At 42.2% G+C, this 144,179-nt stretch overlaps 6 protein-coding genes across 10 annotated transcripts; 1 reads left to right on the top strand and 5 right to left on the bottom strand.

The window, feature by feature from the left end:
- Positions 1–53,802: 53,802 nt before the first annotated feature.
- Positions 53,803–60,553, bottom strand: LOC124041737 (synaptosomal-associated protein 47-like). 4 transcript variants are annotated; one of them, XM_046359672.1, is made up of 6 exons: positions 60,502–60,553; positions 58,628–59,157; positions 57,863–58,362; positions 57,370–57,494; positions 54,598–54,793; positions 53,803–54,178 (listed from the first exon to the last, which is right to left on the bottom strand). In XM_046359672.1, the coding sequence occupies exons 2-5, from the start codon at positions 59,131–59,133 to the stop codon at positions 54,647–54,649; spliced, it is 1,278 nt and encodes a 425-aa protein (XP_046215628.1). In that variant the 5' UTR covers positions 59,134–59,157; positions 60,502–60,553; the 3' UTR covers positions 53,803–54,178; positions 54,598–54,646. The 4 variants fall into 4 exon arrangements, with proteins under 4 accessions (XP_046215628.1, XP_046215630.1, XP_046215627.1 ...); XM_046359674.1 differs by lacking the exon at positions 60,502–60,553 and adding an exon at positions 59,663–59,926 and having other exon boundaries at positions 57,370–57,491; XM_046359671.1 differs by lacking the exon at positions 60,502–60,553 and adding an exon at positions 59,663–59,925.
- LOC124041736 (2-oxoglutarate and iron-dependent oxygenase JMJD4-like) lies at positions 60,121–63,525 on the top strand. Its single transcript, XM_046359670.1, has 6 exons — positions 60,121–60,615; positions 60,859–61,024; positions 61,362–61,487; positions 61,588–61,855; positions 61,998–62,144; positions 63,002–63,525. The coding sequence occupies exons 1-6, from the start codon at positions 60,363–60,365 to the stop codon at positions 63,335–63,337; spliced, it is 1,296 nt and encodes a 431-aa protein (XP_046215626.1). The 5' UTR covers positions 60,121–60,362; the 3' UTR covers positions 63,338–63,525.
- A 183-nt stretch (positions 63,526–63,708) lies between these two features.
- Positions 63,709–69,620, bottom strand: LOC124040659 (putative transferase CAF17 homolog, mitochondrial). The gene is made up of 3 exons (XM_046357739.1): positions 69,472–69,620; positions 64,383–64,422; positions 63,709–64,183 (listed from the first exon to the last, which is right to left on the bottom strand). The coding sequence occupies exons 1-3, from the start codon at positions 69,610–69,612 to the stop codon at positions 63,933–63,935; spliced, it is 432 nt and encodes a 143-aa protein (XP_046213695.1). The 5' UTR covers positions 69,613–69,620; the 3' UTR covers positions 63,709–63,932.
- A 12,268-nt stretch (positions 69,621–81,888) lies between these two features.
- LOC124040890 (gap junction gamma-1 protein-like) lies at positions 81,889–109,207 on the bottom strand. Of its 2 annotated transcripts, none has more exons than XM_046358003.1 (2): positions 109,100–109,207; positions 81,889–83,993 (listed from the first exon to the last, which is right to left on the bottom strand). In XM_046358003.1, exon 2 carries the CDS (start codon positions 83,971–83,973, stop codon positions 82,711–82,713), a length of 1,263 nt encoding a protein of 420 aa, XP_046213959.1. In that variant the 5' UTR covers positions 83,974–83,993; positions 109,100–109,207; the 3' UTR covers positions 81,889–82,710. The 2 variants fall into 2 exon arrangements, with proteins under 2 accessions (XP_046213959.1, XP_046213958.1); XM_046358002.1 differs by lacking the exon at positions 109,100–109,207 and adding an exon at positions 90,681–91,027.
- Positions 109,208–114,667: 5,460 nt separating this feature from the next.
- On the bottom strand, positions 114,668–116,430 carry LOC124041735 (5-beta-cholestane-3-alpha,7-alpha-diol 12-alpha-hydroxylase-like). The gene has a single exon (XM_046359668.1). It carries the CDS (start codon positions 116,385–116,387, stop codon positions 114,858–114,860), a length of 1,530 nt encoding a protein of 509 aa, XP_046215624.1. The 5' UTR covers positions 116,388–116,430; the 3' UTR covers positions 114,668–114,857.
- A 2,129-nt stretch (positions 116,431–118,559) lies between these two features.
- On the bottom strand, positions 118,560–120,924 carry LOC124040889 (5-beta-cholestane-3-alpha,7-alpha-diol 12-alpha-hydroxylase-like). Its single transcript, XM_046358001.1, has one exon. The coding sequence runs from the start codon at positions 120,874–120,876 to the stop codon at positions 119,347–119,349; it is 1,530 nt and encodes a 509-aa protein (XP_046213957.1). The 5' UTR covers positions 120,877–120,924; the 3' UTR covers positions 118,560–119,346.
- Positions 120,925–144,179: the final 23,255 nt, after the last annotated feature.

Raw genomic sequence — 144,179 nt, 5'->3', positions numbered from 1 at the left:
TGGTGAGGTCACCTTGATGATTTTGACCTCATAAGCACGAGTCAGCAGGACCCAGCAGCCAAGGTCATAAATACAGGCCTGGGATTCAGAGACAGACATTACCCACTGAGTAGTGAATGACCTAATCTGGCAACGCTGGGTATAGGCAGTTGAGTGTTGTTTTGGTTGTGCCCGATGCCCACGCTGCTCGTTTTCTCACTGCAACTGCAACTCTGTGTGCTATGCTGATTTAATCGCTCAATACACATTCAGGCAGGTGTGCTATTGTATACCTGTGCAATACACATGAACATACATGTAAGCTCAAACACAACTCTTTTCCCATCAATGCCCCAACAAACCTTTCAACAAAATATTTTGGCAGCAAGCATTCCCGTGATGTGTTGATATTGATATTTGACTGAAAAGATAGGACGCTTAGTTAAGTCTGGAGGCCTGTCAGTTGAGAAATATGTTCTATACCAGTACTTATAGGGACTAGCATTGTAACCTTCAATTTCATCAAATATCCTTGACCTAATACAAATGAAATAACAAATAAGAATGACACGTTGAACTACTCTGTATGGCCCACAGCCTTAATTAGGAAATTGGTTTGACCATGTTTCCTTTCAGCCCTGCATTGTCTGGCCTTGATCAGCTGTGAAAAAACAATATTATTTTCCCCAGACAGGCCCAATGGAAGACACAGTGATACACTGCCCACCACTGGTAAGAATGTATCATTACAATAGACCACAACTATTACACCCCATATCCATCACCAAGCCCCAACAGGGGGTTCAAGGGGGTCTGCTTTGTGTGAGCATTGTTGTCCTGAAATGACAAAGTGTTTAAGGACTCCACACTCTCACATTCTTCTTCCCCCTGTTGTTTTCGCACAACAACAAAAATGACTGCATCGGCGGGCCGGGCAATCACGTCCCAAACAGCAGTGGTGGAAAAAGTACCCAAACTCCATACTTGAGTACAAGTAAAGATACTTTAATAGAAAAAGTGAAAGTCACCCCGTAAAATGCTACTTGAGTAAAATGTTTTAAAGTATTTGGTTTTAAATATACCTAAGTATCAAAAGTAAATGTAATTGTTAAACTATACTTAAGTATCAAAAGTAAAAGTAAAAATAATTTCAAATTTTTTATATTAAGCAAACAGATAGCCAAGGCCACACTTCAACACTCAAGACATAATTTACAAATTATGTGTGTTTAATGAGTCCGCCAAATTAGAGACAGTAGGGATGACCAGGGATTTTCTCTTAATAAGTGCATGAATTAGACCATTTTCCTGTCCTGCGAAGCATTCGTAATGTAAAGAGTACTTTTGGGTGTCAGAATGTAGTAAAGTAAAAGTAAAAGTTGTCAAAAATGTAAATAGTAAAGGAAAGTACAGATACCCCAAAAAGCTACTTAAGTAGTACCTAAAAGTAGTTTTACTTAAATATTTTACATCACTGCCAAACAGGTCAGCAGGCAAATCCAGTTGCTCAGCCGCTCAGAGCTCAGCCTCAGCCTTGGCCACATGCATGGAGGATTTATTAAAACCAGATGGGCTGTGCTCCCTTACAAGCTCGGCTCGGCGGAGGGAGTCAAAAAACCCTCGGCTGCTAGCTTCTCCCAGCCCAGCCAGGCCTAGCTCTGGGGGAACAAACAGGAGGGAGGGAGAGAGCAGAGGTGCTGGTCCACCCATTTCCTTTCCTTGCCCTTCCCAGGCATGTCAGAGGGGAGCCAAGCCAACAAAAATCAGACATGCAGTGGCTTTTGGACAGGGCCAGGACTCAACCAGTGTGGTAGTTATGGATGGCAAGAGGGAAGGTGTGTGGTGAAGAGGGGCTGCCAGGCGGAATCATACCCATGCCAATGAGCTTCAAAGATCCACAAGGGAACTGAAAGAAAATAAACAAACAGATAGCCCAGACTGAAAAGTCAGGTTAGAAGTTAGAACGCAACGAACGCACTGTGCTGCGCTTGATTTTTTATGTCTTACCCTGGGCAGGAATGCAGCCGAGACAGTGGTGGTGGTGGTGGTGTTGGAATCTCGTTGATGATAAACAGTGACAATACAAAAGACACCAAAAGTGGTTGGGTTTGTGGTCGCTTGACGTGAGAGAATGTCAGAGAGCTGGACTGTCAGTACTCATAATGTTGTAGCGGGGGGGCTCATGGGAAAAGTATGGGGGGGAGGAGTAGCCGCTAGGTCAGATAGCTGATAGGCCACTAGTTTTGGGGGTGGAGGGGGATCTGAGCATGAACGAGTCAGACGGTGACTGAATGGACCACAAAATAACGTCTCCTCTGAGTTCCACCAAGTTATTAGACTAACCAGATGCTTTTATTGTTTTGGGCAGCCCTCCTAAACGTCTGTTAGCCTTTACTTCGAGGGCATTAAAACCTACTTCGCTGGTTCAACTTGTGCTACTGTCTCCTCGTTCTTCTTGTTCGTTATCTAGCTAAGGAGTGGACCCGCTAACAGCAACAATATACTCTTTGGTTAGCAGATCCTGTATCTCTTTCTCTCCCACTTGCAAGGCTGGTTCCTATCACGTGCCATCATTCCTCCAAATTCACTTTCTCCCATCAGTGTCAAATTCCTTCAATTATTGCCAGCACCAATTTACACTTGTTCTCACAATTCATTCACTTCTGGCCAGGCAGCCACCTGTTTCTCATTGGCTGGACATACTTCTGGTATCCCTCCACATCTCTTAGCTAACGCAGGCTCTAATAGTACAACTGGGACTGGGGTTGGCAGACATAGGTATAGTTCCGGGTGGTTTTCAACAGCCTTTTTCTTACACTTTGCAGGACCCAAAAGGAATTCATGCTCTGCTATCTAGTACAGTAATCTAGTTTACATAATTTGTATTGCAAGGAGTAAACACTATAGCCTAGCCTGCAATTGAAAACATACTGTATCTCCTGTTGTGATCATGTGAACAAGTATTGTTTTCAGGTTTTAAGTTGACCCGCATGTGATGACAATGCCATAATGTTTGAACACTGTATTCTATATTGTGTTTGATGATCTACCTGCTTATGAATATCAATAACACATATGATCAGTAACACATATGATCAGATAAAAGATTAATCATTGCTCAGTTTTGTTGCATGAGAAGCACAGTATGTTTCCATACATTTCACCACACTTGCCGTTATCGACCGAGGCTTAATCCCTGTGAAGTTGCTTATGATTGTGTGGACCCATTTGAGATGGCTACAATGAGATGTAAACGAGCTGGAATGAGCTTGGCTCAATTCTACCTTCCTCCCAATGAGTCTCTTTGTGGCTCTGACATATCTGCATGAATCGCAAACAATATGTGTTACCCACAGTTGAATCCACAAGATGATTCATATTCTCCAGAATGGAGTGCTTCTGACCTATGGCTAAAACTTTATTTGCTCATTAAGTTTCTTGTTTATGATATTTCACAGGGACCCAAAATGTTTAAAATACATTTCCAAACGGGTGGAGAAACTTATGAGACTTGAGTGGATTTCCTATGGAGGAGAGGCATTAAATAAAATAGTGCAGAAGAAAAATGAAATAGCAATATAGGGTCCTATTAGTTGGGCTCACCTGGCCTGAAATGCTCTCCTCTTATTTGTAGAGAAGCGAGTGGAATAATCTAACGTTACACAATATTGTTTGGGTGGCCTTGAGTACCCCCCCGCCCCTAAAATAAAAACAGGCAGTGTTTAGGGAATGGCTGAATATAATTAATTGCCCCAGGTAGATTTTTCAGGCATCTGCCATTTTTTTGCCATGACGGGAACATGTCTCAGAAGGGAGTCTGCAAGAAAGGCCTGGCCAGAAAAACATAGTTGATTTACTCCTTCAGGTTGTCCAAATGAGAGGGGCTTTTTAGTGTTAGTCACAGATTGAGGAAACAGGTGTACGTCAGGGACAAACCTAGTAAAGCGACTTTAAATACTATTTGTAAGCTCCTGTTTTTCAAGGTTATAGCCTACATAGTAAACTGAGATTGGAAGAACATTGTAAATATTAAACTTACCGTCCTCAGTGGAACATTTTGGGAGAGAGGACAATGATTAGGGTCACCAGCGCTACGAGTTTGGGCTGTTTGGGCAGTTATATTCAGTGGTGTAGTGGAAGGTAAATGCAAGTAAACACAGTTTACCCACTTGTTTTTTTTTGCCCGACAGTTTACCCACCCTTTGTGGGAAAATGCATTGAAAGTATAGGGAGCTTTACTTTCTTCACTGTGACTGGCGATCAGTTTACCCACCTATTTTTTGGTTATATCATCATTTCAATATTTACTATAGTTTCCTGTCTACTGTTTAATGTCTGCGTTTGGTGCATTTCATCAATTTCTAGCTAATCCCACTGAGCACTGGTGTGAGATCAGCAGTATTAGATTTACATGACTTAAGTGCACTCTAGCATGCGACTGTACTCTACGACAGGAGCAGCCAACACTCTAATATGATGTAAAAACAGAGCAATTAAAGGGCAGTTGTCTCAGATGTGCCATTCAGTGTGAAGGTATCGCCAGTCCAAGTTAGTCCCCTAGAGGTGTGTGGCAGGGTTGGCGTCAATTCCATTTAAATTAAGCAGTGGCATTTCCTCAATTCCTCATTTACTTTTTAATGAGGAAAATTGGAATTATAATTATAATTTTAGTTTACTTCCTGAATTGAAATGGAGTTGACCCCACCCGGGTGAGTGGGTCATGGCTGTCAAAAGGTACAGTATGCACCTTGGCAGGTCTAGACTTTGTGGTTTCACATGAAATAAAGCAGGAGAGGGAGTATAGTATGAAGCCAATATTCTTAGTGTTAATGTTGCCGTCTTGCCACCTTAACACCACTGAAAGTCATCATCACATGCAGTACTCATCAAACGAGACTGGAAGTCTATAAAAGAGAGGGGGAAAAAAGAGGATGAACTGAGATGGACGGAGGAAGTAGGTTAAAGATGAACAGAGATTGTGGTTTACAAGCGTTGCCAGCAGTGTGCGCAGTTCACTGAGGTCAAAGGCAGGTCATCCTGAATGTTGGACTTATTCGCGTCCGTGTTCATTGACTTGTAAAATGACAAGGAACAATGTACAGTAAATCACAACCACTACTATTTTTATTGTGGAAGTCTATTGAATGTATTTGTGTGTGTTAACCTGGGTTCTTAACTTGACATTTGTTAATGGGCTAACAGTGTAGAGTAAGTACATTCAACGCCAATTAGACTTTATTTAAATATAGAAAATGAACAAGCTACCTTCAGAGTAGCAGGTGTGGGAATTATCAATAAAAATGATGGGTCAAAATTTGTATGAATCACATTACGTTTGGACGGGTTGTGTTAAAACTTGTGAAAGTTGGCATGGAATTCACACAAATAGCACACAACCAAGAATCTCCCCTCTCTCCTAAAAGTTGGCGCGGGTGTTCCTGTCGAAGCAACAGAGAGCCTCTTGATGTGGTCTGTCATTTCCTCTGAGCTGGCTGTGCTACAGAACGGGGGTTTGAGGGGTGTGGGAAAAAGCAGTATGAAAGGGAAGAGAGGAAGTGTGTATTTATCTCTGTTGGTGGGGCATGATTCCCACTTTGATCTGTCTGACCAATGGACGGACCGACCAACACCCTGATTGATCCTGGCAGGAGCAGGACCAGTGCGGAGGCTAGGGGTCCCTCTGCCACCTGAAGAGATTATAAAGCGATGCCTTATTCCAACACCTGTCTTTATAAAAGCCCAGTCAAACTCTTGGGGATTTTCATCTCAAATCTCACATTTGAATAAAACAAAAAATATCTTATCTGTAAAAATGAAAGTTAGATGAGCTTTTTTTCTTCGTGATATGTGGGGTTAAAAGAATGGTCAAAATGAGTCAAACGAAAACAACAAGTCCTATAGTATCACAGTCAAACACAAAATCCTTCATTGAGAACACAGGGTTGGTCAATGGTTCCATATGCAACCCTGATGACAAGACAAACACTTCTCCACAGCAATAAAGTAAGGGGAACCACCAAGGGGTTTCATGGAAGGATATGAAATCATGGGGCAGGGTCTCCTTCTTCGCCGTTTATTGAGACGTTTCCATCCATCCCAACTCCGTCATTGTGCAAACAATTCCTCTATTTGTCTTCTCATTTAGCAGGGAGAGGCTGATTCAATGATTTACTTTCCATTGTCTGGAAGATGGAATATTCAATTACAGGCTTCAAGTCAACACCTCCCCTCACATTACAGTATGACATAATACAGTCCCCCTCAGACAGACATGTCCATATGGTGTCAAGTCAAATATGTGCCTATGTAACCTACTGAAAACACATGCTGATGTGCCAAAAGAGCTCTCTGTCCCTCCTCATCTCCATGCAGGAAATGTATCTCCCTCCTACAGTTCAATCACATCATATTTGCTGTTTTAGAATCCCATACGTACTGTATATGTCCTATCCCTGGTCAGGATTTCAAGCTCAACTGTGGGTACACGCAACACCAGCCCTCTCCTTCCACCTCCTTGTGAGTTCCTGCCTGCGTACTGAGGAAGTTGGCCAGGGAGAGTGCAAGTGGCACATGGCAGTGGATGGCGGCCTGGGAGCAGATTAGCCGGCTTTGTGGCTATCTGGTGATGACAGTTCACACAGAGAGTTTTTTCCACTGCCCCTGGGCGTATCAACACCCAGTTTCCCTTCTCAGAGGGCTATCTTTCTCCAGGCAAGGCATGCCTCAGCTTTCAATAGAAACAGTGCTGGGAGAAAGATTTGCCCCCCATACAAATGAGTGGGTCGATTCAAAAATAAATCATATGGAGCGATACGTCATGTGATATTTTTCAATATTTTCAAATATTGGAATCGTCGTTCACACCGAATCATGGACAATCAACAACAAAAAAGCTCCATAACTGCAGACTGCTCATGTTTCAATGACTGACCGTCTTTCCTTCCTCAGCTGTACAGTCGTGGCCAAAAGTTTTGAGAATGACACAAATATTACTTTCCACAAAGTTTGCTGCTTCAGTGTCTTTAGATATTTTTGTCAGATGTTACTATAGATTGCTGAAGTGTAATTACAAGCATTTCATAAGTGTCAAAGGCTTTGATTGACAATTACGTGAAGTTGATGCAAAGAGTCAATATTTGCAGTGTTGACCCTTCTTTTTCAAGACCTCTGCAATCCGTCCTGGCATGCTGTCAATTCACTTCTGGGCCACATCCTGACTGATGGCAGACCGTTCTTGCATAATCAATGCTTGGAGTTCGTCAGAATTTGTAGGGTTTTGTTTGTCCACCCGCCTCTTGAGGATTGACCACAAGTTCTCAATGGGATTAAGGCCTGGGGAGTTTCCTGGCCATGGACCCAAAATATCGATGTTTTGTTCCCCGAGCCACTTAGTTATCACATTTGCCTTATGGCAAGGTGCTCCATCATGTTCCTGGATGGTTGGGAGAAGTTGCTCTCGGAGGATGTGTTGGTACCATTCTTTATTTTTTGGGGTGGCAGGGTAGCCTAGTGGTTAGAGTGTTGGACTAGTAACCAAAATGTTGCTAGTTCAAATCCCGAGCTGACAAGGTACAAATCTGTCGTTCTGCCCCTGAACAGGCAGTTAACCCACTGTTCCTAGGCTGTCATTGAAAATAAGAATTTGTTCTTAACTGACTTGCCTAGTTAAATAAAGGCACAATTTAAAACATTTAATTATTCATTGCTGTGTTCTTAGGCAAAATTGTAAGTGAGCCCACTCCCTTGGCTGAGAAGCAACTCCACACATGAATGGTCCCAGGATGCTTTACTGTTGGCATGACACAGGACTGATGGTAGCGCTCACCTTGTCTTCTCTGGACAAACTTTTTTCCGGATGCCCCAAACAATCAGAAAGGGGATTCATCAGAGAAAATGACTTTACCCCAGTCCTCAGCAGTCCAATCCCTGTACCTTTTGCAGAATATCAGTCTGTCCCTGATGTTTTTCCTGGAGAGAGTGGTTCTTTGCTGCCCTTCTTGACACCAGGCCATCCTCCAAAAGTCTTCGCCTCAATGTGCGTGCAGATGCACTCACACCTGCCTGCTGCCATTCCTGAGCAAGCTCTGTACTGTTGGTGCCCCGATCCCGCTGCTGAATCAACTTTATGAGACGATCCTGGCACTTGCTGGACTTTCTTGGCCGCCCTGAAGCCTTCTTCACAACAATTTGTCATGTTTTGTCATTGATTATCATGTCTTGTCTCTGTGCTTCCCTTCTATTCGTTTCCCTCTGCTGGTCTTATTAGGTTCTTTCCCTCTTTCTATCCCTCTCTCTCCCCCTCCCTCTCTCCCTCTCTCGCTCTCTCTCTCTATCATTCCGTTCCTGCTCCCAGCTGTTCCTCATTCTCCTAACTACCTCATTTACTCTTTTCACACCTGTCCCCTATTTTGCCCTCTGATTAGAGTCCCTATTTCTCCCTCTGTTTTCCGCTTCTGTCCTTGTCGGATCCTTGTTTGATGTTCGCAGTTCTGTGTCCTTGTTCCGCCCTGTCATGTTTTTACCTTCTTCAGATGCTGCGTGTGAGCAGGTGTCAATGTCAGCTACGGCCGGTGCCTTCCTGAGGCGACCTGCAGTCTGTGGTCGCGTCTCCAGTCGTTCCTCTCTACTGACGAGTGGATTTCAGTTTTCCTGTTTTTGCATTTACCTCGATAATATCCAGGATTATCGCTTTTGTTTAAAACTGGAATAAAGACTCTGTTTCCGTTAAGTCGCTTTTGGGTCCTCATTCACCTGCATAACACAATTGAACTGCTCTCGTTGAAGTTCTTGATGATCCGATAAATGGTTGATTAAGGTGCAATCTTACTGGCAGCAATATCCTTGCCTGTGAAGCCCTTTCTGTGCAAAGCAATGATGACAGCACGTGTTTCCTTGCAGGTAACCATGGTTGACAGAGGAAGAACAATTATTCCAAGCACCACCCTCCTTTTGAAGCTTCCAGTCTGTTATTCGAACTCAAACAAAATGATAGAGTGATCTCCAGCCATGTCCTCGTCAACATTCACACCTGTGTTAATGAGAGAATCACTGACATGATGTCAGCTAGTCCTTTTGTGGCAGGGATGAAATGCAGTGGAGATGTTTTGGAGGGATTCAGTTCATTTGCATGGCAAAGGGGGACTTCGCAATTAATTGCAATTCATCTGATCACTCTTCATAACATTCTGGAGTATATGCAAATTGCCATCACACAAACTGAGGCAGCAGACTTTGTGAAAATTTATATTTGTGTCATTCACAAAACTTTTGGCCATGACTGTACATGGGGCATTTGTTCTACACACATTTAGCTATTTGATTTGGAATTTTAGTACCAGTCAGAAGTTTGGGCACACCTACTCATTCAAGAGTTTTTCTTTATTTTTACTATTTTCTTTATTGTGGAATAATAGTGAAGACATCAAAACTATGAAATAACACACAAGGAATCATGTAGTAACCCAAAAAGTGTTAAACAAATCAAATTACCTTTTGCCTTGTGACAGCTTTGCACTCTCTTCGTATTCTCTCAACCAGCTTCACCTGGAATGCTTTTCCAACAGTCTTGAAGGAGTTCCCGCATATGCTGAGCACTTGTTGGACACATTTATTTCACTCTGCTTCACCATCTCAATTGGGTTGAGGTCAGGTGATTGTGAAGGCCAGCTCATCTGATGCAGCACTCCATCACTCTTCTTCTTGGTCAAATAACCCTTACACAATCTGGAGGTGTGCTGGGTCATATTCCTGTTGACACCCTCAACCTCCTCCTCTATGCTTCATGGTGGGAACTATACATGTGGAGATCATCCGTTCACTTCCTCTGCGTCTCACAAAAACACAGCGGTTTGAACCAAAAATCTCAAATTTGGACTCATCAGACCAAATTACGAATTTCCACCAGTCTAATTCCTCGTGTTTCTTGGCCCAAGCAAGTCTCTTCTTCTTGTTGGTGTCCTTTAGTAGTGGTTCGACCAGGCAGTCTCCTCTGAACAGTTGATGTTGAGATGTGTCTCTTACTTGAACTCTGTGAAGCATTTATTTGGGCTACAACTTCTGAGGCTGGTAACTCTAAGGAACTCATCCTCTGCAGCGGAGCTAACTCTGGGTCTTCATTTCCAGTGGTGGTCCTCATGAGAGCCAGTTTCATCATAGCGCTTGATGGGTTTTGTCACTGCACTTAAGAAACTTTCAAAGTTCTTGAAATGTTTCACATTGACTGACCTTCATGTCTTAAAGTAATGATGGATTGTCATTTATTTTTGCGTATTTGAGCTGTTCTTGCCATAATATGGACCTGTTTTTTACAAATCTTCTGTATCTTCTGTATGCATTAATGCATTCCACAAATTCATTTTTAACAAGGCACACATGTTAATTGAAATGCATTCCAGGTTAAATATATATTTCTAACTTAATCAGACTTAGTTTGATGGGAATTTTGTTATTATGCTAATTACTTGAGCTAACTCTAGTGGGTTTTAAAGTGACCTTTGGAAAAACAAATCTTGACAAATAGCAAACTCCCAAGAAGATCCTTTCCATGTAATTTCAAAGACCAAAAATCAAGTCTTGCAAACATCTGGGGGAACTATGAAGAATGGTCTTTCTTTGAATGTGCAATGTCAATGTGTCAACAGATGTGTCAACAGATTGTCATCGTAATTATATCCAAATCTCCACATTGACACCAAATCCGTCACACATGGCTCCTGGAACTACTAGGCCCCAACTGATATTATTCTGCACTTCTTTTGGCAATGGAGGGCCTTCTTGTGGTCCAAGAAGTATTTGTTTATTATGGCTATTTGAGGTCAAAAACATGCTGTGGTAAGCAGCCTGTTTCTACATTAGAGGCCCACACTACCCCCTAACCCCACACTGACTTCTCAGCATAATGTGTCCCAACAGAGCCATTAGACAGAGCCATCTGCTTCATTATCTTTATTAATGATGTTCCTTTTCTTTCTATCTCTTTCTCTCTCTCTCTCTCTCTCCACATCAGCAGTTTTCACTTATGTGTTCTCGTGATGCTGTTCGTTATGGCAGCTCAACGTGTGGGATTCCATCTGGAGTGTCTCACATTGAAAACCTTCGTTGACAGGCCACAGAGGTTGCTTGGGCTCCAGTAAACTTTCACCAGTTCCACTCAACCAAAGTTCCAACGTTATAGAATGTGGCATGGGGGAGCCAAGGAGTCTATGAATGTGGATCTCCGTGCATCTCTAAGTATCTGTGTGCATTTGAATTCGGATAGCAAAAGAAGAAAAACTTAGAAAACAGTCAAAGGGTAAATTGGGGCTTCACCTCAGGAATAGTTTGTTAATATGACAAGTAACTGAAGATAGAGAAAGATCATTTGTTTCAGTAAGCCTTTTTGAATAAGTGTCTGCAAGAGTAGCTAGAATATCCCTTGGGAACATGATAAATGCATTAATCTAATGTCTCCTTCCCGTTTTTAATGATTTCAGCAGCAACATCACCTCACCTCACTCAGCAGCTATGAAGAGGCAAAAAAAATTGAATGTATTACTGATTATTATAAACAAATGAGAAATAAATGGTAGCATTGGGAGCCCTGACATAGATGGAGTGGTGTTGGTGTTCACAGTCACGCACAGTAATGTCATTGCTCTGAGGGAATAACACCCCCTGGCCATGAACAGAAAAGAGAGGAGAGCTGGGGCTGGAGCTAGAGTAGCCCAGGGGTTCAAGCACCTGACATCACAACACCACAGCGGCCATATCAAACTCAGATCCAACTCCAGTTCCCGCTTCCCTTCGAACCAATGAGATTAGTCTTTTGATGTGCTGGCTTGGAAATGGGGTCCTTTATATAGAGTGGCATGGGTATGGTGCTCAGAGCTCTGAGACCATTAAACTGTCACCACTATTTCGGGGATGGGACTACTTGTTTTTTTCCCCTTCTCTCTAGCCTTGCCTGCAGCATAGGTAGTGATGAGATTTCTGGAGTTAAATTACTCACCCAGATTTTGTTTGTAGTCAAAGCTCAAAATGATATTTGTAACCGTCAGTGGGCTGCAAACAGTGGCGAAGTTCTATGTGTTTGTCGGATTGGGAGGAAGGAGGGGCAGGAGGAATGACGTTTCAAGCAAAAGTTCCAACAATTCAGTGATATAAGGTTCCCCCAGATCACATTAATTCTCAAACTGACAGACGGAAAATCTCCATCTCTTTAATAAAGTAGAATTATAGTCCTTTCAGTGGAATAACTAATACAGATTAAACCTATTTACCAGGTACTGTATCTCTGTGGTAGAGCCTGCTACACTGATCTCTGTTTTAATGTATACCAGACAGGTTACTATAGCAGCAAATGTTTTATGTTAATCACAGTCAATTTACTGTTTACAGCTTACTCAAATCAACGGTTTCAGTCTAAGCAACTCTTTGGTCTTATTGCCACCTTGTTTAAGACCAAGCTCGGATTGACAAACGCGCAATGTTGTCAAGAAGAAAATTGTATGTTGATTTTGTGAAGAAAACCTTTTTCATGTTTTCTGAGGTAATCTGGAAACCGAGAGGTGACAACAAAAGGACAAAAACTGAGAGATCTCAAGATTTCAACATACTGATGCACAAGTAGCTTGACTTTACCTCACGTTTGAGTTAATTTGACAGGGACAATGCACATAAATCAATGTCTGTATATTAGCCAGATTGAGCCAGCTGGCGATTTTTCAAATATAGTCACTGGGCAGGTAGATACAGTAAAGGCGGATGTAAATGTGCTGATTTCCATGGGCTTTCGAATATGAGTCGGCTCCTATGGCTTACTGATTCACACTGTACTGTCGGCTACCCACCTGACAGGAAGTCAGCACTGTTAGTGAGGTCATAAAGCAATGCTGACCTTAACCACATGCCCTTCCCCAGGAGGTGTCCTGACCTCTATGCATTATTTATTTGTTTTCATTTAACCCTTATTTTACCAGGTAAGTTGACTGAGAACACATTTACATTTACAACAACGACATGGGGAACAGTTACAGGGATGAATGAGCCAATTGTAAATTGGGGATGATTAGGTGACCATGATGGTATAAGAGCCAGATTGGGAATTTAGCCAGGACACCAATGCTAACACTCCTACTCTTACAATACGTGCCATGGGATCTTTTAGTGACCACAGAGAGTCAGGACATCAGTTTAACGTCCCATCCGAAAGACGGCACCCTACACAGGGCAAAGTCCCCAATCATTGGACTGACAAGGACCATCCCTTCTTAGCATCAGAAGCAAGCCAGCAGTGGGATGCAGGGTGGTATGTTGCTGGCCAACAGGACTGTACAGCACCACCTTGTGTTGTGACAATAATTCAGAGTTTTGTGACGTTCATCTGCATGTTATTTTACTTTGAGTGACATTTTTAATGATTTGTTGTGAAGAATACAGTGGTGGCCCAGTATGCCACCATTGTCCTAATCTGAATGAGTATTATGCAGAACAATAAAACAAACCTAGATGTATCATAATGCACTTCGACAAATGTCTGAAATCATAGCTGTACAGGTATCATGAAAGACAAAGTTGATAATTGTGATTTACTATCTACACAATCTAACAGTTTATCTGCGGCGAGACAGTAAATGCTGCATAAGGAGTGTCAACTTTGCCATTTGTCAAACTAACAAGAGCATGATGGCATGATGAGATCATCACTTTGGCCCTTTGTGTCTGTCTCACCCATTCAACAGAGTTAAAATGGCTTGTGTTGGCTCCTCCACCGGTTGGCGAAGTGCAGCCAGCAGACACACAGAGTAGTTGCACAGCGTACGACCGTCTGGCATAATTAGAAAGTGCTGCGGATGTCTGAAGCATTACCTCACCTCACGCTGGAGAACATAGAGGCTTCCCCAGCTCCAGCTAGATAAATGCCTCAGCTGCTTGGATCCCTCCTCGGACCGGCCCCACTCCTCTCCTGGCCTGATCAGTGGGGAGCTCCTCTGTTCTATAACGACCAATGGTTATGTATATTGTACAAATAAAAATGGCAGGTATGTGTATGCTGTGAGTGTGTGTGTTTTGGGGAGGGTGGGGGTGGGGGGTCAGGTTTTTGGCTTCAACAACCCTCTTTACGCTCTGAGTGAGCACCAGCCAGATGTCCCGCACAAACTTGGACCTGGTGCAAGTGCCGTGCGTTTGTCTGAAGGCCTCACACCCAAGGTCGGGCTGAAGACATGATTTTCTCATTGCAGACATATTCGCCGTGCTAGGGCGTTACTTGCTTGCCTCCTCTTTCAATGGTAATGGTCTGGACGTCTCTCCTTCTCTGCCCTCTTCCCACTGTAAATATACGCACGCTAACACATCCCACCTGACTGTCTACTTCATAAGCATACACAAATATATTCCATTTCCATGTAACCTCAATGCCTGTTTCTGTGAAAACACACAAAAATCCCATAACATTGATAGTATAACTATTACAGATACTCCATGACATTTATAGTGTCGTACAGAGATTGAATTCACTCACAGAGATTTGGAGAATAAATAAGTTTTACAATATCTAAATACATTATATCAGAATATTATGATGTTATAATTGTGCAGGCACGCCAGGCAAGCATTATTACGTGTGCATGTGTGTTCCTAAGCGGTGTAGTATTACTGCTCTACTAGAGCCTCAGAATGAGAGCATGCAAGGGATCCGAGGGACAGGCTCTGGAATCCAGGCTGTCTGTCTCCAAGGTCTCCCAACTGCCTGAATCTTAACTTAAGGTCATTCCTCTGCTGCTGGACCAATTACACACGCACATACACAGCCCTGCGGATTCTCAGCCAGACGCCTTGCAGGGTGAATTGTTCCAGCACATCCTCCTGTGGGTTTACATTGGAAATACGGCCTGCCAAGGGCTGAAATTATTCCATTTGACCACCGATACTTACAAAAAGAAGGCAAGGAGACAAGGTAGGGTGGGCGTTTGAGATTGATTTTGTACATGCCAATTTAGCGGCTCTATGTCCGACTTAAACTGGCATTGTGGCTTTGCAGTCTATGCCTTACTTTTGTTTTGTGTGACATTTACTAGTTGGTTTTCACACACACACCCACGCACGCACGCACACACACACACACACACACACCTTGATGGAATGATTCAAACCCATTCCACGGAGGGCAGAGTGTCTGCGGGTCTTTGTTTTTTCCTTTCAATTAAGACCTAAACAACCAGGAAAGGGAAGTTCCTTACTAATTTGTGAACTTAATTCATCAATTTGTTTTTATGACGGGAGGAGACATTTTGATATGTCAAGACAAAACATACTCCATGTTGGAAATGACAAGACCTCTTTACTTGTGTAAAGTAATATTCATGACCAAACACAACCAGTGGGAGGGACTGGCGGAACCAACCAGGACATTATCTCTTTACAAAATCAAGCGTCATTAATAACAGTGAGAACAATCGGATAAAGTTTTGAGTGACTTGGTTTTATACATGATGCTGCTATGGGTCCCTCGTCTGCTGGAAATGTAGGTATGGGTAAAGTGACGATGCATCACAGGAGGTTGCTGGCACCTTAAATGGGGAGAGTGGGCTTGTGGTAATGGCTGGAGCCAAATGAGTGGAATGATATCAAATACATCAAACACATGGTTTGGTTCTCAATCAGGGACAGCTGTCTATCGTTGTCTCTGATTGGGAATTATACTTAGGTTTCCCTTTTTTTTCCCTCCTTTCAGTGTGGGTAGCTATCTTTGTTAGTGGAACTAATGCCCTGTTAACCTCTTGCTCCTACCTGATACGCAGGCGTCCCATCTAGACATCTGGAAATGCAAATGCGCTACGCTAAATGCTAATAGTACTAGTTAAAACTCAAACGTTCATTCAAATACACATGCAGGGTATTGAATTAAAGCTACACTCGTTGTGAATCCAGGCAACAAGTCAGATTTTTAAAATGCTTTTCGGCGAAAGCATGAGAAGCTATTATCTGATAGCATGTAACACCCCAAAAGACCCGCAAGGGACGTAAACAAAATAATTAGCATAGTCGGCGCTACACAAACCGCACAAATAAAATATAAAACATTCATTACCTTCTTTGTTGGCACTCCTAGATGTCCCATAATCACTATTGGGTCTTTTTTTTCGATTAAATCGGTCCATATATAGCCTAGATATCGATCTATGAAGACTGTGTGATAAACGGGAAAAAAATAGTGTCTTATAAAGTAACGTCATTTTTTTAACAAAACACTTCAAAATACTTTTGTAATGCAACTTTAGGTATTAGTAAACGTTAATAAGCGACCAAATTGATCACGAGGCGATGTATATTCTATAGGGGTACGTCTGGAAATAATGTCCGGGTAAATCTTTGTTTGACCAAGAAACAAAGCCTAGGCAAATGACAAGACTGTTGACATCGTGTGGAAGCTGTAGGAATTGCAATCTCGGCTCCAGGTAATTTGCTTTCCCATAGACAATACATGCAAGTGGCGCATTGATATATTTTCCAATTTTCAGTGATCAGATTTTCCTGCGCTTTTTGATGAAACGCACGTTGTGTTATAGTCACAGCTGTGATTTAACCAGTTTTATAAACATCTGAGTGTTTTCTATCCACACATACTAATCATATGCATATACTAAATTCCTGGCATTAGCAGCAGGGCGCTGAAATGTGCGATTTTTAACAGAATGTTCGAAAAAGTAGGGGGTAGGAGTAACAGGTTAAGATTCACGGCCGTTTTGTATTGTTTATTGTTTTTGTTGGCGACATTATCAAATAAAAATAAAATATACGCTCACCACGCTGCACCTTGGTCTCCTTCCGATGACGTCCGTGACACTGGAATTGACACCTTACCGGTTTGATTGTTAGTCGGAGGGCATAGCAGGATTTCTTATAAGCTTCCGGATTATGGTCACGCTCCTTGAAAGCGGCAGCTCTAGCCTTTAGCTAAATGCAGATGTTGCCTGTAATCCATGGCTTCTGGTTGGGTTATGTACGTACAAAGCACATATTGATGAAGCTGTGGACTGATATGGTATACTGGTATACATATTCCAGTCTGTGCTAGCAAAATAGTCATGTAGTTTAGCATCTGCATCATCTGACCACTTCCGTATTGAGCGAGTCTCTGGTACTTCCTGCTTGAGTTTTTGCTTGTAAGCAGGAATCAGGGGGATACAATTATAATCAGATTTGCCAAATGGAGGTTGGATTAGAGTTTTGTACGCATCTCTGTGTGTGGAGTAAAGTTGGTCTAGAGTTTTTTTCCCCTCTAGTTGCATGTGACATGTGGGTAGAAATCAGGTTAACAGATTTAAGTTTTCCTGCATTAAAGGAAAACGGCCACTAGGAGCGCCACTTCTGGGTGAGCATTCTCTTGTTTGCTTATGGCCTTATACAGCTCATTGAGTGCGGTGTTAGTGCCTGCATCGGTTTGTGGTGGTAAATAGACAGCTACTAAAATTATGAAAACTCTCTTTTCAATCATCCCTTGTATTTGATTATCAAATGAAGGTAACTAATTAGTAAGTAACTCCCTTCACCTGGTTGTCTAGCGCATAATTGAAAGGAAAAACCTGCAGACAGTAGGCCCTCCATGGAATGAGTTTGACACCTCTGCTATGAAGAAAAATGACATTCTCTAGTCTGTTCTTATTGAATCCCCCAAGACAGACTGTGTCCATTTCGATTCACGGAGAGGAAATAGTTGCATTCTCCTAGTGGGTGGGCCTATTAAAACCCCTGTCCTGTTCCCCTCTCTCTGGCCCTGGTCAGCCTTGTGCTAGCAGCCTGCACAGGCATACTCACACACACAGGAGGTCACCATCCCCAACAGTCAGTCACAGGTCTTAAATTACGGGCCTGGGGTGACGCTCACTGCAGAGAAACAGCCCCAGATGTGCCTTTAGTTTGAGGAGTCAACCAGAAGGAAGTTACTCTACAAAAATCTCCCCCAATTCTCAGGAGAACTAACGGTACTGTGTTGAATTAATTTTATTGGAATGAATGATGTCCCTGGGTGGTTTTAAGAGAAAGACACTAAACTAATGCCTGGCACTGATCAGAGATATATGAATAATGGTTTCTCATCTTTCAAAAAGGCAAGAAATACCATTGGGATGGGGTATCAAGATTATGAGGACACAAGCTCATTTAAGTTTCACCAGGTAATCTAAAATATTCCCCCCCAAAATTTCACAGGCCTTGAATGTGAATGGAAAAGTTAAAGGTTATGACTTGCGTTTGTAATAACAAAACCAGACGCAGTAGTTTCATAGTTGAGATCACTCATTAACTGCATCTATGCCTCTGAGCACTTCTTGTATGGGATTGTAAAAAGCAGTATTTGTCCTTCCCATGAATTCCCATAATATCGACAGTCGTTATTACCTCCCCAAAGACCTAGAGTCAGACAATGTATCTGGAGCAGGTGTGCACACATTATAAAAAAATATTCCTAAATCGCAGCAATATGGCTTGCAGCAAAACTGAGGAGATTAAATAACTTTATTCGACACCTGGAAGATATTACAATAACAAAGCACAGTGTGTATATGAAATGAAAAGGACGGTGTAATAGGGGTCTACGAACGTGAGAGAAATATTTTGGAAAGGTGCTCCAACAGGTTCAGGTGCCTTCAGATGTCTAGTCTAAGAGAACAAAGGGATACATTTTCTACGGGATAATCAAGAGCTTGCTGACTCAAAACTGCTTATGACATCTCTCTTGGCCCAATGGTACCAGAGACGTGCTCTAGACCTAGGCCTAATCATGACTATGTGGTGGATTTGGATTTGATAGCACCTCAGTATACAGTCATGTTCTCATGCCATCATTGAGCAACGTCTTTGTATGCTCCGAAGACTGTGGACCCTATTGGGAGGAAGCTGCTTAATGGTTTTGTAACTGATCTAAACAAGCCCAAAATTTATTTGTCATATTCTCATAAAGGTCCGTTTTCTGGCGGAAAACAAATTGACGAGGACCAAACTAATAAATTCTAGTTTATATATCGTGAAATGCTAGACCCCTGTAAATCACGTTAAGAGACTTGTGACAATGGGTGTGAGCGAATTGAGTGACCCACGAAAAGACTGCTGTTTCACTTATTGGAGTTATGTTGGAGTATATTGAAGAACTGTGTTTTAGATACAGTATAGTGCTTATGTCCTGGTGATGTGCTCGAAACAAAGTTACTACTATTACGTTTTGCTGGCCTATGGAGTCTCTTGGGAAACTATCGAAACTATCCAATGATGGGATTTATACACAGAACAAAAATATAAACACAACATGCAACAATTTAAAAGATTTAACTGAGTTACAGTTCACATAGCGAAATCGGTAAATTTAAATAAATGAATTAGGCCTTAATCTATGGATTTCACATGACTGGGAATACAGATATGTATCTGTTGGTCACAGATACAGTACCTCTTAGGGCCCACCAGAGGGACACCTGTTGACACCTTCCGGTGAAATTGGAGGGTGAGCAATTCAAGTAAATAATCATAACAATTAAACATTTAGGTACATTAAAGTGTCTTATATCGGTTAAAAGCTAAAAGTCTTGTTCATCTAACAGCATTATCTGATTTACAATGGGCTCTACAGCGAAAGCATGCCATGCGATTGTTTGAGGACGGTGCCGCACACCAAAATATTTTTCAACCAGCATAGGCTTCATAAATTAACAAATAGCAATTAAATATTCACTTACTTTTTGACAATCTTCCTCTGATTTGCAATCCAAAGAGTCCCAGCTACAACATGCATGGTCGTTTTGTTAGATAAAATCCTTCTTTATATCCCAAAAAGTCTGTTTAGTTGGCACCATCGATTTGAGTAATCCACTCGTTCAACATGCAGAGAAAGGAATACAAAAAGCTACTGCTAAACTTTGTTAAAACAAGTCAAAAATGTAATTAAACTATAATATTTCATACAAAAAGAAGTATGTTCAAAAGAAAGCAAAATAACCAGGTGCGCGTCCTCTTCGTTGCATGAAAAAAATATTTTTCTGGTTGGTTTTTCTTTGGATTTTCTCCTACCATATCAATTGTGTTATAGTCTTATATCATATTTGAACATTTCTACAAACGTCAAAGTGTTTTGTATCCAATGGTACCAATTCTATGGAAATCCTGGCTTCTGGGCCTGAGTAACAGGCAGTTTACTTTGGGAACGTCAGTCAGACAGGAAGTGGAGAAAAATAGACCCTAGGTGTGACCACAATTTGCCTCATGCAGCACGACACATCTCCTTCCCATAAAATTGATCAATATGTTGATTGTGGCTTGTGGAATGTTGTCCCACTCCTCTTCAATGTCTGTGCAAAGTTGCTGAATATTGTCAGGAACTGGAACACGCTGTCGTACACGTTGATCCAGAGCATCTCAAACGTGCTTCATGGGTGACATGTCTGGTGAGTATGCAAGACATCGAAGAACTGGGACATTTTCAGCTTCCAGGAATTGTGTACAGATCCTTGCAACATGGGGCCGTGCCTTATCATTCTGAAACATGAGGTTATTGCGGCGGATGAATGGCACCATAATGGGCCTCGGGATCTCTTCACGGTATCTCTGTGCAATCAAATTGCTATCGATAAAATGCAATTGGGTTTGTTGTCCGTTGCTTATGCCTGCCCATACCATAACCCCACCATGGGGCACTCTGTTCATAGCATTGACATCAGCAAAATGATTTTCCACACAAAGCCATACACGCTGTCTGCCATTCTCTCTGTAATTGAAACCGAGATTCATCCATGAAGAGCACACTTCTCCAGCGTGCCCGTGGCCACCGAAGGTGAGAATTTGCCCACTGAAGTCAGTTACGACGCCGAACTGCAGTCAGGGTAAGACCATGATGAGGACGACGAGCATGCAGATGAGCTTCCCTGAGACGGTTGCAAAAATTATTCGGTTGTGCATACCCACAGTTTCATCAGCTGTCCGGGTGGCCGGTCTCAGATGATCCCACTTTTGAAAAAGCCTGATGTGGAGGTCCTGGGCTGGCGTGGTTACACATGGTTTGCGTTGTGAGGCCATTTGATGTACATCCAAATCCTCTAAAACGACTTTGGAGGTGGCTTATGGTAGATGAATTAACATAAAATTATCTTGAAATAGCTCTGGTGGACATTCCTGCAGTCAGCATGCCAATTGGACACTCCCTCAAAAAATATGTGGCAGTGTGTTTTGTGACAAAACTGCCCATTTTAGATCGTTTTTTTTATTGTCTACAGCACAAGGTGCACCTGTGTAATGATGATACTGTTTAATCAGCTTCTTGATATGCCACACCTGTCAGGTTAATCTTGGTAAAGGAGAAATGCTCACTAACAGGAATGTAAACACATTTCTGCACATCATTTTAGAGAAATACATGTTTTGTGCATAATGAACATTTCTAATTTATTAAGATTGAAAATAGAAATATCTTGTTTACATAAGTATTCAGACCCTTTGCTATGAGACTCGAAATTGACCTCAGATGTGTCCTGTTTCAATTGATCATCCTTGATGTTTTTACAACTTATTTGGAGTCCACCTGAGGTAAATTCAATTGATTGGACATGATTTGGAAAGGCACACATCTGTCTATTTAAGGTCCCAAAGTTGACAGTGCATGTCAGAGCGAAAAATAAGCCATGAGGTTGAAGGAATTGTCCGTAGATCTCCTAGACAGGATTGTGTCGAGGCACAGATCTGGGGAAGGGTACCAAAACAATTCTGCAGCATTAAAGGTCCTCAAGAACTCAGTGTCCTCCATTATTCTTTCAATTAAGTTTGGAACCATCAAGACTCTTCCTAGAGCTGGCAGCAAAGTGCAGAGAGATCCTTGATGAACAACTGATCCAGAGCGCTCAGGACCTCAGACTGGGGTGAAGATTCACCTTCCACCAGGACAGGCATATTCCATCATATGATGTAGCTTCTGAGTTAAATGCTTCTGAGTTATAAAAAGTTACAAAATTCAGTTTGAAGTGCATGAATGTAAATATGAAATGATTTGCATCTACTATGTTACTTAACGGTGATAGCCCCTGGAATCTCTCAATCAATCAGAGACAATTACTGTTGGCAGGCAGTACTGCCGCAAAAAAAAAAAAAGATGTTGGCTCTTTGATGGCAATCACCTCACTGTCTCCCAGTTCGTCAGTTGATACAGTTGCTATTAGAAGTTATAACATTAGAATTATCGCAAGAGAGAATGAATGGTGCTAGTCAAGAAAGCTGGTTCTGATGACTGAAATACAAAGTACAAAATACAAAGTATTTAATTCTATGACATCATCCATCTGCAGGGTCAAGCCCTCCTATTCACATGTGAATCCATTGATATCGTTTTAATATGCTCACTAAATGTAGGAGCGAGCAACACTCCTGCCATTTTATGTACAGTACCAGTCAAACATTTAGACACCTACTTGTCATGCAGGTGAAAGAGGACCCAAAAGCGACTTAACAGAAACAGAGTTTATTTAAGTCCAAACAGGGAATAACAGAAATCCTCTAGTCTGTAGAGGGGAATAACTGGAGAAGCGGCCACAGACTGCAGGTCGCTTCGGGTAGGCGCAGGCCGTAGTTGACAGAGACACCTGCTCACACGCAGCATCTGATGAAGGCAAAAAAACACGACAGGACAGGGCGATACACAATCACAGCAAAAACACGACAGGACAGGGCGAAACGCAATCACAGCATGGTGAATACTAAACAAGGAACCGACGGGACAGGAACGGAACACAAAGGAATAAATAGGGACTCTAATCAGGGGAAAGGATCGGGAACAGGTGTGGGAAGACTAAATGATGATTAGGGGAATAGGAACAGCTGGGAGCAGGAACGGAACGATAGAGAGAAGAGAGAGCGAGAGAGTGAGAGAGGGAGGGGGAGAGAGAGGGATAGAAGGAGGGAAAGAACCAAATAAGACCAGCAGAGGGAAACGAATAGAATGGGGAGCACAGGGACAAGACATGATAATAAATGACAAACATGACAGTACCCCCCACTCACCGAGCGCCTCCTGGCGCACTCGAGGAGGAATCCTGGCGGCAACGGAGGAAATCATCGATGAGTGAACGGTCCAGCACGTCCCGAGACGGAACCCAACTCCTCTCCTCAGGACCGTAACCCTCCCAATCCACTAAGTATTGGTGACCCCGTCCCCGAGAACGCATGTCCATGATCTTATGTACCTTGTAAATAGGTGCGCTCTCGACAAGGACGGGAGGGGGGAGGAAGACGAACGGGGGTGCGAAGAAAGGGCTTAACACAGGAGACATGGAAGACAGGATGGACGCGACGAAGATGTCGCGGAAGAAGCAGTCGCACAGCGACAGGATTGACGACCTGGGAGACACGGAACGGACCAATGAACCGCGGAGTCAACTTACGAGAAGCTGTCGTAAGAGGAAGGTTGCGAGTGGAAAGCCACACTCTCTGGCCGCAACAATACCTTGGACTCTTAATCCTGCGTTTATTGGCGGCTCTCACCGTCTGTGCCCTGTAACGGCAAAGTGCAGACCTCACCCTCCTCCAGGTGCGCTCACAACGTTGGACAAACGCTTGAGCGGAGGGAACGCTGGACTCGGCAAGCTGGGATGAGAACAGAGGAGGCTGGTAACCCAGACTACTCTGAAACGGAGATAACCCGGTAGCAGACGAAGGAAGCGAATTGTGAGCGTATTCTGCCCAGGGGAGCTGTTCTGCCCAAGACGCAGGGTTTCTGAAAGAAAGGCTGCGTAGTATGCGACCAATCGTCTGATTGGCCCTCTCTGCTTGACCGTTAGACTGGGGATGAAACCCGGAAGAGAGACTGACGGACGCACCAATCAAACCTGTAGCTCAGTTGGTAGAGCATGGCGCTTGTAATGCCAGGGTAGTGGGTTCGATCCCCGGGACCACCCATACGTAGAATGTATGCACACATGACTGTAAGTCGCTTTGGATAAAAGCGTCTGCTAAATGGCATATATTATTATTATTATTATAAACGACAGAACTCCCTCCAAAACTGTGACGTGAATTGCGGGCCTCTGTCTGAAACGGCGTCTAACGGGAGGCCATGAATTCTGAATACATTCTCAATAATGATTTGTGCCGTCTCCTTAGCGGAAGGAAGTTTAGCGAGGGGAATGAAATGTGCCGCCTTAGAGAACCTATCGACAACCGTCAGAATCACAGTCTTCCCCGCAGACAAAGGCAGACCGGTAATGAAGTCTAAGGCAATGTGAGACCATGGTCGAGAAGGAATGGGGAGCGGTCTGAGACGACCGGCAGGAGGAGAGTTACCCGACTTAGTCTGCGCGCAGTCCGAACAAGCAGCCACGAAACGGCGCGTGTCACGCTCCTGAGTCGGCCACCAAAAGCGCTGGCGAATAGACGCAAGAGTGCCTCGAACACCGGGATGACCAGCTAACTTGGCAGAGTGAGCCCACTGAAGAACAGCCAGACGAGTGGAAACAGGAACGAAAAGGAGGTTACTAGGACAAGCGCGCGGCGACGCAGTGTGCGTGAGTGCTTGCTTAACCTGTCTTTCAATTCCCAGACTGTTAACCCGACAACACGCCCATAAGGAAGAATCCCCTCGGGATCAGTAGAAGCCACAGAAGAACTAAACAGACGGGATAAGGCATCAGGCTTGGTGTTCTTGCTACCCGGACGGTAAGAAATCACAAACTCGAAACGAGCGAAAAACAACGCCCAACGAGCTTGACGGGCATTAAGTCGTTTGGCAGAACGGATGTACTCAAGGTTCTTATGGTCTGTCCAAACGACAAAAGGAACGGTCGCCCCCTCCAACCACTGTCGCCATTCGCCTAGGGCTAAGCGGATGGCGAGCAGTTCACGGTTACCCACATCATAGTTGCGCTCAGATGGCGACAGGCGATGAGAAAAATAAGCGCAAGGATGAACCTTATCGTCAGACTGGAAGCGCTGGGATAGAATGGCTCCCACGCCTACCTCTGAAGCGTCAACCTCGACAATGAATTGTCTAGTGACGTCAGGAGTAACGAGGATAGGAGCGGACGTAAAACGTTCTTTTAGAAGATCAAAAGCTCCCTGGGCGGAACCGGACCACTTAAAACACGTCTTGACAGAAGTAAGAGCTGTGAGAGGGGCAGCAACTTGACCGAAATTACGAATGAAACGCCGATAGAAATTAGCGAAACCTAAAAAGCGCTGCAACTCGACACGTGACCTTGGAACGGGCCAATCACTGACAGCTTGGACCTTAGCGGAATCCATCTGAATGCCTTCAGCGGAAATAACGGAACCGAGAAAAGTAACGGAGGAGACATGAAAAGAGCACTTCTCAGCCTTTACGTAGAGACAATTCTCTAAAAGGCGCTGTAGAACACGTCGAACGTGCTGAACATGAATCTCGAGTGACGGAGAAAAAATCAGGATATCGTCAAGATAGACAAAAACAAAAATGTTCAGCATGTCTCTCAGAACATCATTAACTAATGCCTGAAAAACAGCTGGCGCATTGGCGAGACCGAACGGCAGAACCCGGTACTCAAAATGCCCTAACGGAGTGTTAAACGCCGTTTTCCACTCGTCCCCCTCTCTGATGCGCACGAGATGGTAAGCGTTACGAAGGTCCAACTTAGTAAAGCACCTGGCTCCCTGCAGAATCTCGAAGGCTGATGACATAAGGGGAAGCGGATAACGATTCTTAACCGTTATGTCATTCAGCCCTCGATAATCCACGCAGGGGCGCAGAGTACCGTCCTTCTTCTTAACAAAAAGAACCCCGCCCGGCCGGAGAAGAAGAAGGCACTATGGTACCGGCGTCAAGAGACACAGACAAATAATCCTCGAGAGCCTTACGTTCGGGAGCCGACAGAGAGTATAGTCTACCTCGAGGAGGAGTGGTCCCCGGAAGGAGATCAATACTACAATCATACGACCGGTGAGGAGGAAGGGAGTTGGCTCGGGACCGACTGAAGACCGTGCGCAGATCATGATATTCCTCCGGCACTCCTGTCAAATCGCCAGGTTCCTCCTGAGAAGTAGGGACAGAAGAAACGGGAGGGATGGCAGACATTAAACACTTCACATGACAAGAAACGTTCCAGGATAGGATAGAATTACTAGACCAATTAATAGAAGGATTATGACATACTAGCCAGGGATGACCCAAAACAACAGGTGTAAACGGTGAACGAAAAATCAAAAAAGAAATAGTCTCACTGTGGTTACCAGATACTGTGAGGGTTAAAGGTAGTGTCTCAAATCTGATACTGGGAAGATGACTACCATCTAAGGCGAACATGGGCGTAGGCTTATCTAACTCTCTGAAAGGAATGTCATGTTTCCGAACCCATGCTTCGTCCATGAAACAACCCTCAGCCCCAGAGTCTATCAAGGCACTACATGTAGTACCCGAACCGGTCCAGCGTAGATGGACCGACAAAGTAGTACAGGATTTTGATGGAGAGACTTGAGTAGTTGCGCTCACCTGTAGCCCTCCGCTTACAGATGAGCTCTGGCTTTTACTGGACATGAATTAACAAAATGTCCAGCAACTCCGCAATAGAGGCACAGGCGGTTGGTGATCCTCCGTTCCCTCTCCTTAGTCGAGATGCGAATCCCTCCCAGCTGCATGGGCTCAGACTCTGAGCCAGAGGAGGGAGATGGTTGCGATGCGGAGCAGGGAAACACCGTTGATGCGAGCTCTCTTCCACGAGCCCGGTGACGAAGATCTACCCGTCGTTCTATGCGGATGGCGAGAGCAATCAAAGAGTCCACATCTGAAGGAACCTCCCGGGAGAGAATCTCATCCTTAACCACTGCGTGGAGTCCCTCCAGAAAACGAGCGAGCAGCGCCGGCTCGTTCCACTCACTAGAGGCAGCAAGAGTGCGAAACTCAATAGAATAATCCGTTATGGACCGTTCACCTTGGCATAAGGAAGCCAGGGCCCTAGAAGCCTCCCTACCAAAAACTGAACGGTCAAAAACCCGAATCATCTCCTCTTTAAAGTTCTGGAACTTGTTAGAGCAATCAGCCCTTGCCTCCCAGATAGCTGTGCCCCATTCTCGAGCCCGGCCAGTAAGGAGTGAAATGACGTAAGCAACCCGAGCTCTCTCTCTAGAGTATGTGTTGGGTTGGAGAGAGAACACAATCTCACACTGCGTGAGAAAGGAGCGGCACTCAGTGGGCTGCCCGGAGTAGCAAGGTGGGTTATTAACCCTAGGTTCTGGAGGCTCGGCAGGCCAGGAAGTAACAGGTGGCACGAGACGTAGACTCTGGAACTGTCCAGAGAGGTCGGAAACCTGAGCGGCCAGGTTCTCCACGGCATGGCGAGCAGCAGACAATTCCTGCTCGTGTCTGCCGAGCATGGCTCCTTGGATCTCGACGGCAGTGTAACGAGCGTCTGAAGTCGCTGGGTCCATTCCTTGGTCGGTTCCTTCTGTCATGCAGGTGAAAGAGGACCCAAAAGCGACTTAACAGAAACAGAGTTTATTTAAGTCCAAACAGGGAATAACAGAAATCCTCTAGTCTGTAGAGGGAATAACTGGAGAAGCGGCCACAGACTGCAGGTCGCTTCGGGTAGGCGCAGGCCGTAGTTGACAGAGACACCTGCTCACACGCAGCATCTGATGAAGGCAAAAAAACACGACAGGACAGGGCGATACACAATCACAGCAAAAACACGACAGGACAGGGCGAAACGCAATCACAGCATGGTGAATACTAAACAAGGAACCGACGGGACAGGAACGGAACACAAAGGAATAAATAGGGACTCTAATCAGGGGAAAGGATCGGGAACAGGTGTGGGAAGACTAAATGATGATTAGGGGAATAGGAACAGCTGGGAGCAGGAACGGAACGATAGAGAGAAGAGAGAGCGAGAGAGTGAGAGAGGGAGGGGGAGAGAGAGGGATAGAAGGAGGGAAAGAACCAAATAAGACCAGCAGAGGGAAACGAATAGAATGGGGAGCACAGGGACAAGACATGATAATAAATGACAAACATGACACCTACTCATTTATTTGTACTATTTTCTACATTGTAGAATATTAGTGAAGACAACAACACTATGAAATAACACACATGGAATCACGTAGTAACCCCAAAAAAAGTGTTAAGCAAGTCAAACTATGTTTCAGGTTTTAGATTCTTCAAAGTAGCCACCCTTTGCCTTGATGACAGCTTTGCACACTCTTGAGACAACTTGTCCGATTGCTAATAGTACTGTAATGTAAATGTAATATCATGTTTTCCTCAAACATGTGGCGCTATCCCTAGGCCACAGCGGTCTTCCATTATTGTAGTGTGCTAAGCAGACCAGTGCTCTATCAGTCGAAACACTATGCTAACACTGTTGACTTACATTTTTCCAGGCTGTATTTTAACTGGATGGGGTTCCTTGAAGGAACAGCTGATGGCATACAAATAGCATTGTTTTAATGCCGTTAAATGCCTTTTCATATAAATCACGTCTCACTCACGGAGGGCTTAACTGAGTGTTATTTTACCATTGAAATCATGTTCAGTATGCAGACAAGACTAAGATGTTGTAACAGATCTCTTTCCATGCATAGTCAAAAGGCCAGGTCTAGAAATGTAGTAATTGGTCAAACTTTGAGTCATGCAGTACAATATCCAAGCACATTATATCCCCATTGTTCACATGAAACTCCAGATGATGACAGATGCATGAGCTGACTGACAATCCAAGAGGAGATCCAAATCCTTCTCGTACAGTATTGCAGCAATTTTGGGAAACGTGACAGTGCAACGTCGGTCTCACTCCCTGGTCTCCCGGTAGACCTGCCGTCCACTGCTCCAATAAAGATGACACCTCTAGGGGGAGATCATAACAGGTCCTACCTACGCAAGGTTCATTTCAGTATCTCTCTTCCCTAAGATATGATGTTTTCTACATCTGCACTGTACATTCGTACGGTAAATACACTATCTGGGAATTCAAAAGTATCTGGACACCCCTTCAAATGAGTTGATTCGGCTGTTCGCCCAGACCCGTTGCTGACAGGTGTATAAAATCGAGGCACACAGCCAAGCAATTTCCATAGAAAAACATTGGCCGTAGAATGGACGGTACTGAAGAACTCAATGACTTATAACGTTGCACTGTCATAGGATGCCACCTTTCCTACAAGTCACCGGTCAACTGTAAATTCTGTTATTGTAAAGTGGAAACGTCTAGGAGCGACAATGGCGAAGTGGTAGGCCACACAAGCTCACAGAATGGGATCGCCGAGTGCTGAAGTGCGTTGTGCGTAACAATCGTCTGTCCTCGGTTGCAACACTCATTACTATGTTCCAAACTGCCCTGGAAGCGATGTCAGCACAATAACTGTCCGTTAGGAGCTTCAGTAAATGGGTTTTCAAGGCTGAGCAGCCGCTCACAAGCCTAAGATCACCTTTCGCAATGCCAAGCGTCGGCTGGCAGGCTGACGGACAAATCTGGGTTTGGTGGTTGCCAGGAGAATTCTACCTGCCCCAATGCATAGTGCCAACTGTAAATGTTGATTGAGGAGAAATAATGGTCTGGGGCTGTTTTTCATGGTTCGGGCTAGGCCCCTTAGTTCCAGTGAACTACATAAGGTGCCATTTCAAAATGTGGTTGTCCATCAGCAGTTAATCATCTCTTGTTAAATCAGTCAATGTCTGTCACTCAATTAGCCCATGTCATCAAATAATTTTAAGATTGGTAAATTAATCTAGCCAGCTATCTCAACTTCATTTTGTTAGTCACTCAAACTCAGAGAGCATATTCAAAATTGTAAAAAGTTCTCTCCACCCTATTGCAAAATTGGTAGAATTGCAGGAAATAAGCTGCAAAACTACTATTTTTTCTCTGCGCCCCATGACAAAATGCGTAGAATTGCATGAAATGTTTTATAAAATTGTGAAATCTTCTCTCCACTGATGACAAAATGCATAGATTTGCAGGAAGCTTACTTTAAAATGCCACTGTTAAAATGTTTTGCTCGCAATGTTGTTTTGAGCTATGGAAACAGTGACATTAATATCCTTCCTCAATTTGCTACTACTCAACTCTGACACGAAATGATCTAATCAAGAAGAACCCGGCATTTTAATTCATGAATTAGTACCACAAATGTGGTTATGGCACAGGGCACAAGGGGCCATAATGGGAGACTGACAGCACAGTTGTCCCTTATTAATGGCAGGTGGCAGTCATCCCTGAGTACCATATTTTTCTATGTTTATTTTCATGTTTTGTTCCGGAACTTGGTGCAAGGCAAATGCATATCTTTGTACGGGGTATGGTAGTAGGTGCCAGACACACCGGTTCGTTTCGCAACAATGCTGGATTTTTCATGCTCAAAGGTTTTCTATGTGTATAAAGAATGGTCCACCACACAAAGGACATCCAGCCAACTTGACACAAACTGTGGGAAGAATTAGAGTCAACATTAGGACAGCATCCATGTGGAGCGCTTGCATGGACTCTACTCTTGTAGAGTAGAGTCCATGCCCCGATGAAGGTGTTCCTAATGTTTGGTATACTTAGTGTATATAGTACGTTAACTGACAGGTAAAATTGACCTGGAGCAGAAGCACCCTAGTCTGTCTGACTGCCTAACATGGTCAGATGTGATTGCTGTCTGAAAATGTTTTTGGATAAACTCCTCCTCAAAAGAGAACAGAAGAGCACAAATATTTCAATGGTTCTGACTCTCAAAACATTGGTCTACCACAGGTGCAAGTTTTCCATACCAATTAGCAAGTGCTCCACCCGCATATTTTCCATCAAAATAAACTGGATACACATAACAAAATCACATTAAAATGGGAGTGATTGTCTTTGAAATTCAATGCTTTAATTGAAACCAGGCCGCATGCGGAATTACAGAGCAACTGTTTTGATGGCTCCATGGTTTCCATCAGTGAAGGAGGGGACTCCTGACTGATATCCAGAGAGGAACACTACATTTCCTCAGGAGGAAAACCAACCAACCGACAGATGACGAAGCACGTCATTGTTTTCCATTAGCTTTATGGTCAATAGACATTGAGGGTTTTTTCTACTTTTGTTTTCAATCTGTAATGAACACTCCAGGTCAAAGGTTCACGCCCCTCTTCTCTCTCTCTCATGCTCTCTCTCACTACCACTCTCTACCCCATTTGCACACAGTATCCTCCACATCACTCACATATGGTAGGACTGGACTGGGTAAACATCTGGTCATCTTTATTTCAGCCCCTCAATCGGCTCGCTAGTCTAGTGTGTGTACTCAATCTTCTCCAATTACATAGTTACTGGCTGCTCCCCTGAGGTTACGTGGACAAACCGTTTGGGATTGCGTAAGGGGTTTCCACAAAATAGGTGTTGCCCAAAAATTCCTTGCAGTTATGGAAATAAACCCACAGAAGGAGAAAAGAGTGAAAAAAAGAAGAGGGAGATGGATTGTGGAGATACTGAGAGAGAAAAAGAGAGAGAAAGACAGATGGATGGAAGTGCAGAGAGAGAGAGAGAGAGAGAGAGATGGGAGATTTTAAAAAGAACTGATGAACTGGGTGAGGCATTTTCTCAAAGAAATTTAGCAGCCAAATTTAGCAGAAAGTCTTAGCAGCCAAATATAAACTAGAACTTGATAACAGAAATCTAGAACACTATGTAATTATGCAGTTAAATTAAATCATAAGAAAAAAAACTTACATTTACAAAAATGCTTTTTTGATTGTAAAAATTATTTATAAAAGGTATGGAATACAGTTAAGGGCTTACTTGGTACATCTATCTCATCATACCTAGTGTAATGACATTGCCCTGTAGGGTGAGGTATATGACCCCCCCATAAATACCTTTCCCCCTTTTCTCTCCACTACAGAATGGACTCTTGGAAAGCCCTTTGTTAACATAGAGAGAGTATGGTAACATCAAAAGGTTGGGGAATGGAACAATGTTTCCCTTTCTCAAACAGTTGAAAGTGTTCGTTGGTACTTAAAGAATATGATGCCAGATCAGTTGGTGTCTGTGACATTATAACTGATGATAGGACGACATAAATTGTATCTTGGACATTCTAGTTATCAGATTCACATGAAATTGTTGTGCAATTGAAATGTTTAAATATGAAACTATTTGTGAAAAGATTAAATGTAATTTTAGCTTCTAAATTAGATAATTGTTTTCATAAGTAAACTATGCTCACTCAGTGGCCACTCCCAAGTGGACAGACATTGGTTGAGAACTATGAAACACGCCCTTCTCTCCCCCAGTACAAAAGCCCGTTGACGGAAGTCAACCTTAGTTCCCAATGACATGAGGACTGGTGTCCATACTTTTAAAAAGGCTAATTTCAACTACAATCTAACGGAATTAACATTTAGTTCCAGAAATGTTAGGACTGCTGTCCTAATGTTTAAAAGTGTGAATTTCAATGTGGAGGTGACAATCACCACACTGGAATGATGAATTTAGACTCGACCAGCCAGAATACAGTACGAGCTGATTATGGCAACTTGGTATGAACTCACTAAAGAAGTGAAACATCCTAGACATCGAGTTATCAGCTGCAGCTGTAAATGTACGTGGCCCAGGAAAGGACAGACAATCTCAGAAGAACGACAGGGTAGTTTAACATATCCGCTCTACAACACTACAACCAGAAATATTATTCAAAGGACAATGGCGATCTCTGCTGGGTAAAACAGTCTTTCATCTTCGACCCATTTATCGAAGCGCTGCTCAGAGTAAATATATATATCTTGCATTTTCCTTTTCCGAATGGTCGGTTATTAGAATGCATATGATTCTGTATTTACGGTAGCGTAGCTTCTCAAGGTCCGATAGAGACCCAATCCCTTGTCCCTCAGTCTTCCCACTCTTTCATTCAAACCAAACCCCCTTCCTTTGTGTAACCAGCCGTCAGACCGAGTTAGCCCACTAGGGCTAAACAGCCTATTTCTTATGACCAGATGCTAGAATATGCATATAATTGACAGATTACGATAGAAAACACTCTAAAGTGTTCAGGCGAAAGCCTGAGGATAATCCAATCAGGAAGAGCCTCGTACTTTGAAACGTGTATTCCTATGAGTGCCTGTCCTCCATTTAAAGGGATATCAACCAGATTCCTTTTTCTGTGGCTTCCCTACGGTGTCAACAGTCTTTAGACATAGTTTCAGGCTTTTATTTTGAAAAATGAGCGTGAAGGATCACATTGCGTAAGTGGAGAGGTGGGGGCTCTCAGAGTGAGTTGGTGCGCAATTGAGTAAACCAGCCATTGTTCCTCCTGCTGTTATGGAAAAAACTACACACTCGGTTGATATATTATCGAATATATATTTTAAAAACTACCTGAGGAATGATTATAAAAAACATGTTTCTTTGGACATTATGAATACTATTTGGAATTTCCGTCTGCGTTGTCGTGACCGCTCATTCCTGGATTTCTGGATTTCTGAACATAACGCGACAAACAAACGTCGGTATTTTGGGTATAAAAATCATCTTTACGGAACAAAAGGAACATTTGCTGTGTAACTGGGATCATCAAAGGTAAACGTTTAATTTGATTGCTTTTCTGATTTTCGTGACCAAGCTTCTTGATGCTAAGTGTACATAATGCTATGCTATCGATAAACTTACACAAATGCTTGGATTGCTTTCGCTGTAAAGCATCATTTCAAAATCTGAGATGACAGGGTGATTAATAAAAGGCTACGCTGTGTTTCAAAATATTGCACTTGTGATTTCATGAATATGAATATTTTCTAGTAATATTATTTGACTGTTGCATTATGCTATTCAGCGGTTACAGACGGAAATTATCCCGCTATAGGGATTGGTAGCATCAAGAAGTTATTAATAGTGGATTCGGGAGATAACCACTCTATATAAATTAATGCTTCCGTGGTGCCCCGGGTTATTAATGGTTTAATTGTTGCATGGTTAATTCAATCACGTAATCAATTAAATGTTAGGTAATCGATATGATAAAATTGCTTGGCATATAATTTAATCATAGTCAGACACGACACTAGTGTGGAGGTTGACGGGTGAACAATAACAAAAAATTTTTTACAAAGACAATTTATTTACTGAGCAATAATGTAAACACCCATTCTTCCAAACAAGCTATTGTCCAATGGATAGATGATCATGTTATGAGCAAAAAAACCTTCTCTTTTAGTCTACAAATGGTGTTAGTAGAGGTGTTAACCCTATTGAATTCATTACCAAATGGTAAATCTACAGGTTATGATCTTATGGACAATGTTTTACTGCTCTGCTCCCCAGATTGCAGCTCCACTGAAATACATATTTCATTGGTCACTGGAAAAGGGGACATTTCCAAATGTGTGGAAGCATGCTAAACTGTTTCCAATCCCGAAAAACAGCAAAGAACCCATTATTCCTGCCAATAGTCGACCAATTTGTCTGCTCCCTTCACTCAGTAATTGGAGGGTATTGTGAGTAGACAAATATGGGAGTATATGAAATGATCTAATCACAGCCAATCAGCACGCTTATCCCAAAACCAATTCCACTACCACTACATTGGTTGACATGACTGACCAGTGGCTCAATGCTATGGATAATGGCAGGTTTGTGTGTGTACTATTTTTACATTTTAGTGCAGCATTTGATTTAGTGGATCATTAAATCATTTTGGCAAAATTATTGCATTGTGGGTTTAAGGAGTCAGCATTGAATTGTGTACAGATATTCCAACTGTCAGAAAACTGTCCACCTACAGTACCAGACAAAGGTTTGGACACACCTACTCATTCAAGAGTTTTTCTTTATTCATATTATTTTCCACATTGTAGTGAATATAGTGAATACATTAAAACTATGAAATAACACACATGGAATCATCTTGTAACCAAAAATATTTGAGATTCTTCAAATTAGCCACCCTTTGCCTTGATGATAGCTTTGCACATAGCTTTGCACACTCTTGGCATTCTCTCAACCAGCTTAATGAGGTTGTCACCTGAAATGCATTTAAATTAACAGGTATTCCTTGTTAAAAGTTAATTTGTGGAATATACAGAATATAGCCCTATCGGGTAAAGACTAAGTCCATATTATGGCAAGAACAGCTCAAATAAACAAAGAGAAACGGCAATCCATCATTACTTTAAGACATGAAGGTCAGTCAATACAGAACATTTCAAGAACGTTGAAGGTTTCTTCAAGGGCAGTCTCAAAAACCACCAAGTGCTATGATGAAACTGGCTCTCATGAGGACCGCCACAGGAAATGAAGACCCCATAGTTGCCTCTGCTACAGAGGATAAATTCACAAGAGTTACCAGCCTCAGAAATTGCTGCGCAAATAAATGCTTCACAGAGTTCAAGTAACAGACACATCTCAGCATCAACTGTTCAGAGGAGACTGCGAGAACCAGGCCTTCCTGGTCAAATTGCTGCAAAGAAACCACTACTAAAGGACACCCATAAGAAAAATTAACTTTCCTGGACCAAGAAACATGAGCAATGGACATTGGACTGGAGGAAATCTGTCCTTTGGTCTGATGAGTCCAAATTTGAGATTTTTGATTCAAACAGCTGTGTCTTTGTGAGATGCGGAGTAGGTGAACGGATGATCTCCGCATTTATAGTTCCCACCATGAAGCATGGAGGAGGAGGTGTGATGGCGTGGGAGTGCTTCGCTGGTGACACTGTCAGTGATTTATTTAGAATTCAAGGCACACTTAACCAGCATGGCTACCACAGCATTCTGCAGCGACACGCCATCCCGTCTGGTTTGCTCTTATCATTTGTTTTTCAACAGTCATCAGATTAATGAAAGTAAAGTCACAACACTATTAAAGAACACAAAATACATTTTGATATGTTTAACACTTTTGTGGTTACTACATGATTCCATATGTGTTATTTCATAGTTTTGATGTCTTCACTATCATTCTACAATGTAGAAAATAGTCAAAATAAAGAAAAAACCTTGAATGAATAGATGTGACTAAACTTTTGACTGGTTCTGTATATCAATGGATCTTTTTCTTCCCCCTTATGCTTTAAACTGTGGAATACCTCAGGGGAAGGTGCCCTGGTCCACTTCTTTACTTCATACATACCAACAACCTTCCCTATGCCTAATCTGAAACTCAAGCAACTATATTTGCAGATGATACATCAATTTATACAGCAAGACAATCGGTTCAACAGGTACAGCAAGCTCTACAAGTAGATCTTGAAAATATCAGGGAGTGGGTTTGCTGGAACAATCTTGTTTTGAACACCAAGAAAACCAGGATTATGTTGGTCTGTTCCACCAGGAAAAGGCCAACACAGCATGGGATGCAATGAAGTATGGTGGGAGTACAAATTGAGGAAGTGGCAGAAACCAAACTACCATGGGTGCGTCTAGATAACTGCTTATTATTGTAGTCTAAAATAACTAATCTATGCAAAACAAAATATTACAACTGCATGCATGATCAGATGGGGAAATGCATCAGCAAAATGAAATGAAGAGGCTGCAGATTGTACAGAACAAAGCAGCAAGGATTGTTTTAAGGTAGAAATAGGATTCTTATGTTTTAGTCATGCACAATGGCCTTGGTTGGTCACCAATCAACAAGATAATTGAGAAGAACATGCTTATTTTATTTTACAATGTACACTATTTAAAACAGCTAAACTCCAGTCACGAAAGTATTCAGATGTTAAGAGACAGGCATTCAGTAAATACGAGGAATAGATTGTCCACCATCTATGTGTCATCCAGACAGAAAAGAGAAATAGGAAAAACAACATTTCGATTCAGAGCAATAAATAAATTGAATAATTTATCTGAGCAAACCAAAAACCTTTCAATTTATAAATTCAAACAATACTTTAGAACCGTTTAAGTATAAAAAAAATGGAAGGTTGTGCAGGACCATGATAGATAAAGGAATCAATCTTTTCAGACTGTTAGAGTATTTATGCAGTTTTTTTTATGTCTGTTTGAAACAGTGTGTTATGTGTAAACAATGTGATTGCAATTATACACTTTGTTTGATTTTTTAACGATTCTTCGAAGATTAGTCCAAATGAGGACTAAAAGAGATTCTAATAAAATGAATCCTATAAAAGGAGAGAAGGACAGAGAAAGACCTGCGTGGTATATATTCAATCTTGTAAATCTTCTGATTTAAACGGAATCCATCTGTGTACCATGTGTTCTGCTATCTCCTTATTGAGCAACTTGGTCAATGGTCACCTTACTGTGTCCTCTGTCACAATGTGTGTTAAAACTGGAAAGTTCTTCACAAAATATATGGCAAGTTACAGTAATGGGAATATTTTCATCATCTGAGCTTCTAAGAAAACTCTGAAAACCATGGCAAGAAACACTCAGGGAGGGAGGAATAAGGTTAAAAGATTACAACAAGCTCATTTGTAAAAATCTGACGAAGGAAAATGAGTGCCAATAGATTCTGAGCCAAGGCCCAAGTGCAACTAAACAAATAACCCCCGCAACTATCTTAGCAGGAGTGTCACTACATTTCCTCAATTAAACCTGTTGTTGGTATAACAGTGATTGGTGTTTATCCGTAGCCTCTTGTTGAAGACTGGCTCTATGCAACCGTTGACACCTCACAGACTTGGGATCAAATAGTATTTGTTTACTTTCAAATACTTTAGCTGCGCTTAAATTGGGTTTGCCTGGCACAATAGAGTCAATGGATAAGTCTCCAAAGTGCAAAATCCTCCCCATCTTGCACTCCAGAAATGCTCGATCAAATTCTGGCAGTATTTGAATGAAATCAAATACAATTTGAACCCAGGCCTGCACCTCGGAGCCAACAGTGTGAGGCCCAGGCCGGCAGCTTCCTTCTGGAAGTTCTTAAAGGGCCACGTCACAGTCTCTCTGACCTGACCTTGTCGGTCCACACCCTCATTTAATTTGAAACCCTTTTGTCTGGCATGGCTTTACTTTGTCAAACACGCTCCTGTAGTCCCTGCATTCATTATGTTGTGCACAACCTGTAAATTATTCTGTCTGTCTCTTTATGTATTATTTGCATTTGGACATTTTGAAGTGCATCTGGACAATGACTTCACAGGTCAGTCGTACTGTCAGGTCTCTGCTTACCATGCTGGCCGGTGGCCAGACATAGCACAGCGGATGGTCGAGCTCCCTTTTCCCAAGTCCCACCCAGATGCTGCGTGCACCGTCATCCAGCTGAAATGTAAACCCCACATTCAGCTGTGTTTGTTATGGTTGCGCCGCCGGCCCTCTCGGTGAAAACACAACGCAGCTATAACAGCGGGGCAATATTTCAACAACAATCTGTTTGGTCAGCTGCAATTAAACTGAACAAAAATATAAACGCAACATGCAACAATTTCATTGTGTGTTAATTCATATTGTTACTTGTGAGCATGAGCTAGAGCATGAGGGCAGTTGGGAACATGGCTACTTAGTATACAGCCACATGTCATTTGTTACTTGGCATTTATGTTCATAAATGTGGTAACACATTGAAAAGAACCTACGGATAAAAGTCTCTTCTATTTAGCTATAACCAAGGCCATTACACATTGATTTTACTGAGTTACAGTTCATATGAGGAAATCAGTCAATTGAAATAAATTCATTAGGCCCTAATCTATGGATTTACATGACTGGGAAAACAGATATGTATCTGTTGGTCACAGAAACCTTTAAAAAAAATGGGCCTCACAATGGATCTCGTCACGGTATTTTTGTGCATTGAAATTGTCATCGATAAAATGCAATTGTGTCAGTTGTCCGTTGGGCACTCTGTTCACAATGTTGGCATCAGCAAACCACTCGTTCACACGACTCCATACACGTGGTCTGTGGTTGAGGCCGGTTGAAGGTACTGCCAAATTCTCTAAAAGGATGTTGGAGGCGGTTTATGGTCGAGAAATTAACATTCAATTATCTGGCAATAGCTCTGGTGGACATTACAGAAGTCAGCATGCCAACTACACCCTTCTTCAAAAGTTGAGACATCTGTGGCATTGTGTTGTGTGACAAAACTTCACATTTCAGAGTGGTCTTTTATTGTCCCCAGCACAAGGTGCACATGTGTAATGATCATGCTGTTTAATCAGATTATTGATATGCCACAGCTGTCAGGTGGAAGGATTATATTGGCAAAGGAGAAATTCTTACTAAAAGGGATGTAAACAAATGTGTGCACAAAATTAGAGAGAAATATGCTTTATGTGCTTATGGAACATTTCTGGGATCTTTTATTTCAGCTCATGAGACATGGGACCAACACTTTACATGTTGCGTTTATATTTTTGTTCAGTGTACATCCCTAGGTGGTCAAACAAGTTAACACCAGCAGGTATGATAATTACGATGATTTATTTTGGTAGGTGGTCTTAGGCAAAGGCAACACTTATTTGGTAACTATTATTTCCTTTTGCACCTGGACATCTAATACAGCAGTTTAAAGTAAAGTACCTTTAAGTGTGTTGTCCTAATGTTTGAACTTGACCCCATTGGAGTCTGGTAGAAAGAGGGTGTGGCATTGGTTGGCTGAAAAAGGGCCACTCAATTTGACAATAGCGTATAGAAGTGTTATCATGTATATTTTAATCATACAAAGCAGATTCAGAATAGTAGTGTCGATACTGAATAGCAGTACTATGGAGGGTTAGGGGTATTGCCCTAGAGCAAGGATATTCAACTCTTACCCTTCGAGCTCCGGAGCCTGCTGATTTTCTGTTCTACCTGAAAAGTAATTGCACCCACCTAGTGTCTAAATCAGTCATAGATTAGAGGAAAACAATGGACAAACACAGTGGGACTGGCTTCGAGGTCCAGAGTTGCGTTTTGAGAACCCTAGAGTAGTGACCTCCACCAACACTAATGGTTGTTTGTCTATTTTCCTCTAGAAAATCAAGAGCCAAACACTCAACTTTATCCTGACATGAACCCAATCTCAACCCAGGGGGGAAGCCAGAGAGAGCACTATGTTATCTCTTGCCTTTATCACACTTCACCAGAGGACACTACACCCTAGTACAACAACCCCATTCTCATGTTGCATTTGTACTGTAATGTAGTATCACAGTTACCATTACACTCTGTCCATCTCTGCCTCTGAAGAAGACCTAATGTTGCACATCATCATTCCATCACCCATAATGATTGCTTTGCGCAATCCAAACACTGCTGCTATGTGTGCATGTCTCTCTGACCAGGCAGAGTGGCAGGGCTGGGGGCCTGTGCAGTGTGGCATCACCATCATTGGCTGCAGGGTAATTTATTGTAAGAGCTAAGTGTTTCCATTTGCAGCAAGCGCCACTAAAAACAGTCTCGCTGAAGGTTTCTGGGGGGCCCACTCGTAAAAGTACTGATGCGGTGTAAGCTGGCTCCCAGCCTGACAACTTGTTTGGGGAGCAGTATAGATGTGATTTTAATGAATACATAATCCAGTCATCACAAAAAGACCCTGTCCCTAGCTTCTCAAACTGTGCCAAAGGTAGGCTACACTCCCAACCATTGTGTTTTCCTTCAGCAGTCACAAGGGAAACTATGAGGCGTTCCCTTTCAGTCAGACAACTTCAGTACAACATATTATTGGGAGTCGCACTCTCACAATTTCGGTTAAAGGATCTACAATCACGCCTGACAAGTCCAATGAAATCCGCACCTCGCTGTAAGCCCCGCCTTCCACAGGTGATGACGCGAGGCTCGGATTAATCCCTTCAATTATTCCGCTCTACACCTCAATTCAACCTACTAAAACAAACATTTGGAAAATGAGAAGTCACGCCATCTAAACCATCCCATAGTGGTAGAGCATGCTCATGTCCTGGACTTTGTGTGCTGAAGGCCCCATGCAGGCTATACAGTCTCACGGAAGCACAGTGTATGTTGGAAGCTTGTCCATGTTTAATGCTGACCGCTAAGTTACCCACGGTCCACGTAGTTCAAGGGGTACATCAATCTCCCCAGGGTGAGAGTGAAAAGTTGGGTCACTGACCACAAGAGAGTGCCCCTCCCCCATAGGTGGCTAATTGCTGGTATCATTCCCGATTCCTGCTTGTAGCTCATTAGTCCCTATGAGGTGTCTAGTGATACAGGTTATGGGCTCTACAGGCGATTAGTTGTTGGTAGTGGAGTCGCAGGAACGAGCAGGTTTGGACATGACCACAAATAGTGTCTCTGATTCATATGAGCTCCCAAACAATTTTCATTAATGGGAATCAAATTATAACAGAAGGGGTCTGTTTTTCCAGCTAGGTTACAAGGCACTTTGTCGCCAGTACCTATGACTGGTCGGTAGAGTAATAAAGTGATACAGTTTTTACCCTGGGTCTATTTGTAATCCGTGCGGTCCAGAGCTGGGTGCCAGCCGGTTACCGAAATGCATTTTCCCATCTAAACCAATGAAAGCTCGTCGTGACAACAGTACCCCCAAGTCGCACGGCCAATCGGGGTACATCACTGTGTGTTAAAAGTGATGTCTCCCATATGTGAGTTTGATTAAAAGTGTTCCTTCTCCATGTTCAGACACACGGTTATCAAGAGTGGTGTAAATGGAAGAAGAACCAACCTCTTCCATTCCACAAGGTGGCATCCTGCCCCTTCAGATGGCATTTCCCCGGTGTCTCTCTGTCTGCTCCGATCAATGGCGCACATGCGCAGTGTCACCCTGGATCATGCGAACAGTGACAACAGGGTACTACAATTTGTTGTGAGTGCCCTAGGCTTCTGTAGCGTTATCAAGTTGACTGTTTCCGAGGCCTCAGAGGCCATTTTGAGGGCGGAAATATCCTCCTGTCTCAAGAAGCTGGCAATCCGAGTGGCTCCTATGTCAAAGACCCGGGACTGCTGGAGCAAACGGTATTCCTGGTTACGAAAAGGGCGGGACTTTGGGTCCCATTCTAGACCTACATGCCCTCAGCAAGCACCTCATATTTGACCAAATCAGAACGCTGCCGGCTATTACAGCGATTGGCTGGTGGCGGCTGAGTTGAGGGGGCAAGCAGTGTTACACACATCCATGCTACTGTCCCATTTTAGTCTCTGGGCTTCATAAGAAACCAGAAACTCCATCTCGGCACATTCCATACCCGGGTCTCGAGCTGGACTCATTCACGTATCACGCTTTTCAATCCCCACGGAGGGCGTCCGGGTTCTGGCTCTGCCCCCTCAACTCAACACAGTGTGTTTTCACCAGTGCCTATGCCTATTAGGGATAATGGCTTCTGTGATGGAAATCATTCCCGTGGGGTTATTGTTGATATGGCCCTTCCGGCGCTGAGTGCTAGCCACTCACCTGGATGCATCTCGCAGTCTAGGATGGTCGCTTCAGGTTCCAGGTCAGGCCTACTGGCCGTGGACCATTGGTGGGACCCTTTGCTATTGTCAGAGGGCTTCCATGGGCTGAGTTGAATCCCACAAAGGTGATCACGACAGACACATCCCCCCGATGGTGGGGTGCGCTGTACGAAGGTGTACATAGTCTCAGACCGGTCTCTAACTTATTGCGCCCACATGGGACTTGGCGCTGGTTTTGGAGGCACTGTGTGCTGCCCCCACTGAAGATCTGAAGATCCTCTCCTACAAAACCTGCCTGCTCATGGTATTGGCCTCGACTAAACGTGTTGGGGACCTCCGTGTGTTATCAGTACACCATTCCTGTACTCAGTTCGCCCCGGACGACTCTAATGTCACGTTGAGTCCAAATGTGGCCATCGCCCCGAAAGTCATGGCTATGTCTTACACTTCCTTAGCTTTTTTTTATAGCTATTTACCTTTTCGTCCCATTGTGCTTCTGAAGAGCAACAAAGGTTACATGCCCTGTGTCCGGTGCGAGCTTTATGTACATGCAGTACATTGAGTGGACACAGGATATCAGGAAATGTGACAACTTTTTGTCTGTTTTGCTAAACCAGCTTGCGACAGTTCTCTCTCCCACTGGATTGTGGAGGCATACAGCAGCAAGGGTTACCTGGGGCAAGGGTTATCCAGCGGGGGACGCGCCCACTTTTTTAAAGGGTTTACTATAGGAGATATTTGTGCTGCGGCAAGTTGTGCATCACCACACACTGTTGTGAAGTTTTAATGCTTGGATGTCACTGCTCCAAGTATAGTACAGTGTGCTTATGGCTGGGACAGGGTAAAGTCCCTAGCCAGCACGTTGTGTGTGCAATACCCAGACTGCCCCATCTGGCAGGGTCAGGTCTGGTCTGCCATGGGCTGTTTCATTTAGTATCCATGGGGTCGGCTTGGGGCGTGATTATATTTCCCCATTGTATGTTGTACCGAAGTTGAATGACTGAAAGGGAATGTAACGTTATGACTATAACTACTGCTCCCTGGAGGAGGGAAACGAGGTACAACACCTGCTTGGCCCCGCACCGCCCATTCCTGCGCTCGATGAAGAGCGGTATTAAATTGAAAGAATGAATCCGGGCCACAGAACATCACCTGTGGTATGCGTGGCTTCCTGTGAAGAGGCGAGTTCATTGGCCTTGTCAGGTGTGATTGTAGATCCTTCAACCAGTCACGAGAGTGTGACTCCCCAAAGTACTGCATGTTGTACCTCATTTCCCCTCCTTCAGGGAACAGTTGTTATGGTCATAACGTTACATTTTAAGGTTCAGAAAGAAAACAAGACCGGTTTAGATATTTTGGGGGGAAATGGTTTCCAATTTCCATTACCTTGTCCACTGTAAATGTTTCATAATATAGTAGAATTTATAAAAAGAACAGTGTCTGGGCCGTGCTTCGTCATCTGCATTTCTTTCCGTTTTTTTGTTTTAGGCTTGGTTTCAGTCTAGCGGCTGATGTAAAAAGGGCTTTATAAATACATTTGATTGATTGACTGTCCAATTGGTAGTAGATTGTTTATCTTACAATAGAAGTGACCGACCACATCGAATCGGTCTTATGTTGTAAAATTTGAAATTGTGTTTTTTACATTGGATAAAAATAGAGACTCAGAGCTACAAAAATGGTATGTAATACACTGCAGTTGAGGAACAATTGGAAAGTATTTCTGCTTTGAAAGTTAATAAACTTATAACCCCACTTTTGAGAAAATGGCCCTTGAATTTTTGGTACACCTACTGGAAAGCTCTTCTTTTTCTACACCTATTAAGCATTGTTCACGCCCTCTTGAGCCTAAACCCTACCTATCTCTTTAAGGATTCACATGTGAGGCCATGCGCTAAACAGAATGAGTAAGGTAGTGTAGTAAACAACCAAAGATTTCAAGACTAAAAGTGGTGAAAGTAGTAGCCTCCAATAAGGAAAAACTCCAGGTAAAAATACACTTGATAAGTCTACCACAGTATATTGGAGTTGAAATTAAATAATGAATATGAGCTGAAAGTGCAGACTTTCAGCTTTAATTTGAGGGTATTTACATCAAAATCGGGTGAACGGTATAGGAATTACAGCACTTTTTGTATGTGGTCCCCCCATTTGTAAGGGAACAAAAGTAATTGGACAATTGGCTGCTCAGCTATTCCATGGCCAGGTGTGTGTGTTATTCCCTCATTAGTTAATTTAGAAGTAAGCATATAAAAGGTCTAGACTTGATTTCAAGTGTGGCATTTGCATTTGGAATCTGTTGCTGTTAACCCTCAATATGAAGTCCAAAGGGCTGTCCAGCAAATCAAGTCATCATTAGGCTGAAAAATCAAAACAAACCCATCAGAGAGACAGCAAAAACATTAGGTGTCGCCAAATCAACTATTTGGTACATTATTAAAAAGAAAGAAAGCACTGGTGAGCTCAGCAACACCAAAGGTCCAAGAAGACCACGGAAAACAACTGTGATGGATGACAGAAGAATTCTTTCCTTGGTGAAGAAAAACCCCAGTCACAACAGTTGGCCAGATCAAGAACACCCTCTAGGAGGTAGGCGTGTCTGTGTCAAAGTCAACAATCAAGAGAAGACTTCACCAGAGTAAACACAGAGGGTTTACCACAAGATGTAAACCATTCGTAAGCCTCAAAAACAGGAAGACCAGGTTCGAGTTTGCCAAAAAAACATCTAAAAAAGCCTGTACAGTTCTGGAACAACATCCTATTGACAGATGAGACAAAGGTTAACTTGAACCAGAATGATGGAAAGAGAAGAGTATGGAGAAGGGAAGGAACTGCGCATGATCCGAAGCATACCACCTCACCTGTGAAGCATGGTGGAGGTGGTGTTATGGTGTGGGCATGTATGGCTGCTAATGGAACTGGTTCACTTGCATTTATTGATGATGTGACTGGTGACAAAAGTAGCAGGATGAATTCGGTGTTTCAGGCTATATTATCTGCTCAGATTCAAGCAAATGCTTCAAAACTCATTGGACGGCGCTTCACAGTGCAGATAGACAATGACACGACTCATACTGCAAAAGCAACTCAATACTTTTTTAAGGCAAAGTGGAATGTTCTGCAATGGCCAAGTCAATCACCTGATCTGAATCCAATTGAGCATGCATTTCATTTGCTGAAGGCAAAACTAAGGGCAAAACACCCTAAGAACAAGCAGGAACTGAAGATAGCTGCAGTAAAGGCCTGGCAGAGCATCACCAGGGAAGACACACAGCATCTGGCGATGTCTATGGGATCCAGACTTCAGGCAGTCATTGATTGCAAAGGATTTGCAACCAGGTATTAAAACTCACAATTTAATTTATGATTACAGTGGGACAAAAACGTATTTAGTCAGCCAGCAATTGTGCAAGTTCTCCCACTTAAAAAGATGAGAGAAGCCTGTAATTTTCATCATAGGTACACATCAACTATGACAGACAAAATGAGAAAAAAAATCCAGAAAATCACATTGTTGGATTTTTAATGAATTTATTTGCAAATTATGGTGGAAAATAAGTATTTGTTCAATAACAAAAGTTTATTTCAATACTTTGTTATATACCCTTTGTGGGCAATGACAGAGGTCAAACGTTTTCCGTAAGTCTTCACAAGGTTCTCACGTTGTTCTTCTCATTACCGTCACTGGAAAACCCACACCACATCAAATAAAATTACAATATTAAAATATACAGAAGGTGTAAAAGGTATAGTGAAATGGTAACTTGCATATCACTACTCTGGACGGCTCTGACTTAGAATACGTGGACAACTACAAATACTTAGGTGTCTGGTTAGACTGTAAACTCTCCTTCCAGACCCATATCAAACATCTCCAATCCAAAGTTAAATCTAGAATTGGCTTCCTATTTCGCAACAAAGCATCCTTCACTCATGCTGCCAAACATACCCTTGTAAAACTGACCATCCTACCAATCCTCGACTTTGGCGATGTCATTTACAAAATAGCCTCCAATACCCTACTCAACAAATTGGATGCAGTCTATCACAGTGCAATCCATTTTGTCACCAAAGCCCCATATACTACCCACCATTGCGACCTGTACGCTCTCGTTGGCTGGCCCTCGCTTCATACTCGTCGCCAAACCCACTGGCTCCATGTCATCTACAAGACCCTGCTAGGTAAAGTCCCCCCTTATCTCAGCTCGCTGGTCACCATAGCATCTCCCACCTGTAGCACACGCTCCAGCAGGTATATCTCTCTGGTCACCCCCAAAACCAATTCTTTCTTTGGCCGCCTCTCCTTCCAGTTCTCTGCTGCCAGTGACTGGAACGAACTGCAAAAATCTCTGAAACTGGAAACACTTATCTCCCTCACTAGCTTTAAGCACCAACTGTCAGAGCATCTTACAGATTACTGCACCTGTACATAGCCCACCTATAATTTAGCCCAAACAACTACCTCTTTCCCAACTGTATTTAATTAATTTATTTATTTTGCTCCTTTGCACCCCATTATTTTTATGTCTACTTTGCACATTCTTCCATTGCAAAACTACCATTCCAGTGTTTTACTTGCTATATTGTATTTACTTTGCCACCATGGCCTTTTTTGCCTTTACCTCCCTTCTCACCTCATTTGCTCACATTGTATATAGACTTGTTTATACTGTATTATTGACTGTATGTTTGTTTTACTCCATGTGTAACTCTGTGTCGTTGTATCTGTCGAACTGCTTTGCTTTATCTTGGCCAGGTCGCAATTGTAAATGAGAACTTGTTCTCAACTTGCCTACCTGGTTAAATAAAGGTGAAATAAATAAATAAATAAATAAATATTTGCATAGTAGTAATATCAAAATTGTGTCCAGATAAAAAAAAAGTGCAGAAATATTTTAGAATTATTTGATAATACTTAGACAGACATGCTTGTCTAAATTGATGGGTCTTGTGAAATAAATACTTTAACCACCCCCCTGCCACATCTAGCTAAGTGGATGGGTCAGTATTATCTAGACATGTACACATGTTCATTAAATACAATAGATGGCTGTAATCACCCCCAGACACACCTAGCTAACTTGATGGGTCATGTAACAATCTGGCAAATTGAAGTCTTTTGTTTAGACATGTAGCTAGCTTGGTAAAAAATGAACCATAATCCCAACCATGCATGAAATGCTGTAGTATGAATCTGTAGGTAGCTAAAGCTAACCAACTACACTGAAAAAATATATAAATGCAACATGTAAAGTGTTGGTCCCATGTTTCACGAGCTGAAATAAAAAGTCCCAGAAATTGTCCACATGCACAAATGTGTTTACATCCCTGTTATTGCAATTTGCATGCTGACTTCAGTCATTTCCACCAGAGATGTTGCCAGATAATTTAATGTTAATTTCTCTACCATAAGCCACCTCCAACGTCGGTTTAGAGAATTTGGCAGTACGTCCAACCAGCCTCACAACCGCAGACCACATGCATGGCGTCACGTGGGCAAGTGGTTTGCTTATGTTAACGTTGTGAACAGAGTGCCCCATGGTGGCGGTGGGTTATGGTACAGGCCGGCATAAGCTACGGACAACAAACACAATTGCATTCTAACTATGGCAATTTGAATGCACAGAGATACCGTGATGAGATCCTAAGGCCCATTGTCGTGCCATTCATCTGCTGCCATCACCTCATGTTTCAGCATATTGAAAGGATCTGTACACAATTCCTAGAAGCTGAAAATGTCTCAGCTCCCCCATGGCCCGCATACCCACCAGACATGTCACCCATTGAGCATGTTTGGGATGCTCTGGATTGACATAAACGACAGCGTGTTCCAGTTCCTACCAATATCCAGCAACTTTGCACAGCCATCGAAGAGGAGTGGGACAACATTACACAGGCCACAATCAACAGCCTGATCAACTCGTTGCAAAGGAGATGTCACGCTGCATGAGGCAAATGGTGGTCTCACCAGATACTGACTGGTTTTACTGATCAACGCCCCTACCATTTTTTAAGGTATCTGTGACCAACAGATGCATATCTGTATTCCAAGTCATGAATTTATTTCAATTGACTTATTTCCTTATATGAACTTTAACTCAGTAAAATCTTTGAAATTGTTGCATGTTGCATTTATATTTTTCTTCAGTTTTGGTTCAATGTAAGCTAACTACAAATACTATTCCTACACAGATCATACACATAACATTAGCTAGCGAGCCAGCAAGCTAATGTTCGCTAGCAAGCGAACTGTATGCTTTAACATTAAATTAAAATGACTTTCTGACAAAATTAGAAACGTATAATATCTGAAAATATACAGTGAAAGTCAGAAGTTTACATACACTTAGGTTGGAGTCATTAAAACTTGTTTTTCAACCGCTCTACAATAGTTTTGGCAAGTCGGTTAGGACATATACTTGTGCGTGACAAGTAATTTTTCCAACAATTGTTTACAGACAGATTATTTCACTTATAATTCGCTGTATCACAATTCCAGTAGGTCAGAATTTTACATACACTAAGTTGACTGTGCCTTAAAACAGCTTGGAAAATTCCAGACAATGTCACAGCTTTAGAAGCTTCTGTTAGGCGAATTGACATCATTGGAGTCAATTGGAGGTGTACCTGTGGATGTATTTCAAGGCCTACCTTCAAACTCAGTGCCTCTTTGCTTGACATCATGGGAAAATCTAAAGAAATCAGCCAAGACCTCAGAAAAACAATTGTAGACCTCCACAAGTCTGGTTCACCCTGGGGAGGCTTGCAAGCCGAAGAACACCATCCCATGTCTTAAGGGCAACAAAGTCAAGGTATTGGAGTGGCCATCACAAAGCCCTAACCTCAATCCTATAGATTGTGTGGGCAGAACTGAATAAGTGTGTGCGAGCAAGAAGGACTACAAACCTGACTCAGTTACACCAGCTTTGACAGAAGGAATGGGCCAAAATCCCTCCAAATTATTGTGGGAAGCTTGTGGAAGGCTACCCAAAATGTTTGACCCAAGTTAAACAATTTAAAGGCAATGCTACCAAATAATAATTGAGTGTATGTAAACTTCTGACCCACTGGAAATGTGATGAAAGAAATAAAAGCTGAAATAAATCATTATCTCTACTATTTTTCTGACATTTCACATTCTTACAATAAAGTGTTGATCCTAACTGACCTAAGACAGGGTATTTTTTTTACTAGGATTAAATGTCAGGAGTTTAAATGTATTTGGCTAAGGTGTATGCAAACTTCCGGTTTCAACTGTAGCTAGACCCTTACCCGTATCCATGGATGAATGCTTCACGGCAGACTGGAACGCCTGTTTAACTAAGTAAGACATCCTGTATCGTTTCTGTTTTATTTGTACCTACAGCTTGTTTGACCCGTTGTGTCAAGTCACTCCGGTTCACACTGACCGTGTGCAGAAAGTAGTCCATCACAACTTTTCCCACTGATCTTTGTCGATAGCGGCTGTTAAATTCAGGGCAGCAATGTTGTTGAGTGCAGTAGCAGCACTTTTGCAGTTCTCCATGGCTAATATTATATCTTTCATATAGCTGTGGTAGCAAGGATTATCTGCAGATACTGAGCAGCTCATGTTATAGACAGAAGCATGCTACATGGCAGACGAACCCAAACTCATCTTCGGGAAGTCCTGACCATCTATTATCTCAGCTAATCATGGATAGCGGTAAGATTCCTGTAGTTTTCCGGGGCTAAACCACCTATGCTCATAACTTCACAATTTTGTTCATATTTACAGATGGCATACAAGTTTGTTATTGAGGCACATGTTAGAGAAGACACTACTGCCCACAAAAAAACGCATTTTGATAAAAATGTATAAAATTACGTTCAAATGCCTCTCCTGTGAAGTAGTGACGCCTAGCTTCCTGAAACTGGTCAAATAAGGATAACTCAATGAGAGGCCAATTGAAAAATCGAGTTCAGAGTGAAGTTGCGGTTTTATCATATATACTCTGTGAGGTTACAAAAATCTATCACAACTTCATCATGAGGACTTCAGATACAGCAAAACACAATATAAACGTTTATTAAAATAGTTTGGGGAATGACCTCGTCTCTGAGGGAAGGTCCTCGGAACCAGATGCTTTAATGGCAGGTATCCCTATGCCGGGCAGCTGGCATCGAACATTCAGACCAGCCTTACTGATATAAACTACATTAGAACACCAGGCCCAAATACTGAAACTTCGGGAGGTCTAATAATTGTCAATCAATTAACAATTTCAGCCCAATATGACCTTGAACAATAAACCCACTGCTGCCCTCTACTGAATATCAGAGGGCATGCCCTCCTTTCACAGCCAACAAGTGTCATGATCATATATAACGGAGACCCACTAGGGGAAAAACTGGTTGAATCAACATTGTTTCCACGTAATTTCAACAACCAAAATCAATGTGATGATGTTGAATCAACGTGGAAAACTGATTGGATTAACAAAATGGAATTTTGTCTTTTTCATCCAACTTTGAACCTAAATCCAATGATTTTACCTTGAATTCACGTTAGTTGACAACTCAACCAAATGTAAATCAAAACTAGACTTTGAAATGGCGTCTGTGCCCAGTGGGGAGAGTCATTGGGATCCTATCTCAAATGAAATCTACCCCTTATCAGACTTCAAAAAGAATGATTAACTGTCCTTATTTTAATTCATGAACATTGGCACAGGTCCTTGAGAACAAATTAGAATCATGTACGCTGTAAGATGTTTACTGTGTAAATATTTAAACATGGTTTACCAATCCCAGACTGGATTTCACTTTTTAGCTACAAAAAAAACTATCTGACACTAAATTCAGTGCAAGTCTGCTTTTTAATTATTATTATTTATTTATTATTATTTTTTTTTTGGTATTTTTCTTAAAACTGCATTGTTGGTTAAGGGCTTGTAAGTAAGCATTTCACTGTAAGGTCCACACCTGTAGTATTCGGTGCATGTGACAAATACAATTTGTCAATGAGATTAATATTAATCTCAAAAATAGTGAGCTACACGAAAGACAGTGGACACACAACTATTTCAGCTGCTCAATACAGTAGACATGTGCCGTTCACACCCATGTTTATGGAGTAATAGACTTGACCCCTCATCTGAGTTGATCTGGAGTTTACTTTGGCCAAGGCAGTTAACTCCCTCCAGCAGAGATGAGAGGAGTTGCTCTCTGAATAAAGAGAAACAGAAATCCAACAGAGTGCATCTCTGTCCGAAGACCAAAGAAAAGACAACAATAACATATGCAAGTGGCGTGTGATATCATTCTGTCTCTCGGTATCTGGGAAAGTACCATGATAACAGTCAAACAGAGGGCATCTTCCAATGGGAAGGGAAATTCATTCCGAGCCAAATCCTCAACAACATGTACACAAAAAGAGCAACGCTCGAGCCAATGCTTATCACATTAACAATCAAAGTAAAATTGGTTATAGAGGGATATTATAATAATGGATTGAAAACACATAAAACGTCATTTATGTATTGTAAGTGTTCATAGAAGTACATCCCAACTTATTGTAGAACTTATACACCAGTGTACGTATCAATCCCAGTAGACCTATTCATTTATTTATGTTTATTAAAAAATTAAAATGTTTAAAAACACCAGAATCCACTTTCAACCAAAGCGTTCTATAAGAAGCAAGTGTTATGTCTTTTCTCTTATAGAGAGTGAATCCATTCCGCCCCCCAGTTGGACTCAACCACCTTCCAGTAACTTTTCCTCCCAATTCCAAGATTAACCAACAGGCCTGATTTCCTGAAACTGGAACCTCCCTCTGCATGTGGAAACGAACACAGCAGCAGCAGCAACACCTGCACCAGCAAGAGGTCAGCCAGGAAGTGAGTCAAGAGTCCAACCGTTACAGACAGACACACAGACATGCTCTAATAGTGTATTGCTACACAGGAATAAAATAACAGTGTATTTCTCTCATTTCCAATTAGAGAATGTGGAATCCATTCCCATGAATTACATTAATGAAGATCAACATAAAAAACCTTTACCAACATTGACGGAGTTTAATGTGCGTGATAAACTGAAAACGTGTCAGTTGAATATATTCATTGTTATTACATTGTGAAATTAAGGGGTAAATTTGCCCAGCTAGACACATTACAATGCTCATGATGTCATGAGATGTCTATTTCAATTCAGAAATGCATAAGACGTTTTACAAAAAGCAAAAACATCCACCTCAAAGCCGAAGGGGAAATGACAACTCTGACTTTGTATAACAATCACATGGCTCCTTATTTTAACAGTTGGAGAGCATGAAACAACCCACGTGTGCCCTGACAAAATCCCACAGCCTTTGTGCAGCTCTTTCCCAGACAAACTTGATTGATTGGCCATCAATTGAGACACGCTCCTTGTTGGAAAGAACAACCTCACCACAGGGACTATCTAGTAAACAGACGTGGATGTCAAGGCCTGCATGGCGTCTCCACTCTCCATTACCATCCGCTAGAAAGGCAAAGCCGGATCTCATGTATCTGTGGTCAAACGAGACCAACGCCACTTCCTTTTTATTGCAAGGCTGCTTCAAAACCGCGGCAGAATGTAATCCCTCTCCCTTCCTCACATTTTTTTTTCTCAGAGGCTAGCAATTCACATAACCACGTGGTATGCTTCTGGTATTCGGGACACCAGGACTCAGAAATGAATGTAACGGTTTATCGCTCAAATGATCAAAGAAATAAACAATCTCCAGTTTACCATCTTTGATCAGACTTGAAGAAGTATTTGGTATAACCCTCCTTTTCTCTGGCAACATTTTCCTTGTCATGTACCGCTTATGACAAGTGTTCATTCTAAATCTATTACACCTTTACTGTAGGATCAAGTCCCAGTGACTGACCCGGGCCAAGACATTTGAGAGGTCGTCAGTCTTCTTTAAAAAAAAAACAGTTTAGCAGTTCAACTTCGTCCGGAGTCATAATTGAGAGCTCTGCCACCCCATCGCCTGCAGCCAAATCAAATGAATCTGGGCTCTTGGCTCCTGGTGGTCCCCCTCTCTCGTGAAAGCTAGCGGCCCCTGCCCGCAGCCCCCACAGGAGTGGTGAGCAGATGCCAAACCAACTCCTGTTGCCAACAGGATGTTATAATAACAGGCCTGTTTACAAAGGGACTCTGCACTCACTTTCATTCAACGGGCCAGGGACCCACTCGCATGCAGCACTACTTTCAATAGTAAATAGCTTCCGCTTCCATTTCACTCACTAGTGTTTTGACGTTCTCCATGTCAATTTGTCACATGTGAACCTTGTTATTATTGGGTGTTGCCTTGCTTTGCATTTCTCTGAGTGTTGAGACATGTTTGTTGTCTGTTTTGTTTTCTATTCATTATTATTCTTTAATTAATAAAGGAAACTACATTGCCTTTTATGACCTGGGCGGGTTGTAGTGTACTATTTAAGCCAGTCATCTGTCTTCTATGTAAAAAGTGTTTTATTGGATAATTAGGCACCACTCAAATACTTACTCTACTGTCTACAGTACAATAGCATGGGGAACTTGAGGCATGAAACTTACGAAGAAAAACATGATTTACCAGATATTTTGGGTTTAAATCACAGTTTATCAACGATAAATAGACAATAAATAAATTACAGTACAGCATAGAAGTATGCAAGTCATTCATACAAATACGATTATACAGATATCCCCAAATCCAGTGTCAATGTTAGCAAGATTGTGAGTTACCGTCTGCTTTTTATTGTACTGTACATTATAGAATAGGTGGTGACCGAATAGTATTCTGTGAATTTCAAGGGACACAGTTTCAAGGGACAGTTTCAGACCCACTGCAAACTGGATTATAATTCAGCGATCCCACTCGATGCATCACTTACTCTGCAGCAACATGCAACACTTGGGGCTGGAGGGAAACCATGTGCAGGGAGGGAGGGGAATGGCTTTACTGACACCTGCAACTGAAAAAGAAGGAAAAAAACACACATTTAGCAGCAGTGTGACAATGGTTCCTCAAATTGATTTAAGTACAACATCAGAAACCACTCTATACTTATGTGACAGACCCAGGGATTCAATCATCCGTCAACAACAACAACCAGGTATGGATCTATTCATGGTTCTTCACAGTGCTGCGAGGACAATATCTCCACTAAGTGCTGACGGGAGTGAACACTTCCTTACCTTGGTGTAAATGCCATCTAGTGGACTGGTTGGTAATTACCACATTGAGAGGGACATTGATTTCTATATTTTACGCATTACAATGACGTAAGGGTGTATGACTACCCCGGAGACTCAGACATTTGCTACAAATGTAGAGGTTCAGAACAAAAACTTTCTTAGAGCACGCATTTGTCGTCAGGGCACAGCAACTCACAGCGCATTTCTGGATTGCGCTGTGGTGAGCCGGTTGGCTGGTGTGTGAACTACAGCAGCCTCTTCATGCGGCAGGTGTGTTTGTCTATGTGCATAGTGGCCCGGTCCGTAGAGCTGGTCAGAATATCCAGGGCCTCGTCTTGCCTCTCCAGCTCAGTCTCAGCCTCCAGAGCCAGGTTTTTCAGCTGCATCAGCATCTGAGAGAGCAGGCAGAGAGCCATATAGGCGCGCACACACACACACACACACACACACACACACACACACACACACACACACACACACACACACACACACACACACACACACACACACACACACACACACACACACACACACACACACACACACACACACACGCTTGGATTAACTTGTGGTTGGCCCTTTTGAATCTATTTCCTCTGATCCATTGTACAGGGCAAAGTAAATCAAGCTCAGCTCAAATATTTGACATATATATTTGACCCAGGTCTGTGGGAGTAAATCTCTTGATTCTCGTAGTGGTGGGGAAAAGTGTCTCGTCTAGGGTTATGTCCCGAGAGGACATGGAGTGAGTGAGTCAGTCAGTGGAAAAGGCAGGGGAGATGAGCAGAGAGGAGGAATAACACTTTTTTTTCTCAGCCATAATTATTCTTCCACTGCTTGTCGGAGCCACGGAGACCGAATGGCTGTTAGTTGTAAAATGAAAAACAATGGACTGACTACAAAAACCAAAACGATCTGTAATGACTGTACTTCCATCGTTAGGTCATGACACAATCGCCGTGTGACCCAATATTCATGTGACTAGTATACATTACTCAAGCACATGGTGACTATACAGAGGTCTCTGGTCTCCTGAGGTCATCGATAACAGACAAGTCAATGACATTTTGTTATTTCAACTTTCTGTGTGTTCAGGGAATTCTGCAACTCCATCTCCACGCTCCAACACCTGTGTACGTTATGGTCAATGAACAACTTAAATCAACCTTGTTGTGCCAAGCAAAACTTAATAGACACTCACTCCACACCCCAACACGTGGTTTCTAAACTAATATTATGTTATCCTACACATGCTCACACACACACACACACCCAATTGACGTTATGTCAGTTTTCAGAGGCCAGTAATCGCAGACACAGCAACAGTGCACAGGAACGGCTTCAGACAGCAACGAGCAGACAAATAGTATTTCAACGTACTCCTTAACGACAACTGCATGCATTCACTTTCTAAGGTTTCTTCAGTTTGGGAGGAAAATGTGATAGACTGATATCGATACTTCAAAATATACTGCAGTGTAATTTATGGGATTCGGTGCCATATTCTGTAAAATTGACCTTTAACTAAATTCTACTGTTGAAGGTAAATTTTATCACACCACTTCTGAACTTTTGGTTCGTTTTTATCCTCTTCCCTTCAACATACACAGTCAGACATGTAGGTAAAATACAAATCAAGTTAAAAATACATTTTAAAAAGTAGGCTAATAACATAATTAAACTGATGAAAGGTGAGGTGAGTTGTAGGAAATGTGTTTAAGACATTTAAAAAAAAAAATGATTTGAACAAAAAAACGACGTGATAATCTGCAGGTATCAAATATTTTGGACCAAAGGGGCTATTTGCTGTACACTTCGGTAGGCAATCAGGTTAAAAGTGATTCTCAACGAGGGACTCTCACTAATCATTACATGAATTAGCTGCGTCATAAAGTGTACCACTTTACCACTTCAGAAAGCGGTAGGCTTTGTGGTTTAAAAGAACCATTATGACTTATCGGCACAAAATAGCAAGCCATTGATAGAGAAACAAAACACATGTCCCTGAATTGTAAACAGACTAATTGCGAGAAAATGTCACTAACACGATCGATTTGTTTGAAAATGATTATATATACAATTATATTGAGATACAATCGTATTGATACCATTCTGAAGTAGTCAATACTTAACTTGTAATATCTAACTAACTGTGCCGTTGTGAACGAAATTTCCACAAAAGCCTCATTCAACCTCAGCTTCAATCAGCTTTACAGAACTGCTTATGGGACTGTAAGAAACACCCAAGCCTCGAGAGACTGTAGCCTGTGTTTTAGGAGGATTCTGAAAATGACAACATACCTGTAACGGATTACCAACCAATTACATAGACAAAATGTTGTGTTTTGAAGAGGTTTAACATGGAAAACACCATTCTGAGCCACCCATAATAATGTGTTAAACGAAAACGCATTTGCGTCACTGTTTATGTCTTGCAACCATCGACCATGCATGGAGCTCACTGTTCAACATTATGAGACTTTGAATGGAAATACTTTATACACTGTCTGACCAGAGAAGTCTAACCAAATAACTGGCCATGTCTCTTTCCCTCTCTCCTCTCTCTTGTAACCCAATGGGAGTTTGGTTTGTGGTCTTACCGACTAATATATAAAATACATAGTATGTAAAATAAAAGTCATCACAGTGAATCTCTGGTTTGGACTGGAAACACAGCATTTATCTTCCCATGATTTTCATAGAACATAAGAAAGGTTACACTTGTTCTTTAAAACCTGCTATTGAAATGGCATACATTTAATGCATCATAACATGGAAATTCAATCATGCATTTCTTCTGAATTCAAAACCGATATAAAGACAGGTATAAACATTATCTGAATGCAAAATAGAGAAAATGTTAGGGCAGTATAACTTCAGATTGTTATAAAGCATGTGATACATAGGATAAAATGCTTGAGGAAACAGGAAGAGGCATTAGGAGCCAGATTCCGATATTGTATCTCACCTGTCGGATTTCCTGAGCCTCAGCCTGAGTGACCTCTGGCTTAAGGACATGCACCTGCACCTGGGACAGCTCTCCTGCTGGGACTGTCATGGGGACCTCTGTCTCCTGGTACTGCAGCAGGCCTGCTGTCATGGGAGGGGGCAGAGATATAGTGATAGGCCCCTCAAACAAACACATTAGCTTCTTATGAGCGTAACAGTAACCCTATGATAATGTAATGGGGAAAGCTCGTAACAACAAAACACAGCATGCATCAGAATCGAGAAACAAATCAAAAAGCTATGTAACAAATCAATAAGCTAGAGTGTATAATGAGATTTCAGCCTCAAGAGAGCCTAAAGTAATTTCAAAGATGTGTATTGAACAATATGCCATGCTAAAACCCACAGATCTTTACTGCCACTTGGTGGCCAAACACAAACCATTGTACAGAGCAAAATAAACAAAGAAGAACCCCCGACTGGGACCACAGAGGATAATCTAAACTTCTTACCTGCATTCCATATTGAACCTTGATCCTGGTCACATGGGGTCGTAGCTGGGGTCGTCAGGAAGGCAGAGTACTCACTTGTGTACTCCACCTTCTTCTTATACTGTATCTCTAGCACTGACATGGCCTCTGGCATCTTAGCCGACAGGAGTCGGAAGCATATGTCTGGCTTCCCTATGAACCTCTGCCTCACACTGATCTCATACGGATTGTGCACCCGGATGTCATCCACCTCATCCCTCTGAAAGCGGTGGAGCAGCACATAGTTTGTGTCTCGGACTTCTAATGAGGAGACCATCACCATCAAGCAACCAGGCTTCAGGTCTGAGTCTCCACCTCTGGAGACGATGGCTGGTATGCTGGTGATCACTCTGTGCTTGCCTGTTCCTGTTAACTTACAAGCAGCCTCTCTGGCAGCATGCTCAGCCTTGACATCCTGCTGACTCTTCCAGGGTAGTTTGCCAAAAGGCCACCAAGGGGGAGACTCCAGTTCAGACAGTAGCCTGCAGAGATAATAGTGACAGAAGTTAGAGGAATGCATCCAATTCAGTGACGGTTCATACAAATTAAGAAGGGTAAACATGTTCTGGATAATAGCTATCCAATCTCAAATAATTAACCACTACTATATATTAGTGTATATTTAATCATCATGTGGATAGAAAGGCATCAAAACTTCGGAAAATCTCCATGATTAGCTACAATATTTCAAAACAATAAAACAAAGGACTGACAGGGCCCAGAGGTAGAATTCAATATCCACCTTACCTGCCTGCCACGCCCAGATCTGAGTCGATCTTGCCTAGGCCATGCATGACGTTATCAAACTGCTCTCCCTGGTGGTGGAGGACATTCCCTGTGTCCTCTAGCCTTCTCTGAGCCCCCGCAACCAGGTTAATCAGCTCCCTCCCCTTGGTCGGCTGTGCCTCAGCCCCCTGAAACTCTGCAGATGGGGACAACAACCTCTCCCTCCAGAAATGCTCCAGGACATTGTAGACCACCACCCGGTTGGGCCTCAGCGAGCCGAACCAGTGCTTGATATTCCCATGCTCCAACACGGTCAGAGTGCTGAAGATGAAGCTGGACGACTCCATCTTGATCTCCATGATCCTTGAGAGGCGGAAGCCAACCAGGTTCTCTTTGCTCTGGTCTGAGGTGAAGCGCAGCATGGTGCGGGTCAGGGACAGGGTGCCGGCATCCCAGCGCTTCTCACTGTTGATGTAGTAGGAGCCTGGCCAGCTGTGGATGGGGATGTCTCGGGTTGGGCATGTCATTTTGGCTTGGCTTCAGATGCTCACCTAGGAAGAGATGGGTGAACATGTTAAAATGTTGTATTGTAAATAATATTTGAATCAAGGTCAATATGTTAATCGAGATAAAAGATTAGAGACTAAAACGTTGGAACTGCTAGCTAGGAATTTCAATCAACCCGGCAGTAATATAACTATGTTATGTAAGTAGCTAGCTGTCATGGTAATCAAGTTATTTTGGACTAGCTATTTAGACCTACTATATGGACAGTACAGCTAGCTAGATACATATGTTACTGTGTACTAGCTACCTTATTAGAGTACCACTATGTCTATGCTAAGCTTGCTAACGTTAGCTGACTAGCAAAACATGCAAAATCATAACATGTCAGGAAGCTAGCTAGCTAGCAGACCTTTTCATAAGCGTTCATCTCAAATAAAAGATAAGAAAATGTGTATTTGGAGTAAATTACATTCGTGTTCAAACAAACAAAATAGGTAACTAGCGATCTTTCAACATTGTTTGATGATTTTGTTGACTTTTTAAACAAACCTGGCACCTGAGCTCCTGCAGGGTTATGACTATTCCAGGAAATCAGAAGCTACAGTTTTGTAATGTTGCGTAAGACGATAATATTATCGATTGTGCATTAGTTGAGTACAGCTGCTCTGCATGGAAACTGTTAATATATATTTTAAGGTGCCACTTTAATAATTGTAAACATAAAAACAAATGTAAGATTTTTTTTTTCTTCGCAGATTGGTTCCCAAGCGAGAGATTTGTTTGGACATTAAAAGACGTCACTTCCTCAGTACAGACATGTTTACAGTCCGTCTAGAAACAATGATCCTGCTATTTGAAATGTGTAGAATGTGCATTATTAATGTCTAATTTCAAAGTGTATATTTACTAAAGACATTCAACGTTGAATTAGCAAACATTACGGAAACAATCATGTACAAAAAAAACGAAAAATTAAAGCAAATATTGGGCGTGTGCATCTATAAATGTGGTCCCCTAAAATGCAAAATAGCATAGCCATAGGAAGCTATTTTTAGGCTCGAATGAACGAACCATTTTCTCCACATTTTTGATTTATCTTTGCAATGTAAATCCAATAATAAATGGTGGAAAAGCAATTAATATGACATATCATGTCACTATAGTTTAGGTACGTCTCTTGTTTCAATTGCTTGCTAATTAGTTAGCTAGTTAACGTTACACCCAGGACTTGTTTACATCATCCAGTATCATGGACAGGGAGTCTTATCATAACTGCTGCAGCCTCGTTAAAATATCAAGGCAATCCTATGAACAATTTTGGTCTTCGCACTTTGTGGATTACATAGAGAAGGATTTGAGCTATTCCAAATTCTTTAAAAAGTACTTACTTCCTAACCACCCATGCATGTTCTCGAGGAAATTTACTGAAGACTGGAAATGTAGGAAACAGTGGGTCACTGAAGAGGGGAAGCCAAACTTCCAGAAACTGCTGCAGCAATTTGGTGAATAAATGTTGTTCGCTACATATCTATTACAATGTCCAGTAACTTTGATGTCAAATTAATGAGTTTGATTAGCCTATGGATGGGTTGTTCTGATCTGTGATTTGACAATCATTTCTCGTGCTTTGTGTAATTATCTGATGTATATATTTGGTAATAAAACATGTGTTGCAGTTATGATGAACCAATAACCTATTTTGTAAATTGTGATTTCAAAGTATTTATCTTTTTTTCCTCTTGCAGATGAGACTCCGGTTCCAGTTGCAAACTGCAATGCGAAAGAATACAATGCAAACCCCAAACAAATTATTCCTTTCAAGGAATTTATTCACTACTGGAGAGAGTACATACAGAATGGACACTCATCACCAAAAGGATGTCTCTATCTGAAAGATTGGCACATGTCAAGGTATTGAATTCACCTGTATGTTGCCATCTGAAGTAAGAGCACACTGTATATAGACTGTATATAGACTTTTTTTCTATTGTGTTATTGACTGTGTGTTTGTTTATTCCATGTGTAACTCTGTTTTTGTGTCGCACTGCTTTGCTTTATCTTGGCCAGGTTGCAGTTGTAAATGAGAACTTGTTCTCAACTAGCCTACCTGGTTAAATAAAGGTGAAATAAATTAAATAAAAAATGATTGGAACGTTTTTACAGTATGTAAATAATGTATATACTGAATGTAGCTGTATCAAGAATAAGCTAAACATGGCTCAATGGTTCCGTCCTCTGTCTTTCACAGGGATTTTCCTGAACACAATGTTTACACTACCCCAGTCTTCTTTTCCTCTGACTGGCTTAATGAGTATTGGGATACTTTGGAGGTGGATGACTACCGGTTCGTCTACATGGGACCCAAAGGCTCATGGTATAACAAAACATTTCATTATAGAGTCTATAATAGATATTCTCTTAAATCTCTGTCTCCTCTAACAACATGTGTTTGCTTTTTCCTCTTTTTGCTATAGGACGCCATTCCACGCGGATGTGTTCCGCTCCTACAGCTGGTCAGCGAACATCTGTGGCAGGAAGAAATGGCTCCTGTATCCCCCAGGCCAAGAAGAGTTTCTACGAGACAGCCATGGCAACCTTGCTTATGACGTCACTGCCCCTGAGATTCGAGACAAGGTGCAATTCCCACACTGTGATGAGGCCTGTCAACCACTAGAGATCATTCAGGAAGCAGGGGAGATCATATTTGTGCCCAGTGGTTGGCACCATCAGGTTTATAATTTGGTAAGTACTGCAGTTTGGATTACTTAAGTGGTACACTTGATCAAGAGTTTTTTTTTACAAATCATTATCAGTTAAGCACCTGTATGGTTCATATGGCTAATTTTGAACTAAGTAACCTGACTTCTGTCTCACTATCCTGCAGGAAGACACCATCTCCATCAACCATAACTGGCTGAATGGCTGCAATGTGGACATTATGTGGCAGTTCCTTCAGAATGAGCTGTCTGCTGTCCAGAGGGAAATAGAGGAATGGAGGAACACTATGGATTCATGGCATCAGCACTGCCAGGTATAGAAGACACCTGGAGATAGACATACAGTGCCTTCGGAAAGTATTCAGACCCCTTGACTTTTTCCACATTTTATTACGTTACAGCCTCGTTCTAAAATGAGTTTATCCCCCCCCCCTCATTCATCTACACACAATACCCCATAATGACAAAGCAAAAACAGGTTTAGACAAATGTATTAAAATATCACATTACATAAGTATTCAGACCGTTTACTCTGTACTTTGTACTCAGGTTTCCTCCAGATGTGACGCTTGGCATTCTGGCCAAAGAGTTCATTCATGGTTTCATCAGACCAGAGAATCTTGTTTCTCATGGTCTGAGAGTCTTTAGGTGCCTTTTGGCAAACTCCATTCAGACCCTTTGCTATGAGACTCGAAATTGAGATCAGGAGCATTCTGTTTCCATTGCTCATCCTTGAGATGCTTCTACAACTTGATTGGAGTCCACCTGTGGTAAACTCAATTGATTGGACATGATTTGGAAAGGTACACACCTGTCTATATAAAAGGTCCAATCAAGTTGTAGAAGCATCTCAAGGATGAGCAATGGAAACAGAATGCTCCTGATCTCAATTTCGAGTCTCATAGCAAAGGGTCTGAATACTAATGTAAATAAGGTATCGGTTTTATTTTTAATACATTTTAAAACATGAATAAAAGCCTGTTTTCACTGTCATTATGGGGTATTGTGTGTAGATTGCTGAGGATTTTATTTGATCCACTTTAGAATAAGGCTGTAACATAACAAAATGTGCCAAAGTCAAGGGGTCTGAATACTTTCCAAAGGCACTGTCTGACAAAGCAGATGCATTTTAAAAAGCTGTGTAGTCTTGAGTTGGTATTTTGTTTTACAGGTCATCATGAAGTCTTGCTCTGGGATTGATTATGGGGAGTTTGCCACTTTCCTGAAGATTATCGCTGACAACCGCATGTCCTTCTTGAGTTCTTGCTCCGAAAACAACTCCTCAAATTACCCACGTCATCTTTCAGAGACCCTGGCCACATTGGGGCTTCACCATGCTGCCTTTGACCTACAGAGGGTGGCTCACATTCTAGAATGCATGCTCTGCAATGAAGACTTCAAGAGACTTGATCATTCAACTCTGAGCTCACAACCTGAAAGTTTGCTGCAGCAGATTCGAGAGACCATGCTCTCCACTAGAGGGCAGCACTCCCTTTACCAGGAATAGGCCACCCAGTATCCTTTATGAGCAACTTTATCAATACATTTAGTTGATAAGGCTTTGGTTTCAGAGGTAGCCTGATGTTATCTTGACCCCCCCCCCCCCTCCAAAAAAAAAAAATTGTCATCCTGTGTGAATTTATGGGTGTTTTCTTACGTTGTGAATGAATGTTGATAAAATGACAAACGTCCATACTTTGTGTCCTCGTATGTTTATTACGCCAGAGATACATAAAGTAATATTTAAGATAATAGCTAGCAACTGGCAAGCAGTGCACAACTGGCAAACAGCATAGTGTCAAGGAACTCAATATTTGAAGCAATCACAATACTACAAACAAGGAAACTATTCATAGACGTCATAGACATGGTTGGTAGTGCCAGCAGTGAAATACTGTACTAGGTGATTTGGAATAAGAACATTTGAACTTTATGTACATTATCCATGTAAGTATGATCTGGCTCATTTCAACATGTGTGCGTTTCATATTGTTGGGGTCAAGGGGTCAAATACCTCTTATCTTCATTTGGCTTTAAGAGTCTTTGGGCCACCAGTATTGCACGGATTCCTCCAGAGACTGTGTCCTCAGAAGCCTTGAGTGTTAATGGCTCTTTGGCATGAGCCCGGCCCTGTGCTTCCCGGCTGACTTGCCAGACTGGGTCTGAGGTGCCAATCCTTCGGGTAGTGCCGACGTGCGTACGGCATCAGATGTTTCCGTTCCACCCCGTTGTGATGAGTCCTGGCCGATGGAACAGCCCTTACTGAAGCTGATGCCCTGCATGTAGACCAGGTTGACCTCCAGAGGAAGAGCCACCCCGGGAGGAAGGTCCTTCACTCCCTCGGGAAGTCCTAGGAGAAACCACTATAGAAGTATTATAGGGTTATTACAGGAATAACTTGAATTCAACAGCCATGCTAGCCATATCCCATACAGTATCCTGCAGCCATCTCGTCCATATTGTATATGGCATGACCACAATCCAGTAGTTGACAATAAGCTACAACACACAGTATGAGACGAGGTAAGCAAACCAATTCCACCATTTATCTATTGCATAGTGGTGCCTGTGGTAGTCCACTGTGTTGCCCTGCTGACACCAGTGGTGACCTGTCATTCAGGGCAGGTTGCCTGCTTGGCATGTTATTTTGGCATTAGTACATGTTACATATCAGTTTGCAAACAATGTAAAAAAAAATATACATCTATTTTTTGCTTTATTGAGTAAGGCAGCTCCAAAATGCAGGTGTTTCAGGCTAGTTCAGTGGTTTCTGTGGTGGGGCAGCCAGAGGAAAATACAGACCGTAGGAGTTTGTAATATTCTATAGTTGTACTGTGATTGGCTCAGTGTTCTGTCAGTCATGGGGACACGACGTCACCATAAAATATACGGGGAGAGCTCAAAAATTCAAGCCCGTTGGGTGCTGCCATAGAGTTACAAAGGAAGTGCCCATCCAAGAAAGGTGAAGGTCATTGGCCACATATAAAATTACGTCAAATCACGTTATATCTACCGTAGCTTTGATTGATCATGTCAACTTCACACGTTCAAAATCTTAGCTAGCAAGCTAGCAGTCATCATCATGAATCATGTCGACAATCTACTGGCAAATATTTTTCAATCCTTGTGATATGAAGAGAAATTATGAAGAGAAATTAGCGATAAAACGTATCGGTGCTCATCGGCCATTGGACATAAACACTACACAATAGGTTGGAAATCACTAATTCAACAATGAGTGGTTTGAAAGGAATCAGTGGCTAACTGCAAGCATTGCAAAGCAATCACTAGCCTGCTATTAAATGCAGTGGGTGTGTTGTCCAAGTCTGGGTTTAAGGGTCTCTTTTCTAAGCTTAAAAGGATAAACATTCCATATTGGCCTTGCTGTCAATCCAGCATGACTTCTGCCGCATTCAAAACAACTGGAAACTCGGAAATCTCAGACAAGAAGCTTCACTGCAGTACCTGGTTCGAATCCTAGTTTGAATCCAGGCTGTATCACATCCAGCCGTCATTGGGAGTCCCATAGGGCGGCTCACAATTGGCCAAGTGTCGTCCTGGTTTGGCAGGGGTAGGCCGCCATTGTAAATAAGAATTTGTTCTTAACTGACTTGCCTAGTTAAATAAAGGTTAAATGAAAAAAAAGCCAGACTTTGAAGAAAAAGTTTGATGACAAAATTTGCCCAAGAAGGACTGCCTTGCCAACTTCCTGTTCAAGTGAGAACAGGTACGGCAACTGCACAGCCCTCAACTGCAAGGCTCTCCAGAGGGTGGTGCGGTCTGCACAACGCATCACCAGGGGCAAACTACCTGCCACCCAGGACACCTACAGCACCCGATGTCACAGGAAGGCCAAAAAGATTATCAAGGACAACAACCATCCGAGCCACTTCCTGTTCACCCCACAACCATCCAGAAGGCGAGGTCAGACTGAAAAACAGCTTCTATCTCAATAGCATAAGACTGTTAAACAGCAATTACTAACACAGAGAGGCTGCTGCCTACATACATACTGAAATCATTGGCTACTTTAAATAATGCCACTTTAATCATGTTTACATATATTTCATTACTCATCTCATATGTATATACTGTATTCTATACCATCTATTAAATCTTGCCTATGCCGCTCGGTCATTGTTCATCCTTAAATGTATATGTACATATTATTTTTTCCATCCCTTTAGATTTGTGTGTATTAGGCAGATGTTGTGGAATTAGATTAGATTACATGTTAGATACTGCTGCACTGTCGGAATGAGAAGTACAAGCATTTCTCTACACTCGCATTAACATCGCTAACCATGTGTACAGTTGAAGTCGGAAGTTTACATACACTTAGATTGGAGTCCTTAAAACTTGTTTTTCAACCACTGCACAAATTTCTTGTTAACAAACTATAGTTTTGGCAAGTCAGTTAGGACATCTACTTTGGGTATGACACAAGTAATATTTCCAACAATTGTTTACAGACAGATTATTTCACTTATAATTCACTGGCATCATTTGAGTCAATTGGAGGTGTACCTGTGGATGTATTTCAAGGCCTACCTTCAAACTCAGTGCCTCTTTGCTTGACATGATGGGAAAATCTAAAGAAATCATCCAAGACCTCAGAAAAACAATTGTAGACCTCCACAAGTCTGGTTCACCCTTGGGAGCAATTTCTAAATAATGTCCGGTAGTACGCAGGTATAAAAACCATGGGACCACGCAGCCGTCATACCGCTAAGGAAGGAGATGTGGGTTTTTTTCTCCTAGAGATGAACGTACTTTGGTGCGAAAAGTGCAAATCAATCCCAGAACAACAGCAAATGACCTTGTGAAGATCCTGGAGGAAACAGGTACAAAAGTATCTATATACACAGTAAAACAAGTCCTATATCGACATAACCTGAAAGGCTGCTCAGCAAGGAAGAAGCCACTGCTCCAAAACCGCCATAAAAAAGCCAGACTACGGTTTGCAACTGCACATGGGGACAAAGATCGTACTTTTTGGAGAAATGTCCTCTGGTCTGATGAAACAAAAATAGAACTGTTTGGCCATAATGACAATCATTATGTTTGGAGGAAAAAGGCTTGCAAGCCGAAGAACACCATCCCAACCGTGAAGCACGGGGGTGGCAGCATCATGTTGTGGGGGTGCTTTGCTGCAGGGTGTACTGGTGCACTTCACAAAATAGATGGCATCATGAGGCTGGAAAATCATGTGGATATATTGAAGCAACATCTCAAGACATCAGTCAGGAAGTTAAAGCTTGGTCGTAAATGGGTCTTCCAAATGGACAATGACCCCAAGCATACTTCCAGAGTTTGACAAAATGGCTTAAGGACAACAAAGTCAAGGTATTGGAGTGGCCATCACAAAGCCCTGACCTCAGTCCTATAAAAAAAATTGTGGGCAGAACTGAAAAAGTGTGTGAGAGCATGGAGGCCTACAAACCTGACTCAATTACACCAGCTTTGTCAGGAGGAATGGGCCTAAATTCATCCAACTTATTGTGGGAAACTTGTGGAAGGCTACCCGAAACGTTTGACCCAAGTTAAACATTTTAAAGGCAATGCTACCAAATACTAATTGGGTGTATGTAAACTTCTGACCCACAGGGATTGTGATGAAAGAAATAAAAGCTGAAATAAATCATTCTCTTACTATTATTCTGACATTTCACATTCTTAATATAAAGTGGTGATCTTAACTGACCTAAGACAGGGAATATTTACTAGGATTAAATGTCAGGAATTGTGAAACTGAGTTTAAATGTATTTGGCTAAGGTGTATGTAAACTTCCGACTTCAACTGTATGTGACCAATACAATTTGATTTGATTCATAGTCTGTTTTAGAGAAATGTCATCAAATATTGTAAGAGCTTACATTGTCTGCTTATATGCCCCCTTTATTTATCCTACGAATCTGACTTGGTGTACAGGGAGAATACTGTAAGAACGGCCCATGTTCTGAACTATGTCGTTGTACGTTTCAAAAGTGCTGAACAAATAGTTGTATTGACTATGTCCATCCTAGCTCGCTCATTAAAGTCTTAATCGAAATTACAGATTGCTTTTTCGAGATTGTACATCTCAATTGTCGGGTAGAAACCACATTTGTTAAAGCAAGTCAGCCATATCAGCTATGTTTTTTTTAAAGGCAGTAAATGAGGCTGAATGAACTATTTCGCTGCCAGACAAGGCTTTGCTAATAGCCAGATGTAGTAGTGGTAATGATTCACTCCACGGTGCTGAATTTCTAAAAAGTATTATTCTGTTGGGACAGTTTTCTATAGGCCCTAACAGTTTGTGGGCACCGTTTGTCACCGTTATAGTGCATAAAGAGTTTGCCCCACCAAAATATACATGTTAAAATAGCCACTGACCTACACGATGGAATCATTTCCAGAGTTCTCGGATCTTCCTCCCACATCAGAGCTTTTTCTGAGCATTTTCTGAGGAATTGAGATCTGGCTTGGGCCTCCCCTAGCTTGGGGCTGTTCCCTGCAAGGATGCAAACTGGTGAGTGTAACGGCGTTCTTCGTTTGTCGAAAGAGAGTCGGACCGAAATGCAGCGTGGTGGTTACTCACGTCTTTAATAAAGAATAGCGATACATGAAATAACTTAATAAATACAAAAACAACAAACGGAACGTGAAAATCTAATACAGCCTGTCTGGTGAAACTACACAGAGACAGGAACAATCACCCACGAAATACACAGTGAAACCCCGGCTACCTAAATACAGTTCCCAATCAGAGACAACGAGAATCACCTGACTCTGATTGAGAACCGCCTCAGGCAGCCAAGCCTATACTAGACACACACCTAATCAACCACAATCCCAATGCCTACAAAAACCCCAATACGACAACACAATAAACCCATGTCACACCCTGGCCTGAACAAATATATAACGAAAACACAAAATACAATGACCAAGGCGTGACAGTGAGGGCCCAAAAAGGTGATACTTTTTCTTTTTGACACTGAAACATGCAAAATAAATGCAGGTTTGAACTAATAAAACAACAAAGAATATGATCTTCATGATCAGTCTCTGTGTGTAAAATATAAAGTGGTTAATGTGAACCTAACACAACTTAAAACTGTAAGGATAGCAATCCAATGTCATTTGTTGCCTAGACTTTACTGCAAATGACACTCAAGTCTTGGAAAAAAACAATACACTAATATTGCAGTTAGCCATGACAGCTTTTATAATAGAATGCCTGTGACCACACACACATCTAAATATTGCATTTGGGGAAAAAACATCTTAACCCTAGGATGCATATGCCTGGTCAAAATGTATGTGTGTTATATTAAACAGAGGAAGGGGTCAAATGTAGGCAAGCAACTACTAGTCGAATAAGACATGGGAGAGATGACGAATTTTGGCAAAGAGATTTATTTATAGACTAATACACTTAATTAAAACAAATAACCATACTGAAAACTGCAGACATTACTAGTGCCTCCCCCGCGATCAAACCAACATAATATATCGTCATTGGATCTACACCATTCATGTAGGTCACCCTATTTTGGAATCAAAACGGCGAATTTCGCCATAAGGTGACTCGTTTGCATCACTGTTCCTGAGGCAACACAGCCCATAGAAAAAGCTCTGTGCGGCCTGATCTTCACCAGACGGCAGATTTTATAAACCTCCAAATGTTCAAAATTTGTCTCTTTTATGGTGTTGTCACACTCGACCAGAACACCACAACCCACTTCTGCTTCTTTCAATCTAAATAACAATAAGAGAAAGATCATGTCAACCATCATATGGGGGTGCTTCAAATGAATATCATGCCTGGGTTTCTCATAGCTAACTTTAATTGAAACATTATCTAACTGCTGCACACCAGTGGAGGCTGGTGACTTGAAAAATTGAGGAGAATTGGAGACCCACGGTATAGGCGTGGAACGCACGGAGACCACAAAGCGTGTTTCAAAAATCGCCAAACACAAATTATTTTAACCTAAAGCATTTAATAAAGACATTTATAGTACAATATTATGGGGAGTGGGAATGAGAGGGCTACTTACACAGTGTTGGAAAGGGATCACAGCAGTGATTGATTGACTGAGGGTATGAGGCATGAGTTGAGTTGTTCAGAGGCTTGACCAGTGCAGTAACACAAGACACTACACAGTTAGACAAAAGAGCTAAGAATGAGTTAGTCCAAGCAAGGAGTAAAATCATTTATGTTTAGTAATGTGATTGTGTATGTGATTGACTCTACATACAGTAATGAGAGAAAATTGGATGAGTGGATGAGCAGGCACATGAGACGTCATGGGTACAGTTCATGTCAGGAGAATGTTGACAATGGTAGTGGAGTGGAGTAGACATCCCCTCTTAATCAGGGAACATGAGGGGACTTCCATTACAGCTGTGCCATCGTAGGTTTGGACAACGAGTTTCTCTGAAGTTAAACTCAGACGTCTCCAAATTCACGAAGTCAAATACAGCAAAATAAAGCCCTGATCATCTACATACCTGACGATAACTGACACCTGCAAGCAGACTGGTGGCACCATAGATCCCAGAGCAGTGGGGCAATTTCTACCCCCCTGGGGCATTACATTTACATTTACATTTAAGTCATTTAGCAGACGCTCTTATCCAGAGCGACTTACAAATTGGTGCATTCACCTTATGACATCGAGTGGAACAGTCACTTTACAATAGTGCATCTAAATCTTAAAGGGGGGGGGGTGAGAGGGATTACTTATCCTATCCTAGGTATTCCTTAAAGAGGTGGGGTTTCAGGTGTCTCCGGAAGGTGGTGATTGACTCCGCTGTCCTGGCGTCGTGAGGGAGTTTGTTCCACCATTGGGGGGGCCAGAGCAGCGAACAGTTTTGACTGGGCTGAGCGGGAGCTGTACTTCCTCAGTGGTAGGGAGGCGAGCAGGCCAGAGGTGGATGAACGCAGTGCCCTTGTTTGGGTGTAGGGCCTGATCAGAGCCTGGAGGTACTGAGGTGCCGTTCCCCTCACAGCTCCGTAGGCAAGCACCATGGTCTTGTAGCGGATGTGAGCTTCAACTGGAAGCCAGTGGGGAGAACGGAGGAGCGGGGTGACGTGAGAGAACTTGGGAAGGTTGAACACCAGACGGGCTGCGGCGTTCTGGATGAGTTGAAGGGGTTTAATGGCACAGGCAGGGAGCCCAGCCAACAGCGAGTTGCAGTAATCCAGACGGGAGATGACAAGTGCCTGGATTAGGACCTGCGCCGCTTCCTGTGTGAGGCAGGGTCGTACTCTGCGGATGTTGTAGAGCATGAACCTACAGGAACGGGCCACCGCCTTGATGTTGATTGAGAACGACAGGGTGTTGTCCAGGATCACGCCAAGGTTCTTAGCGCTCTGGGAGGAGGACACAATGGAGTTGTCAACCGTGATGGCGAGATCATGGAACGGGCAGTCCTTCCCCGGGAGGAAGAGCAGCTCTGTCTTGCCGAGGTTCAGCTTGAGGTGGTGATCCGTCATCCACACTGATATGTCTGCCAGACATGCAGAGATGTGATTCGCCACCTGGTCATCAGAAGGGGGAAAGGAGAAGATTAATTGTGTGTCGTCTGCATAGCAATGATAGGAGAGACCATGTGAGGTTATGACAGAGCCAAGTGACTTGGTGTATAGCGAGAATAGGAGAGGGCCTAGAACAGAGCCCTGGGGGACACCAGTGGTGAGAGCGCGTGGTGAGGAGACAGATTCTCGCCACGCCACCTGGTAGGAGCGACCTGTCAGGTAGGACGCAATCCAAGCGTGGGCCGCGCCGGAGATGCCCAACTCGGAGAGGGTGGAGAGGAGGATCTGATGGTTCACAGTATCGAAGGCAGCCGATAGATCTAGAAGGATGAGAGCAGAGGAGAGAGAGTTAGCTTTAGCAGTGCGGAGCGCCTCCGTGATACAGAGGAGAGCAGTCTCAGTTGAATGACTAGTCTTGAAACCTGACTGATTTGGATCAAGAAGGTCATTCAGAGAGAGAGATAGCGGGAGAGCTGGCCAAGGACGGCACGTTCAAGAGTTTTGGAGAGAAAAGAAAGAAGGGATACTGGTCTGTAATTGTTGACATCGGAGGGATCGAGTGTAGGTTTTTTCAGAAGGGGTGCAACTCTCGCTCTCTTGAAGACGGAAGAGACGTAGCCAGCGGTCAGGGATGAGTTGATGAGCGAGGTGAGGTAAGGGAGAAGGTCTCCGGAAATGGTCTGGAGAAGAGAGGAAGGGATAGGGTCAAGCGGGCAGGTTGTTGGGCGGCCGGCCGTCACAAGACACGAGATTTCATCTGGAGAGAGAGGGGAGAAAGAGGTCAGAGCACAGGGTAGGGCAGTGTGAGCAGAACCAGCGGTGTCGTTTGACTTAGCAAACGAGGATCGGATGTCGTCGACCTTCTTTTCAAAATGGTTGACGAAGTCATCTGCAGAGAGGGAGGAGGGGGGGGAGGGGGAGGAAGATCCAGGAGGGAGGAGAAGGTGGCAAAGAGCTTCCTAGGGTTAGAGGCAGATGCTTGGAATTTAGAGTGGTAGAAAGTGGCTTTAGCAGCAGAGACAGAGGAAAATGTAGAGAGGAGGGAGTGAAAGGATGCCAGGTCCGCAGGGAGGCGAGTTTTCCTCCATTTCCGCTCGGCTGCCCGGAGCCCTGTTCTGTGAGCTCGCAATGAGTCATCGAGCCACGGAGCGGGAGGGGAGGACCGAGCCGGCCTGGAGGATAGGGGACATAGAGAGTTAAAGGATGCAGAGAGGGAGGAGAGGAGGGTTGAGGAGGCAGAATCAGGAGATAGGTTGGAGAAGGTTTGAGCAGAGGGAAGAGATGATAGGATGGAAGAGGAGAGAGTAGCGGGGGAGAGAGAGCGAAGGTTGGGACGGCGCAATACCATCCGAGTAGGGGCAGTGTGGGAGGTGTTGGATGAGAGCGAGAGGGAAAAGGATACAAGGTAGTGGTCGGAGACTTGGAGGGGAGTTGCAATGAGGTTAGTGGAAGAACAGCATCTAGTAAAGATGAGGTCGAGCGTATTGCCTGCCTTGTGAGTAGGGGGGAAGGTGAGAGGGTGAGGTCAAAAGAGGAGAGGAGTGGAAAGAAGGAGGCAGAGAGGAATGAGTCAAAGGTAGACGTGGGGAGGTTAAAGTCGCCCAGAACTGTGAGAGGTGAGCCGTCCTCAGGAAAGGAGCTTATCAAGGCATCAAGCTCATTGATGAACTCTCCGAGGGAACCTGGAGGGCGATAAATGATAAGGATGTTAAGCTTGAAAGGGCTGGTAACTGTGACAGCATGGAATTCAAAGGAGGCGATAGACAGATGGGTAAGGGGAGAAAGAGAGAATGACCACTTGGGAGAGATGAGGATCCCGGTGCCACCACCCCGCTGACCAGAAGCTCTCGGGGTGTGCGAGAACACGTGGGCGGACGAAGAGAGAGCAGTAGGAGTAGCAGTGTTGTCTGTGGTGATCCATGTTTCCGTCAGTGCCAAGAAGTCGAGGGACCGGAGGGAGGCATAGGCTGAGATGAACTCTGCCTTATTGGACGCAGATCGGCAGTTCCAGAGGCTACCGGAGACCTGGAACTCCACGTGGGTCGTGCGCGCTGGGACCACCAGATTAGGGTGGCCGCGGCCACGCGGTGTGGAGCATTTGTATGGTCTGTGCAGAGAGGAGAGAACAGGGATAGACAGACACATAGTTGACAGGCTACAGAAGAGGCTACGCTAATGCAAAGGAGATTGGAATGACAAGTGGACTACACGTCTCGAATGTTCAGAAAGTTAAGCTTACGTAGCAAGAATCTTATTGACTAAAATGATTAAAATGATACAGTACTGCTGAAGTAGGCTAGCTGGCAGTGGGTGCGTTGTTGACACTACACTAATCAAGTCGTTCCGTTGAGTGTAATAGTTTCGACAGTGCTGCTATTCGGGGGCTAGTGGGCATCTCACCCACTTCACATATCAAAGTAGCCCAAGAGATGTTTTTCCTTATACGTTAACCTAACTAGGAACATTCTGGAACCTATAAAAGGTATGACAGTGATTAATCAGTTGTAAAAAGCTTTTATATGGGCTATGATGGGACCATTTCTTCCTAATTAAGTCACATGGTTTTACAAAACTCCTGAAAAAAACTCCTGGCCCTGGGGTGGATGAAAACCCTGTCAAAGTCCAGCTATCTTATATTTGTTCATTTAAATGATGTTTAGACTAGATTAGGAGGGAGATTTCCTCTACCCAGACATCAACTGAAGGACAATGGAACTCACAGGGATGAGCTTGCTTTATGCATGTTTAGGCCTGTCGACACTATTATGTTGATTGATTCATTCCTGTTAATCATTTTGGATTAAAACTGTATAGGCATTTTAGCCAGCCCAATTTTGAATATAATCTAGATTTGATCACATTCACATTTCTCCTGACAAACAAATGGACTATAAATACATGATCAATTAGTTGGTCCTATACAGATGGACAGGGCGCATAGGCTGTTATGCAGCTTCTCATATTAGTAGACCTACAGTTGATAACAGAAAGAAAGCTATTGTTCTCATCCCATACAGCATGTCAGATTTCTAATGTTTAGGTGTAGCCTAGGCTGCAGCAACATTTATGTCATTCGTTTTTGCTTGTGTCTGTCTGGAGTGATTCTTTTCATCTTTGCTAAATAAATACAAGAGGAAAGTGCATTGCCGACTTGAGCTCACGTGGAATAAATGCGTCAACCTATCTCTTTAATCAAACTTTTAACGGATGTTTTCGACATCCCAGAAAAGATGTTCAGTTTGTAAAGCATCATGAAGTGCAGTTACAGGCGGCTTGATGAAAGGCTCCCTGTTAGTTAACAAGTTATACATTTGATTCCAGTTGGTATTGAACGCCCTAACCTTTTCATCCTTCTTCATGAAATCAATCTCAGGCAGAGATCGATCCTAGCTTTAACACACAGAACCCCCATAATGCTCTGTGGCACAATCCCGATGCAACACACTAGTTTCATTCTCTGATTCTATTTCTATGATTGGATGGACATGTCATGACGTGGCCCTCTTTGGGTATAGCGAGTACCCTCCCTCTTTCTCTTACCACCTCTCTCCCTCCTACACCCAGGCTCTGTTATCTCAGGTTGTAAATTCCATGAGGAGACTCTCTTCCCCCCCGGCCATGCGGTATGGAGAGAGGGTTCACATTAGAACAAACCAACTTATTCTACCTCACAGAACTTGAGAACTGAACAATATCTCTATTTTGGAGAATGTGTAAACGGTCGGTGGAGAATTCAGCTACGACCGGTCCATTTGGTTTAATGTTTGTGACCTCATGAGAGACAATACAGCCACATTACCATAACTGTTTATACAAGAGTCTCCGTAATGAGATTTGCATCTAATTATTGTATAAAATGAATGAATAAAGATGAAACTATTTGTGAAATTATGTAATGTGATTTTAAACTGTTTAATGAAAGACAATTCCCTTTAAAGTTGAATTAAGTCATTGGCCCGCCCCATGAGCACAGACATTGATCTGGCGTCATTGGACAGCCTTTTCTGCTGTTTCGAATATAACCTCCACCTGGAGAAGCCCACTTCAGACCATGGGTACCTAGATTACTGATAGGGCTAAGGTTTGAGTAGAGACCGTGCATTCCTCGGTCATCTGAGGGAGGTTGTAATGGTTGTTCAATTCCTAACCAAACCACGTGGAGCATTGGGTACATTGGTGGAAATGGTTAAACTCTGAGACTATCAATACCGATAGAATAAGATAAAATCTTCAATACTAATTACTAGTCTGCAGCTATAATTTATGTCAACCTGGAATGCGAAGACCAACAACCACCGAAACATCTATTCTACAAGAACATTTCTGAATGGGACTCTGAAGTATCTATTCTAACAACGAAAGACTCCAGGGACGCAAAGAGAAGTTAAGATGTTAACTTTTCAACAGAAAGACTGATGATTCCAACAGAGATCACGACGACACACTGAGCGTAAATATACATATCGATTGCAATTATTCCCGAATGAGTGAGCGTTCATGTGCTAAGGATTAGCATTTCAATTCATATAATTAGCAACTGTGTAGTGTCTTTTGTCTTTTGCGCCCTTCTCAGTCCCTTTGTCTACCAAACCACCATTTTGGTTTAGCCCACTAGGGAACATCCCCTATCATTTCCTTGTAACCATATCTACTTTGTTTGTTTTTTGTTGCATTTCTGTGATTATTTAGTTAGTTAGTAAATAAATGATTACGACAATTGATGTATGGATGATTCATAGTGAAGGCTGGGTTCGTGCAGACAACCAACAATTTACGATGTTTGGAATGAGACTAATGTGAGATAAAGAATAATTCATTAATTAGAAGACCAATTGATCAAATATTAAAATATCTGAAGAGTTATATTAGGAAAATTATAACTTTGTAATCTGAAGATTTTCCTTGGTGCCCCGACTTCCTTGTCAATTACATTTACATGATTAGTTTAATCACGTAATAAACGTAATTATAATTACAGAGAATTGATTTGATAAAATAACAGTCTTCACTTTAATGATGCCAAAGACATGACAGGCAACTTGTCAATTCATACTGCAAAAGCTTTGATTGGTTGGAGGACGTCCTTCAGCCTACCAGCCTCCTAGGTTTTGTATTGAAGCCAATGTAGCCAGAGGAGAACGGAAGCTAGCTGACCTCCGGCTACACTACGTCCTCCGGCTACACCATGGTGCTAGCCTCGACAGTGCTGTTGAAGTTACTGTAGATTTTCATTGCAAAACAGTATATTTTAACCAATTATTTGGTGACATATGAACATATTTAGTATAGTTTAATCTAAACTTTTTAAATGTTTCACTATTTTATTTTTATGAAATTTCACTGAAGATTACATGGAAATGCACTCCCCTTCCTCCTCTGAGGAGCCTCCACTGCTTTTAGTGTGTAATTCAATGGCTAGATAAGCAAGCTACACCCATAAATGAGGTTCTGGTGTAAACATGTCAGTAACAGCATGTAATAAAAAGGCATTAGTTGAGTGCATTCCCATGTAATCTTATCTGTACACTACCGTTCAAAAGATTGTGGTTACTTAGAAATGTCCTTGTTTTTGAAAGAAAAGGAAATACAGTGTAGACATTGTTAATGTTGTAAATTACTATTGTGGGTGGAAACGGCTACATAGGCGTACAGAGGCCCATTATCAGCAACCATCACTCCTGTGTCCCAATGGCACGTTGTGTTAGCTAATCCAAGTTGATCATTTTAAAAGGCTGATTGATCATTAGAAAACCCTTTTGCTATTATGATACCTACTAAAATTGGTCAAGTGAAAAATGTGATTGCAGTTATTGGACGTCATGTTATTCTGTACTCCGTACTTATAGCGGCTGTGTGTGTGTGGTTATTTCTATGCAATGACATATAATTAGAGACACACCAAGCATTTTCATCTAGGTTTATTATGTTTTAAATCAAACACAGGAACAATCTTAACCATTTGAGGCACTTTGGAGTCTCATAATGCTAAAGGCAGAATTATGTATCTACAATAAACAATGCAGAAAACAACGTCATTAATTTACACTAGCTATGTTTCCATCAACTTGGCCAGAGATTTTTTTTTGGTCGACATTTAGAAAGTTTGCATCAAAAATAAATGCAACAATTGTCTGAAAACCAAGACAAAGTTGACCTTGACCGAGTGTCAAACACAAATTAAATGGTTGAAGTGTGTCCATGATCCATTTAGGCAAATTGTGCATTAATAAATTGCCTGTATGCCCTTCCATCTATCTGTTTCATGTCTCAGGTAGCCCGCAAAACCCAGCATGGATAGTATGCAAGAATAGACTAATATTTGCCATTTCTAATCATTCTGATTTGCCAACGTATCGCCACAGTCGTTGCAATGGTAGAAATTGCAATCTTGTAGAAAAAAATGGATGGTGATACTTGGGTAACACTTTACTTAACAGCCAGTGTCATTACACATTATGACACGGTCATAACCTTGTCATAATATGTCATAACAGCGTATAACCTGGCGTAATATGGTCGTAACACTGTCATGGCCAATATATTTACGCCTGTTGTGACATATATTGCATCATTTTATGGCTGGTTAACACCCCTACTCTTATGATAAGAGAGTCATGACACCCATTTCAAAATTCACTCTTGTCGAACAGATAAAAATGTTGTCGATCTTTCGAATATTTCTGCCATGGCTGCCATTTCCATTAAATGTGTCGCAATGTTTGTGTTGTTGTTGCAACATTGCTTTTGTCTAATAAATCTGGGTAAATGGAAACCTGCCTTCTGAAAGTTTTAAAAGCCCAGTGCAGTCAAAATTCCGTATTTCCTGTGTTTTATATCATATAGTACAACACAGCTGATGAAACTTAAGACCATAAAAGTGGGACTTAACTTGACTCATCGCGCTTTAGCGACTCCTTTCAGCGGGCCAGGCGTTTGCAGACTCACTTCTGTTGTCAGTTTAAAAGTGTTTCCTCCGACACATTGATGCAGCTGGCTTCCGGGTTCAGTGAGTAAGTGTTGAGGCGCGGCTTGGCAGGTCATGTTTCGGAGGACGCATCAGTTGACCTTTGACTCTCCCAAGCCCGTTGGGGAGTTGCAGCAATGAAACCCAACAAGAGGGTTCTATTGTGATAGGTGGAATGGGCTGAGAGTGGCTGAGGGGTGGGATTAAATCATGTATGTTTGGTAATGTATTATTGATATGTGAATGCTTTAAATAAAAGTACCATGTATGTAAAATGTGTATGCAAAATGTGTATGTAAAATGTATGTATATGTAGCAGAAAAGATGTAAAAATAGAAAAATATGTGTCCTCCGAAGGTGGGTTAAAAATAAAATAAAATACATATACAATAATGAAATTGGGGAGAAAAGGGTGGTAGAAAAACTAATAAAATGCTTTCCTTTTTCAAGACAGATTCTTAAATATGAGAAAATATGTCAACTTAAACTTATGAGGATATACACTGAGTGTACAAAACATTAAGGACACCTGCTCTTTCCATGACATAGGCTGATCAGGAGAAACCAGGGGAAAGATATGATCCCTTATTGATGTCACTTGTTAAATCCACTTCAATCAGTGTACAGTGATTGAAGCCCCTTTGGCGTATTTCCTATTTTGTTGCATTGCAACCTGTAATTTAACTGGATTTTTATTTGGATTTCATGTAATTGACATACACAAATAGTACAAATTGGTTGAAGTGAAGTGAAAAAATTGCTTGTTTCTAAAAATACAAATTTAAATGGAAAAGTGGTATGTGCATATGTATTCACCCCCTTTGCTATGAAGCCCCTAAATAAGATCTGGTTCAACCAATTACCTTCAGAAGTCACATAATTACTTAAGTCCACCTGTGTGCAATATAAGTGTCACATGATCTGTCACATGATCTCAGTATATATTAATACATTTAAAGAATATGGCACCTCAACAACAAGAGAGGGCTGCCCACCAAAACTCACAGACCAGGCAAGGAGGGCATTAATCAGAGGCAACAAAGAGACTAAATAAAACCCTGAAGGAGCTGCAAAGCACCACAGCAGAGATTGGAGTATCTGTTCATAGGACCACTTTAAGCCATACACTCCACAGAGCTTTACAGAAGAGTGTCCAGAAAAAAGTAATTGCTTAAAGAGAAAAATAAGCAAACACATTTGGTGTTTGCCAAAAGGCATGTGGGAGACTCCCCAAACATATGGAAAAAGGTACTCTGGTCAGATGAGACTAAAAGTGAGCTTTTTGGGCATCAAGAAAAACGCTATGTCTGGCACAAACCCAACACCTCTCATCACCCCTAGAACACCATCCCTGAGGGGACTGGGAAACTGGTCAGAATTGAGGGAAACATGTTTCAGTCTTCCAGAGATTTGACATTTTGACGGAGGTTCACTTTCCAGCAGGACAATGACCCGAGGCATTCTGCTAAAGCAACACTTGAGTGGTTTAAGGGAAATATTTAAAATGTCTTGGAATGGCCTAGTCAACGCCCAGACCTCAATCCAATTGAGAATCTGTGGTATGACTTAAAGATTGCTGTATACCAGTGGAATCCATCCAACTTGAAGGAGCTTGCATAGTTTTGCCTTGAAGAATGGGCAAAAATCCCAGTGGCTAGATGTGCCAAGCTTATAGAGACATAGCCCAAGAGACTTGCATCTGTAATTGCTGCAAAAGGTGGCTCTACAAAGTATTGACTTTGGGAGGGAGGGTGAATAGTTATGCACGCTCAAGTTCTGTTTTTTTGTCTTATTTCTTGTTTGTTTCACAATAAAACATATTTTGCATCTTCAAAGTGGTAGGCCTGTTGCATAAATCAAATGATATAAACCCCCATAAAATCCATTTTCATTCCAGATTGTAAGGCACAAAGTGGGAAATGCCAAGGGGTGAATACTGTTGCAAGCCACTGTAGATGAAGGGGAGGAGAAGGATTTTTAAGTCTTGAGACAATTGCGACATTATTGTGTATGTGTCTCAGACAAAAGATTTATGTGCCTTCGAATGGGGTGCTGTAGTAGGGGCCAGGCGCATCGGTTTGTGGCAAGAACTGCAACGCTGCTGGATTTTGCATGCTCAACAGTTTCCTGTGTGTATAAAGAATGGTCCACCACCCAAAGACCAACTTGACATGACTGTGGGAAGCATAGGGGTCAACATGGGCCAGCATCCCTGTGGAACACTTGACATGACTGTGGGAAGCATAGGGGTCAACATGGGCCAGCATCCCTGTGAAACACTTGACATGACTGTGGGAAGCATAGGGGTCAACATGGGCCAGCATCCCTGTGAAACACTTGACATGACTGTGGGAAGCATAGGGGTCAACATATTATTATTTATTATTATTATATATTATTATTATTATTATATTAACATGGGCCAGCATCCCTGTGGAACACTTGACATGACTGTGGGAAGCATAAGGGTCAACATGGGCCAGCATCCCTGTGAAACACTTGACATGACTGTGGGAAGCATAGGGGTCAACATGGGCCAGCATCCCTGTGAAACACTTGACATGACTGTGGGAAGCATAGGGGTCAACATGGGCCAGCATCCCTGTGAAACACTTGACATGACTGTGGGAAGCATAGGGGTCAACATGGGCCAGCATCCCTGTGAAACACTTGACATGACTGTGGGAAGCATAGGGGTCAACATGGGCCAGCATCCCTGTGAAACACTTGACATGACTGTGGGAAGCATAGGGGTCAACATGGGCCAGCATCCCTGTGAAACACTTGACACATTCCCATTTAAATCATTTAGCAAATGGGTGCAACTCAATATTAGGCAAGTGTCCACTCAGTGTACATCTTCTACTAAGTGCATTGTACTGTATATGTACAATGTGTTAAAATGTAACAAAGTCAATTCATTAATTATCTGCCCCACAAAAACAGCAGAAATTATCAGAAATTGGTTGTTTAAATTTTCAAAACAACAACCTACTTACCTTTTTCTGTCACTGCAGAATGCTAAATAAAAATGTAATCTTACAACAACGCTTTGAAAACTAGAGTGAAATAAAATCTTACTCTGTGTAGAACAGCGTTGCTCAAACCTCTGCTGATGAAACACCATTTGTCCTATTGTCACGCCTTGGTCATAGTATTTTTGTGTTTTCGTTATATATTTGTTCAGGCCAGGGTGTGACATGGGTTTATTGTGTTGTCGTATTGGGGTTTTTGTAGGCATTGGGATTGTGGTTGATTAGGGGTGTGTCTAGTATTGGCTTGGCTGCCTGAGGCGGTTCTCAATCAGAGACAACGAGAATCACCTTACTCTGATTGAGAACCATATTTAGGTAGCCTGGGTTTCACTGTGTTTTCGTGGGTGATTGTTCCTGTCTCTGTGTTAGTTTTCACCAGACAGGCTGTATTAGGTTTTCACGTTCCGTTTGTTGTTTTTGTATTTGTATAGTTATTTCATGTATCGCTCTTCTACATTAAAGACACGAGTAACCACCACGCTGCATTTCGGTCCGACTCTCTTTCAACAAACCAACGCCGTTACACCTATAAGATTTCACATCTTATATTTCAACATAACCCATACATATCCAGCATTTCTTCCTCAAATAAATTATTAATGCATATTGTTCTAAATGTCTTAATACAAATCAAAATGAGTTAAAAGGTTCCAAGTGCAAATCTGAACAGTTAGGAATTTCTAGATGACTTTACACATTTGGTTCACCGTCCTTTCCTTAAACATCATCAGGATTCAATCGTAGTGCCATTAAAATGTGCTTACCACGGTATTGCTTTTAACTAGACCACAATTTAAAAAAGACACACTTGCATATTGTTATAGTTTTCAAGACAAATTCAATGTATTCTGTGAAATTAATCCAGTTCAAAAGCAAGGTTAAATTAATAATCCCAGTAAAAATAATTCTAAATATATTGCCATCAGGGTTCATTTTATATCTCCCTATATCCGTAAGTAGCTAAAATAAGAAAAGTTTGAATAAACAACATATGCATATATTAACTATGTTCAAGCTATGTTATTTAAAGCACAAACAGACACCCTAATAATAGGATACACTACTACTGTGTTTAGTGATATCTTCATGTTTGTTTTTCCTTTTTTTGTTTACCATTGTTTTGATATCACATGTAAATCGTGCCTAAATCGTGCTCCTGATCTGACACGTCACACTGCTGGTTTCTCCTAGTGACAAAGCTAAATCTATTCAGGCAGAGCAATCGATTCACGCTCCAAAGCTTTTACCTATCTTGTCTCATTTCACATCTTCCATTATCCACAGAATATGGACCTGGAGATTGAAAATTATTTTTCACTAAGATTACTGTACCACGTGAAGTTAATAATTCCTAAATCCATACAGAACTCTTTCCATTTTTTACAACGGTCCCAGCTTTCTCGATAGTGGCTGATTTTGGCCTGGCTCCTTGTTTCTCCTGGGTTGTGTTGACCCTGATTTGCTCTGCCAATGTGCTTCCAGGACTACTTGTCCTCGAGGTGGGCTGGTTCTTGTTGGTGTTGTAGGTCTGGAAGGCCATTTCGAGCTGCTCCTGGGCCACCCGTAGGTGGCGGTGCAGGCTGGCTAGGTCCGAGGGGATGTTGTCATCTGGACTCGTGCACTCTTGGTTATGTTCCTGGACATCGTTGGCCATGTTCTGCTCATGGTGCATAATTAGACTGTTGGGGATAATCCGGTTGGGCCTGTCTGACTTCATGACCAGGTTGTACCCGGGGGGAGAGGCGGGGATGTTATGGGAGTACGGGTAGCTGTACGAGGGCCGTCGACCCTCCTGATTCCTCCTCTTGCGGAGAGTGTCTCGGAATGTTCCAATGCTCAAGTGGAACATCTCACACACGTTGAGGAGCAGGCAGAGGCAGCTGACGACATACATGATGAGCAGGAAGATGGTCTTTTCCGTCGGCCGAGATATAAAGCAGTCTACATTGTGGGGACAGGGCAACTTATTGCACACATATGATGAATTAACACGGAAGCCGTAGAGAAGATACTGGCCCGCCAGGAAGCCGATCTCAAACACGGCCCGGGACAGTAGCTGAAGGACATAGATTCTCATCAGGCCCTCTTGCATGATCCGCCGGCGGCCGTCATGTTTCTGCGGCTTGGCCGGCTCAGGCTTGACTTCTTGGGCTTCCACCACCTCCTCCTGGTAGATCATAGGCTCTGCATCGTTGTCCTCATCCTCCTCCCGCACCTCCTCAAGCGGGTGGCTATCCGTCCACCTTTGAGCATGAATGAGCTTCTTCCGGCGGTGGAACTTCCGGCGCTCCAACTCGGAGGTGCGGGCTATCTTGTGGATGGCGTAGCCCAGGTACATTACTGAGGGGGTGGAGATCATGATGATCTGGAAAACCCAGAAGCGGACATGTGAGAGTGGGGCGAAGGCATCGTAGCACACGTTGTCACAACCGGGCTGCTTGGTGTTACAGGTGAACTTGGTCTGCTCGTCAGAGTAGATGGACTCGCCCCCCACGGCGGTCAGCACAATGCGGAATATGATGAGCACCGTGAGCCACACTTTCCCTACAAAGGTGGAATGGTTGTGGATCTCTTCCAGAAGACGCGTGAGAAAGCTCCAGCTCATGGTGGTCATAGAAACTTTTCAACTAGAATCTGGAAACACATAAAAAGTATAATTAAAGGTTTAGTTGAATAAAAGAGAGACAAGAACTAACAGAACTAGACACAACTCATACACAACATCAACAGAACTAGTCACAGCTCATACACAACATCAACAGAACTAGTCACAGCTCATACACAACACCAAATCAAATTTTATTGGTCACATACACATACAGTTGAAGTTGGAAGTTTACATACACCTTAGCCAAATACATTTAAACTCAGTTTTTCACAATTCCTGACATTTAATCCTAGTAAGAAGTCCCTATCTTAGGTCAGTTAGGATCACCACTTTATTTTAAGAATGTGAAATGTCAGAATAATAGTAGAGAGAGAGAATGATTTATTTCAGATTTTATTTTGTACACATTCCCAGTGGCTCAGAAAATGACATACACTCTTAGTATTTAGTAGCATTGCCTTTAAATTGTTTAACTTGGATCAAACATAAAAACAGTTTAGGGCTCGCGGGACAGCTAGCCCTAAGGAGGTTCAGGAAATCAATAACTTACTAACATCAGATAACATTCTTATATTAGCCATTTCTGAGACTCACTTAGATAATTAATTTGATGGTACAGTAGTAGCAAGGATATAACATCTATAGAAGAGACAGAAATTCTTATGTGGGAGGTTTTTCTGAATATATCAAAGCCATATCCCTGAAATGCTTAGAGAAGATCTTATGTTTTGAAGTGTTGTGGTTGCAGGTTCACTTGGCACAACTAAACCTTTTCTTTTGGGTTGTTGCTATAGGCTACCAAATGCAAACAGTCAGTATCTAAATAATATGTGTGAAATGCTTGATTGTGTATGTGATGTAAACAGAGGTCTACTTTCTTGGGGACCTGTATATTGACTGGTTTTCATCAAGCTGTCCACTCAAGAGGAAGCTTCTCACTGTAACCTGTGCCTGTAATCTGGTTCAGGTTATTAATCAACCTACCAGGTTGTTTCCAAACACTACAGGAACAAGATCATCCAGATGTATCAATCACATTTTTACTAATACTGTAGAATTTGGTTTTAAAGCTGTATCCGTACCCATTGGATGCAGTGATCACAATATTAGCGCTATATCCAGGAAAGCCAACGTTTTGAAAGATGGGCCTAAAATAGTCTATAAGAGATCACGCAGAAGATTTTACTGTGACTCTTATGTGGATGATGTAAAAACTATTTGTGGGTATGATGTGATTAAAAAGGAGGATCCAGCCACTGCACTTGATGAATTTATGAAATTGCTGCTTATTGAAAACCATGCACCTGTTAAGAAACTGACTCTTAGAACTGTTGACCTCTACAGGATCGGTGTCCCTAAACCAGGATTGTTGTTGCTAATGTGCGCTAATGTGACTGGAATGAAGTTGTACACAACAGCCAACCTTCCGGGACATAGACATGTCTTATATGAGCAGAAAGCTTATATTCTTGTTAATCTAACTGCAGTGTCCAATTAGCAGTAGCTATTACAGGGGGAAAAAGACCATGTTATTGTTTGAGGGGAGTGCACAAAAAATATATATATATCACGGCAACTGGTGTGATACATTCACCTCTGAAGGTAAATGACATACTTACATTTAGTAACCTTGCTCTGATTTGTCATCCTGAGGGTCCCAGAGATAAAATGAAGCATAGTTTTGTTTGATTAAATCCCTTTTTATGTTCAAATGTAGGATTTGGGGTCTACAGTTTGACCCCACTGCTGTCTCTGGCTCCACTCCCACTCCTCCCAGAAATCTAGATGTGTGAAAGTTAGTGTATAAGCTAATGGTCCATCATGTATGACATTCCTGGGAGTGTGTAAGCTTAAATGTTGTATTACCATAGCATTGGTGTATGTTCTCTATAGTTATGGACTTGAAATGTATCAATTGACCAATTCGGCACATTTGGGCAAACCTCTGGTAGACTTGATACAAAATATTTGGAAGTAATGTAATTCTCCACTGCATCAGTCTTAAACTTTGCACACACACCGCTGCCTTCTGGTGGCCAACATCTAAATTACACCCAGACTCCTATCTGAAAGTATGGTCTTTCTCTTTTATCTTTTACCAGATCTAATTTGTTATATCCTATCCTATCTCCTACATTAATTTCACATTTCCACAAACTTAAAAGTGTTTCCTTTCAAATGGTATCAAGAATACGCATATCCTTGCTTCAGGACCTGAGCTACAGGAAGTTCGATTTTGGTATGTCATTTTAGGCAAACACATAAAGCATAAAAAAGGGTCAGATCCTTGCTTCATGGATTGATGAGGAATTGAAAAACTGTATGGTTGAAAGAGATGGGGCAAAAGGAGTAGGTAATAAGTCTGGCTGCACATCTGACTGGCTGACTTACTGCAAATTGAGATAGTATGTGACTAAACTCAACAAAAAGAAGAAGAAACTGTACTATGAAGCCAAGATCAATGATATAAGAATGATGTATACACACTGTCTATAGTTATCCCAACACCACAATCAAGACAATCTGGCCTATACACCATCTCTAATAGATTACTCAAATACTCAAATACTCAAATACTCAAAACACTGGTACCACCTACATGTACTCACACAACCCAGGCTGGGTTTCTGTACAGCACTTTGAGATATCAGCTGATGTACGAAGGGCTATATAAATGAATTTGATTTGATTTGATATATTGATGACAGAGGACAACCCAAACCAGAGAGTTTTTGTCTTTGCATTTTCACACGACCACCTGTACTCCTAACCTCTGTATTAAAGGTAACTGTCCAGTGAAAATCTCACTTTTAAAAGTTAATATTCTGTTAACTCATTCCCAAATAATGTTGCCTACTCGTCCTGTTCTCGTATTTGTGGCCAACGCATAAATTGGAGAAAAATACACTTAAAAAACCACACCTCAAACAGACCATTTAAAAAATGTTGCTATTTCCTCAAATAACATGATCTCACGTTGGCTCATTGGCTGTGCCGTCCAATCAGCAGTCTACTTGAATGAATATTTTTAATGACAAGTGTTTGCCCAGTCTCCCTCAACATTCTGTTGTTGGGATATGCCCACACCATTACAACACAGAAAAGCTGCTTTTTAACATACTGAATTCCATGTTTTTGGAAGGAAAACTTGTTCACTCATATTGGAAACACTAGACAGTTACTTTAAAACTTTTACTTCGACCAGATCCTAGAAGTCAAGTCTCTTCTTTGACCTTTTTCAAAGTCAACTTGTTACTGCAGATTTACCAAAATCAGTTGATTAAACCTTTTGCTTTCTTTTAATTTACCAAATTACATGAGAGCAATTGTGTTATGATCCTCATATTCCTATAAAATATGTTTGTGAACTTTTTGAAATATTAAAATATTTATTTGAAATGAACAATTCCACTCTAATCCCAACATGTAGGCAAAATAGATTTAAATAATATATTTGGACACAACTTTAGCTATAATAGTACATAATGACAAAGCAACACAACAGACTAATGTTAATTAAAAACAGATTGTTCTCATTTGCTTCCATGAGCATTTGGTTCTAAATTAGCATTTTTGGAATCTTTTTTTCTTAAACATTATAAGTATAAAACACAAATAAAACTATTGGAGTGCATTATTTTTTAAATAATTCTAATAATCAATTCAATTTAGCAAAATACTTGGAAAAAAACTGCTGACATACTGTATCACACACAGTGGTATAGTGGTGTAAATGCAAGTAAACACAGTTTTGTTCCCAACTTTTTTACTTTGCTCAACAGTTTACCCACCTTTTTGTGGAAAAATGCATTAAAAGTATTGGGAGCGTTACCTTAGTTATACAAGTAACACATATGCATAAATAGTGAGAGGATATGTACATGACCTTGTGTATAGATTACTCATTATTCTCACTATTCTCTACTATTCTCATACTGTTTAATGATTAATGATGTAGCTTCTCGATGACTGAATGAAGGGATATTTAGATTCATTCTCTCCAAGCTAAAGGAAGGTAGTGAGTGACACACCTGGGTTATATCAAGATAGGAGGCATATGGGGGAGGAGAGAGAGAACGCAGATGTGGAGGTGTCTCTGTGTGCTATACTCTTATTCGGAGAGAAAATCCCTATACTGTAGGTTCCCCTGAATGTTGAACTGGGACTCTCGGATTGATTTTAAAGGAAGAGAAGTAGGCCATCTATGCTTCTCCCAGGATGTTCTCCCACTAGTGTCCCTACTCCCCTCACACACAGAGCAGACTGACTGCCTGCTTTGTGAGTTGATAGTATCATGACTGTATAGCAGCACTGTCTCCGCTAGCTGCCATCTGAGTGAAAACAGTGAACAGGAGAGGCTTGTTCGTCTGTCTAGCTACCACGAGGCCACGAGGCCTGCCCTCCAGACCCACCAGACCCTGTGCTGCTGCTGTCTCACACCGGGGAGAGAGGGGCAGCTAGCACCACATGGCCAGGCCACAGACGGCAGCTACCACCACATGGCCAGGCCACAGACGGCAGCTACCGTGGGCAATATAAGGTGGGTGAGCCCTCATGTGAAACACGTATCTAGTATTATAAGTTAGTAAACTGTTCATAAAATGAATAAAGGTGGGTAAACTGAGTTTACATTTTACTACAATACATCCCTGACCAGAACTTGAGGATAGGCAGGTTTGTTTAACTGAAGCCCAGTAAGGATTATGGCTAGGCTTTATAATGAAGGGTGCCCCATGAGAGCATGCTTTGGAAGTGATTGGCTGCTGTGTACATCAATTCAGTGTGGGTAGTTTGCAACATTATTTTATGCAGTTGGTTGAACTGGAACTGGAAAAGAGAAAACGTTTGTGTAACTTGTTAGCGTTACTCTTTCGCTGTGTGATATTGCCGTGTTTTATTTTAGGATCTCTACATGTTAATTCCATGCTAGATGTCGGAGGTTACCAATGCAAGAAAGCAATAAACATGTTTCATGCTCATGCCCTTTGGGGATTAGTAAAATATAAATATTTCATTTCTGTTAACAACATGTTTTAACAATAATGTTGGAAAAATTCTGATAGAACAAACTGATTTGAGAATGTTGTATTAATGATTGAAATTACTATATGCATGTATGAGTTTTAATTCTAGGTATTACTACCAGTTTTTGTTTTTATTCCCTTAATTAGGGAAACTTTAGAACTTTAGAAGGATTTTATGTAGTCTATCTCAAGACCCTTTTGGGTACTTCAGATTATCACAGGTGTCCGTAACTATCTATGTCCCTCTGTGTGGCCTTCCCACGTGTACAATATTTGAAATAATTAAATTTGACGGTTTTAAAATAAATAATAGAATGACAAATCTGTAAAACATTATCCTAAATATAAACCATGAACTCAGTCAGTGAATATCATTGGTGTTAAATATGAGGCTTTCAGCATGAAATATACTTCATATTTATTTATTTCACTATGTCAATATGTATTTGTTGTCAATGTTTTGGCATCAAACTGGTGGCAGTTGTGAAGAAAAGTCAATAGTTGCAGTTAATTGAAAATAAGGCTTTATTCACTTAAATCATATGGTCTATCTACTTGAAACGCATGGACAATATGGACACAGATATAAAAAATGAAAACTATATATAATACACATTTTTAAAGTTATTGAAGTACAAGCTTTCAATCAATCAATAAATATTGATTTCAGTATCCGCACTTAGCTGAAGGGGGAAAAAAATGGCTGTGTGATATGACAAAATAAAAGCATTGTTTTTATGTAGGCTATCTTTCCATTTCAGTATTACAACATTAAGCTTTGTTCTCCCATTGAAGGTGATCCCACCTGACTTGCCCTCATGATCTTGACCTTTGACCTGTGTCCTTATATTCATCATTAAACATAATCTAACCCAATAATTTGAACACATGTCAAATATATTTCAAATGGTACAAATCTGTATAACAAGAAATCAATAATGAGAACTGCATCTCTATATCTTATAGAACAATTATTTATTAGCCTGGTGAAAACAAGTTACAGTAACACCTTGCTGTAATTGCGTGGAATTCTTCTCTGGATTTTATATCTTTTTTTATGACATGTTTTATTTATTTATGGTAACACAGCCAAAACACAACAGTAAGGATGAAAGAAAAAAGACAAAAACACCCACCCACCCCCCCTCCCCAACCCACATAGGACCACGTTTATTGATGATATCATAACGGTTCTCTTAATATTAGTCCATAACTCAACATTTTCTCTCTATCCCCACCATATATGGCCAACTGAGATCAACCAATTTGAGAAATTTAACAAATGTTTAGGTCGTAGCGGCCTGAGAGAATATACATGATAAAGAATTACAAATGACCTGGTGTCAGGGGTGTACGTTAAGATGAACTACTTTTCTTTATCTGCTGCAAAATCATATCCTTCCAGCTTTACACAGTGGGACTAAAATATGTGTCTGTTTTTTAAATAAAACTGGTGCCTGAGGAGACACATTGGGCTCATCTCAATACATATTTCTGCAACATACATTTACCCTGTTGATTTAAAAACCATGCTACATTTGGCATACAATTCAAATGTAACATTCTACACCTGAATTCTGCATCAAACTATTGTAACCTCGTTTAAAATGTTCAGCCGACAACACCTACAGTATGACAGAGGAAAGAGCTACGCATCCTAGGGTTTGGGAGAGAACGGACAAAACCCACCTGGAGAAGAAGTTGGACTGCACGCTCTGTTCAGACATAACTTTGTCCACATTTTCACAGCCATCCCGTGCCAAGTCCGTGCCGATGGCATGGAGGGTCCATCCTGATCCTGATCTGACGCTGTGACACACTAGCTAACAACAACATGATCTCCCCCACATAGTAAAAACAACAAACACTGTATAATTAGACTACTTAGCCTTTTCTGTGTATCCTCTCCTGACTTATCCACACAGTGAGGACGGAACTGAACTTTTTCTCCTGTGAATGCCTCACATTCTGACTCGTGTCTGTTTTCTATTACGCCAGCCTTTTGCCCAAGAAGGAAGTATAAAAAAGAGAAGGAGAAAGACAAGGAAAAAATCTCTCCCTCCCCACCCTGGCAAGTGACCCTGTACCAGAGGGTCAAATTTAAGGACATCTGACTGCAGATTGAAATTAACACCCACCCAGCTGAGGGAGGCTTGTTAGTGGCAACACCTCCAGCCTTCCCATTCCCACCCACTCCCTGTAGCTCAACACTGCTCAACACTCACTCCCCTGTAGCTCAACATTGCTCAACACCCACCCCTCTATAGCTCAACACTGCTCAACCCTAACCCCCTATAGCTCAACATTGCTCAACACTCACCCCCCTGTAACCCAACACTGCTCAACACTCACTCCCCTGTAACCCAACACTGCTCAACACTCACCCCCCTGTAACCCAACACTGCTCAACACTCACTACCTTGTAACTCAACACTGCTCAACACTCACTTCCCTGTAGCTCAACACTGCTCAACACCCCCCATAGCTCAACACTGCTCAACACTCAGCCTCCTATAGCTCAACACTGCTCAACACTCACCCCCTATAGCTCAACACTGCTCAACACTCACTCCCCTGTAACCCAACACTGCTCAACACTCACCCCCCTGTAACCCAACACTGCTCAACATTCACTCCCCTGTAACCCAACACTGCTCAACACTCACTCCCCTGTAACCCAACACTGCTCAACACTCACTCCCCTGTAGCTCAACACTGCTCAACACCCCCCCATAGCTCAACACTGCTCAACACTCAGCCTCCTATAGCTCAACACTGCTCAAAACTCACCCCCTAGAGCTCAACCCTGCTCAGCACTCAGCCCCCTGTAGCTCAACATTGCTCAACACTCACTCCCCTGTAGCTCGACACTGCTCAACACTCACTCCCCTGTAGCTCAACATTGCTCAACACCCACCCCTCTATAGCTCAACACTGCTCAACCCTAACCCCCTATAGCTCAACATTGCTCAACACTCACCCCCCTGTAACCCAACACTGCTCAACACTCACTCCCCTGTAACCCAACACTGCTCAACACTCACCCCCTGTAACCCAACACTGCTCAACACTCACTACCTTGTAACTCAACACTGCTCAACACTCACTTCCCTGTAGCTCAACACTGCTCAACACCCCCCATAGCTCAACACTGCTCAACACTCAGCCTCCTATAGCTCAACACTGCTCAACACTCACCCCCTATAGCTCAACACTGCTCAACACTCACTCCCCTGTAACCCAACACTGCTCAACACTCACCCCCCTGTAACCCAACACTGCTCAACTCTCACTCCCCTGTAACCCAACACTGCTCAACACTCACTCCCCTGTAACCCAACACTGCTCAACACTCACTCCCCTGTAGCTCAACACTGCTCAACACCCCCCCATAGCTCAACACTGCTCAACACTCAGCCTCCTATAGCTCAACACTGCTCAAAACTCACCCCTAGAGCTCAACCCTGCTCAGCACTCAGCCCCCTGTAGCTCAACATTGCTCAACACTCACTCCCCTGTAGCTCGACACTGCTCAACACCCCCCCTCTAGCTCAACACTGCTCAACACTCAGCCTCCTATAGCTCAACACTGCTCAACACTCACTCCCCTGTAACTCAACACTGCTCAACACTCACTCCCCTGTAACCCAACACTGCTCAACACTCACCCCCTATAGCTCAACACTCACTCCCCTGTAACTCAACACTGCTCAACACTCACTCCCCTGTAACTCAACACTGCTCAACACTCACTCCCCTGTAACTCAACACTGCTCAACACTCACTCCCCTGTAACCCAACACTGCTCAACACTCACCCCCTATAGCTCAACACTCACTCCCCTGTAACTCAACACTGCTCAACACTCACTCCCCTGTAACTCAACACTGCTCAACACTCACTCCCCTGTAACCCAACACTGCTCAACACTCACTCCCCTGTAACTCAACACTGCTCAACACTCACTCCCCTGTAACCCAACACTGCTCAACACTCACTCCTCTGTAGCTCAACACTGCTCAACACTCACTCCCCTATAACCCAACACTGCTCAACACTCACCCCCTGTAGCGCAACACTGCTCAACACTCACTCCCCTGTAGCTTAACACAGATGATGACAGCTCTTCCTCTCTCTGCCCTCTTCTCTGATCTCAGCAAGACATGGTGCACCACACAACTGCATCTCCTCACTTCCCCATGCCTAGGGTACCTGTAAAGCTAGTTGTGGATGTGATAGCTTGCCTTGAAAATACACAATGTGGAAAGTAGATGCATCTGCATAGTAGTTGGCATATGGATGGTCGCGCATATAAGTATGAGTGCTCTCTCTCTCTCATCTCTCTCACTCTCTTTCTCTCTGTCATTTAAATACACAAACACTCACACAGACCAACACCTACTGGAATTGTATATTTATATACAGTACAACATATGTCCTTAATTACAACAAACAACAATGGAGAGAGAGAGAGAGAGGTTAGCCTGCTGGGATATCCACTCTCCAAAGTGCCACACAGAGATAAAAAACACATTGCCTTAGAGCAGATCCGCTTCAATGTATCCAACAGGTACACTCAGTCATATCAAGTGTCCAAATATTTAGATGTTCCATCCAGGCGAATGGCCAGAGATGGGACTGGTGGACAGGTCCCACTCCACACTACGCTCCACGTCTTTTCCGACATGGTGTTTACACTCAAGGCTTTTTGTCAGGCCGTAGAACTGGAAGCACAATGTTACTTAGCGCATGTGACTGCTTTTTTCATATGACTAAAATGCATCTATGAGTACAGTAGAGGCAAACCATGTACCTCATTCATACCATAGGGTTCTTTGCCCATAAATATTTGTCTCCCTGAAGAAAACCCGAGCTGATATACTTAATTTCTAATTGAAAAAATTGTTCCTCAATCACTTTTATTGTGAGCCAGCCATCGTACTACTGTTTAATACTGTAAGTGACATCTGTCATGCCCTGACCTTAGAGATCCTTATTATTCTCTATGTTTGGTTAGGTCAGGGTGTGACTTGGGTGGGAAAGTCTATGTTTTCTATTTCTTTGTTTTTGGCCGTGTGTGTGTGTGTGTGTGTGTGTGTGTGTGTGTGTGTGTGTGTGTGTGTGTGTGTGTGTGTGTGTGTGTGTGTGTGTGTGTGTGTGTGTGTGTGTGTGTGTGTGTGTGTGTGTGTGTGTGTGTGTGTGTGTGTGTGTGTGTGTGTGTGTGTGTGTGTGTGTGTGTGTGTGTGTGTGTGTGTGTGTGTGTGGTTCCCAATCAGAGGCAGCTGTCTATCATTGTCTCTGATTGGGGATCATATATAAGTTGTCATTTTCCGTTTGGGTTTTCTTCTTTTCTATTTCGTGTCTGTACCTGACAGAACTGTGCGCATTCGTTTTCACGTTTGTTATTTTTGTTTTGAGTGTTTTTTGAAAAATAGAACATCGTGAACACTCACGTTCCACGCTGCGCTTTGGTCCACTCCTTTCGATGAGAGCTGTTACACCTTCAGCTAAACTGAAATTGGTGCACAACAGTAAAGAGACCAGTAGCTGGCTAATGCCAGAGTGCTACAATGACTGTATGACTGTGGTGTGGAGTGACTTAGTCTTCCTCCGAAAGATACTCAGAAGTCAAGAATTATCATTAAATGACGTATCTGGATACAAAGGAGGTACACGCCTTAAATCAATCTCTTTCATTAGCAAACTGGGGAGTGTGGGTAACAAATGTCACTTTTATCACCTGTATTTTGGATGATTCCCTTGCTAATACCTCACGGACTTGGCCAATTGATCAACATTTTATTTCTGCTCAGACATCACTGGAATCCTCTGACACGGAATAAGGGTTACTGGTCATACTTATCATTCTTTCACCTAAAGACCAGTATTTTCCAAAAAGAGTCCGTATTTAACACTTCTTCGTGAAATATACACTTCTCTAAACAGTTCAACCCATGAGAGTGTGATATGAGAGTCGCGTGAATACTGAGTGGGCTGAAGAGAGTGTGGAGAGCTCTGTGAAGAGTGTGCAAGATGAGCATCTTGGCCATTTTAGTGATGAGACGGGAGGGTGTGTGAGTGAGCGGACTGAGTGGGTGCTGGCTCTGAAACCAAGCCAGCTGGACCTGAAGGACCCACCCATCCTCCAGAGGCTTTGCCTCCAAACATCCCCTCCTCCTTGCATCCCTTTCTTCCCTCATCCCTGCATCTGACTGAGGAGTTCTGGCATTGCATGCACCCCTGCTGGGGTCAAGGGAAGAAGGAGATGGGATGCTGCTGGAATCACTGGAGCATTTGGGGTTCATCTAGACAGCCATGTGCTGTGCTATCCCTAGGGGGGGAGCAACACAGTCAGACCATCACGTGGCTTCTTCTCTTAGTCGGATCACATACACAGCTCTAAAATCTTGCTGCCACCCAAAAGACACAGATAGTCAAGTAACTAGCCTAATCTATTTATGTTATTTTCTGGTTATAATAAGTTAGTCATTATATAATAAATTATGTTCATTCAGTTAATATTTATTCAATGATCTGTTGAGATGATAAACCACCTGCAGATTCCTTTTAAAGTCATCTGTTGCTGCACAAAATGGCACATTCTGTTCAAACGACAGCTCCACAAGCATTTGCTCGTGGTCGGTCAGTTGTCCCCTCGAAGAGGTCAGTGAGAGTTGTGCTGTCTGTCTGCAGTGGAGTTGGAATGGTGCAACAACAAGGACACATGGACAGAAGAGAAGTGAACACCTCGACAGCTCTCCTCTCCTCAGCCCCTTGCCAATGTCACTTTCCCGTAGAGTTTTTCCCTCTCTGCAGAACTAAGTTGACGGGAGCCGACTAGAGGCCACGGAGGTCTGTGTTTATGTAACAGATCAAGCAAAGCCATGTGACTTGAACGTGCCCCCCCCCCCCCCCCCCCCCCAGAGAAAAGAGTGACACAAGACACGGCCGGTGCTTTCCCCCGTTCTCCTCTCCCCCACATCATCCAACTGCCCTTACCAGGCAGTGCAGAGCAGAGTAGGGTGTATCCTGTAGGCTGCCTGAGAGTGGTGGCAGTCCTCTTTCATTTGTTCACTTTTCTCTCTGTTTTTCAGCTAAGCCTATCCTATCCTACCCCTTGGGTCTGTGCATCCCGTGCCAGTTTGACAGAGGCTCAAGTCCACCGAAGCGACTGGGGTGAAGAGCCTAGAGGTGGATGCCAACATTATCCAAGAAAAACTTCCTTCAGCTGAGCTTGGATGTCTACTGTTAGTCAACAAGGCATTGCAGTACAGCTGTGAAGGACGTGGACATGGTCCAACTATAAAACACAGGTGGACTCAAACCTGAACAAATGTAACATACTGCAAAAGTTCTCTGGCATTTTGCTATATATTTATACAATTTAAAAGAATGTACATCTGATGTAGATCGTAAATTGCCTGTAACGTTTGACTGCCCTAAACCATTTCAGAATGCAGTGGAATGGTTGAAATACTCCAACGAAACCCTTGTTAATCCTTACGTAGGGACTATGCATACACTGTAACAACATTTCCTCTAACAAAAATGGACAAAGGCTGCATTTCTACATACAGCCAAAGAAAAAACACGTTCCATGAGAACACTAGGCCTGCTAACTATCTAACTGGAGGTTTTGGTTTTACTGTGTCCAGATAGTATAAACACACAGAATGAAGTCTTCTCTACGCAGCTATTCTGTACTACAGTATACTGAGACAGAACTGTTCGCCCCAAGACTGACATTGCCTTTAGGTAGAACGTGATGAGCAGACATTCATGTCACATTCATTTTTATGTAAGTTGAGAGAAATAGCAGCAATGTAATGAAAAGCATATATTGCCTTGTCTATTCTGTTGCCAGTAGGAAGTTACGTATCAGTACTTTGGCTTTCAGGCAGATGTTGCACTTGGCGTGAGCTGGATGTAAGGGTAAGGACTCTGGTTTAAATGTTGTTGATGCAGATTAAGTGTTATTTGTTTGTTCATTAAATGGATGATGCCAAAAAATGGGATAAGTCTTACTTGAGCTCCATCAATCTTCTGGTATAGCTTTTTTTCTATAAGTTTGGTATATCCCAGTAAACCAAATTTGGTTCTGTGAAAGTTCCCAGAACATTCGTTAGGTTGCAACTAATGTTCTCATAACAAAAAGGGTCCAGTTGTGCTGATGATTACACAATATTTGTATAAAACATTCGCTTAACGTTGCAAGAGCGTTCCCAGAACACATTTTGTCTGTTCTTTAAAGGTTCAAAGAATGTTTCATTAGTTTGTGGGAACATGGTGGGGACATCACAAAAGATATGTTCCCAAAACACAAAAACTGTCCTGTTGTGCGGATGATTATACGTTTCATTTAGAGTGAAAAAAACATTCACCTGATGTTACAAGAATGTTCCCAGATTATTATTTTTTACTGTCTTTAAAGATTCCCAGAACATTTAATTAGGTTGTGGGAACAGTGTGGGTACATCACAAGAGATAGGTTCCTTAAACACAAAATCTGTCCAGTTGTGATGACATTCTTACAATGTTTACATCAGGGTGCACAAAACATTCCCTCAATGTTCTTAGAATGTTATCCCTATGTTCCCAGAATGATACAATTAAGTTTTGAACAGTCCACAGAGGTTTGTTTCATCTTATTGTTGAGGAAGTTAGTTCTACAATAATCCATGTAAATCAAATCAAATGTGTCACATAATTCATAAGGTCTAGACTAACAGTGAAGTTGAAACACATATGACATTTATTTGGAATCACATGATTCACATATTGTACAAACATAGTTTTGACATATTTTATATATAGTCAATAGCTCAGAACGAACATGGGAGCGTTATCCCTGAAATTAATCCATTGTGCCACTGGAATAGGCCTAACATAAATATAAAGCTGTTTCCACCTTTACTCTGACTTCCAGGTTGTGGTTTTTGTCTTTGCAAAAGATAGGATAACTAAATTTAGAAAAATAAATATCCTCTACTGTTTCTTACTCTACCAATCCTGTTTACGGTATATATAGTAAAGTTGGGAAGTTTTGACTATTATTTTCCAGACATACTTGATTTCAGAAATCATGTTAAATTATTGCCTGTCAGATTGTTGTGAGGTGTACACAGATGTGCAAATGTACTAAGACATATACAGTAGCCATAGTTTGGATCGGATCATCATTTAAGGATTTCAGTACAAATGGAATACCAATAGAAACATCAGGGTCCTTGTTGTGCAGCAGACTAAGTATCCTACAGGGCTTGAAAATGGTAGATCACAGGGTTCAAATCTACTTGATCATCATTCTAAAAAAGCTATAGTGATGTATGACTATACCCTTATAAAATGTAATGAAGTAAGTTTGGTAACTTCATATAATAATGTTATATTACACATCAATATTAGCAGAACATTGCAGCAATGTTTTCAGAACTACTTCCATCATTGAAGTATGTTTTTAGAACAATTCTGGATCATCATGACATAACCTTACCTTTTATTGTGGAAGTACAGTGGGTTGCGAAAGTATTAAGACAAGAAACAGAAAACTTGAGCGTGCATAACTATTCACCCCCCAAAGTCAATACTTTGTTAGAGTCACCTTTTGCAGCAATTACAGCTGCAAGTCTCTTGGGGTATGCCTCTATAAGCTTGGCACATCTAGCCACTGGGATTTTTGCCCATTCTTCAAGGCAATACCGCTCCAGCTCCTTCAAGTTGGCTGGTGTAGATGAATCCTTAAGTCATGTCACAGATTCTCAATTGGATTGCGGTCTGGGCTTTGACTAGGCCATTCCAAGACATTCACATTTTCAAGTTTCCCTTAAACCACTCAAGTGTTGCTTTAGCAGTATGCTTAGGGTCATTGTCCTGCTGGAAGGTGAACCTCTGTCCCAGTCTCAAATCTCTGAAACAGGTTTCCCTCAAGCATTTCCCTGTATTTAGCGCCATCCATTTTCCTTGATGGCCAAAAGGCTCAATTTTAGTCTCATCTGACCAGAGTACCTTCTTCCATATGGTTGGGGAGTCTCCCACATGCCTTTTGGCGAACACCAAATATGTTTGCTTGTTTTTTTCTTTAATTAAGCAATGGCTTTTTCTCTGGCCACTCTTTCATAAAGCCCAACTCTGTGGAGTGTATGGCTTAAATTGGTCCTACGGACAGATACTCCAATCTCCGCTGTGGAGCTTTGCAGCTCCTTCAGGGCTATCTTTGGTCTCTTTGTTGCCTCTCTGATTAATGCCCTCCTTGCCTGGTCCATGAGTTTTGGTGGGCGGCCCTCTCTTGGCAGATTTGTTGTGGTGCCATATTCTTAAAAATAAGAAAAATAATGGATTTAATGGTGTTCTGTGGGATGTTTCATATATTTATTTTTTAACCCGATCCTGATCTGTACATCTCCATAACTTTGTCCCTGACGTGTTTGTAGAGCTACTTGGTCTTCATGGTGCCACTTTCTTGGTGGTGACTCTTGCTTAGTGGTGTTGAAGACTCTGGGCCTTTCAGAACAGGTGTATATATACTGAGATCATGTGACACATAAATTGCACAGAGGTGGACTTTATTTAACTAATTATGTGACTTCTGGAGGTAATTAGTTGCACCAGATCTTCTTTAGGTGTCAGGACCCGGTTACGAACCCAGGTCTCCGGAGTGAGAAACAGTCACTAAACCAACTGAGCCACGAATAGTCAGCAGAACCCAGAAGATGAGGCAGACACAGCAGTACTTGAGACGGTGTATTTAATAAGTAAAAAGTGAAGTTCTTCAGGAAAACATGTAACTCCACAACCTCAAAAGGAATTCCACAAGAACAAAGGCAATCCTCCAAGACAAAAAGGCAAATCCACAAGGTGGAAGGCACAGCACAAAAAGCCGCAAAAGCTACTCAAAAACAAACAAACAAGAACAAAAAACAGAACTCCACAAGAGAGTCCACCGGGATCAACAAGAGCTCACAGAGTACTAGGGCTGGGTGCTAATATACAAACACAAAGGAAAGAACTGAGTAAAACAAAGGGTTTAAATACAATCAGGGGAAACGAGGCACAGGTGCAAATAATAATGGGGATCAAGGGAAAACAAAAGGTCAAAAGGCACAATGGGGGCATCTAGTGACCAAAAACCGGAACAACCCTGGCCAAATCCTGACATTAGGGGCTTCATAACAAAGGGGGTGAATACATATGCACGCACCACTTTTTCTAAAGTAATATTTTTAATTTCATTTCACCAATTTGGACTATTTTTGTGTATGTCCATTACATGAAATCCAAATAAAATATAATTTAAATGACAAGTTGTAATGCAGCAAAATAGGAAAAAGGAGGATGAATACTTTTGCAAGGCGCTGTATGTTCAAGAAACCTTATTAGAACCATCATGTCACTATAACTTTATGAGTCCATTTTAGGAATATTCCCTGATTGTTGTTATGGGTGTTTTGAATAACATCTCAATCAAGATTGGCAGAAAGTTCCTGCAATGTTTCCCCAGAACAACTTTTATTGTTCCCACATTTTGTTGCGGCAGTATGTTCTAGGAACATTACCGGAACATTGTGTTATTACATTACTTGGAAACCTAATGAGAACCTTAGGGGAAAGTTGTTTTGTAGTAATTTTTACAGATTTTGTGAACAACATTTTAATGAATGTTAGGAGAACATTTCCTTTAAAACATTTTCTTTAAATAAATGTATATTGGTGATCAAAAACATTCTTTGGATGTTTGCGGGATGTTATCATCCTAATGTTAGCTCAATCCCTAACTGGAACTTAATTGGAATGTAAGCTAATGTTCTGGGAATGTTCCCGGTTTGCTGGGCTGTTTGTTGTTTTCAATATCCATCATTGGTTGTTTGGCCTATACAGTCATGGCCAAAAGTTTTGAGAATGACACAAATATAAATTTTCACAAAGTCTGCTGCTTCAGTGTCTTTAGATATTTTTGACAGATGTTACTATGGAATACTGAAGTATAATTACAAGCATTTCATAAGTGTCAAAGGACTTTATTGACAATTACATGAAGTTGATGCAAAGAGTCAATATTTGCAGTGTTGACCCTTCTTTTTCAAGACCTCTGTAATCCTCACTGGCATACTGTCAATTAACTTCTGGGCCACATCCTGACTGATGGCAGCCCATTCTTGCATAATCAATGCTGGGAGTTTGTCAGAATTTGTGGGGTTTTGTTTTGTCCACCCGCCTCTTGACGATTGACCACAAGTTCTCAATGGGATTATTAAGGTCTGGGGAGTTTCCTGGCCATGTACCCAAAATATCGATGTTTTGTTCCCCGAGCCACTTAGTTATCACTTTTGCCTTATGGCAAGGTACTGGAAAAGGCATTGTTCATCACCAAACTGTTCCTGGATGGTTGGGAGAAGTTGCTCTCGGAGGATGTGTTTGTACCATTCTTTATTCATGGCTGTGTTCTTAGGAAAATTGTGAGTGAGCCCACTCCCTTGGCTGAGAAGCAACCCCACACATGAATGGTCTCGGGATGCTTTACTGTTGGCATGACACGGGACTGATGGTAGCGCTCACCTTGTCTTCTCCGGACAAGCTTTTTTCCGGATGCCCCAAACAATCGGAAAGAGGATTCTTTAGAGAAAATTACTTTACCCCAGTCCTCAGCAGTCCAATCCCTGTACCTTTTGCAGAATATCAGTCTGTCCCTGATGTTTTTCCTGGAGAAAAGTGGCTTCTTTGCTGCGCTTCTTGACATCAGGCCATCCTCCAAAGGTCTTTGCCTCACTGTGCGTGCAGAAGCACTCACACCTGCCTGCTGCCATTCCTGAGCAAGCTCTGTACTGGTGGTACCCCGATCCCACAGCTGAATTTAGGAGACGGTCCTGGCACTTGCTGGACTTTCTTGAGCACCCTGAAGCCTTCTTCACAACAATTGACCCGCTCTCCTTGAAGTTCTTGATGATCCGATAAATGGTTGATTTAGGTGCAATCTTACTAGCAGCAATATCCTTGCCTGTGAAGCCTTTTTTTGCAAAGCAATGATGACGACACGTGTTTCCTTGCAGGTAACCATGATTGACAGAGCATCACCCTCCTTTTGAAGCTTCCAGTCTGTTATTCAAACTCAACCAGCGTGACAGAGTGATCTCCAGCTTTGTCCTCGTCAACACTCACACCTGTGTTAACCACAGAATCACTGACATGATGTCAGCTGGCCCTTTTGTGGCAGGGCTGAAAAGCAGTGGAACTGTTTAGGGGGGAATCACTTCATTTGCATGGCAAAGAGGGACTTTGCAATTAATTGCAATTCATCTGGTCACTCTTCATAGCATTCTGGAATATATGCAAATTGCCATCATACAAACTGAGGCAGCAGACTTAGTGAAAATGTATATTTGTGTCATTCTCAATATGTTTGGCCACCACTGTTCAGGATCTTAATTAGACCACCCTGTTGCAGGACACATTTTCCTGCACCGCAGTAAAAACAAATGTGTAGTGCATTCAAGGTTTAAAAATGCTTAAAGTTTTTAATTACCACTTTAACATTTCAGACATGATTTGCCCTAACAAAAAATGTATTAACCCATACAAACATTTCAATTAAATATAATCCACCTAGTAATTCACATTACTAGGATTATTTTCCTGCTGTGAGAAACTGGTCAAATTAAGAGCCTATACATGTGTAGGTGTCTCGGATGACATCTTCATTAATGTTAGTGGAATGTTCCAGTAATGTTTTCTCAGAACCAATTGAATTGAATCCTGACATGATTGCTGAAGAATGTTTAGGGAACACTGTCATTGACACTGACCCAACTCCAGCCATTTTAATAATGGGAATTGATGGGAAATGATGTAAATATATCACTAGCCACTTTAAACAATGCTACCTTATATAATGTTACTTACCCTACATTATTAATCTCATATGCATATGTATATACTGTACTCTACATCATCGACTGCATCCTTATGTAATACATGTATCACTAGCCACTTTAACTATGCCACTTTGTTTACTTTGTCTTCACACTCATCTCATATGTATATACTGTACTTGATACCATCTACTGTATGCTGCTCTGTACCATCACTCATTCATATATCCTTATGTACATATTCCTTATCCCCTTACACTGTGTATAAGACAGTAGTTTTGGAATTGTCAGTTAGATTACTTGTTGGTTATCACTGCATTGTCGGAACTAGAAGCACAAGCATTTCGCTACACTCGCATTAACATCTGCTAACCATGTGTATGTGACAAATAAAATTTGATTTGATTTGATTTGATTTGGAACGTTATTGTAACAATCATAACACAACGTCACGCTATAACTTTTTGAGAGCAGGGTGATTGTTATGGGTGTTTTTAATAGAATCTCCAACATTAGCAAAACATTCCTGTAATGTTTTCTCAGAAACATTTCTATTGCTCTCACATTTTGTTGCGACAGTATGTCTAAAAACATCACTGGTATATTCTGTTATTACGTTACCTGGAAACGTAATGAGAACGTTTGGGGAATGTTTTATGGTGGTTATTACAGCTGTTGTGCACAACATTTTAGTTAATTTTAGTAGAACATTCCAAGGATATTTAATTTAAAACATTTTCTGAAACTCTTATTACATTTTTAAAAAATGTATCAATCTTTGAATGTTTTTGAGTTATCATCCTAATTTTAGGTAAAACCCTAACTTATATCTTCATGGGAAGCTTAGCTAATGTTGTGGGAATGTTTCTTGTTTGCTCGGGAATATCTAAAAAGCATTTACATACAGTATCTTTCCTCACCCATATATGTTCTAAAGAGTGCAGAGTTCTGTCTACTTGGCATGGACCATGTATTTCGCTCATATCAAAGACACTCTAAGCCGCTTCATGTAAAAATGCATGAAAATTGCCAGAAGAGCACCACATTTTCCGTTCACCTGGGTTCTGAGGTGAAAGCACCAGGGATTGTTATAAACTTTCAATAAGGCAGCAAGCAAGAGAAAGGCATTGCTAATATCTAAGTTGATTCTTAAGAGAACAAAAATGGATTTGAAAGTGTTATATCCTACAGCTCACAATTACGATGTTGTCTGTCAAGATGATTAGACGTTTGGGAAGTTACTAGCTGACTTCATGTCATCCTTATGCGACCCACATCACAACCTTTGGTCACTTCACACTCCCCTGCTCTTCTAACACACATTTCTCGCACATCCCATTATTCTTTTCTACATTGCCTATCATAGACTAAAACTCAATTTCAAATGTATTCAAGGCCCTGCTTTACCCTAATTTCAGAAGATTACCAATTAAGTACTCTCTGTTATAAATGTGCAATAATCACATTCTGGATTATATAATGATGCCCTCCATGCAGAATTTAAAAAACATCCAAACATGATTCTGCCATGCGATCCAAATATATAAAAAATATATATATATTACATTCATATTTATACAGCAAAAGAAAATACTAATGTTCTAATATCGATGTGCTCTCAAATACATTGCATGAATATCTGGTCAAGAGAAGAATCCCTCCACACAACTTCCCCTTAAAACAATCCAAGCAACAAACAACAAAGCTTGCTTGGAGTGCTGGAGGTCCTTAAACTTTGACATTATCTTGTCATAACTGACCATGTCATGAGGTGGACCCAGGCCTGGCCCGAAGAGCAGCAGACCTATTCAGGGTCATTTGGATTTCAGTAGCAGAGAAATACTTAGTAAAGCACCACCCCCAGAGCTCTTAGTAAGCTAGCCTTTTACTGCAGTGTAAGAGACAGAACCACCAACTCAGTGAACTTCAGCCACTGGCAGCGCTCCCACAGGCCTAATATGATAGCATCAGCCAACGCTCCCTAGCTCGTCCATGTCATGTTGTCTTACACAACAATAGCTGACAGCAGAATCGTATATCTATGACTCTTGCTCCTGGCACCGTCTAAGTGATATTACATGACTAGTACAGTAACGAGATCAAGGTGTTGATGTCAGCTCGTTAGGGCCTGTTTATGGTTTTATGTGGAGAATGTTTGATAGTTAGATAATTCTAAAGTATAAAAAGATGATGCTGATTTCATAAAAAAAATACTTTGATACAGATAAGAGGCCAGAAAATACATGACAATACCATATTTATAAGAATTGATGTGGTGTATAACCTCATTAAAATCCACTTACTGCATTGTTGCATGTTTTACTTTGTCTTTTTTTTTTGATTGGTCAAACAATGAAATATATTGTATTCACAGGTAAGGAGAGAATACACCACGTGCTATACGCAAATGTTATAATCGTATTCTTAACTGCAAGAGGTCATATTCATTGTTAATGGTACAGTATGTAATTTCCCCCATCACATCTGTTTTCACCACTGGAGGTTTTAAAACACTAGGTGGCATCCATGTATCTGAATGGTCATGCATGCGTTGCTGTCTCAGGCTAGTAGTCCACTGCACCAATATGACAAAAGGCTATCTTGTATCATTAAACAACCCTTAGCCTAGCCTGTAACAAATGCTACAGCAAATGTTTGGTCAGAATTAGGCAGTCCGATCATATCAAGCCTACTTAGCAAGAGAACTAACAAGCTGTTATTCTGTTTGGACTGTAGCTACACCGTAGAGTTTCAAACGTACGTGTTGTTAAGATTCATGGGACGCAATTCAAATCTGGTCACTAATTACACAGCTACATCAGATATTTATGCAAATGCATATAGAAACACATTCGCTATGCTTAAATAATGTGTTGAATCTGATAACTTAGTCTATAGGGCATCTTTCACACGGTCAGAGCCTTGACACTGGGCACATGACGTCACTTCAATGTCGATAATTGGGTAATTTCTGGTTGAAACATTGATCAATGAGATTACAACCTATATTCACCCAATCAAAAAGAGAGCCAAAAGTTTGTTGAATTTCCAATGCGTTATCACTATGCAGTGTCTAGTGGTTTAGTTGTCACTGAAATGTCTATCACTGCTCTTTCATCCATTTAAAAGCATATCAAAGTTCAAATGGGAATACAATGTCATACATTTTGTTTATTTATACAACATACAGTATTAATGTGTTATCACTATGCTTCTCTCTAATAGCACAACCAAATGACCTGGATTGCAGTGTGCAAGTGATCAATGCCGTTCGTGATTCTGCACAGTTTATTACAGCAATTGTGAGGATCTCACAGACCTGCGAGGGCCTATGAATGCTATCTTGAACATGTACACTTCATATATAGAAATTATGACCATGGATGTGTTACTCCTTCTCCGTGGCCGACATAAGTAAGACATTTAAGCGTGTTAACCCTCGCAGGGCTGCCGGCCCAGACGGCATCCCTAGCCGCGTCCTCGGAGCATGCGCACACCAGCTGGCTGGAGTGTTTGTGGAGATATTCAATCTCTCCCTATCCCAGTCTGCAGTTCCCACGTGCTTCAAGATGTCCATCATTGTTCCTGTAGCCAAGAAAGCAAAGGTCACTGAACTAAATGACTAAACACCCTGTAGCACACACTTCTGTCATCATGAAGTGTTTGAGAGGCTAGTTAAGGATCATATCACCTCCACCTTACCTGACACCCTAAACCCAATTCAATTTGCTTACCGCCCAAATAGATCCACAGACGATGCAATCGCCATCGCACTGCACACTGCCCTATCCCATCTGGACAAGAGGAATAGCTATGTAAGAATGCCGTTCACTGACTATAGCTCAGCATTCAACACCATAGTACCCTCCAAGCTCATCATTGAGCTCGGGCCGTGGGTCTGAACCCGCCCTGTGCAACTGGGTCCTGGACTTCCTGACCGGCCGCCCCCAGGTGGTAAAAGTAGGAAACAACACCTCCACTTCGCTGATCCTCAACACAGGGGCCCCACAAGGGGCAGCCACCTCCCACAGCCACCTCCTGTACTCCCTGTAATGAACACGAGGGGAGACAGAGAGCTGGTTTCAATTGCTGAGCGCAGCAGGTGTTTATTGCAAAGGCCCACAGGAGGAGGCAGGTAGCTAGGTCCAGGGGCAGGCAGAAGGTCATACACAGGGGGTTCAAAAGGGCAACAGTACAGGCAGTGAAAAGGCTAGTAACGTAGTCTGGGAGATCAGGAAATAGGTAGAGAACAGGCAGAACAGGCAGGCTAAAGTACAGGCAGGGAGGGAATAGGCAAAATGCGTCATTAGTGAGGCAGGCAAAAACTATCATACACTGAATGATTAAATCACGAGAAAAAGAACTGAACTAAATAGTGTGTGAAAATGACATACAGGTGTGTGAACAGGTGATTAGAATTCAGGTGATTGGGATCTGGAGAGTGAGCTGCGTTCAGGGGATCTAGGTGTTTGAGGGTGTGAGTTGGAAGCAGACGTTTACACTCCCTGTTCACCCATGACTGCTGGCCACGCACGCCTCCATCATAATCATCAAGTTTACAGACTACATAGCAGTATTAGGCCTCAACACAAGCATTTCGCTACAGACACAATAACATCTGCTAAATATGTTTGTGACCAATACAATTTCATTTGATTTTGATTTGAATGTTACATTAGTGTGTAAGATGGCCTTAACTTTAGGCTATTTATTGTAAAGGTCATATTGTGTTTGGTTGACAATGCAACAAAATATCAACATTTAAAAGGAGCCTGCTTGGATAGTTCCATCTGAGCCACTGGCTTAACCCCATTCTTCAACTTTTATTTTTGGTTGAGATGCAGAGACGTGCATCTTCATTGAAAGTTGGTTACTATGGTGACAGAATCCTGTGGTTGAAGTTTCACCCGGAAAAAGCAATCATTTACGTTGATTACTTTTTTCAAATCCAATGTATTTTCGACGTAGATTCCACATCAATACTTTGACAAAGGATGTTGATTTTTTTTTTATTCAACCAGTTTGTGCCCAGTGGGTTTGTTCCTGTATAGCAAAAGCCCAATTATTTTCCCATTTGTACACTGAGAATATAGAAGATATTGTTTATTTTACGCATAATAATTCTTAAAATAAGGTATCAGTATTTTCTGACTTGTTGGTTCAGACTCACAGGAAGCATCAGGTGGTTGGCCTGAGGTGAGCCTACACTGAGCATATTCAGCTGTACAGTAGGACACTGCATGCAATACTATGAGCTAGGAAGGCCTAGTGACATGCAATCGCCAGTGTAGAAATGCCAGCAGAATAATAGATATGAATCTCAATAGGTTTTATTGCCATTGAGTAACTATTACTTTCTCAACACACAGCACACGTCTAGAGGTTTGCCATACTGAGAATGTTGATTACATACAGACTACCAATGAAGTCATTGAACATGTGCATAATAATACTGAAATGCCCTAATACTGTATAGCAGCAATGTCCGGCTATACATGTGTTTTCAGAGAAGATAACATTTTTTGGGAACTTTCTGTCTGATTTCAAATGTGCTTCAGTGTCAGGTCAATGACCCAGAGTGTCAGGTCAATGACCTTGTTGCTTTGCTAATATACAGCATGTACTTTTGAATTGTGCCAACAGGTAACTGGAGGATAACCTGAGGTACCATTTAACTGGCTGATGACCCAAGGCACTCTTTAATAATGTAAGTGACCTGGTCTGGTCTATGAGAACCCAGTTTTATTGGAAACATGTTTTTCCACGTTATTCACATGTTTTTTCATGTAGAGGGTGTCTGCCTTATCATCCTGGTGCCTTTTCTGGAATAACAGGCTGGAGAGTAAATCATATTGTATTTTTCATATATTTCAATATATATTCAATAATTTTTATATCACATAAAATATCTATAATGATAAAGGAAATATATGAAATATTCTGTAATAAAATAAATAAAACAAAGTAAAAAGTATTCTTATTTTGCACACTGCCAGCCAAGAAAGTTTGACTATAAATCTATATGATTATTATAATCTATATTGCCATACAAGTACTACATGCAATGATAGACTGAAGGGACAAAACAAAACAATTCTCCACAAGGAGATTGATTCTCCTCCCATACGCTTTAGTGGACTCATATCTAACTACAGTACATAGCATTACATTAAAATAAATACATCACAAGAGCCCCCTGAGGTAAAACAAGAGCATCACAAATGGATAATGGAAAAAAGCACCTACCTCTCCATGGGGCCGGCTAGGTTTGACCAGACTAGTATTCTTCACAGTGGAGCATTCTGGGATGGCTTCCAGAGACGTTGCTTAGCTTCCCCGAGGCTCGGAAGCAGGATGACAGAGAGACAATGGCTCATTTTGCTTCAAAACTCCTCACCACCAAGTACAGGCAGGACACTCAGGACTCCTACCAATGGCTCCATTGTTCCCTGGCTTGGTCAGTCAGTCGCCTTCATGACTGGTGCTCTAGCTCTACTACTGTAGCTCTACTATTTGTTTATTTCATCCAGGATGACTTCTGTTCTGTCACAGCCATTCATTCACCCAGAAAGGTTTTACTGATGCTACTCTGAACCTCGAGTACAGAGCCTTGTGACTTAACAGCATGTGTATGTGTGTGTCTCACAGATGCAACTCAGACGGAAAGAATAACCTCTACAGTTCTCTAAATATGTACAGTAAAATAGACAACCTTTACGTATTAATGTGGAGAAACGTAAAAGGTGAATAGTCATCTGTCATATGCAAATGAGGTTCTATTTCAATTGTATTCAAATGAATACTGTGGTATTTTCACCTCTCTCTCCAAGGTATAGTTTCTACAGTTTCTAGAATGTATACATTTCATACATAAGATACATAAATGTTTGGCCATAAGACAATCCATTAAAATCAAATGTATGAAATGTATGCCCTATCCAAGAAAAAGTACCAACCAACAGAACCTTTTTCTCTTATGGTTTAGACAGGGCTGTCAGAAAGATTAGAAAATGTCAGTGTGGATTTATCCAGAACAAAGGTCATCAAAACTGGAATAAATGGCACTCTTTCAAATGGCACAACATGCATCCAAGATTGTTATGCTGTTCATTATTATTGCTAGTGTAAATCAAATCCAAGCCGTTCACTGTTGTAAACATGTCTTCTACACTACCTGGCCAAGTTGCCAGTGCTCAGTTGTAAGGTACCAATGGAAAATGGGAGTAAATATTCCACGTTGGAACAGATGATAATCTTTCCCCAGGCATCACAGCACAATCACACTGTATGTGCTGTTTTCAGTAACCATGGCCCATATTGTTGAACACAATGCAGGCAGCACTATGGAAGCTGAAGTGCTGTATATTCCCCTGTCATCTTGGGCTGCCCAGCATTAAGAAGAAGCCTAATGCAAGGTGACTGCTCAGTCTAACCCTATTACTGGCCAGTTGTGGGCTAATTTTGTATTTATTTCCCCCAAATGATGTATCACAGGAAATCCCATATAAGAAAAAATTACAATTAATTCATTAAATTAATACAAACAGACCATAATGATAAATCACAAATAATTCTTAATATACAATTGAGAATGTAACCTCTTCATTGGGTATAGCCAAATAGTGTGTGCAAGTAATTTTAAGGCTTTTAATAGCATAGTAGCTATTTATGAGGTAATATTCACCAAATACAAATACACATTTGAGCCTTGAATGATAGGCTATAATGTTGAACTAAAGCAAGGATATACCATGCCACCTTCTCAACCAAAAATATTCCTATTCTACAAATAATTTGTTGATGTATCAGACTGTGAGACAGAGACCCATGTACTTTTGGTTGCCATTCACAAGTTCTCTATGTATGATGTGGAGTATGATGTGAACTTGAAAGTTCAGATTTAATCACATAGCTTTGCCACTGAGCAGATGTCATTTCAACATCTAGTTTTGATTTACATTTGGTTGAGTTGTCAACTAAGGTGAATTCAACGTGAAATCAACAAAACATTTCACCATGTCATTGGATTTAGGTAAAAAGTTGTGAAAAAAAAGAACAAATGCCCTTCTGTTCTTGACTTTTTGCAAATCCAATCAGTTTTATACGTTGATTCACAGCCTGGACCCATAGACTAGAGGTAACATATTAGTATGATATGTTACGTTTGGTACGGTTAAATAAGACAGATTGTTACTTAAGGCAAACACGTAAGTAGGGTGGTTGGTTGGGTTGGCGTAGAATGTGAACATCTAGCAATCCAAAGGTTGCGAGTTTGATTCTCATCACAGACAACTTTAGTATTTGAGCTAATTAGCAACTTTTCAACTACTTTTAGCTACTTTGCAACTACTTAGCATGTTAGCTAACCCTTCCCCTAACCCGAGACTTAAACCTAACTCCTAAACTTAACCCTAACCTTAACCCCTAGTCTAGATAACGTTAGCCACCTAGCTAGAATTCATAACATGTCATATACGTTTTCAAAATTCTTAACATATAATATGGATTTTAATTCGTAACATCATATGAAATGGGTGTTGAACATCCACAAATGAATATATACTATATGAAACGTAACCTATCATACTAAATGGAGTGTTTCAGTTTTACATACAGGTGTTGTAGAGACTAATCTCCAATTTGCCTTTGCTCTTAAAAAAGCCACTGAACACGCCAATTGGTAGGTGTGAATTCACCTCCCAAGTGTCTGGTGGAAAGCAGAATGAACCATATTTTCTCGGGGACTTTGCCCGTGTTAAGCTCCATTCTGTTTATTTATTATCGTGTATAACTCATCAAGTACTTAATGATTACAAGATGTCAGTATTCGTGGTGTGTTCCCTGACCGATTCCATGTTTGGTTAATGATGTTTGTCCCCCATGAGAAACTGTAGACGAGCGTGGAAGCCTATTTCACTTCCTCAAAATCCCCTGAATGAATCTAAGATAACTCAAGAAATCTGTATTTATGTCAAATATACACTGGGAGTCAGGATGCAGTAGGTGAGTTTAATAAAGACACGATGTTGATGAGCAAAAATGAGCAGCATACAGAAAGAGAGAGAGAACAATATTACCTAATGACTGAAGGGATAAATAAAGCGGGAGTAATCACAGTTTAAATGATGACAAGGTGTGCTTAATGATTGGGAGCATGTGTGCATAATAATTGTTGCCAGGTCTGATGGTTAGTAGAACTGCGACTTCGAGCGCCTGCGGGAGGGAGCATGAGTCGGCGTGACAATTTATTTTTACATTTTTGCCGAGGATGTTTTAGTTGAGCAATTTTACATCCAACTGAGGTGTTTGGTGCAGTATTTCTCAAGTTAAAAAAAAATGCACAACGTGTTATCTTAGGTAAACAAAGTCGTAGCTGCTTGGCAGGTCTGTCTCACTGTATATGCTATTGGATAGAGAGCAATCACCGCAGCTGTTCACCGCATGTTAGTGGACAAATCAAAACCCAACGGTCATTTACCCGTTGTGACGCACAGGATGTTCCAAATTCCAGTTTAGAAGAGACTGACTTTATGACCAAAAGTATCCTATTTACACTATGTAGTCAATTTTGACACTAGAATAACTGCTTCTGACTAATATGGATGCCACATAGACATTGTTCAAAATTAGTCGTTTCTTTTTTAAAGGCAGTCTCTTTAAGGGCACAAATGGGTACAAGTCTAACTGAATAGGCCTAGTAGCTTGTTATGTGGTTCAGGGTCGATTAAACTGATTGCCCCCACATGATATAATTCTAGCTACTTTTTCTGAGTAGTCCATGTAGAGTGTGGATTTGGGAAAACTTTAGTAAACATCAGACTGATTTAGACATCTGCCTTTTGTGTCCACACTGTGGCCTAGGACATACGTTGCCTTCAGAAAGTATTCATACCCCATGACTTATTCCACATTTTGTTGTGTAACAGCCTGAATTAAATATATTAAGTATGTATTTTTCTCCCCCCATCTACACACTATGCCACATTATCACAAAGTGAAACTATGATTTTTAGAAATGTTTGCTAATTTATTGAAAATGAAATACTGAAATATCTCATTTATATAAGTATTCACACCCCTGAGTCAATACTTTGTATAAGCATCTTTGGCAGCGATTAGAGCTGTGAGTCTTTCTTGGTAAGTCTCCAAGAGCTTTCTGCACCTGGATTGAGCAACATTTTCCCATTATTCTTTTCAAAATTCTTCAAGCTCTGTCAAATTGGTTATTGATCATTGCTAGACAACCATTTTCAGGTCCTGCCATGTATCTTCAATTAGATTTAGGTCAAAACTGTAACTCATCCACTCAGGAACATTCACTTTCTTCTTGGTAAGCAACTCAAGTGTAGATTTGGCCTTGTGGTTTAGGTTATTGTCCTGCTGAAAGGTGAATTCATCTCCCAGTGTCTGGTGGAAAGCAAAATTAACCATATTTTCCTCGGGGGAAATTGCCTGTGCTTAGCTCCATTCTGTTTATTTATTATCCTGTATAACTCCCCAGTCCTTAACGATTACAAGCATTACAAGCATAGCCATAACATAACATGATTCAGCCACCACTATGCTTGAAAATATGGTGAGTGGTACTCAGGGATGTGTTGAATTGGATATGCCCCAAACATAACACTTTGTATTCAGGACAAAAAGTGAATTGCTTTGCCACATTTTTTGTAGTATTACTTTAGAGCCTTGTTGAAAACAGGATGCATGTTTTGGAATATTTGTATTCTGTACAGGCTTGCTTCTTTTCACTCTGTCAATTACTTTAGTATGGTGGAGTAACTACAATGTTGATGATCCATGTTCAGTTTTCCCCTATCACAGCCATTAAAGTCTAACTGTTTTAAAGTCACCATTGGCCTCATGGTGAAATCCTTGAGCGGTTTCCTTCCTCTCCGGCAACTGGGTTAGGAGGGACGCCTGTATCTTTGTAGTGACTGATGAATTCTGAAAAGCTATCCAATGATTGTGTTTTTAGGGAGTGATATTGTTTCTTGTAGAATATGCTACATTTTCTCCCATGTTGTTTATTTTTCTTAACTATGAAGAGGTTAATCTTCTTAGCTTTGTCCTTTGAAAATAGATACATGAAAAGATTCTGGGGATGAGCAGGCACATCTTCCACTTAAGCTCATTTAACATGTAAGACAAGTAAAAGCCTCAGCGAACTGATACAATTCCAAGTCTGGAAGGTTGAAACCACCCTCAAGGAAGACTTTTGTTTATATTCTATGAGACTTATTTACCCATATAAAGTCTGTTGTGACCGAGTATACTTTCTGGGTAATTGGTATTACCTAGAATACATACTAAAACTTTGGGAGCCATGCCATTCTGAAGAGGTCTATCTAGAACCTAAAAGGGTACTTTGGCTGTCCCCATAGGATAAACATTTGAAGAACCCTGTTTGGTTCCAGGTAAAACCCTTTTGGGTTCAATGTAGAACCATTTCCACAGATCTACCTGGAACCAAAAAGAGTTCTCCTATGGGGACTGCCGAAGAACCCTTTGGAAACCCTTTTTTCTAAGAGTGTACTTGTTAGATGTACTGTATGATAAGACTGTTTCATTTAATAAGGTCTGCTTTCATATTGTTGAGTAATGGGATAAAGTTAACTTTATATATTTTGTTGTAGTTCACTTACAGATAACATATGTGCATTTCTAATACTTTCTGTAACCCTTTCCTATTACTCACCGGCTTTACAGGACAGATTCTTTTCTATCTATGTCAGCTTTCAATTATGCAATATCTACTTTCCAGTTGACTCTAAGCATAAACAAAAATATTCCTTCCAGTAATTTTCAAAGAGAGAACAGGTAAATTATTTTTAATCTAAATTAACACAGCAATTATATCCAGTTATTGTAATACTGTAACACATTTTACTGTACTATGTACTCTAGATAAATTAATGTTTAGGCACATCGTTTATAATAATCATCATCAGATTAACAGTTGTCAAAATGTTGTCAAAGGCTGGTTTGTGTCAGTCAACCATTTTTAAAACCTGAGTCTGTATCTAAACTGGATGTCTCTGGTTGGATGCATGGACCCAAAGCCCCAGCGCTTGGTGTCAATATCAGGTATCTTTTCATCTGGGTTCTTGAGCTCAAAGTCAAAGTATGTGAGCATGAGGAAGACAAACTGCTTCAGCTCATTGGTGGCAAAGAAGCGTCCTGGGCACATAGTGATCCCAGCACCCCACGGCATGTTGTAGTATTTAATTTTTTTCCCACCTTTGTAAAAGTCTGTCTTTTTACCCCCATCTGCTGTCAGGAAGCGATCATACTTGTAGGTGAGTGGGTCCGGGTGGACCTCCGGGTCCATCTGGACGGCAGTGTAAGGAAACAGGGCTACTCTGTCTCCTTCTCTGATGCGGTACTCGTTTCCATCTGCCATCTTGAGGGACATGTCCTGGAGCACGGCCCTGGTGAGGACGGGGGCGGAGGTGAGGCGGAGGGTCTCCTCCACGGCGCTGTCCAGGATGGGCGTCTTTTGCAGCATGTCCTGGGTCAGGTTGATGAAAGGGCCTTCGTGCTTCACCTCCTGGCCCGTCTCCTTAAGCACCTCCTCCACTTCCCCCTGCACGGCCTTCATGGCGTCTGGGTGCTTCATGAGGTAGAAGAGCAGCCAGAAGGCAGCAGGGCCTGTGTTGCCCTGTGAGGCCCAAAGGAGAAGAAACATGTACCTGTCCTGCATGAAGTCCTCCATGCCGTGCTCCTCCCTCTCCTGCTGCTGATCGCGCACCCAGACACTGATGTTCTCCTTGGTCTTCACTTTCTGCACTGACAGCATGTTCCAGAACAGCCTCTTCAGCCTCTCCGCCTCTCTCTTCTCCCCTGGAGGCAGGACCCCATAGGCCAGATTGGGGAAGAGCTGGTCATACTTACGGAACTCAAGGAAGAGCTCCTGGGACTCCACTCTGTCGACCTCTCTGGCTTTTTCCATGCTCTCTGTGGATTTTGGTGTCTCATTCCCGAATAGAGCCAGATAACCTGCCCTGAAGACAATGTTGTAGCTGTAGTTGAACAGACCGTCCTCATTCCAGGGCATATGGTTATTATCCCCCGTCCCTACACTATGCAGCATCAGATTCTGTAGGTTGCTCATCATAGCCTGTGTCATGACAACTAAACCGTCCCCCATCAGGTGCTTGCTGCTGGACATCTGAGGAAACCTGTGGTCGGAGTGGTAACCAAACACTTTCTGCACCAGATGTTGTGCAAACTTGCTGAAGTCCAGTTTGGTGCGGGCCTCCTTCACAATCGTCCCGAAGGACCGAGGGTCCATAAGGAATGTGAAGTAGAATCCTCCCAGCTGCACGGTGAAAATATCCCCATGCTTCCCCTTCATCCTCTCTAGGAACTTTGCTGTGTCCCTGCGGAACTCAAGGACATGGCCCAGCCAGGGGATGGGGCCCCGGTCCAGGGGGGGTTCCCCGGGTCGACGCTGCCTGACAGCCCCCAGGAGGTAGAAGCCCCCCAGGACAGAGGCTAGCAGAGCCAGAAGGATCAGCAGCAGAAAGCCCATGGTCCTTTCTTCTTCGTTCTCACACAGACAATCTGAGCCCCGGCTAGAATTTTTTTTATTTTTATGGCGTGATCAAACTATGACACCCCTGCCAGCAGTTAATGACTAACTCGATTGCACAATAACCAGAAACCACCCACAAACGGTACAGAAGATTCTTTGGTGTTTCCAATTTAAACAAAGGTTAAGACGTATAAAGGTCAGAAAAATTCAAATAATGAATTGCATATTATAGGACGTGCAACGTATTTTGTCATTTACCATCTGTATGTTTCATAATCTGGAGAAAACAGCCCAGAACAGAGTGCGATAGAGAGGAATCGTTGATGGACTATACTCCCAAAGTAGAAACAGTAGCAAAGTAGAAAAGTAGCTTCACAGTACATTCCAATCTCTATTTTGGGTGTGATGAATGTAAAAGTATAGTATGTTCTTTTCTTCTCTCAACAATGCCACAGAGTGGATTAGACATAGCCACCAAATGATGTAATTCTAGCTACCCCCCCTCTCCCCTGAGCAGTCCATGTAGTGTGTATTTGAAAGCACCTTTAGTGACCTCAGACTGATTTAAACATTTCCCCTTTGTGTCCACAAGATGGCCTACGACATTTGTAGGAGTACACATCACCCTTTTATGTGCACAGTAGCATTGCATACCACAAAGCTTCCTTCTATTTGGCTTACTAGTTTAGCTTTTGGGGAGCTGCTGAATCTTGAGCATGCTTCAACCCCAAATAACCACAGACAGTCTCTACCAAAGCATTGAATTGTCATTGAATTGACGTCTGTGCCCAGTTGAGATACACTAACTATATTGACAATAATACCTACTTCAGACAGAAGATGGGGTATAGTATGTGATTTTTGTATGACGACCACATCTCTGTATACCCCAAACATCTGTAAGGCTCCTTAATCAAGAAGTGAATTTCTAGCACAGATTTAACCACAAAGTCCAGAGAGGTTTACCAATGTCTAACACACAAGGGCAATGATTGGTAGATTTGTAAAAAATAAAAAGTGAGTACGGTGAAGTTATTAATTAGGCTTTGGATGGTGTATACAAAGATACAGGCGTCATTCCTAACTCAGTTGCCTAGTTACAGTTTTGACATACAGTGGGGTGAACAAGTATTTGATACACTGACGATTTTGCAGTTTTTCCTACTTACAACGCCCGTAAATGCAAATTAATTACTTAAAAATCATACAATGTGATTTTCTGGATTTTTGTTTTAGATTCTGTCTCTCACAGTTGAAGTGTACCTATGATAAAAATGACAGACCTCTACATGCTTTGTAAGATGGAAAACCTGCAAAATCGACAGTGCAAAACGTTTTTTTTATGTAATCATCATTTTAAATCCCAAGATATTTTGTTGTATTGACAAAGTCATTTCAGAATATTATTATTTATTTCATGTGATTAGCGTATAATTTATTTCACTCATTCTAAGTTCAACCCTGTTACATGAACTGAACTCTGTTTAACATTGTGAAACTATTTCTTTAACTATTTTTGTGTTGTCAAATAGTAGTGTAAAAGCTGCTGAGTTGGTTTCTACTATTTTTGACAATTTTCTGGTGTTTTGTGGTGGAAACTAAGTGGGTCTAGCTTAACATGTCAACCCTGTTATCTATCGATCAACCTAACATAGCAGGCATTAAAGGTGCCTGAGCGGCATTTCTTTCTTTCTGGTCCTGACGATAAAAAAACACTGTTGAGGTTCTCTTCTGCACTGTTGAACCAATCCAGTAAATGTGGAGGAGTTAAGATGGAGTGTCACCTTGTTAATGTTCAAAAGCGGAAGTCGCATCACAGGCTCTCTTTCTATTTCCCCTGAAAACCAGATGCATGAGGGTGCCCAAAGACAAGCAAAAAACATTATTAAAGGCCCAGTGCAGTTAAAAACATGATTTCCCTGTGTTTTAATATATATTTCCACACTATGAGGTTGGAATAAGACCCGATACCTGTACTTTGGTTACAGGGTCTAAACATGCAGGCTTCATGTCTAGGACTCGAGGTGGGATTTAATATACCATGTTTTCTTACCCCCTACCCCTTTCAGATATACAAAAATGCAGATTTAAAAAAAAAGTTGGGATGGTAAAAAAAAGTGGGATTTTTGTCTGTGTATGAAAGGGGTATAACACTTATACCACATCCAAGGCTTTATAAGGATATTTTATTACATTTGACAGGAGGAAAAACACAAAGATTAAATGCTTGACATACAATGTACAAAAAAACAGCAATGATTATTATAGTACACATTTTTGGCACAATCATAGACAGTACTTGAGGGTCAGAATATGAGAGAACCAGACTAAAAAGATAATAAAAGCAAGAATACAGTACACACAGTAGCTTTAACTACATGTAAATTAATCTCCTACATGGAATTGGTTTTGAACATCTGTGCGTTTCTTTTTTTGTTGTTGTAAGATTTTATGATAATTTTTTACAATTATCAAGTCATTTACGGTTTCAATGCCTGAAATTTTACATGTGGATCAATTTATCTGTGAATTCAGAAAAGCTACCAAGGATTGCGTTTTTAGGGAGTGATATTGTTTCTTGTAGAATACGTCTCCTACACGTCTCCTACATGTTTCTAATACTATCTGCAAACCATTTCCTCATGACTCATCACTCAAAAATATTATATAGTACCTGATTTCAATTTTAAAATGTAATATTTCCAGCTGACTATAAGCATAAACATTCCAGATATTTTCAAAGACTGTAAAAGTAGATGATTTGTCCTCTCTGAATAAACAAAACAATTAAAAGCAGTTATTTTAATACTGTATCACCTGTTGTGGTACTAGGTACTCCAGACACATTTATGTTTAGGCACAAGATAGTTTATAGTAAACCCAATCAGATTAACAACTCATGAGATGGAAGTTTACACTCAGTGTTGACAAAGGCTGGTTTGTCAGTCACTCATTTTTAAAACCTGAGTCTGTATCTAAACTGGATGTCTCTGGTTGGCTGCATGGACCCAAAGCCCCAGCGCTTGGTGTCAATATCAGGTATCTTTTCATCTGGGTTCTTGAGCTCAAAGTCAAAGTATGTGAGCATGAGGAAGACAAACTGCTTCAGCTCATTGGTGGCAAAGAAGCGTCCTGGGCACATAGTGATCCCAGCACCCCACGGCATGTTGTAGTATTTAATTTTTTTCCCACCTTTGTAAAAGTCTGTCTTTTTACCCCCATCTGCTGTCAGGAAGCGATCATACTTGTAGGTGAGTGGGTCCGGGTGGACCTCCGGGTCCATCTGGACTGCAGTGTAAGGAAACAGGGCTACTCTGTCTCCTTCTCTGATGCGGTACTCGCTTCCGTCGGCCATCTTGAGGGACATGTCCTGGAGCACGGCCCTGGTGAGGACGGGGGCTGTGGTGAGGCGGAGTGTCTCCTCCACGGCACTGTCCAGAATGGGCGTCTTTTGAAGCATGTCCCGGGTTAGATCGATAAAGGGGCCTTCATGCTTCACTTCCTGGCCTGTCTCCTTCAGCACCTCCTCCACCTCCTTCTTGACAGCCCCCATTGCATCTGGGTGCTTCATGAGGTAGAGAAGGAGCCAGAAGGCAGCAGGGCCTGTGTTGCCCTGTGAGGCCCAGAGGAGAAGCAACATGTACCGGTCCTGCATGAAGTCCTCCATGCCGTGCTCCTCCCTCTCCTGCTGCTGCTTACGCACCCAGACACTGATGTTCTCCTTGGTCTTCACCTTCTGCACTGACAGCATGTTCCAGAACAGCCTCTTCAGCCTCTCCGCCTCTCTCATCTCCCCTGGAGGCAGGACCCCATAGGCCAGATTGGGGAAGAGCTGGTCATACTTACGGAACTCAAGGAAGAGCTCCTGGGACTCCACTCTGTCGACCTCTCTGGCTTTCTCCATGCTCTCTGTGGATTTTGGTGTCTCATTACCGAATAGAGCCAGGTAACCTGCCCTGAAGACAATGTTGTAGCTGTAGTTGAACAGACCGTCCTCATTCCAGGGCATATGGTTATTATCCCCCGTCCCTACACTGTGCAGCATCAGATTCTGTAGGTTGCTCATCATAGCCTGTGTCATGACCACTAAACCGTCCCCCATCAGGTGCTTGTTGCTGGACAACTGAGGAAACCTGTGGTCGGAGTGGTAACCAAACACTTTCTGAACCAGCTTTTGTGCAAACTTTCTGAAGTCCAGTTTGGTGCGGGCCTCCTTCACAATCGTCCCGAAGGACCGAGGGTCCGTAAGGAATGTGAAGTAGAATCCTCCCAGCTGTACAGTGAAAATATCCCCATGCTTCCTCTTCATCCTCTCCAGGAACTTTGCTGTGTCCCTGCGGAACTCAAGGACATGGCCCAGCCAGGGAATGTGGCCCCGGTCCAGGGGGGGTTCCCCGGGTCGACGCCATCTAAAGGCCCCCAGGAGGTAGAGTCCCCCTAAGACAGAGGCTAACAGAGCCAGAAGGATCGGCAGCAGAAAGCCCATTGTCCTTTCCTCTTCGTTCTTTCAGAGCACATCTGTGCCCCAGCTTAAGTGCATTTTGTGTTTTCGATGCCCATGACTCATGCTCCTCCCCCTCCTTTCACAGTGAGAGTGCCATTAGTATTCTAAGCACTAGGACACAGCAATGTTCTCGCAATGAAATGAAACGTGTCTAGTATATTAATATTAAGGAAAAGCATTGTTTATACATAGCTCTGCCTCAAGTATATGCATTTAGGTGGCTCAGGGCCAGGACCATGCAGGTTTCAGCTGGTTTCAGTCAGGAGACTACAGAGAGATTTTGTGATAGGAAAACTTAATAGATCACATGTGTAGAGAGAACCTCGCTCAGATTTGTAATAGTGTTGCATTTTGGGCCTTTATGCTGTTTCATACCATAAAGAGAGGTGGAGCCAGCCCCAAAACAAGATCATTGTGAATAGAGGTAAGATTGAAGAAGACATGCACATACATGTACATACCCAAGATATACCCAAGTCCTCCTGAATCCCTAACAAGACATGCGTGCAAAAACAAAACAATAACCCCAAAATGGTCATGTCATCTATTTGCAACTATTTAAAGCCTTTGATGAAATATGCTGATTTTATGGATAGAGGCATACAACTATAATGGCCATGCTCCTTTAAACCATCCATCATTCATATAGACCTTTGTTGTTTCTATGTTTCTTCGGTGTGACTATAAGTGACTTTTCGTAGCAGGTTAGGAGAGAATTTTAGCTCTAACTCTTTTCCTAACCTTAACCTAATTCTCCTAACCAGCTACATGAATTATTCTAACCTGCTATATAAGTTTTCCTAACCTGCTACATTAATTCTTCTAACCTGCTGCGTAAGATCTCCTAACCTGCTACGTTAATTCTTCTAACCTGCTGCGTAAGTTCTCCTAACCTGCTACAAAAAAGTCACTTCTGGTCTTAGTTGTATACTACCTAGTCAGAACCATGTTTCTCGACCTACAACTGTCGTACCATTCAAACCTTGTTGTGTAGGCTACAGTTCTCCACATCTGTTGTTGTTTTACTCTCCCTTTGTATTCTCTTTCGACCTCGTTCCCACACAACGTTCACAAGAAAACCACACCGACATTCTGAGCGATGTGTAACTTGAGTCACTGACAAAACACAACAGCCTCTTGGGCAACTAACCCCCCCACCCCTCCTCCTAAAATCAACAGGAATTCAGCAAAGAAAGAAATGTCTGCTTTCACCTTTTGTCTCAGGGATTATGGAACAGTACGAGCTTGGTTGTGAATCCTTTGGCCGTTCCCATCTGATTATTGAAAACTGTCATAATTCTTCAGCAAGTGTTTCAGTGTTTGGTCTGTGCCTTTTGCTCTAAGCTGGGAAATGTTAATTATGCATTTTCAAGTCACACCAGTTACCTTTTATTTTGAACAGCCATTCCTTGACAAATAATGGGGGAATAGTTCCAGGCACTACATACTGCGGCTCTTTTTGCTCTTCATAGCTCACTCTGATCTGCAAAACCACCATTGGGAGCAATCTCTCTCTTGACTATGTCTTCAGCAACACATTTGTTTTCTTCAGCTTGATAACCTTGAAATGCTCATTGTAGACAGTTATAGACACTGCAGAACCTGTGTCAAGCTCAATTTTGAGGATTGTGCCTTTGTTTTCTGGTGCCGCCCATATTATGCTACTGCTGGGAGAAGTCACTGGTCTTGTCCGAATACCCATACCTGCATTTTAAATAGTAGGCCATTTGAGTATGCAAAAACATTATGTTTAATAATATGCAACATTTCAAAATTAAATGCCCAGCTGCCCAGATGTCATACTAATTTTGGCACACATTTCCACAATGCATTGGAAGATGTGGACTTCGAGTGACAGATCCTAGATCTCTTGAAGTAGCTAAACAACAAAACTAAGGCTCGTTAATTGGGAAGATGCCTGATGTTTCTGCAGTGTTGTTCAAATGTAGGCTAAGTAGTTTTTGTTATTCTTAAAATTAGCACCGGTATTGACTTGTAGGCCACATTTTTGAAAACAGAAGTATTCTAAATGTATTTTAATCTAAAATTAGATTTCTGTTTTCTCACTGAAAAGTGTTTCTTGTTCTGTAGACCTTCGTAAGAGCTTTTACTACACCATCGTATGATATCTGAATGTGTCGGCGCCAGGAACTCGGGATGTGGCTGCGTTTTTGATGTCATGTTAAACAGGCTTTTTGAGTTGAACACATGGATTGTTTTAGTACTGTAGGCTAGGCTACAAATGTCATTATTTAATTTATAGATCAAGAAATAGCAGTCGTTTTGATCTTGTTCCCAATGTTCAGTGCTTTAGTTTATTACTCTTGATATACACATATTTCAATGTATAAACAGCAAAAAATGAGGACGCAAGTATGGGTATTTGGACATGACCAGTGACTTCTCCCAGCAGTAGCATAATAGGGGTGGCACCAGAAAACAAAGGCACACCCCTCAAAATGGAGCTTGACACAGGATCTGCAGTGTCTATAAATAAAGATCATATTACAAAATATGGTACGGTATAGGTTGAATGTGATGGGCTGTCTATAGGTAGGCTATCACATTCAACCTATACCGTAGAACATATTTATTATTTAAACTTTATTTATTAACTAGGCAAGTCAGTTAGGAACCAATTCTTATTTACAATGACGGCCTACCGGGGAACAGTGGGTTAACTGCCTTGTTCAGGGGCAGAACGGGAGATTTTTTACCTTGTCAACTCGGGATTCGATCCAGCAACCATTTGGTTACTGGCCCAACGCTCTATACACTAGGCTTTTATCCTATTTAAAAAGTACTAAAGACAGAAATATGATTTGGTTCCATTTAAACATATTTATTAGTAAAACCAGTGTTGTAACATACAGTTGAAGTCGGAAGTTTACATACACCTAGGTTGGAGTCATTAACACTTGTTTTTCAACCACTCCGCACATTTCTTCTTAACTAACTACAGTTTTGGCAAGTCGGTTAGGACATCTACTTTGTGCATGTTACCCTTCCAATGAGCTTATCATATAAACTACAAGGTGAAAAGTACGGTTTACTTCACTGTAAACGGTAACAGCTGTTTACAGTCTTTCTTTAGTTTTTCATTTTTACTCTCACCAATTCACTTAAACTATATTTCTGTATTTCCCATGGGCTTCACCAGAGTACCCCCTAGTGGCTGGATTACAACTGTATTAAGCCCCTTACAACACTCCCCTGCAAAAACGAAATGTTGTCCCAAACATTTCACTGGCCTCAAAACAAACAGAGGATGTAAGTACTGGTCATGAGAACAATGGAGAAAACTGGCCTAACAGCCATATAACTATCTAGACATGTCCAGTCTGCCTTTATGGGCAAAGATGCAACCCCCACTAAACATTATCACACTGTGATTAGTAAAGGTAAACAAGAAAATATATACACATCAGAACATCTCTAGTTGGTATCCCGATAAGAGCTTGGCAGCCCTAAAGTGTTATAGGTTAGAATGTCTCTGGGCCTCCTCTGCCGGGCTGAACGGCGGGGCAAGGTCATGGGTGACCCCAATGAATCAGTGTCCACTTCACCATGAGATGATTGAGTCACTGAGCTGTTTTCATATTTACCCCTGTCCTCTCCGGGCTCTCTCTGAGGACTGGCTGGCACTCCTTCACAGTGAAGTTTCTATCCGTCTGACCCCGTTCCTCACTATTATCTGATACTAGCTGTGTGCTACTCCGTCTGCTCTCTTCATCCCTACGTGGCCTATTTATGAATACTGGATAAGAATCCTCATCTGAGCTCTTAGACTCAGCGCTCTCCCCATTTTGCTGCTTTTGCTGGGGTGCTTCCTTTCTCCACAGACCTCTACTGGGTGTTTCAACAGGTTCCTCAAATGGTAGGGAATTACATGACACAAACATATTTTGATGCAGAACCCGGGCCCTGCCTGTACCCCTCGGGTTTGACCTCATAGAGAGGGATGTCATCACCTTTCCTGGTTATCACCACATGTATTTGGTTCTCCCAGTGTGATCTTAGCTTTCCCGGCCCCCCACGTTCTGACATGTTCCTCACCAGTACACGATCCCCTGAGACCAGAACCGAACTCATTTTCTTCCGATCGTGGTAGGCTTTTCCCTTTGCTGTTGATTTTTACATGTTGCTACTGCCGATGTTATAGGCTTCCACCATCTGTTGCTGCCACTTCTTAGCATAATCCTGGTATGATTTCTCCTGTCCCTTTATCTTTAACCCAAAGACAAGGTCAACAGGTTGCAGTGGAGCCCTTCCAAATAGCAGGAAATACGGTGAGAACCCAGTAGCATCACTGGTGGTACAATTATATGCATGAATGACCTTGTTCAGATAATCACCCCAGTTGGCCTTTTTTCTCTTCATCTAGTGTGCGCAACATAGACAACAGTGTACGGTTAAATCTCTCCACCGGATTCCCCTGTGGATGATATGGATTCGATCCAGCAACCATTTGGTTACTGGCCCAACACTCTATACACTAGGCTTTTATCCTATTTAAAAAGTACTAAAGACAGAAATATAATTTGTTTCCATTTAAACATATTTATTAGTAAAACCAGTGTCGTAACATACAGTTGAAGTCGGAAGTTTACATACACTTAGGTTGGAGTCATTAAAACTTGTTTTTCAACCACTCCACAAATGTTTAAAAAAGTAATTTTTCCAACAATTGTTTACAGACAGATTATTCCATTTATAATCCACTGTATCACAATTCCAGAGGGTCAGAAAATTACATGTACTAAATTGACTGTGCCTTTAAACAGCTTGGAAAATTCCAGAAAATTATGTCATGGCTTTAGAAGCTTCTGATAGGCTAATTGACATCATTTGAGTCAATTGGAGGTGTACCAGTGGATGTAATTCAAGGCCTACCTTCAAACAGTGCCTTGCTTGACATCAAAGGAAATGAAAATAAATCAGCCAAGACCTCAGAAAATAAATTGTTGACTTCAATTTCCAAACGCCTGAAGGTACCACGTTCATCTATAAAACAATAGTACGCAAGTATAAACGCCATGGGACCACGCAGCAGTCATACCGCTGTCATACGCATTCTGTCTCCTAGAGATGAACGTACTTTAGTGCGAAAAGTGCAAATCAATCCCAGAACAACAGCAAAGGACCGTGTGAAGATTCTGGAGGAAACAGGTACAAAATTATCTATGTGTCACGCCTTAGTCATTGTATTTTGTGTTTTTGGTATATGTTTGGGTAGGCCAGGGTGTGACATGGGTTTATATGTTGTGTTTCGTATTGGGGTTTGTATTAATTGGGATTGTGTATGATTAGGGGTGTGTCTAGTTAGGCTTGGCTGCCTGAGGCGATTCTCAATTGGAGTCAGGTGATTCTCGTTGTCTCGGATTGGGAACCGTATTTAGGTAGCCTGAGTTCCCGTTGTATTTTGTGGGTGTTTGTTCCTGTCTCTGTGTTGTATTCACCAGATAGGCTGTAATTAGTTTCTCGTTTTGTTTGTTGTTTTCGTATTTCAGTTATTTCATGTACCGTCTTATCATTCATTATAGTCATGAATAACCTACACGCTGCATTTCAGTCTGACTCTCTTCATTCAACAGATGAACGACGTTACACTATGTCCACAGTTTAACAAGTCCTATATTGACATAACCTGAAAGGCCGCTCAGCAAGGAAGAAGCCACTGCTCCAAAACCACCATAAAAAAGCCAGACTACAGTTTGCAACTGCACATGGGGACAAAGATCGCACTTTTTGGAGAAGTGTCTTCTGGTCTGACGAAACAGAAATAGAACTGTTTGGCCATAATGACCATTGTTATGTTTGGAGGAGAAAGGGGAGCCTTGCAAGCCAAAGAACACCATCCCAATCGTGAAGCAAGGGGGTGGCAGCATCATGTTGTGGGGGTACTTTGCTGCAGGAGGGACTGGTGCATTTCACAAAATAGATGGCATCATGAGGCGGGAAAACAATGTGGATATATTAAAGCAATATCTCAAGATATCAGTCAGGAAGTTAAAGCTTGGTTGCAAATAGGTCTTCCAAATGGAGAATGACCCCAAGCATACTTCCAAAGTTTTGGCAAAATGGCTTAAGTACAACAAAGTCAAGGTATTGGAGTGGCCATCACAAAGCCCTGACCTCAATCCCATAAAACATTTGAAAAAGTGTGTGGGAGCAAGGAGGCCTACAAACCTGAATCAGTTACACCAGCACTGTCAGGAGGAATGGGCCAACATTCACCCAACTTATTGTGAGAAGCTTGTGGAAGGCTACCCGAAACGTTTGATCCAAGTTAACAATTTAAAGGCAATGTTACCAAATATTAATTGAGTGTATGTAAACTTCTGACCCACTGGGAATGTGATGAATGAAGTAAAACCTGAAATAAATAAATCATTCTCTCTACTATTATTCTGACATTTCACATTCTTAAAACAAAGTGTTGATCATAACTGACCTAAAACAGGGAATATTTACTAGGATTAAATGTCAGGAATTGTGAAAAACTGAGTTTAAATGTATTTGGCTAAGGTGTATGTAAACTTCTGACTTTAACTGTATATAAATTAAATCATATAGCCTAGTACACACAGCAACATTTTTCAAATGTTCAAATCAAAAGGCTATTGCACAGAAAAACTTTGACAGTTGGGAGCATAGCAAATTCAGAACTTGTTCCTGACTGACTTGCCTAGTTAAATAAAGTTTTTTTTAAATATGGTATTCTACGGTATAGGTGGAATGTGATGTCTACCTATAGGCAGCCGCATGACCCACTTAACCCCCAAAAGTTTTCACCATTATTTTAAATCACTAGTTTTATTGTTGTATTGTCAGTCATTTCGGATGACTATTATGTATTTCATGTGATAAGTGAATCATTTGCGTCTTTTGCTCATTTTAACAAAATGTGTTGCCCATCTTCCCCATTATCTCCTGTGCATTTATACCTGTGTTCTCTGTTTGTCTGTTCAGAAGAAAAAGAAAATCACACCTATTAAAACGAGGTGCTGGCTAGCGGAGTAGAAAACTTGAAAATAAAAGAGAGCTGCACACTCTAGGAGCTCAGATGCAATAATTTAATTACCAATGTTTCATCAGGGTATAATCACAAACACTGCGGAATGACTCGTTTTATATAGTGTCAAAAGACACAGGTGTCTGTAATCATGGCCAAGAGTGGCTTAATATCATTGGTTAATAATCAAATATTAAAATGTCATACAAAGAACAGCATACAAACAAATGGATAACATACAATCATAGATTGTTTGTCTGTTGCCAGTTTGTCTTGTTTGTCAAGACAACCAGCATTTTTGTTCTCAGCTCCTGCTCAGTCTCTCTTTTTCTCGCCAACCTAGTTTTGACCCCTGCCTGTCCTGACTCGGAGCCCGCCTTCCTGACCACCCTGCCTGCCCTTGACTCTGAGCCCGCCTGCCGACCTGTACCTTTGCCCCACCCCTGGATTATTGACCTCTGCCTACCCTGAGCCTGCCTGCCGTACGGTACCGTTGCCCCACCTCTGGCTTTCTGACCCCTGCATGCCTTTACCTGTCTATTGCCTGCCCTTGTTGGATTATTAAACCATTGTTAATTCGATGTCGTCTGCATCTGGGTCTTACCTTCATACCTGATAGTATGAACTGGCCATGGCTGACCCAGCAGACCCGAGCCAGCTGCGCAACACCATCTCCCCCCAAGGAGCCTCCTTTGGTAGGTACAAGGAATTTCTTCGTGGTCTTATGGAAGGGCTCCAAACGTTGGCTGAGCGCCATGACCGGACATTGGACATGCTGCTGGAGAAATTCTGCGGGTTGTCTGTGTGCAGCCTGCCACGTTGGTAACCACACCGCCCCTCAGTAACTCACCAGTTAGCAGCGCCTCCCCACCGGCCACTCCACCTTCCCGGGAGCCTTGTTTACCTCCCCTGGAACATTTTAATGGAGAGCCTTGTTTACCTCCCCTGGAACATTTTAATGGAGAGCCGAGCACCTGTCGGGTGTTTTTAGCTCAGTGTGTCCTCATTTACGAGCTTCAGCCCTACCCCTTTCCCTCAGATCGCTCCAAGATAGCCTACCTCATCATGCTGATGTCTGGAGGGCTCTCACCAGGGCTACCACCATATAGGAATAACAGCCAGCCATATGCATGAGTCTGGAGGTGTTCGTGGGAGAGGTGAGGATGGTTTTTGATGTCCCGTTCTCCGGGAGAGAAGCTGCCCGGAAGCTAATCCAGCTCCAGCAGGACGCCCGCAGAGTGGCTGACTATGAGGTGGATTTCTATACGTTGGCAGCGGAGAGTGCATGGAAGCATTGTACGACATGTTCCTGCACGACGTCTCGGAGGAGGTTAAGGACGAGCTTGCTGCTTGGGAGTTACCCACGGATCTTGACTCCCTCATTGCTTTGACCATCCGCATCGATGGGCGATTGACGGAACGACAGATGGAGAGAAAATTTGATTTCTCTCGCACGTCCAGGGATTCCACCTTGCCTCTGAGTCATCCCAGAAGTCCCTGACGGTCCCGTTGACTAGCACATCCGAGGTTTCTCGACCTTCCCCGAGAGTCACCGAAGACGGCCGAGGCACTGCTTCCCGAGTCTATGCAACTAGGCAGGGCTGGGCTGTCGCCAGCAGAACGGCAACACAGGATCAACACAGGATCAACACAAGGAGCGGGACTTTTGGTCATTTTGTGTCCTTTTGCCCGGTAAAAGACCAGGCTCACCGGTAAGAGCGAGTACTCTGGTGGGCCATATGGAGAACTTTTCTGCTTCCCTTACCCGCACCCCTTTTCATGTCATTCTGCTGTGGGGAAACCCGTCCAAATCTGTCCGGGTCCTCATTGATTCTGGGAACGATGAGAGCTTTTTGGACGACACACTGGCTTCCGAGCTGAACATCCCCATTCAGCCCCTCTCCATTCCCATGGATGTTAGAGCACTGGACGGGCGCTCTATAGGTCGGGTCACCCATAACACCACATAACATCAACCTACGTATGTCAGGGAATCACAACGAGACCATTCAATTCCTGCTCATCAAGTCCTCCCAGATTCCCGTGGTTTTGGGATTCTCCTGGCTCCAGCAACAAAATCCCTCATCAACTGGTCTACGGGTGCTCTCATGGGCTGGAGTCTGTTCTGCCACGCCCATTGTCTGAAGTCGGCGCATCCTGCCCCGGTTGTCTTCCTGGTGGCTTGGAAGTTGCTCCAAACCTCTCCGCCATTCCTGCGGAGTACCAGGACCTCCAGGAGGTGTCCGGGGCCAGCAAATGACATATTGAACCGGTTTGTCTTCATCTACATTGATGACATCCTCATCTTAACCCGCTGCCCCCAAGAACACGTGCTCAACGTCCGACAGGTTCTCCAGCGCCTTCTGTGGAATCAGTTGTTTTGGCATAAAAGTGTGAGTTCCATCTCTCCCCCTTTCCTTTTTGTGCTACATCATCTGTTGTGAGTGTCGAGATGGATCCCGAGAAGGTGAGAGCGGTGTTGGATTGGCCTCAGCCTACGTCCAGGGTGCAGCTGCAACGCTTCCTGGGGTTCATCAACTTTTATCATCACTTTTTCCGGGGTTACAGCACCCTGGCCTCCCCCTGTCTGCACTCACCTCTACCAGGGTTCCATTCCCGTGGTCTTCTGCCACTGACTGGATGTTCTGGGACCTTAATCACTGCTTCGCCACTGCTCCTATCCTGGTTCATCCTGACCCTCCCTGTCAGTATGTGTCTGAGTGGGGGCTGTCCTTTCCCAACATTCTGCCCTGGCCCATAAGCCAGATAACCGGGCCCAGATAACCGGATGTTTGTGCCTGACGCTATCCGCTACACGGTCCTGGAGTGGGCCTATTCCTCCAGGCTTGGCTGTCACCCAGGCTCTCTTCGGACCCTGGCCTTCGTGCGACAACTCTTTTGGTGGCCTACATGGTTCCAGATGTTGTCGCGTTTGTCGCCGCCTGCATGGTCTGTGCAAAGAACAAGACTCCTCTGCAAGGCCTGGCTGGTCTTCTCCAACCACTGCCTGTCCCTCACCGTCCCTGGTCCCATATATCCCTGGATTTCGTCACGGGTCTCCCCCCGTCTGTGGGCAACACTGCCATCCTGACTGTGGGAATGACCGGTTTTCCAAAGCCGCCCACTTTATTCCTCTCCCCAAACTACCCTTAACCAAGGAGACGGACCAGCTTTTGGTGCAGCACGTCTTCCGGATCCACGGACTCCCGGTGGACATGGTCTCATTTTGGCACACTTTCCAAAAATGCATTAGAAGAGGTGGACTTTGAGCGATAGCCCTAGATCTCTTGAAGTAGCCAAACAACAAAACTAAGGCTCCATAATCGGGAAGATGCCCAACACTTCTGCAGTGTTCAAATGTAGGCTAAGTAGTTTTTGTTCTCTTCAATATTTGCATGGATATTGCGTCGTAGGCCACATTTTTGAAAACTAAAAGTATTTTAAATGTATTTTAATCTAAGGTGGATTTCTGTTTTCTCACTGAAAAGTGTTGATTGTCCTGTAGACCTCCGTAAGAGCTTTTACTAGTTGAGTTTTAATGAACGACATTTATCAATCTGACTCCATCATTATGCGAATAAATGCAACAGACCCTATGCGTCTCTGTAGGATCTAGCAAGATAGGAAATCATCGCATCATCGATAGTATGACTAGTATGACTACAATGGTCGCCAGCTAATCCTGGCGATCAATATTCTAGCATTCATTTATTGAGGCAAGCAGCTCAGGAATGTCAAGTTGGTGCCCAAGCATGTACTGTGTATAGAGTAATTAACAATTATCAAATTGTAGGCATATAGTCAATCAAATAATTACTCTATAAAATGAGGAATGCATTTACTCAATTCAACTAATAGAATATATTAGTCCCAAAATAATTGACTCTGAAACAATTAGTGTACATGAAATGCATGATACATCACAAAATAACACAGGGTTTATTCATATTTTTGTTTTTCTATTTGGTTTTAGTAGGTTATTCACAGGTTAAAAAATATGCACCTTAAAGGGCATCTATTGTCTGAATTTTGGTTGTGCAGTGGTGGGGGCAGAGTGTTGCCACTGTTTCACCCTTTACCAAATTACACTAATGGATATGATAGTACCTGCTTCCCTCGAAACGACCCTGATCCCTATGAACCTCCCTTTTCCCTGGATTGTTATTATTAAATGACCTTTTCAGAGTTTCATGCAGACCACCCTTTTCTGTGTAAAATGCCAATTTCTCCGAAACCAAAAGGTTTTCGATTCTGTCTGACAACTCTCAGGTATGTCATGTATGGTAATACCCATAGTTTTCATGGCATCAAAAGGGGAAATCTGACAACGCTCTGAATTTACGAGCACACTCAAATCAAATCAAATCAAATCAAATTTTATTTGTCACATACACATGGTTAGCAGATGTTAATGCGAGTGTAGCGAAATGCTTGTGCTTCTAGTTCCGACAATGCAGTGATAACCAACAAGTAATCTAACTAACAATTCCAAAACTACTGTCTTATACACAGTGTAAGGGGATAAGGAACATGTACATAAGGATATATGAATGAGTGATGGTACAGAGCAGCATACAGTAGATGGTATCGAGTACAGTATATACATATGAGATGAGTGTGTAGACAAAGTAAACAAAGTGGCATAGTTAAAGTGGCTAGTGATACATGTGTTACATAAGGATGCAGTCGATGTTGTAGAGTACAGTATATACATATGCATATGAGATGAATAATGTAGGGTAAGTAACATTATATAAGGTAGCATTGTTTAAAGTGGCTAGTGATATATTTACATCATTTCCCATCAATTTCCATTATTAAAATGGCTGGAGTTGGGTCAGTGTCAATGACAGTGTGTTGGCAGCAGCCACTCAATGTTAGTGGTGGCTATTTAACAGTCTGATGGCCTTGAGATAGAAGCTGTTTTTCAGTCTCTCGGTCCCAGCTTTGATGCACCTGTACTGACCTCGCCTTCTGGATGATAGCGGGGTGAACAGGCAGTGGTTCGGGTGGTTGATGTCCTTGATGATCTTTATGGCCTTCCTGTAACAACGGGTGGTGTAGGTGTCCTGGAGGGCAGGTAGTTTGCCCCCGGTGATGCGTTGTGCAGTCCTCACTACCCTCTGGAGAGCCTTACGGTTGAGGGCGGAGCAGTTGCCGTACCAGGCGGTGATACAGCCCGCCAGGATGCTCTCGATTGTGCATCTGTAGAAGTTTGTGAGTGCTTTTGGTGACAAGCCGAATTTCTTCAGCCTCCTGAGGTTGAATAGGCGCTGCTGCGCCTTCTTCACGACGCTGTCAGTGTGAGTGGACCAATTCAGTTTGTCTGTGATGTGTATGCCGAGGAACTTAAAACTAGCTACCCTCTCCACTACTGTTCCATCGATGTGGATAGGGGGGTGTTCCCTCTGCTGTTTCCTGAAGTCCACAATCATCTCCTTAGTTTTGTTGACGTTGAGTGTGAGGTTATTTTCCTGACACCACACTCCAAGGGCCCTCACCTCCTCCCTGTAGGCCGTCTCGTCGTTGTTGGTAATCAAGCATACCACTGTTGTGTCGTCCGCAAACTTGATGATTGAGTTGGAGGCGTGCGTGGCCACGCAGTCGTGGGTGAACAGGGAGTACAGGAGAGGGCTCAGAACGCACCCTTGTGGGGCCTCCGTGTTGAGGATCAGCGGGGAGGAGATGTTGTTGCCTACCCTCACCACCTGGGGGCGGCCCGTCAGGAAGTCCAGTACCCAGTTGCACAGGGCGGGGTCGAGACCCAGGGTCTTGAGCTTGATGACGAGCTTGGAGGGTACTATGGTGTTGAATGCCGAGCTGTAGTCGATGAACAGCATTCTCACATAGGTATTCCTCTTGTCCAGGTGGGTTAGGGCAGTGTGCAGTGTGGTTGAGATTGCATCGTCTGTGGACCTATTTGGGCGGTAAGCAAATTGGAGTGGGTCTAGGGTGTCAGGTAGGGTGGAGGTGATATGGTCCTTGACTAGTCTCTCAAAGCACTTCATGATGACGGAAGTGAGTGCTACGGGGCGGTAGTCGTTTAGCTCAGTTACCTTAGCTTTCTTGGGAACAGGAACAATGGTGGCCCTCTTGAAGCATGTGGGAACAGCAGACTGGTATAGGGATTGATTGAATATGTCCGTAAACACACCGGCCAGCTGGTCTGCGCATGCTCGGAGGGCGCGGCTGGGGATGCCGTCTGGGCCTGCAGCCTTGCGAGGGTTAACACGTTTAAATGTCTTACTCACCTCTCACCTCGGCTGCAGTGAAGGAGAGACTGCATGTTTCCGTTGCAGGCCGTGTCAGTGGCACTGTATTGTCCTCAAAGCGGGCAAAAAAGTTATTTAGTCTGCCTGGGAGCAAGACATCCTGGTCCGTGACTGGGCTGGATTTCATCTTGTAGTCCGTGATTGACTGTAGACCCTGCCACATGCCTCTTGTGTCTGAGCCATTGAATTGAGATTCCACTTTGTCTCTGTACTGACGCTTAGCTTGTTTGATAGCCTTACGGAGGGAATAGCTGCACTGTTTGTATTCAGTCATGTTGCCAGACACCTTGCCCTGATTAAAAGCAGTGGTTCGCGCTTTCAGTTTCACGCGAATGCTGCCATCAATCCACGGTTTCTGGTTAGGGAATGTTTTTATCGTTGCTATGGGAACGACATCTTCGACGCACGTTCTAATGAACTCGCACACCGAATCAGCGTATTCGTCAATATTCCCATCTGACGCAATACGAAACATGTCCCAGTCCACGTGATGGAAGCAGTCTTGGAGTGTAGAGTGCACCCAAGACTGAATTTACATACACACTCTTAGGCCTTACAGTACATTAATATGTCTATTTTGGGTGTGATGAAAGTAAAAATATAGTTGAAATTATTTTATGTCAGTGATAAAGATCTAATGATTAGAATAGTGTTTATGATAAGCTGTTCTATTTCATCTTCTGAGCATTTAATTGGCCTGTAAAAGTGAACTCTTTAAGGCACGTGTCAACACATTCCATGGAGGGCAGAGTGTCTGCGGGTTTTCGCCCCACCCTTGTACTTGATTGCTGAGATTGTCTAGGTCTTAATTGAAAGGAAAAAAACAAAGACCCGCAGACACTGCCCTCCGTGGAACGAGTTTGACAACCCTGCTTTCGTGAAATGAGTTTGTCACCCCTGCTTTAAGTTATACTATGTTTCATCTAAAAGATAAGAGTATTGTGAAATACTGTCTGCTATCCTTCTAAAGGGCAACGAACTCTAGGCCATTGACATCAACTTTCAGGTGGTGCACAAGAATCAACAATTCATGATGCATTGATGGATGTTCTGGATATTTGTTAATACCTTCTCTAATACCACAATGTCAGAGGATTTGATGTGGCGTTGAAATGTAGACACAGGAAAAGTAAGAGTGTAAATATTTTGGATCTAAAAACAGTAATTTGGGAAATGTTGAAAACACACCCTTCAAGTTTACATTTAACTACAGTGTGCATATTATGGGCTCATTTAGATGTGTGAAAGTTCATGGGCTTGATTACTATAGGGCAGCAATCGACTACAGTACTAAGCACATACTATCCCTTATCTTGTCACTGAGGAGCCTAGAAACATTTTTTTTAATGATCTGTGTACTACAGGATAACGGTGTTAATTTCTCTTGCCTCATGCCGCCCCCATCTGGCCAATAATAGTGGTATGAGTTTGTTTAACATACCGCCACTGACCTTTAGTCAGTGGGCATTCCGAGTCTTTCCTTCAAAATACTTAAAAGTCGGCCTAGAAACATGAATCTTTTCCAAATATCCAATGCAAAGCCCAAAAGGTAGGCTACCATTATGACAGATCGTGAAGCGCACCTTCAAATACATTTTTACCTGACCAAATTATTAGATGACAGGTTTTTTTTACGCATTGGACTAGATTGATGTGCTTTTCACACAATTTATTGTTTCTGCAGTGTGGATTCACCCTCTTTGGAAAATAATTTTGTAAGTAATAGCAGTATGCAAATAAGGGAGCCAAATGAATGGCTCTTTCACTGATGCGATTCAGTTCCACACACCAAAAAGAGCCGTTCGTTCGCAAACGACCCATCACTACTGGCCATACATTCTTCTTGACAAAGGGGTCACAGTAAAATGGTTCATGTTGTTTACCTATTGGCAGTCTTCTAGGGGGTATTTTTAAGTAGTCCAATCTGTCTGAGTCTACTTATCAATGATTGTGTCCTGTCGTGGCAGGAATTAGAGTGGGAAGTTTGATCGGTCAAAGTTGTTTCCTGTTTAATGGGGAAACAAATGAAAATGTTGTTTACTTTAATACACATAAGTGAATTTGTCCCAATGCTTTAGTTCCCCTAAAATTGGGGGACTATGTACAAAAAGTGCTGTAATTTCTAAACAGTTCACCCGATATGGATGATATGCACTTTAACCTCATATTCATTGTAACATTTAAATTTTCCACACAATTGTCCCAATACTTTTGGAGCTCACTGTATATGTTATCGTCAAGAAGAATAAACAACTTTCCTGTATGATGTATTATGCATTAGAGTAGACTTAATTCTGGGGGGGGAAAAAATAGTTTCTGAAATCCTAAAACCCAGTATTAAATGTGCTATTCTAGCAAAGCAAATCTGCTTTTGAGTAAGCACTATGATAAAGTCAGCATTTAGTCTGTAGTTATTAAGGCATTCCTCCATTTCCTGGTATTTGTCATAATCTTTTCCTATTCTTATTCCCCTGTTTTAAAGCAGCAAAGTAGCCTATAGCATGCAGCTCACAGATATTACAGGATATGTTGAACTGATGTTTTATTTTGCCATGTAACACTTTGTAGCCTTTTACTGCCGAGATAGACTACCATCCCACCTGCATCAGGCTGACGCCATGTCACACCTCTATGTTACGCACCAGGTTGCAGGGGAACTCAAGTCAGCTGAGCTGGTCAGCCAAGGAAAAGGAAAAGCTGAGGAAAAGCCTCCATCCTGGATTTCCTCAACGTGTGTCACTGACCATGCGACCACTTACACTATCACTTTGACGACTACCATCAGTCCAATTCCTATCACTGTGTGTGAGTGTGCCTGTCTGTCGTGAGTGTGGAATAAAGCGCGGTCGGTACATCTGTCTCCTAAATGGTCATTATCCGCATTCTAACAGAGGCATTGGGACAGTTGTACCTATATATTAAACCAGCACCTCTATCGGAGTCCACCGCCAGTTGGTGGCTCTCTTTTTCATCAGGCCTAGTGTCAATCTCATATCTGGTTGTAATTTTGGCCCTATATCCCTTAAAGCCACTCCAAATCTTCTTGCAAACATCTGAGTTAATCTGAATTAACATTTTAGTTAGGTTTGAACTCAATAGACTTCACTCATATAGAGGCTCATGAAATGTTACTTAATGAACCTCTATATACCTATTCATAGGCTATAGCCTATCTATATAGACCTCTAATCGTAAAAAATATTTAGGGATAGGAAACAGCCTAGAAATAGATATTTCAGAATGTTATAGCATGAAATCAAATCCAATTTTATTTGTCATATGCTTCATAGACAACAGGTATAGACTAACAATGAAATGCTTACTGTTAATGAACCAAGTATGCCTGTCTGTTAGTCAGTTCCATCTACGTATAATATATAGGTCTAGTATAGATTGGTGAGTTGTATGAAATAATCAGATTCATGAAAATCCATTCATATCATGAGATCCGAATCGACTGACTCTGGTACATTCCGTTCGGTCCTTGCTAGCAGATATCCTTTGGACATTCAACTCTGACATCACTGAAGATGACATTTAAAATGGTTAAGGTTAGTTAAGGGTCATGGTTAAAGTTTAGGGTATGGACATCCCAAGGATCCCTTATAGCACTAACCCTTTATGTTCCAGCAAGCAGTGCGTGACCATAGAGATAGTTTGAGGACTCATATTTATATCTGTGCCATTATAGCACCTGTGACAGCATGCGGAGCTCCATTGAGTCTAGAATCCATAGGAATCCCCACCCAATTGATGACTTTGACTACTTCGACATGGCGGAAGCATGGTGAAAGCCCTCAATGGGTCTGCTCCTGGTATAACAGACTTTTGGCCACTCCTTATCCCAGTCTGCTGCTCCCACATGCTTCAAGAGAGCTAAGGTAACTGAGCTAAATGACTACCGTCCCGTTGCACTCACTTCCGTCATCATGAAGTGCTTTGAGAGATTAGTCAAGGACCATATCACCTCCACCCTAGAGCCACTCCAATTTGCTTACCGCCCCAATACGTCCACGGACGACTCAATCCCAATCACACTGCAAACTGCCCTAACCCATCTGGACAAGAGGAATACCTATGTAAGAATGCTGTTCATCGACTGCAGATCAGCATTTAACACCATAGTACCCTACAAATTCGTCATTAAGCTCGAGACCCTGGGTCTCGACCCCGCCCTGTGCAACTGGGTCCTGGACTTCCTGATGGGCCGCCCCAGGTGGTGAGGGTAGGTAACAACTACCCTCACATCTCCACCCCGCTGATCCTCAACACTGGGGCCCCACAAGGGTATGTTCTCAGCCCTCTCCTGTACTCCCAGTTCACCAATGACTGCGTGGCCATGCACGCCTCCAACTCAATCATCAAGTTTGCAGACGACACTACAGTGGTAGGCTTGATTACCAACAACAACGAGACCGCCTACAGGAAGGAGGTGAGGGGCCTCGGAGTGTGGTGTCAGGAAAATAACCTCACACTCAATGTCAACAAAACAAAGGAGATGATCGTGGACTTCAGGAAACAGCAGAGGGAGCAGCCCCCTATCCACATCGATGGGACAGTAATGGAGAAGGTGGAAAGTTTTAAGTTCCTCGGCGTACACATCACGGATAAACTGAAATGGTACACCCACACAGACAGCGTGGTGAAGAAGGCGCAGCAGCGCCTCTTCAACCTCAGGAGGCTGAAGAAATTTGGCTTGTCACCAAAAACACTCACAAACTTTTACAGATGCACAATCGAGAGCATCCTGTCGGGCTGTATCCCCGCCTGCTCCGCCCACAACCGCAAGGCTCTCCACAGGGTAGTGAGGTCTGCACAACGCATCACCGGGGGCAAACCACCTGCCCTACAGGACATCTACACCACCCGATGTCACAGGAAGGCCAAAAAGATCATCAAGGACAACAACCACCCTAGACACTGCCTGTTCACCCCGGTATCATCCAGAAGGCGAGGTCAGTACAGGTGCATCAAAGTGGGGACCAAGAGACTGAAAAACAGCTTCTATCTCAAGGCCATCAGACTGTTAAACAGCCATCACTAACATTGAGTGGCTGCTGCCAACATACTGACTCAACTCCAGCCACTTTAATAATGGAAAAATGTATGTAATAAATGTATCACTAGCCACTTTAAATAATGCCACTTTATATAATGTTTACATACCCTACATTACTCATCTCATATGTATATACTGTACTCTATACCATCTACTGCATCTTGCCTATGCTGTTCTGCCATCACTCATTCATATATTTTTTTATGTACATTTTCTTATTCATTCCTTTACAATTGTTAGGTTAGAATACTTGTTAGATATTACTAAATGGTCGGAACTAGAAGCGCGTGTACATGACAAATAACATTTTATTTGATAAGAATTGTTAAATTGCTACAATCTCCAATATATTTTCTAATGTAAAGATGACGTCAAGGTTTCACTGTACTTTCCAATACAACCCCATGTCACTGATATTTGAACTTATACTCATTGTGAATAACATCTTTCTAGATTTATGTTATAAAGTAACTCTGTAATTCTCAAAAAATTTCTGATTTCAGCCAAGATGTCTGTAGTTGAATATGATAAAGGAGAGTTCAAATGTATGCGAAAGGCAAAGGAGAATCATTTTGTTGCAATTAGTGATTAGTATACAACACACACACACACACACACACACACACACACACACACACACACACACACACACACACACACACACACACACACACACACACACACACACACACACACACACACACACACACACACACACACACACACACACATATCCATCATAGATTAGTTCTCATGCACCTCTATGATTACATCACAAAATGAAAGCAAGATATGAACCTGCACATAATATGAAGGTTTGCAGAGATAATCTTTTGACATTTATCCAAAGACACCCTAAAATGGTGTCCCATGTTAAAGTGTACTTAATGTGACAAAAAAACAAAAATCCTTCTGAGGCAGCAGAAGTGTATTAAATGTACTGTTGTACACTATACACAGTCAACATTTGTTGTTATTTTGTACTGTTGTATTGATGTTGATATTGACTGTATGTCTTCAAGTGTCATTGTCCTATAGGCCCAGTTGTCCTTTATATTCTGTACTCTACTTTATCTGTTGTTGTTTTTTGCATTTCAAGGGATGGCAGGATTCTTTACCACCGTGGGCTACAGACTGTTCACGTTGAAGATCTGTGGATGCATGACGATGTCAGTGCACCTTAAAGACATGGGTGTAATGGCTCAATGATTTGTACAGTTTTCCATGACATTGGACCCCGTTGACACTTGGGGGCTGTTTGAGGAAGTAAGATCAATGAGTTAGCCAGCTGTCCCGGAAAATCTGAGACAACTTGATGTTTTCGAGAAATATAGACATGAAATTGGCATATAATTAGCATATAATTATCTCTTGTGGACAGACAAATGTAACTGGAATTGAAGCATTTGCCAATCATTTGTCAACAGACGGTGGAATACGACAACTAACGCTGAACTATGCTCTGGTGCACAGATTTTCCACCACTGACCATTTGGACAAATCACAATTTTACAGGGGATATTTGGCACATAGACTTGCCTAGAACATGGAAAGAGAGGAGGGTGGAGCTACCGCCTTGCTTCCGCTCCTTGTTCTAGTATCTTTTCTAACACGTTTCCTCCCAGAACTTAACCGAGCACCTGACGCATTTACATAATATTTTAGTTCTGGATTTCCGAGATTAGGTATAATTGACTCGACATCCTAACAACGCATTTGCAAGTTTAGCTCTCAAAATTGATCTGAAAATCAAGAGATATACTTGACTGCTTTCAAAGTTAGATGGCTAACATGATGATCCTGCTTTCTGGAACATCCCAATGGTATTAAAATTTAAATCTGTATATTTAGACAATGAAGAAAAATATAAACGCAATATGCAACAATTTCAAAGATTTCACTGAGTTACAGTTCAAATCCAAGCTGTATCACATCCGGCCGTGATTGGGAGTCCCATAGGGTAGCACACAATTGGCCCAGCGTAGTCCGAGTTTGGCTAGGGTAAGCCTTCATTGTAAATAAGAATTTGTTCTGAAATGATTTGCCTACTTAAATGAAGGTTACATTTTTTTTAAATAATAATTTGCGTCCTTTTATTGTCCCCAGCACAAGGTGCACCTGTGTAATGGTCATGCTGTTTAATCAGCTTTTTGATATGCCACACCTGTCAGGTGGATGAATAATCTTGCTAAAGTTTAAATGCTCACAAACAGCGGTATAATCAAATTTGTGTAGAACATTTTAGAGAAATACACTTTTTGTGCGTAAGGAACGTGTGCAAAGCTGTCATCAAGTTAATGGGTGGCTACTTTGAAGGATATAAAATATTTCCGTATTTGTTTTTCGTTACTACATGATTCCATATGTGTAATTTCATAGTGTTGATGTCTTCACTATTATTCTACAATGTAGAAAATAGTAAAAATAAAGAAAAACCCTTGAATGAGTAGGTGTGTCCAAACTTTTGACTGGTACTGTATATACAGTGACTTCGGAAAGTAATCAGACCCCTTGACTTTTTCTACATTTAGTTACGTTACAGCCTTATATATTTTTTTATATCTCAGCAATCTACACACAATACCCCATAATGACACATTGAAACGTAAAAATAAAAAAAACAGATATTATTATTTCCATAAGTATTCAGCCCATTTTTTTCGAGCTCAGCTGCATCCTCTTTCCATTGATCATCCTTGTTCCTACAACTTCATTGGAGTCCACCTGTGGTAAATTCAATTAATTGGACATGATTTTGAAAGGCACACAGTTGACAGTGCATAACAGGGCAAAAACCAAGACATGAGGTCGAAGGTATTGTCCTTAGAGCTCCGAGATAGGAATGTGTCGAAGGCACAGATCTGGGGAAGGGTATCAAAAATATTCCGCAGCATTGAAGGTCCCCAAGAACACAGTGGCCTCCTTCATTCTTAAATGGAAGATGTTTGAAATCATCAAGACTCTTCTTAGAGCTGGCCGCCTGGTAAAACTGAGCAATCGAAGAAGAAGGGTCTAGGTCAGGGAAGTGACCAAGAACCTGATGGTCACTCTGACAGAGCTCTAGAGTTCCTCTGTGGAGACGGGAGAACCTTCCAGAAGGACAACCATCTCTGCAGCACTCCACCAATCAGGCCTTTATGGTAGAGTGACCAGACGGAAGCCACTGCTCAGTAAAAAGCAAATGACAGCCCGCTTGGAGTTTTCCAAAAGGCACCTAACGACTCTCAGACCATGAGAAACAAGATTCTCTGGTCTGATGAAATCAAGATTGAACTCTTTGGCCTGAATGCCAAGCATCACGAAACCTAGCACCAGCCCTACGGTGAAGCATGGTGGTGGTAGCATCCTATTCCAGAATGCTCAGGACCTCAGACTGGGCGAAGGTTCATCTTCCAAAAAGACAACGACCCAAAGACATCGCAGGACCTAATGTCTTTGAGTGGCGCAGTCAGAGACCGGACTTGAACACGATCGAACATCTCTGGAGAGACCTGAAAATACCTGTATAGCAACACTCCCCATCCATCCTGACAGAGCTTGAAAGAATCTGCAGAGAATAATCTATTTTTGTATCTACACACAACCTTTTTTTGTGGAATGTATACACATTTTGATCGGATGTGGTTGGAATGGTGTGTAACGTTACAACCACCAATTTACAGACACAAACATACTAATATTTTGGCACAGTGTTGCGGGGTTTGTGGTGGACACCACTTCAAATTAGTGGATTTGGCTATTTCAGCTACACCTGTAGAATCGAGCACACAGCCATGCAATCTTCATAGACAAATATTGACAGCTCAGTGACTTTCAACGTGGCACCGTTATAGGATGCCACCTTTCCAACAAGTCAGTTAGTGAAATTTCTGCCCTGCTAGATCTGCCTGGTCAACTGAAAGTGATGTTATTGTCAAGTGGAAATGTCTATGATCAACAATGGCTCAGCTGTGAAGTGGTAGGCCACATAAGCTCACAGAACGGGAATGCTGAAGCACGTAGCGTGTAAAAATAGTCTGTCCTCGGTTTCAACACTCACTACCCAGTTCCAAACTGCCTCTGGAAGTCACATTAGCACAACAACTGCCAAGCGTCGGCTGGAGTGGTGTAAATCTCGCTGCCATTACGCTCTTGAGCAGTGGAAACGCGTTCTCTGGGGTGATGAATCACGCTTCACCATCTGGTAATCTGACCTTCAAATCTGGGTTAGGCGGATGCCAGGAGAAATCTACCTTCCCTAATGCATAGTGTCGACTGTAAAGTTTGGTGGAGGAGGAAAAATGGTCTGGGGCTGTTTTTCATGATTCGGGCTCGGCCCCTTTGTTCCAGTGAAGGGAAATCTTAACGCTACAGCATACAATAACATTCTAGACAATTCTGTGCTTCCAACGTTGTGGCAACAGTTTGGGGAAGGCCCATTCCTGTTTTAGCATGACAGTTCCCTGTGCACACAGTGAGGTCCATACAGAAATGGTTTGTCAAGATCGGTGTGGAAGAACTTGACTTGCCTGCACAGAACCCTGACCTCAACCCCATCGAACACTTTTGGGATGAATTGGAACGTCGACTGCGAGCCAGGTCTAATCACCCAACATCAGTGTCCGACCTCACTAATGCTCTTGTGGCTGAATGGAAGTCTCTGCTGCAATGTTTTAACATGTCGTGGAATGGAGGCTGTATTATCAGCAAAGGGGAGGGACCAACTCCATATTGATAACCATGATTTTGGAATGAGATGTTCGACGAGCAGGTGTCCACATACTTCTGGTCATGTAGTTTATGCCCTAAAACAGATATGGCCACTCATCAACTCCGATTGTATTTGCCACCGAATACAACAGACCTTACCATGAAATGCTTTCTTACAAGCCCTTAACCATCAATGCAGTTTAAAGAAAAATTAGAGTTAAGAAAAATATTTACTAAAGTAATAAAAAAA

The sequence above is a fragment of the Oncorhynchus gorbuscha genome, linkage group LG08 (genome assembly GCF_021184085.1).
Source record: "Oncorhynchus gorbuscha isolate QuinsamMale2020 ecotype Even-year linkage group LG08, OgorEven_v1.0, whole genome shotgun sequence".
In the NCBI taxonomy this organism is placed as follows: domain Eukaryota; kingdom Metazoa; phylum Chordata; class Actinopteri; order Salmoniformes; family Salmonidae; genus Oncorhynchus; species Oncorhynchus gorbuscha.
Note: the sequence above shows the minus strand (reverse complement) of the source record. Positions and strands in the feature narration are given on the sequence as shown.

Excerpts from the sequence above, each read along its gene's own strand:
- LOC124040659 (XM_046357739.1), bottom strand. The coding sequence starts at position 69,612 with ATGATGGTTGACATGATCTTTCTCTTATTGTTATTTAGATTGAAAGAA. Across the intron at positions 64,423-69,471 it reads TTTATAAAATCTGCCGTCTG|CAGGGCAACACAGTGGACTA; the intron begins GTGAAGATCAGG and ends CACTGGTGTCAG. Across the intron at positions 64,184-64,382 it reads CCACAGGCACCACTATGCAA|TAGGACTTCCCGAGGGAGTG; the intron begins TAGATAAATGGT and ends AGTGGTTTCTCC.
- LOC124041735 (XM_046359668.1), bottom strand. The coding sequence starts at position 116,387 with ATGGGCTTTCTGCTGCTGATCCTTCTGGCTCTGCTAGCCTCTGTCCTG.
- LOC124040890 (XM_046358003.1), bottom strand. The coding sequence starts at position 83,973 with ATGACCACCATGAGCTGGAGCTTTCTCACGCGTCTTCTGGAAGAGATC.
- LOC124041737 (XM_046359672.1), bottom strand. The coding sequence starts at position 59,133 with ATGACATGCCCAACCCGAGACATCCCCATCCACAGCTGGCCAGGCTCC. Across the intron at positions 57,495-57,862 it reads AGGTTCAATATGGAATGCAG|CAGGCCTGCTGCAGTACCAG; the intron begins GTAAGAAGTTTA and ends CTCCCATGACAG. Across the intron at positions 54,794-57,369 it reads AGGCTCAGGAAATCCGACAG|ATGCTGATGCAGCTGAAAAA; the intron begins GTGAGATACAAT and ends CTGCTCTCTCAG.
- LOC124041736 (XM_046359670.1), top strand. The coding sequence starts at position 60,363 with ATGGACAGGGAGTCTTATCATAACTGCTGCAGCCTCGTTAAAATATCA. Across the intron at positions 60,616-60,858 it reads GAAACTGCTGCAGCAATTTG|ATGAGACTCCGGTTCCAGTT; the intron begins GTGAATAAATGT and ends TTCCTCTTGCAG. Across the intron at positions 61,856-61,997 it reads ACCATCAGGTTTATAATTTG|GAAGACACCATCTCCATCAA; the intron begins GTAAGTACTGCA and ends ACTATCCTGCAG.
- LOC124040889 (XM_046358001.1), bottom strand. The coding sequence starts at position 120,876 with ATGGGCTTTCTGCTGCCGATCCTTCTGGCTCTGTTAGCCTCTGTCTTA.